Here is a 144,179-nt window from a genome sequence, read left to right as displayed (position 1 = left end):
AAAAATCAACTCTACAGCTCCCAAAGATCACTTGCATACAAACCTGTCACGGGAAAGAGAGAAGCAAAATAGCTATGGAGGCCAGAATTCAAAGATCCAGAAAAGAGGAGTCATATTAATTGTGCAACAAAAATGCAATTCAATAATAACAGTTGTTATGAAAATACAAAGAGAGAATCCTTATAAAAGGATACTCGAAACCCTAAAGGAGAAAACCCTAAACAATTATAAGATTCTTAAGTTTAGCTTAAGCATAAAGTATAATAGACTAATAATTAAATAAATAATTATTAGCTAATAAAAGATAACTCTAACACCCCCCTTAAGATGAACTTAAGGAGTAGCTAAAAACAACTAAGGACTAAAAAAACATGTAAAAAATGCTGGAAAACAACAATGGGTCCCGACAACTAGGCCCGATGAGGTACCCAAGTACAATAAAATATTTGTAAAGTGGAGAAAAAGGAGAAAACCATGTGGGAACAAAAATCCTCTCCAAGAAGAGATGAAAGCTCTAGTGAGGGACTAAGAAGCCTCCAAACAAGAGTGTTCCAGAAGATAGGAACAAAAAAAAAAGAATGAAGAACACCACTGAAGCATGAAGAAGCTGCAAACACTATCGAATAGTAACTACTGATCTGAAGAACCTCCATTGAAATAGAACATAACCAGGTAGAGAAGACTGTAATCTACATGAGTGCCCTCAAATGACACTACTTGAATCAGATGGCAAACAAAGGCAAACAACTGAACTCGAAGATACAGATGGTATAAAACACCAAAGCCTGAAGAGTTGATCAATCAAACCAAGGAAGCATTAGAACAATAGGACAAACCTCCCCATAATGCTAAAAAGGGAGAGGGACATGTACACTGAAAAGAACGGCCAACAAGAACTGCATGATGAAGAACCAAAAACATTGAAAGTGCAGAGAAAGTACATAGTGTCGTGGAAGGAACACTCACTTGACACACATCATGAGGCTAATGTCGTGGAAGGAGCACTCACATGACAAAGGTAGATGGAAAACAAAGGCAAACATCAACCCCCCATGGCACTTTATAAGTAGTGCATGTATAATAAGGCACAAGATGTGCAAGATCCCAAGTATACAATACATATGGGCACTTTATCTCAGTATGTTTGCATAAATAAAATGCTAGAATGATCAGAAGAGACTAAAGACTGGAAACAAAAAGAACAACCAAAGACGAGACATCCTACTCAAAGAAAGAGATCCCAGGACCTGAAACATCCAATATATTCACCAGAGTGCTGAAAAGCAAAAAAAAAGAATAAAATATACCTGGAGCAGAATCTAGAAATAAAACTCATATGACTGGAAAGTACATAAAACAAGATTTCCAATAATATAAAGTTTTCAAAAAATGGAGTTCGGATGCTCAAGTGATGTCTCCCAGAGTGCAAAAAAGGAACCTCTGGATTTGACAGCAAAAAAAATAAAATAAAAAGTTCAAACCTCCAAATCTAGATAGAGCTTGGAAAGAGCTTTCCGACGATATAAGGTTTTTGAAAAAGTGCCTCCGTATGACCAAGTTACGGCCAAAAGAAAAAAACCCCTTTTAGGGCATAAAGATGGTAAAAAAAAAATTAACGAAAATTTTCTGACACATTTGTAGGTACAGTGGTACGGATTTTTTGTGCCTCAAAAAATGTGCCAATAAAAAATCATGCCCCTGATGCCCCTGTCACCGAAAATAGGCAAATTATGTATCAAAATTCATGGAATCGGCCTTCTGAATCCAACCATTAGGTCCTTTTGACACCAAAATGTACCAAAAAATCAGCTACCCCCCAGAAATGGAAAAAAGCAACTACACAAACCCTTGAATACACATATCTAAAGAACAAGACCCAAAATCTCTCATGAAGAGAACAAGGGCATGCAGATCTGGAGCCCTGATACCATATTGGAGTTGAGGAAAAATCAACTCTATAGCTCCCAAAGATCACTCACATGCAAACCTGTCACAGAAAGAGAGAAGCAAAATAGCTATGGAGGCCAAAATTCAGAGATCCAGAAAAGAGGAGTCATATTGATTGTGCAACAAGAATGCAATTCAATAATTATAGTTGTTATGAAAATACAAAGAGAGAATCCTTATAAAAGGATACTTGAAACCCTAAAGGAGAAAACCCTAAAGAATTATAAGATTCCTAAGTTTAGCTTAAGCATAGAGTATAATAGACTAATAATTAAATAAATAATTATTAGCTAATAAAAGATAACTCTAACATTATGTATATTCATTTCTTGCATATTTACTTCCTAGTTAGTTTCATTTTGTTTCTGGTAGACTTCCTATTAGAATGTTCCTATAGCTACAGGACTGTAGCTCTATGACTGTTCTTGCAATTGAACAGAGCAACGTAGTTGTTCTTTCTATTTAGAAGGATTATTATTACAGAACTAGTTTCATTTGGAGTAGAATGTAGTCATTTACTGTTAGAGGTGTTTTCCTTACAATGTTTATTTCAGTACTTCAGTTGTTTAAAGCTAGCCTAGTATAACTTCTAAAAGTTCTTAGTGCACAACTAGTGTTGGCCCATTTCAAGTTATATGTCTCTAGGTTTGATATGATAAATGAGCTTTAGTGATGAAATATATGATGGCTACTTAGTAAAGATATCATAGTTGAGGTGTCATGCCCAGTTATCTATTCATTGCTTGAGTCCAACACTCACCCTCAGAAATACCCAGGATAAACAAAACAAAAATACCTGTCAAACATTTATAGGCCAAATATCCTTACATTGTTTCTTTAAGCCCACAAAAGAAGAGTTCCACGATGGAATGGTAGTAGACATAATTTTGCTCTGACACTCACAATCAATGCACAAAATTACTAAAATAACATATATATCAGCATTAATCACACTTTGTTCACCCTTTTTGGCTTTTGCCAATAGTCTAATATATGTAAACTACGATTCCATAGCATCCTTAAGTCCACAAAACAATTTGATATATTCATCTCTTTGCTTTTGTCGTAGTGACAACTGAGAATGGAGATCTTGAACCTTAGATCTCGTAGCACCATTAGCATCCTTGTAGATATTGAAACACTGAGCCAACTCAGTAACTTAAGACTCAATAGAGTCTATCTCATTTTTAAACTTCTTTGTAGCAACAAGCCACCTTAGACAATACCAATACAACCAAGTAGCATTATCCACCACCTTCCTAAAACTAATCAAATTAATCTTGAGATCATGATGTGCCCTTAGGCACTTCTCTGTCATCTTCTCTATCAAATTTGTTTTTGTACATGGTTCATTCAAATCACTGTCATCATTACCAATTATAGACATATGCTTAATTAACAATTCTATCGATACTTCTAGAAGAACATCAGCAACATTAGTAGGAATAAGATTGTTTCGGAGCAAGTATGTTACACATGCTTTTTCAATAGTGTCTTGATCATAAGTCGAACCAGTAAGATACAACTCACCAACACTTTTCAAACCATCCGGTTTCCCAAGCAACTCAAGCACTCTGTCGACATCAAAAGAACTTTCTTCTAAAGGAACAAGTGAGACAACCACCTTCTCTTTTGCTGCAACACTCTTCTACACATTGATCTTCTCTGGTTCTTCTTCATCACTTTTTACAATTACTGCTTCTGCACAATCCTTTCTTTCCAAACTCACATGTTTAGATTTTAGCACCTTAGATGTAGAGGAAGAAGCTTTTGCAAATGATTTCCTAGCTCTTTTGCCTTTTGGCACATTTTCAACTTTACTAGTTCTTTTTCCACCAGAGCTTCCCATGATCCCATCCTATGTTTTGAATCTTTCTTTGTTCAAATCTTTAGGCATTTTTAAAATTATCTCCACAATACTCATACACTCATCTTCCAACACCTCATAGGGAAGCTTAGTCGCTCATGAAGTCCTCGAAACAACAGATTCAATGAAATAATTATCCTTGTCAATTAAGAAAGTAATCTCATCCTTATACCATTTCACAACTTTCAGAGGAATCTGATTCTCAAAACCATCTCTTTCCAAATATCCATAGAGAACTTATGACAATCAACACCACTATCATTCAAACTTTCCAAATATTCCTTAATCTAAGCACCAGCAGTAGCACTCTTCTCCATACAACATTATTTATTCTCTCAAAGCATTAAGAAAATAGACTAATTAGAAAACTATAAGTGATCCATAGCGGAAGGGGTACATTTTATTCTTTGTCAACTTGAGGTTGCCCAACAACTACCGCCTCAACAATTCACACAAATCATAATCAACATTTTCCTTCACCATTTGATAAGCCACATATATTGTCATGGAAGAAGATCAATCTTCCTAATTTCTATAATACACCTTGTACGAAATTCTCAAAGTTGCATATCTAACTCCCAAATCAACAATGTTATCAATCTGAAAGGCACTCTTATCAGATAGAACACTAGCCAATATGTTGACTTCATCATTCTTTATTGACTTCAAAGCAAATACCATTCCAGTCGAACATAATCCAGTCACATCCCTTAGGGCTTCCTTGGAAATCAGGTATGGTTGACCCAACCATAGACAATCTTCATGAATTCTGCTCAACACAATCTTAATTATCTCTTCATCACCAAACATAGGGAAATTTCAACATGTATCCAAACCCTTGTGCCTTAGACTAGCATAATATGCTTTAAACCTTTGTGCACCATCAACTAGATGAACTCTTTTAAAATAATTGTGCTTGTTGTGATTATACTCTTCCGAATAAACATGAATGTAGCTAAAAACATCTTCTTTGTATATAACTTTGTTAGGATCAACAAAAAAAAGCACCAACAGGGTCACTCATTGTCAAAACAAATGGACGAATCTCAGAACTTGGTCTGGCCTCACTATGAATGTTGATAATCTTAGAATTTTCCATTTGAAAAATTACAAACAAAAAATACCTTTGATTGATCTCCTTCACTCCTCTTCGCACTCAACAACTCTCTGATCGCATTTGCACAAATGGATTTGAAAAAGCAATATAGGGTTTCCTCAAAAAGCTAATACAATGTATACCTGAAGTCACTGAAAAAGTTTCAGATCAACAAACTCACTTAAAGACCACCAGAAATGTCCTCCAAACCTCTGTCGTGTTGAGAACAACTCAACACCAAACTAAGAGGGGACATAAAAATCTACCGTTAAGCTCTCCCCCTCAAACACAACTATCTGAGTTAGTTATTGGAAGAAGGGTCGGCACCCACAAAAGATGTGGATCCATCCTAAATATTTTCTTTACCCATGTCATCTTCATCTTCTCCTTCTCTTCATTGATATCAATTTTCTTTTTAGGTTCATTAAGTTTCTCAATTTTGCTTCTACAATGTTTCGCAATGTGTCCCATTATGTTGTAGTTGTAGCATACCAGTTTTCTCCAAGGTTCATTGCCATTCATTCTACCATTTCCGAATCTCCAATTTTCTCTGCAATCAATAGCTTTGTGTCCATATGCCTTGCAAAAATAACAATATCCATTGAAAGATTGAACACCTCTGCTAAAACTTGAACTTTCATCTTTATTCCAATTCAACCTACTTTTGCAATCACTTGCTTTATGACCAAACTTGTTATAGTAATGACATTTCTCCTTAAAAGATTGATATTTTATATGATTTCTGCACTCACCAGCTCTATGTCGAAATCTATTGCATGAAAAACATTTACCATTAAAAGATGAACAACTAGAAGAAACAGGAGGAGGTCTCCAGACATTATTTAGATTTTTGAAGATTCGGTATGGAATGATATTCTTATGATCTTTATTAGAGTTCTTGAAGCCATCATTGATTTTGTCTTTACTTTTATCCATCTTTGAACATTCACCTTCTTCAAAGCTAAGTTTGCCTTTGTCTTTACTTTGTTTCTAAGAGTTAAAGCACAACATCTAACACTTCACTGCCACCTTTGAGTTTCAATCCATTATCACTATGTTCCCTTGCATTTTTCAATTCCTCCTTAAGTTTGGTTATTTCTTCTTCGAGCCTTGAACATTCTCTAGTCTTTTCATCAATCTTTGTTTCAAACTCATCAATGACCTTCCTTCCCTTATCAAGCAGGCTTCTTAGATAAGAAATCTTTTCAACTGCCTTCTTATGCTTTTCTCTACTATTATCCAAGTCTGCCAATGCAGATCTCAATTCACCTCCCATGTCAACAACACAATCAACATTATTCAAATCATTTTGATCAATATCATCCATATCATTCAATTCTTCAAACATAGTGTTCAAAATCTTAGATTACCTTAGTGGTTGTCTCTTCAGAAACCAATGCTCTGATACCAATTGTTGAACACTATTGGAAGCCAAGAGAGGGGGATGAATCAGCTTATACAAAAACTTGATCACATTAAGGTACTTGAATAATAGCATCCATCCAAACACTTATGTATGAAAGTAAACAATTGAACCATCAAAAGCATCCACACAAGAACAAGTTTTTTACATGGAAAACACAACCTAGGAAAAACCACGCTAAAAATCAAACTCACAATATATATTTATTGTTTACGATGATTGAGGCCATCAACCAAAGAGGTCATTGCTCCGAACTTGCACGACTGAAGATCACTTTTTCGGGGCAAGATACAAACAACTGTTCAAATACAATAGGAATAATATACTAAACTATATACAAAATAGCATATTTCAGAATGCAAATAACAGTTCACAGCATTGATACTCATTTGTTTGCTATGCAATACTTCTGAACCTCGAATTCACTTCAACTTCACATCATATTCGCACTGCACACTAACATCATTACACACACCTCATCCAAAACCTAAATGATTTGTCCCTAATATATATCAATTGGATCAACAATAATCTTTAGTAGGTCTGCCAAAAGAAAAGTGTAAAATGTTCATAATATCGACCCAAAATACATCATCTGGAAGGTAAAGAAAACATGTGAGGTTCACACCAAGTCGGCACACCTTCCAATCATCACCAAAAACCTTTACATGCAATCGCTCAAACCAAAACACATAACCCGACACAAACTGATTTGCTCAAACCCAAAAAATATTTTAATTTGGACTTAAAACAGAATAAGCAGTTCACCACAAAGGAAGCACAAGACCTTAATGTTGGTTGTAATTAGGGCCAGCGGATTCCTATTGCCTTAGGCAACATTGGAATCCGCCCCCTTCATATAGGGCTAGGCCCATCACCACACGGCACTAAGGTTTGCTCGCCACACACTCAGATAAACACGCCTCCTTGATAGGGCCGACCCCATCAAGGTAAATTAAAAGGAAAGCAATAAAATGGTTTAAAGTATAAAGGAGGCCGACATGATTAGGAAACTATATGTCACCTATAAATGCAACACTTTCCTCTCATTAGCATAATCAAGTTTTATGTTGACAAAGTAATTTTCGGTGAAGAGCGAAATTTATACTTATGCATTCAGCAAGATCAAAGTCTTCCATATAGTGGCAAGGAACTTCCATATAGTGGCAGCGAACTTCATAAGGGTTGCATTAGACTTCAACCAACAAACAGCGAACTTCACATGTTGTAGCAGACCCAAAATAGGAGGGTGCGAACTTGATCAAACAGCAGCAGACCTTACATTGAAGGAAGCGAACTCCCTTAGAGACAGCAGATCATCATCCAATATTGAAGACTCCATTAAAGGGTTGTAGTCAGATAAGGAGGACTGTAACCTAATTATTCCTCCCTCATGGTGGCTATAAATCCAGATAAGTGTGTAGTTTCCTGTTGAATTCTAAATCATAAATCAGATCTGAGGATCCTTTGGCTGGGTTTTTCCTCCTAGGAGGTTTTCCCAGGGTAACTGTGCATTGTCTTTAGCATTTCATTTCCTTTATTATGCTTAAAGTCTGAAAACAATAAATTAATTAATCTAAATCTAATTTTTTGGGTTTTATTCAATCTGAAAGTACTAAAAATAACATGGTATCAGAGCTAATTGGTTAGATTAATCTTCAGATTTAAAATTCAGTTCACCTTTATTTTCAGTTGGCTGTAGTTTTTGCAAATTAGGTCAATGGGGCTGAAAGTTGAAGATAGGCTTGATGGGAATCTAAATTTTGCTGCATGGAAAGTTCGAATCAAGTTGGCTCTCGAGGAAGAAGACGACCTCCAATTCATAGAAGAAAAAGAGCTAATTGTGCCCTCGGATGCTGCTGAGTTAAAACAATTCAAAAGGGATGCTGTCAAGGCCAGGAAGATCCTCATTGATTCAGTCAAAGATCACCTTGTCACCTCTATTGCCTCATTCACCACTGCAAGGGAAATGTTCAGCCATCTTCAAGGTACATATGAAGTTAACAATCTTAGTAAGGCAATTACGTTAAGACAACAACTACTTAATATCAAAATGGCTAAAGAAGATTCTGTTATTTCCTACTTCATGAGATTTATGAACTAAAGAATCAGCTAGGTTTAATTGGTCATAACATGGAAGACAAAGACCTTGTCATGATTGCCCTTAATGGCCTACCCTTCTCTTGGGAATCATTTATCCAAACCATAAGTGGCCGGTCTGAGCTACCTTCTCTTGATCGTCTTAAAAATGATTGCATCCAAGAAGAGTCTCGCCTCTTCACAAGAGGTCAATCCAAGAGCTCTCATGTAGATGAGCATCACATGCTTGTTGCCCAATGCAAGAAAAAGGGTAATTGGAAGAAACCTTATCCTAAAAGAAATAGGGAATCAAGACCTTTTAATTCCCAACACCCTTGGAAGAAACCAAGAGATACTTCGCGTGTGCGATGCTTTAGATGTGACAAATTCGGTCACTGTGTTAAGGAATGCCAGTTTAACCCTAACCAAAGTGAAGCTAACCTAAATGAAGTCTTAGAACACAATGATGACTTCCTATTCATATCTGCCCTATCTAGCAATATTCCCTCAGATAGCAATACATGGTTGATTGACAGTGGTGCCTCCAGACACATCATAGGTTACTGTGACCACCTTTCAGGTCTTGTAGAAAAGGATACCAGTCTTCACGTGGTAATTGGTGATGACGCTCGTTATTCGGTAAGAGGTTCTGGTTCTACTTTTCTAAATTTAGATTCTGGTATTTCATTACATCTCAGTGATATACTGTTTGTTCCTGGAATTAAAAGAAATTTAATTTCCATTTCTGCCCTAGAAGATAAAGGTTATCAAATTGCATTTTTTGAAGGAAAAGTTCTTGCTTGGTCTAAGAAAGCTAGTTTCAAATCTACTCATATAATTGGTCATAGATATGATAGTCTTTATAAGCTCTCTACTAACCCTATTCAAGCCCTCATTAATGAGGTCCCAGAATCCTGTGAGCTATGGCATAGAAGACTTGGGCATCTACATTACCAAGCTCTTCCATCACTTGAAAGGTTAGTCAAAGGTATGCCTAAACTCAGTCAAGTTCATGATAACATTTGTAAAGGTTGTGTTATTGGTAAGAATGTTAAAAGTCTATTTCATAAAAGCGAAAATAGAGCTAAAGACAAACTAGAACTTGTTCACTCTGATTTATGTGGTCCTATGTCTATGGCATCTCCTAGTGGATTTCTTTATTATGTAATCTTCATAGATGACTTCTCTAGGAAAACTTGGATCTACTTCTTGAAATCTAAAGAATCTGATGAAGTGTTAAGTAAATTTAAAGAATTTAAAGCATTATCTGAAAACTCCTCTGGTAAAATAATTAAATGTTTAAGATCTGACAATGGAGGTGAGTACACCTCAGGAAGCTTTCATGATTTTTGCGTTGAATCAGGAATTAAGAGGGAGTTTTGTGTTCCATACAATCCTCAACAAAATGGTGTCGCTGAAAGAAAGAATAGGACCATTGTGGAGGCTGCAAAGGCTATGATCCACGATCAAGACCCTCAGACTTTTCTATGGGCTGAGGCTTCTAGAACTGCAGTATATATACAAAATAGATGTCCTCATCATGCTCTAAAGAACATGACCCCGGAAGAAGCTTTCACGGGTTCCAAACCAGACATCAGTCATCTCAGAATCTTTGGAAGTCCCGTCTATGTTCATATACCTAAAGAAAAGCAATCAAAGTTGGAGCCCTCCGGAAAGAAAGGCATGCTTGTCGGATACAATGAATCCTCCAAGGCATTCAGGATTTACATCCCAGGTCAAAGGTACATTGAGGTAAGTAGGGATGTTACATTTGAAGAAGACATTGCTTTTAAGAAATCGAAAGGCTCTTGTGTTATTGATGAATCTAATGTTAATCAAAATACAAATGTTGATACTAACCCTGAGATTCAAAGGGAGAAAGTTGAACCTCCATCCCAAGAGGATCATGATGATCCCCCTGAGCCCATGAATCCCACTGACATTCCCAGTGACATTATCATCTCCAAAAAGAGGCCACTTTGGGTAAGAAACACCATTCAAGAAGCAGAAAGATTTGCTGCTCCAAGTGGCACCTTCCGTGAATCTAAGAGACCTCAAGTATTTTCCAACTATGTTTCCTTAATGTGTAATCTCATTGAAACTGAACCTTGCAATGTTGAAGAAGCCTTAAGTCATCATGCCTGGAAGCTTGCTATGGATGAAGAATATCAGTCAATCATCAAGAATGATGTATGGGACCTTGTGCCCCGACCCAAAGGTAAATCCGTTGTTTCCTCTAAATGGTTGTTTAAAATTAAACATAATGCTGATGGTAGTATTGAAAAATATAAAGCTAGATTTGTAGCACGTGGTTTTTCCCAAAAGGAAGGCATAGATTATGAAGAAACATTTGCCCCTATTGCTAGATATACCTCCATTAGAACGATCATTGCTATTGCTGCTGCTAAGGGTTGGAAACTACATCAGATGGATGCTAAGACTGCTTTTCTCAATGGTGTCATTGAGGATGAAGTCTATATTGAGCAACCTGAGGGATATGAGATCCAGGATAGATTAACTCACGTGTGCAGGTTAAAGAAAGCCCTTTATGGTCTTAAACAAGCCCCTCGTGCTTGGTATGAAAGAATTGATAAATATTTGAAGTCTAGGCTTTCGTAAAAATGATGCTGACCCTAACATTTATCTTAAAATTGCAAATGATGAAATGTTGATTTTAGTTCTTTATGTGGATGACTTATTTCTTACTGGTAAAAATGAACTTATTATTGGATGCAAGAAAGATCTAGCTTCTGAATTTGAAATGAAAGATTTAGGTCTAATGCATTATTTTCTAGGTTTAGAAGTATGGCAAAGATCTAACGAAATCTTTCTAAGTCAAGGAAAGTATACTATTGACATTCTGAAAAGATTTAGGATGATGCATTGTAAGCCAATGTCTACTCCTATGGAATCTAACTTAAAGAAGTTGAGTATTTCTGCAGCTAACTCTGATTTTGCAGATCCATCCGAGTACCGACAGTTGATTGGATCTCTGATGTATCTAGTCAATACTAGACCAGACATATGTTTTGCTGTGAATGCTCTCAGCCAGTTCATGAGCCTACCCAAGCATGTTCACCTGGTTGCTGCCAAGCATACCCTAAGATATTTGCGAGGCACTAATGGTTTTGGGCTGAAGTATCCACTTAACACTCCAATAACCTTGGAAGGTTATTCTGATGCAGACTGGGCTGGAAGCGTCAAAGACAAAAAAAGTACCTCTGGTATTTGCTTTAACTTGGGTTCTGTAGTGATCTCTTGGGCTTGCAGAAAACAATCTTTAGTGGCATTAAGCACTGCTGAAGCTGAGTATATTGTTGCAAGTGTAGCTTCCAGAGAAGCAGTATGGCTTCGTAAGCTTCTTGCTGGACTATTTGGTCAGCCATGGGATCCTACAGTCATTCACTGTGATAACCAGAGTTGTATTAAAATGTCTAACAATCCAGTGTTTCATGACAGGTCAAAACATGTGGAAACTCATTTTCATTATGTTCGGGACATGGTGCAAAGAGTTGCCATACAGCTGAAGTATGTCAGCACTGATGAGCAAGTTGTAGATATTCTTACCAAGCCTCTAGCAAAAGTGAAATTTGTATACTTCAGGGATAGACTTGGTATTGTGGAAAATGAATCTCCAATTGAGAGGGAGTCTCTAGTGCAGTGATACTTTGTATTGTATAAATCCACCCTCTACGGGCAATGTAAGGTGGTAATGTAAACTTCTCAAGGAGAAGCATAATTCTTAAACCATCCTCTGCGGGCAATGTAAGATGGTGTTGTAAATGTTAACCACCCTCCACGGGCAATGTAAGGTGGTATTGTAAACTTCTCAGGGAGAAGTGTGATTATTAACCATCCTCTGCGGGCAATGTAAGATGGTATTGTAAATGTTAACCACCCTCTGCGAGCAATGTAAGGTGGTATTGTAAACTTCTCAGGGAGAAGTATAAACTTTAACCATCCTCTGCAGGCAATGTAAGATGGTATTGAAATTATTAAACCATCCTCTGCGGGCAATGTAAGATGGTATTGTAACCTATGACCATCCTTTGCGGGTAATGTAAGATGGTAAGCAAAGGATCCTCTCCACCCTCTGTGAGCAATGCAAGGTGGATCCAGTCTATGCTTGTGTGCAAGCTGGAAGATTATGATTATGATTCTATTCCCTAATTAAGAGGGAGTGTTGGTTGTAATTAGGGCCAGCGGATTCCTATTGCCTTAGGCAACATTGGAATCCGCCCCTTTCATATAGGGCTAGGCCCGTCACCACACGGCACTAAGGTTTGCTCGCCACACAGTCAGATAAACACGCCTCCTTGATAGGGCCGACCCCATCAAGGTAAATTAAAAGGAAAGCAATAAAATGGTTTAAAGTATAAAGGAGGCCGACATGATTAGGAAACTATATGTCACCTATCAATGCAACACTTTCCTCTCATTAGCATAATCAAGTTTTATGTTGACAAAGTAATCTTCGGTGAAGAGCGAAATTTATACTTATGCATTCAGCAAGATCAAAGTCTTCCATATAGTGGCAACGAACTTCCATATAGTGGTAGCGAACTTCCATATAGTGGCAGCGAACTTCATAAGGGTTGCATTAGACTTCAACCAGCAAACAGCGAACCTCACATGTTGTAGCAGACCCAAAATAGGAGGGTGCGAACTTGATCAAACAACAGCAGACCTTACATTGAAGGCAGCGAACTCCCTTAGAGACAGCAGATCATCATCCAATATTGAAGACTCCATTAAAGGGTTGTAATCAAATAAGGAGGACTGTAACCTAATTATTCCTCCCTCATGGTGGCTGTAAATCTAGATAAGTGTGTAATTTCCTGTTGAATTCTAAATCATAAATCAAATCTGAGGATCCTTTGGCTGGGTTTTTCCTCCTAGGAGGTTTTCCCAGGGTAACTGTGCATTGTCTTTAGCATTTCATTTCCTTTATTATGCTTAAAGTCTGAAAACAATAAATTAATTAATCTAAATCTAATTTTCTGAGTTTTATTCAATCTGAAAGTACTAAAAATAACACTTAAGAATAGTAACAATTGATCTACAATAATATCAAGTCGAGGAAGGCAATGCATTCCTCCGCACGCTCCTGAAAACAACATCAAAATAACAATGTCGTTCACGAACAACTATCCAAATAGTTGGGAATCTGAGAACAAGCTACCATAACCATTTTTCAATAGACAACATAATCCTCTGAATCATATCCGGTACAAACTCATATTCTGGAACACAATACAATTCATCAAAGCAGCCAACAAAGATAACATCACTTCTGAACCAATAAAAAACATTGAACTTTCGGAAACACCTTATATCATCATCCAAAATCATTTAGATAGTACATCATTAATATGCAAACAACTATATAGCATAATATCAATTAAATAGGCATCCGAACCAACACCCAAATGCATCCAATCATTAGGAACACAAACCATACTAGACCATATACTTCCACCATACATTTCTTCCAACTCATAACACCAACACAACAATATATACATACTAACATCATAATATATATTCGGACCAACAACACCAACATTCAGACCACACAAGTTTGGCATCAATGACAACAAAGACACTCATATGTGTAACATACACTATTATCAACTATTTTATCTTTGTATTGCTTTTTTAAGTCCTTAATACAACTAGGATTTGAAAATTATTTTTCATTACCTTTATCTTTGGTTGACTATGGAGGTCAAAAGACCAAAACAGGGATAATATTTTTCCTATCTGCATGTGTGCAAGTGGGGGCATCTCTAATATTGAAAACAAACATTCTAGAGAGTTTTGGGTTGATTGTTGAAGGATGACATCACGACGCAAGGATGAATGTGCTGTGTGTTGTTGTCCTAGGCCGATAGTTCTAGTGTCTAATGCCAAGTTCCTCTCTATTTGTGTTTTCATTCCTAGTTTGAAATAGATTTTATTCACCACTATATTTTCTTTAGATCAATTTTATCTATTCTTTTGGTGAACTACTGATAGTTAGAAAAAAAAACTCTTGTTTTTAGTGTAACTTATTTATAATTCTCCTAATTGAAAATTTCTCTCTTATATGTAAACAGTCGTATAATCCATCTTATCTAGAGGTAATATAAGGATTTGTATATTATAGAAGTTATCTATAATTGCATAAAATTCCTTACATTACAATATATATGAATGTATATAATTTATTATAATTTCTTTTATACTCATTGCATATCTAAGTTCTCCATATTTATTACATCACTATGAGGTCTACTACATATAACATAATATTAAACCTTGGACTCCAATCAAGGATTTTCTGTTAACACCCAAATAACCATGCTAGATTGACACTAGCTCTTCATGGTGGCATTTGGACTCCAATCAAAGATTTTCTGTTAACACCCAAAGAACCATGCGAGATTGACACTAGCTCTTCATGGTGGCATTTTACCCCTAAGGGCTGTGAGGTGTGAAACCTATGAAAATGTGCGAGAATGAATTCCTTCGGGATTGCCTCCTAGATGAATGATTCAATGCATGTTCTTTACGAGGCCACATATATTAGAGCTGTGAAATGTGTCCACTATGAAAAATGTATGAATTGAAAGTCAATCTTTGATTTATGCAGTCAGGCCTTTTTTATGTTAAGCCATAGGAATTGGCTCCCATATTTAATCCATGTGTGACAAGGTCTGATCTCGATGTGATATTATACCTTTGTATTCAGATTTAGAGCATGCACAATCAAGCAAATAGAATAACCCTTGTCTACTTTCATTTCTCTACACAAAAGCAAACCCCTGAGTTGGGAAATTGGACCCAATCAGCTAGAGAGAAGTCCTTGATCAATATGGTGGCGAATTTTTCTTAGTTAAATTGTTCATTTGATTGTAAAGCTTCACTTTTCATTTCAAGTGCAATAATTGTGAATTTAGTGATCCTCCTATTAATTGCATTTATGGGATCAATGTTTGAGAAAACAGTGAATGAACTTTAAAAAATACAATCAAATTTGGTTCATCAGATCATTGTAGACTTTTCTGTGTTCTCCACAGAGTGCAACAAAAGTAAAAAGCTTTGGCGGGTTTGAAAATGGTCACACTAAACCAGTGTTTCCCAGGGATGCATCCGCAAAGGTTTTCTGCCGTTTCACAAAAGAGGGGCATTTCAATGACTGGGACAGAACATCCTCACCCATCCCCTTTTCTTCTGAAAATGTGGGGATGTCTCTTGGAAATGTCCCTAAAGCAAGACGCCAAGGCATCCCAGAGAGATCTTGGTGTCAACTGCAAATTACATTTTGATTTTTGACTTACATTTGCAGCTACAGATTTCTTTTTGAAAATGGATTTCAATTTTCAGCTACTATGATCATTGGTGCATCTTATAAAACTGTTGTTTTCTCTTGCTGTTCTGACGAGCGTGAAATGATAATATTGCTCAAAACCTGGTTAGGTCAGCCCAATCCAACCCCTAAAAAGCTAGGTCAGCCCTGATTATGGAAATTTTATTTTAATTTGAAAAAAAACACAGGGGTATAACAAACATTATCTTCCAAAAATATATTCTTCCATGCTGTTAAGAGAATCACATGCTTTACGCCCAACTGAACAATTTTATGGGGAAGCACGATACTCCTCCCAGTGTAATTTTTCACTGTTACAAGATAGGGAAGTTGACCCTCTATCTTAAATGAAATAATAAGAAACCCAAGGTGCACTCTCACAGATTCATCACCATCTCTTAATGGTGATTCCAATAACTACCTCTACCAGTAATTCACAGCATTCAACCAACTACAACAGCATTTCAAGGCCACAGTAAATCTGATTGTGCATGATTACACAGACCCAGACCAAGTAATGTAATCCCTAGCATCAGGATGAAGCACGATTAGAATCAGTAGTTAAAACATTTTAAGTAAATGATTCGACTATAACTGGAGTTGGCTAATTGACAAATTAAGAAAATGCAAGCCTGATCTTTCACAAGAATATATGAACCAAGACAGTTCATTAAATGTGAAAAGACTATAGATTGAATCAGGGGTCTATTAAAACATTTTAAGTAAATGATTCGACTATACTGGAGTTGGCTAATTGACAAATTAAGAAAATGCAAGCCTGATCTTTCACAAGAAAATATGAACCAAGACAGTTCATTAAATGTGAAAAGACTATAGATTGAATCAGGGGTCTACCCATATCCTTTCTACAAAGAAAGAACTAACTAAAGACCATTGTTTAATTTATATAACTTGTAACTGATTGTAATCGTTGATGAATTATTGTCTTGTGTTTTTTATTCTGTATCATATACACAAATTATTGGAAAATATTTGCCATCACCCAAAACCTGTCCCCACATCCCGCCATCCCAAAAACTCAGTGAAACACTGAACTAAACATAAAGGATGGAGGTAAAATGTGCTTAGAAAAGAAAAAAATAGAAATAGATGAATCTAGAAAAAGATTGAAATTTTGGAATTCACCAATGCTAATGCCTTTACTAGATATGTAATAGTCTATGCACGTGCACTGTAGTATTTGCATAATGCCTATCACTTTAAATTGTAGCTTCTATTATATCTGAACTTGATGTCTGTGGAATATGCAAGACTCCCCAAAAATAAACATTTCCAAATCTATTTGTTTTTCAAAAAATAAGTTAATATTAGTAACCTTGAAATTAACAAAAGTTCAACCTGAAATTTGTTTTCAAATTTTGTTTGCTAAGGTTATTTCAGATACATATTATGTAATTCAATCTGTAATATTAACAATTTCCATACCATATTTTATCAGATAGAGAAAGATAGGAATGGCATTTACAGATATATTTTAAAAACTAGTGTTCGCCATATTTTCCATATCGGCAAGAAAATGACTAGTTTGAGGGTTTTTTTACAACAGTAGAAGAATGTCTAGGCTACGATAATTTTTTTGTTATGAACATCTTCTTATTATTCTCACAAGCTAGAAGTCTATACTTTTGGAGATAAAGAAATAAAAAAAATTGGAGGACGGGTTCCTTCTATTGCAATTACTAGGGTTAAAAGTAAGGAATCACGAAACAATACTTTTCAGTACTCACTTGAGAGAAAATGTGTGCAAAGTGAGGGTACTGTTCCAAATATTTAAAAAGACAGACATGACACCATATATTATTGTATTAAATAGAAATAAACCAAAGATGAAAGTAATTTGAAAATCCTTATTAGGGTTTTTTTTGTACTAATTTTTTCATTGATACTGTGAACAGGATCTAGAAATGTTATGGCAAACCACTTTTCATAATGAAAGCAGATTGTCTGAGATTTGTGCCTTTATTGGACATATTCATGTATATTTGCATTAATGGTGACCAAAGTACCATTTAAGAGTTAAAAAATGGATCAACGCAGTTAGAACAATCTAGGTCAATGAGTTTGGTACCAAATTCAGAGAATAAAATCTAAACAGATATATAAGAATTGTGCCAAATAGTAAAGAGCGTATCATACCCTTGAATCTCTCTTAAACAATAGTCAAGGGTGTCTTGAACGAATTTCAAGAATTGCTTTGGGCCAATGCATCAAAATCCTGCTGCCTGTTAAATATTCTTTGCTAACAAGTTCCATTACAGGTTTTGAGAAGATAACCTAGGAAGCAAATCAAGGTAATGCCAATAGCATATTATAAAAACAAAAACCGAAGATTATAGAAGGCCAAAAAGCACAAAGCAGAGAGAACTAGTCCAAAAACCTTTTCAAGGCATGGTGCATTTTAAAAACCTATTAAAAGTGCACAAAGCGACAAGAAACTGAAGACAACAAACATCATATTTACTTGTAGTAAGAAAAATAATAATGTTGTGTAACTCATGAATCGATATGTAGGTTTGGTCACTACAGAAGATTGCCTTCTTAAACCATATATTCGGCTTTTCTGTACGATAATCTTTGGAAAGAAAGAGAATCCTTAGATCCTACAGAAATACCCAATATTGACCCTTAACAACCTACATATCACAAGGATTGCTTTCATTACATGCCTTCACGGGCTGGAAATAATTATACACAAGAAAATTATCTCATCAGTATTCTTAAAATGGCCATTCTTGCAATCATTACTGCAAAATATGGATTTACCTGAGTTTGTCCAGAAAGTCCTCCAAATCCTGGTGAGTAAAATGCTCTCTCCCACCCTCATCTTCCTTGCATCTTGCAGCAAAATAGAAAATTAACCAAAGTACTAGAAAGTATGTCTGCACTAGAGTTACTGTAAAAGATGAAAAGAACTGTCCACCAAGTTTCTTGAGCATCCAACCGAAGCTTCGTCCACAGAAAACAGCTTCAATAACTTTAATTATTGCAGCTTCAAATGCCATGTTCTTTACCAGATTCCAGCCTTTATTCAAAGCTTCACGACCAGAATACTCTCTTTCCATAATGGCTACCCAGCAGCCCACAATATAAGTACTGTAAATCAGCCAATCAAACAAATACCGAAAACTTGTAAAAGCCCCTATCCGTATAGACATACCCATGCCAGTAGCCAAATCATCCTTCCATGGAGCCAAGATAGAAAAAGGCATGACTGACAACCTATATACCAGTTTTTCAATCTGATTCTTCTCCAAGGCCTCTCCAAAGAAAATCTTAGCCATGAATTGGGTCTGAAGTTCTTGAAGAAACCCAATAAAAATTGCAAACCACATTAACTTCCAAATGCCAGACCTCAGGCTTGATCTGAGTGAATGCTTAATTGAGGCTTTCTTCCCGACATGAGTACTAGTGACAGTAAAGGCTACAACTCTGAGAGCAAATGCAACCTGAAAGGTAACAACTAAGAGAATAACAAATGAAACTAGCAGAATGATTGACAACACAAGAGCCAAAGTTTTTTCTGCTCCGGGCGGAATCGCTCCTTGATCAAATATGCCTGTAGAAGATGGGGTCCTAGCTTGCTGCTTCAACAGTTTCTTTGCAATATTTTTCTTGCTTTCATTCCCAAACCTATGAACTATTTTCAGCGACCCTACAAATGGAGATCCAATTATCTCATCACCATCTTCCAAAGCATTTCCATCTAAACCACGTGCACTATCTGATTGATTCTCCAATTTAGCGTTATTTTCATCTTGGGTAATTCCCGGTTTATCGGGACTTCTTTTGTGGGCAATCTCAGAATCAGTATCTATATGATTAAGGTTTTCATTGTGGGTAATACCTGATTCATCAAGATCTTTACTATCTTCTGATGGGTTTTCACTTTGAATGATCTTTCCAAAGGGGGCATACTCTGATTCGTTCGGGAGTTTGTCAATTGTTTCTGGTTCATTGGGTTTTACATAGGAATTTCCCTCTGATTCATTGGGTGTTTCATTTTGGACATTCTCTAATTCCTTGGATTGCATAATTTTTTCTCCTATACTGTCAACTACTTGATCTCCTCTCTCACTGAGTCCAATTTGCTCGCCCACGGCCTCTACTGATCCATCTTTTTCTCCTTGACTATATTCTTTCTGAGCCAATTCCGCAGCAGTCCCATTGGTTGTGGATGTTGGTGCAAAAATTGCAGATAGAAAACGACCCAACAAAGAATTTGCACCCCCCTGCTTTGCTTCATTAACCTCATCATCTGAGTGGATTGGAAAAAGGGATTTTAAATGGAAATCAAAGTCAACCGAAAGTCTGGTATCGTTAAAATTTAAAGAAAAACCAGACAGATCGGTTGCACGCTCAATAGCAGTTTCATATACAGAAGACAAAAGAGCTATGCTTAAGAAAACCCAAATACTTGCCTTGAATGACAACGCCGCTTGTTTGAACAACTGAGAGGTACTCTGCAGGTTCAACTCTGCTCTTGCCATTCTTTTTAACTCCTTAAATGGGTTTTCTAAGATTCCCCTGTGAAATTAAGTCAGAAATCCGTCTGCAAAGCATCGTTCAAACTACCCTCATCTGGACCAAAACCAGTAGACAGTCATCAAAACCCATGGGGTGGACATAACTTTCTTTTCGTTTTCTTTACCAGGAGTGATTATCTCGAAAATTTAGAGCCGACAGACGGTGTTTATTCGTTTTTAAGGCTCTCCCCTGTTCCTATCGAAAATAATCTTCTGATTTGTACAATAAAAACAAACAATTTAAGCAAGTCTACACCATACCATATTTGATTTGATTTATATTTTGACATATAAAGAAATTGCTCTTTCAACAATACCTAGTAATCTTTTCGCCCATTCTTTAATTTATAATTGTTGTGTCCCCATCTAGATTTCACAGTTACCCCTTTTTACACGGTCGTCTCATCTATTTCTTGTTGATTTGAATTGTAAATTGGTTTGTATAATTGTCTCTTCCGTTATTGTCGTGTGTTCTGGGATGTTTCGGGATATTAAAATGAAAAAATTGCCATGCCCATAAGTTAGTCAATTAGTCGGGGATGAATAAAATTGTGTTTTTTCGATCTTCTCGGTGTTTTCAGATGTTTCGAGATGTTTTGGGATTTTAAAATATGGAAATTTTGAATAACTTACAAGAAAAAATAATACACGAATAATAATTTAATTTGGGATAAAAAATTAATCTAAGATTTGATATCATTCACAATATTATTTTTGTTTTGTTATTCAGTATGTGAGCATGAACTTTAGGCTGAAACATTTTCAACAAAGAGCTAAGGATTGAAGGGTGTCCACTTTGCCAAAGTCACCTGAGACACAATCTCAACTGCATATCCTTTATTCAATACGTGAACATGAGCTTTGGGCTAAAACATTTTCAACTAAGAGCTAAAGATTGAGGGGTATGTTGGAATCATGGATCATTAAGGGGTGGGGGGGGTGAATCAATGATCTACCGGTAATCAAATTTTCTGACTTAGTCTCAAACCACCGAAAGCATATGCAAGAAAGCAAAATGCAGAAACACGAGACAATCAACCACAAAATCATAACACCAAATTTTTTTATGTGGAAACCCAAATGGGAAAAACCATGGTGGGATTTGAACCCACAATATTATTCCACTAGGGCTAGTAAAACAATATTACATAAAGGGAATGCACTTGCATTCAGGCATACTGCCTAGAGCTCACTGCTCAAGTACAAAGGGCTACAACCTGAAGGAAGGCTCACTGCCTTACAATTGATTACAAACTGGTTACAACAAGTAGTGAACTGGAAATAGCATCTGACTATGCCAAAAATCAGTTCCGGTTAAGTGCAAAATGATTCGCTGCAATTGATCTACTTATCTACTATGTTCAGCTCTACAACTGCTCACCGAATCAACCAACATAAAAATGTGCACATGAAACTATGCTCAATCGCTCCACGATAGTCTACCACATCACATCACACTCTTAATGTATCATCCAAATCGGTCTTATATATATTCGAATTAGCAAGATTAATCTTCCACAGGACGGCTTCCAAAAATTGCATAACACGCAACATGAAACGTGTAGTTGCAAGTCGGCTTTAATCTTTTCAAAAACTTTGTACCGGACCCAAAACACATTATCACATGCTTCCTATAGGTCTCACATAGCTCCCAAACACAATTCCAACCATCGGAATTAACTTAAATAATCCGGACACACACTACATCATCAAACACGAAGAATACTCTGCTTTGCTGCTCTACCAGATACTGGATCTTCAAATAAGTGACAGAATCAACACCGAATGGTAGATTTGCATGATAACAGGCTTCTGATACTTAACCAATCAACCCTGATCACAAAAAACAAAATCTGCTTCACCGGAAATGAAAAGTGCTCTCAAACATGTACATTAAGCTTCACCGGGCAAACTGGTCACAAAAGACATACTCCACTTTACCGGTTAACCAAAACTTCATACCGGATCAAATCAACAGGCTAAGTTCCCATCAATGAAAACTCTCAAGCATCTGCAACAATCAGAGACTATCAATCTTCACCGGAACATCACCGGAATAACAAATGCCAACAAGGTATCCATTTTGTCAAAGTCATATGAGGCGCAAACTCAACCTCATATCCCTTATAGTGTTGGATTCTCTCACTCAACAATACTTGATCTTTGGTGGGCTCATTTAGAACTGTAGTCACACAAATCTGTCCAATTTAATTAAATGAATATTTCGTATTTATTTGATTAAAAATCCACTAGTCACCAGTTAATTAAAAAAATATTTAATTAATTCATCTCCAAACATTCTTCTATTAATTAAATAAATTATTCAATTTATTTTAATTAATTCATTAAACCAAATACAAATCAATTAAATAAATAAAATCTATTTATTTAATTAAAATCTCCCTATTCCTCTTTTAAATAAATTAAATAAAACATTTATTTAAATCATTATCCCCACCCCACTTGCATTTTCCTACAAATGCAACTTGCACACATTTATTGAAATAAATGAATTTATTTTTAATAAAATCATATTTTCCCTCACCCACCAAATCCACTTGCAAAATCTAATCCCCTTCTAGATTCTTCTAACCCCTTCCTAATTAGCCTAATCCATCCCCTAATTATTGTCACATTCCTAAGCAAAATGGAGTCACTTCTCAAAGACTTAAAAAGTCTTTGAAAAGCATTTAATGCTTTGTGTGTTCAACAAATTAACCCCCAAAGTCTTCCAAGACCACTAATGGCTCTTACATGACCATTTATGGCTCTTACATAACCATTTATGGTTATTTCAAACTTGTCCCCCCAAACATTTATTGTTTTGACCATATTCATCCATTTCACATTTGCACAAGAGTTTATCCATTGGATAAAAGCTTTATTCTTTGAATTTGAATAAAGAGTTTATTCATTCAACTAACCTTGACTTTAACTCCCAAGGTCATATCAAGCATTTAATGCTTATTTCCTCTCCTCTCAACCTATCTCACATTGACACTTGTCATCCTGGGATTGGGTTGAAAGCCCTCACATGGATTTGAAATCATTCAATCCTGACTCTTGTTGAGATTACTCAATCTCAACCATCCATTGCTCCATTTTTCCTATAAATAGAGCCCATTTCTTCATAATCCAGATCCTGAAAACTTGTATGCATTTAAGCTATAGGCATTTTAAGAGAGCATTTTAGCATAATTAATTAATATCTTGTCATTTTTGGATAAAATCAATCATTTTAGCATCAATAGCATAGTATTAGCTTTTCATTTCACATTTGGAGCACAATACTATAATCTCAATCCTCCATAAGCATCCATAGTGCAAAAAGCTACTGAGAGCTACACTATTTTGGAACTTGAAGAGGAGAGGAACAAGGGAGAAGAAGCCAAGAGCATGTTAGGAGGCATTTGGAGATGCCTCATCATATTTACCTTCCTAGTTAGACGTTCTATCATGCTTTTGGCATCTCTTTTGATATGCTTGTGTAGGAAAGTATTTTGTTTATGATTTCTAACACTAACAACTTGGCTTTTCTTCTTGTTTGTGTTTTTGTTATCATTGACTAACCTTCCTTCTTTTTGCAGAGCATCAAGAACCATTCAACTTCGCCAACAAACAAAGGACTCATTGACGAGATAAAATTTTAGGATTGATTATACCATTGAAATTGTTGGGAATCAAGTGATATTTGTTTGTATAGAGTTGTTGTAACAAGAGTTTGTCTACTTATTTGATGGTGGTAATATATGGTAAAATTATAAATATTATGATACAACAAGCATAGTGATTCATCCTATAAAAATGATTCTATAAGTTTTATAGTACATCATACATTTTGTTTCGCATATGTTGGTCTTTGTGATGGCAACCACAAGACATTTGAAGAAGAACTCACAACTACATATGTAATTAATGTGTTAAGAGCATAAATAGTGATGTAGGAGCACATGTGGTAAAATCGGGGTTCATGCGACATAATTTAAGAGTAGTATAGTGTCCCGAAAGAGGGCATTAAGTATTGCAAGAATCTAAGAATATTGCTATGTTCATGTGAGTTATCACAAGTGAGAAACTAAGAGTGGAAGTTATTCTAGTGATATACATGTTTCTCGATAGTATTAAGATTGTAACTATTGATTCATGGTGTGTAATGATGATATAGTTTACTAGGTGGTCATCTATGTGGAGGCATCATATGGTGTATTATTAGTATGTTCACATCATGTAAAGTCATATAATAGTTGCATGACTTGGTATTTTGTTGGTTGGTTGGACAATTAGATGGTTGATAATCCTATGAATATGTCTATATATAACTCAAGGTTACTCAATTGCACAAGTTGAAAGGATATGTCTTGTTTGTATATTGTTGGTTTGTGAACATTAGAGTAGTTGTAGAAGAGTATGTTGTAGATTGAGACTATAAAAAAGATTCCAAAGGCCTTGTTGTATTGAATTATTTTTGGTTTTGAATAATAAAACTCAAGATATCTTTTGATGGTGGATTTTCTTTCAAAAGGGTTTCCATGTAAATTTTTATGTCATGCGTAAAACTTGTGGATGCATATTGTTGGAACTGTCAAAATTTGCATAAGATTTTGTCTGGTAGCTATTCATGTTCCCCCTTTTGATGGGATTAGGGTTATGAAATTTTTGTCTAAGTGTTAAAGTTCTTAGCCCTTAGTAGGTTCCCAATACCTTTTGTTATATTCGCTTAGTGACCGGTTGGACAAGTCATATGTGCCATTAGTTATAACTCGAGGCCCATTGTAACGTTAGTTGACTGTCCCCTTCACGTTAGGCTCAAGACCGTTTACCTATGTGAAATATTTTTACATGAGTCTAATGTCTAAAGTTACTTAAGTTTTCCTAAGTCCTAACATGTGACCCCCTTACCCTTCATTAAGTCACAACCATAGTGCACGTGTAAATTGGGATAACTTAAGTTACCTTGTGTCCCGCATCCCCATAAATGACAACTGGAAATTTTCTTAAGACCTGCTGACTTGCGGGGTGACTAAAGTAAGGAAGATGGAGTGCAAAGTAGTTACCTCGTGCTTCCACAAATGGAACTGAAAAATTTGTAGCATGGCATATGCGAACTTGGGGGGTGCTAAAAAGTTTAGGAGATAATGTGCAAAACACTCACCCTGCATCCCCACACATAGAACATGAAAGTTGCAATGACATCTGTGGAGATGTGGAGCAGTAAGAACAAAGGATATAGAGTGAAATAATGCTTACCCCACACCCCCACAGATGAAAACAAGAAAACGATGTGAGACTTGCAGAGATGCAGGGCATGCATAAAGTAAAAGCTAAGGACAATGTTTATACCTCGTTCCCCCTCGAGTAACATGAGTTGGCAAGGATTTCAACTATAGAGATGCAAGGTGACCATTAGGAAAGGAAAATAGGCCTGAGTTCACTAAGGTGGCGATGCCACATGGACATGGATTTAACAAGGTGGGCCAAGGTGCAACTGGCATGATGGATGTAGACTTTTTAACCAACCAAAGTCAAATTGGGTGTGACCAATACTAGTCGTTCATGATGCATGTATGGAAAAATCCATGGCTCATATTAAAAAAAGAGCACAACTACCAAATTTAAACCATTGGCATGGGTATCTTTAATATCAACGAGACTAGAGATGAATTGCAGTCTAGCTAAAATAAATTTGACGATTAAGGAGTTATTTTTCACTTTGCATCGAGAATTTTGAGGCAAACAAGAGCTTTGTGACAACATTGAGAATTCAAGGTGGCTGTGTTGCAAGGGTTTTTATCCGATGATCAAACACATAAGTTTTATTATCCTCCCCACATTGAAATTGTGGAAGTCTATTATTGCTTTTGTGCTTTGTACTCTGAATTTTTTATGATAATAAAATTATAGTAGAAACCTAGTCTATTGAAATTAATACAATGCCAAAAAAAGGAGAGTCATCCAGTAAGAAGGATAAGAAAACACCCGAGGTTATAGAAATTCCCTCAGAATATAGTGTAGGGCCTATTGTAGAACCAAACGTAGGACCAAGCGCAGTCCCAAGTGCTATCCAAGTTGATCCAAAACCTAAAAAACTTGGGGCACCTAGAAGAAGGAAGGACCCAGCCTCTAGCTCTCAAGAGCCAAAACCTAAAAAGCCTAGGGCTCCTCAGAAGAAAAAGGAAGTCACCCTTACACAAGAAACATAAGTCCCTGTAGAACAACAACCATCAATCGGTGCAGTAAGGGAAGATCCCACAACCACTACAAAGTATCCAGCAAAAGAGAAAGAAGATAAGAGGTCCTTCTGTTAGGATATCATGGAAGTTTTGCTTGAGTCAAGTGTTGATTGGAGGGAAAAGGACTGTTCACAGATAGGTGTGCACATTGTGGGAGTGCCCAAATCCCAGTCACAGGATGGGATCCTTTGACATATTTCTACAAAATGAGAACTAAACCTATCCCACTATCAAACTCTTGGTCTCTTGGTCTAGCCAAATTAATTATGCTTGATGTATTCATAGAGCCTGATTTGATAAGGTTTTTGGTTACAAACTATGATTACACAACCAAAACCATCAAAAAGCATGATGGTACAATTTTGGTGGACATTAACAAGATGGCAATTATGGATTGTTTTGTCTTATGCACACAAGCACTCATTGTGATAGACCTTGATAGATTTCAAGGTGATTATGAAAGGAGGAAGAGGACTCTTAGAGCAGATAAGGTGCCTTTGTTCAGGTTAAAGAGTTGAGATAATAGAAAGGTTCCTATATTTCATTATGAGAAAGAGCCCTTTTTGGTTGAAAATTTTGAAAATTATTTCATTAGAACATACTATGCTTTATGTCAATTTTGGGAAAGGATTCGGAGAAAACCATGCCAATAGGAACGATGATGATGGCAACAAGGATCTAGCATAAATGTGGATAGAGATTATGATTATGCCTTCCTACATTGAAGAGCAGGTCCACCGAGGCCTAATTAAAGTCAGGGAGGATGGTGTAGTGATTGTTTTTAAGTACTATGTCCTCCCATGCCATTTTATCTTGCACCAACATAAGTATGAATGGGATAGCAAAATGAGGTTGAGGTTTTTTGGTGATGATGGGAAAGCAGTACTCATGCAAAGATGGTGCTACTTGTGGGACAATCAGAGAAATAGTTGACTTCCTTACTTTTCATGAATGTTTCATTGTTAAGGTAACCACATGGTGTGGCTACGTCATGGACAAACTGCCTAAAAGGATAATGTAGCTACTCAAGCCAAAGGAAAAAAGAATAGATGAGGCTAGAGAATACAACCATGGTGATTGCTTTTTCTTCTCAGATTACACACTTATCAAGGTATATGGTTGCCCATAGGCACCTTCATCAATTACCTATTTTTGTGTCTCCTAGACAGACCTTTTTGTAATTCATCTGGCAGTTTATGTGGAGAGAGAAGGTGTACATCCACAAACAAAATAAAGGAACCTTCTTGCCATTGTGTGCAAAATATTATGAAATTTTGTTGTTAGTTTTGATACTCTTAAGTAGGTGCAAAGTTATATAGACAATAGGTATGCATTGAAACTTAAGAAGAGGAGAGATTATGACACTAGAGGCTTCATGACTTAGTTGAAAGATGAACATTTAGAAAGGGGAAAATAACTCCATCAATTTTTGCTATGTAGAGGACATAATAAGAAATTGTTATGATTCTAGAGAAGTGGTTCAAAGGAGGAAAAAGTGATCCATTTTGTTGAACATTGAAACATAAAGAAAGAAACGGGAGCCCAATTTTGTAGGCTACTATCTAGAAGAAAAGAATGAGGTTAGAATAATTGAGATCCTCCAAAAGTTTGAGAGTATTTAATAGGAAGTGTTGTCCAAAAGGGTAAAAGACCCATGGTAATAAAAGAAAAACCTATTGAAAAAGATCTATTAATTGAAGAAATAGTTAAAAATGAGTCACAAGAGGTAGCATAAGAATCCCCACATGTTCCCTTTCAAGAGGAAGCCATGTCAGAATGTGCCTCCAAGATTAGAAGAGCTCGTGGCCCAAAGAAGAGAGACCATGCTCCTAGATGAGCCCGCAACACATTCACTACCACAACAAGCACCTACCACACCCAACATATGAGGTCACAAACTAGGCTGGTGACATAGATTAGGCTACTCAAGCATTGAAAAGTTTAGCTGCAAGTGAAGAGGTAGATCAACCTTTAAAGTCTCCTCCTAGGAAATCTGCTTGAGATGAAGAGCCAAAAGATAGAGCAGAGGTGGAAGCCCCAATCCCTTTTGATCAAATTGATGATGAGTAGGTAGTGGTTGTAGCAAAGTTTTTGTTAGATGATGAATTCATTAAGACACTATAGTTCAAAGGGTTATGGTTAAGAATAAAGGGACAAGCTGCAGGTACGGGGCAGTTAGAGTTGATCACCCTTGACTAATTAAACCTTGACCATGTAACTCTCAAGCAAGCTAGACAAATGATCAAGGAAAGTGGCATGTTGATGGTTCCCTCTTGGAACCTTGAAGAGATATTTTTGTTGGATCAGATAAGGCAACAATAGAATCCACTATTTGTCATTGAATTTGACAATGAGAGGAGAGTTAGCGAGACAAGGTACCACCCAATCTTAAAGGCATTGTCTCAATGAGCCAAAACCCCCAAGACTCATAAGCCACAATTGCTCATTGGGGTAGAGGAAACCACTGGTGATGGTGGTATCATTAGGACATAGAAAGATACAATTGTCTTAGAAGCTGCCACAATTGCTATGCACTCAACAATGTTTGCAAGAGATACAACAGAGCATCAACAAAAAATGTTGGAAAGGTTGATTGTTGAAAGGGTAGACATGAATGCAACTTACAACAAGTTATTCCAAGAGAATGTGAAGCTGAAGAATACCTTGGGAGTTAAAGCTCCCCTCCCTTGGCCATAGGATACATTAATCCAAGACCAACCCTCTTCTTCAACTGAGGATGCTAATGCAGTATCATCACAAGAGGCTGAACAAATAAAAGAGTAGTTGAAAGTAGTTGAACAAGAATTGAAAAGAAAAGATGAATTGTTGACAAAGGCCAAAGCTACTACAAAGGATCTAGGGATTTAAAGGCAATGAAAGGAAAAAAAAATTGCATTTATTGAAGGCAAATTTAAATAAGTTGGATGAGGTTTACACTTCTTACTAGACCCTCTCACAAGCCCTACAACAATACAAGGGTTTTGTAGATTTTTTGAAACCATTGAGTGACACTTGGCAACTAAAGGATAACATTCTTAGGGATTTGAACATGGTCACAAGAAATATCCCAACAACTTCTACAATCATTAATGATACTGGGAAGATGTTCATTATATTGATCAAAGAGGTCCAATATTTAGAAAACAAGGAGCAGATGAACAAAGAGAAGATTGACTCGTTCCACATGCTCCAACATTGGACAATCCTAGAAATATTAAATGAGAATGGAGAAATCAAAATCTTGGAGGAATGGAAGAAGGATTTTGTTGAATTGACACAAGTAGTAATCAAAAAGATTCATGAGGGAGATCAACTACAAGTGTAAAAACATCATATTGTAATTGAAAAAATCATTGCTATAGATATTTTGTATGGGAATTCATAGCAGAGGCCAAGAACATAGTAGACAACAAATCCAGAGAGGCTCCAAATAGGGTGTAAGAGATCCAAGGTTCAAGTGGTCATCCAATTTCCAAATAGCACAATGGTACCAACAATACTACACCATTGAAGAATATTGAGAAGAAGAAGACCATGTAAGGAGGGACAGGCTATACTTCAAATACAGTTTAGCTATATACATAGGGACCTTGCCAGATCATGTGGATCACAAGTACCTCACATAGATTAAGAGCAAATGATTGTCTTTGGAATATGGATTTTTATGATCAAGCAGATTTCAGTGCCTTGGTCATTTCTCAAGGCTTAATGTTAGTTGTTGCATGTTTCCTTTATTTCAATTTATTCATTTTCCACTTCAACATTAGCCACATCATTAACAATAAAGTTTGTCTCCAACAAAGCATTCGATGGATACAACACATTCATCAATATATCATGCCAACAAGCCAATACAACAACAACTTTCAAGATGGTTATATATGCATTTCCCTCCTTAGTATTGCAAATAAGTTTTGTCATAAATGAAAATGTAAAGGTACCATGGAATATTCTTGTATAATCAACCCAAATTTTGACACATAAGAAAATGACCCAAAGCTTTATTTTGCTCCCCTGATTCTTATAAAAGGGAATTCAAGGTCATTTGCAAGGGGTTCTAAAATTCTGAAATTTTGTAATTAGGCAGGTAGAAGAGAGAGTCCAAGTTAGAGCAACGGAGTATGAATTACTAGCAAGAAGTGTGTATTTTCATGGAATGTATCAACTATTTTGCATTAATTAATGAAAAGTTGCTCCAAATTGTCCCCCATTTTGCGTTCTCTTAACATGTATGAATCGTTTCCATTAAGAATGGAATAATTTATCTCTTCAATTTCAGTTGTAGGTGTGAAATACGTTTGCAGGTCCTTTTCAAGGAAGAGATTAAATTTTGTGAGTGTGTTTCAACATATTTGGAGAGTGCGATATTGATTAGTAAGTAGAGTTTGGAGTGATTTACAGGATCACATTTATGTCAAGCATGAGTGTGTAAGGTCCAAGTAGTTGAGTTGTTAAATATCCATGAAATATTTGAAGTTGTTACAATTGTGACTCTATTACCCTAGATTGGGCACCGAGCTTTAGTAATTTAAGTGAATTTCAGATGCCATTTCAATGATGTTAAATCCAATAAAATCCATTTTTTGTATTTGTAGGAGGAGTAGAATTATAATTCTCTCAATTGTGCAAAATTGTGTTAAATAACCATGGATTTAGCCAAATCAAGGGTTAATACAAGCAGTCTAGTTAATTTTTATTAAGAGTCATTTGCATTTCTACAATATTTGCTACAATATGATTTACATCTTTAAATATTGCAAAGGGTCACCCCCATAGGTCCTATAGAGCCTAAAGAGAAGAAGATCTTTTAGCCTTTAGGTTGAAATCTCATTCATTAGCCACTGATCTAAAGATCTATTGATAGAATTACATTAATTCATAGGAATCTTCAAGCAATCAATTGGAAACACCAACACATACTATTCCATTTACTTTTGTTCATGCTTGTTAGATTTTGCAAGTGCAGTTGAGTATCATTTGATTACATAAAATTAAGTTCTCATCATCCCAATCTATCAGTCAACTATCATAGGGGATAAAAATCCCCAACATTTGGTATCAATGCGTAAGGTGGCTATTTGAGTGGTTACTACTTTCATTGAGTGCAAACCCAAGTATGTGCAGTGGTGAACTCTAACATTTATTGGTTTGTTGTATTTGACATAAAACTAGAAAAAAAGGAAGAATTTAAAAAATATAGCGGGGAAGCTAAACAACATTAAATTTATGGCTAGCACAATAAGATCTAAATTTAACAAATTCAATGGTCAAAATTTCGAACTATGAAAGTTGACAATGGAGGATCTTCTAGTGGAAAGAGACTAGTGGGTTGTGATATCTACCTTATCCAAACCCCTAGGTATGTCTAATGAGAACTTGGTAAAATCTAATAAAAAAAGATAGAAGTACATTCCAGTTGTGTTTATCAATTTTTGTGTTAATGAATGTGTCTGAGGAAAATACAATAATTTTAATGTGGAAGGTGATTGGTAGACAATATCATTCAAAGAGTCTAGTCAATAATCTTATTTTAAAAAAGAAATTGTATACTTTAAAAATGAAAAAATGAGACTCAATTACTGTTAATTTGAATAGCCTTAATTTTTAAGCCAACTTATGTCAATGGGAGTTAAAATAGATGATGAAGACAAATGCACCGTGTTACTTTGTTCCTTGAACCATATTTATAGGAAAAACTTATAATGTTTATATGTAGTTATGCTACATCAGACATATTAAAAAAAAATATTAAAATTTTTCTAAGTGAGGAGAACAAGAAAAGATCTATGGATGGTAATTCTTATGATGTCCTATTTGCTAAAGGAAAGTTTAAGGAGAAGAAAAATAAGAATAAGAGTGGAGATAAGAAGTCTTAGGGTAAGGACAAGTCTAAATCTCGTAGTAATTATAAAGTTATGGCAAGAAAGGTCACGTAAAGAAGAATTACATGTCCAGAAAGAAGGACAACTCTTCTAATTAGTTCTCTAATAATGATGAGTATAGTAGTGATGTATTTATTTCTACTAATGTCATTGGTTATAATTCCTAGTTGATTAGCTCCGGTACTTATTTTCATATGATACCTAGTAGTGATGTATTTATTTCTACTAGTGTCATTGGTTATAATTCCTAGTTGATTGTCTCAAGTACTTATTTTTATATGACACCTAGTACTGATGTATTTATTTCTACTTATGTCATTGGTTATAATTCGTAGTTGATTGGCTCGAGTACTTATTTTCATATGATACCTCATAAGGAGCGTTACTTAAATATACCAAAATTAATGAAGGGCAAGTATTCCTTCATGATAATAGCTCTTTGAAGATAATTGGTTGAAATTTTTTTTGGGTGCCTTACATGTATGATGCGTAAGGATACTCTTAGATGTACTGTGTATTCTAGGTTTGCCGAAAAAAACCTTTTGTATTTATATAAAATGGTTGACTAAAAAAAATATATCACATTTGATGGAGAAAATTATAGATTAGCTAGACATAATTTGGTACTCACAAAAGGTTTATGGAATGGTTCTTTATATAGGCTAGATGTGTCAACTTTATTTGTTGTGTTAATGTTGTACTACATCTAAACCAAGGTTATTGTGGTATCCAAGATTAGGTTGCTTGATTGAAAAGGGTTTGTTGTGGTATCCAAGATTAGGTCACTTGATTGAAAAGGGTTTGCAATCCTTAGCGAGCAAGGATGCAGCAATAGGTCTTGTTTATTTTTTATTGCTATTTAATTTGTGAGCATTATGTGCTTGAAAAATATAATAGAGCGCAACTCAATATTGGAAGAACTAGAGAAAAGGATATTTTGGAGGTGATACATAATGATGTGTTTGGTCCTATGGACATCACATCTATTGGTAAGTCTACATATTATTCATTTTTCATTTATAATTATTCTTGGTATTCTTGGGTGTAATTTATTAGAAGGAAGTCTAAGGTGTTTCTCAAGTTTCAATAGCTCAAATATTTTGTTAGAATCAAACTAGTAAGAAGACCAAGATGCCAAGGAAAACTAATGGTGGTGAATTTTACTCTAAAGAGTTTGATGTATTGTAAGCATGTTGGGATTGTAAAGAAAAGAACCACACAATATACATCATATTATAATTTAATGGATAAGAGGTTAAATAGAACCTCACTAGTTCAAGCCAAAAGTATGTTGAGTAGTGTGGATCTGGGATATGATTTATGGGTTGAAGTGATAAGCATTGCACACTACTTGAAGAACAATTCTCCTACTTCTACCTTGTAAAAAAAGATACCATATTGGATGTGGATTGGAAAAAATGTGTGATTACACCCTTGCAAGTTTAAAGCTATGAACCATTTGTTTAGATTCCTAAGGAGAGGCTATCCTAAAGTTGGATTTCAAGTCTAATGGGTTATTTTCATTAGTTATGGTAAAAATGTGAAAGGGTACAAACCTAGAAATTAAGAGCCATTAAAAGTTATCTACTCAAGAGATGTTACATTTAGGAAACTAAAAGACTTATTTGATAAAGAAAATTTAAATAATAATGATGGAGAGAAGGTGCATTTTGAAACAAAATTTGGAGCAATAAACTACATCTAAAACTAACCAGTGGACAAAATAGTTTGGGAGAAGAAGAGGCAAGCGCATATGATAATTGTTATGAGTGTAGAGTATATGAAATATTATATATAGCACATAAATAATTTCACACGGTATTACACCTAATTAGGTGTCATAGTTAGTGGGAGTTAGCTTGCCACCTCTTGCTAGTCTCAAGGAAGTTAACTCATCATTTGTAAGGACCCGTTAGTCCTAACCTTAATTAAACTATCACAATTAAATCCTAATTACATCTAACATACCTGCATTAAGATCACCAATTTGTATTATGAAGATTTAAACATAACATATCTATCACGTACATATGAAAGATAAAAATGAAGTAAAGATATGCATGTTCGAACATGAAATAACATGAGGAATGATAAGTATGTAAACCCATAATTAATGTGCTTATAATTAAGCTAACTAATAAAACTTAAGTTATTATCATCAACCATGCATTGATGGAAGATATCAAAACAAGGAAAAACACATAAGTAGTAAATCATGCACACACAAGGAAACCTGTTAGTAGGTTAGTGGGTTAGTGTTTTCTTACTTCTTGTTAGTTACATTTACAAGGAGACTTCCTATCACATTTATGATAGTAGACCTCATAGGTCATTTACATAGCTCACTTAGCCTATAATCATGAGACCTCATTGGTCTATTACAATGAAACAATAACACAATATACATTAGTCCATAGGACTTTACAATGACATAATATGGGTCTCTGTCTCTGGATGTAGCATCTCCATTGCCATCAGACTCTCCTCCATCTGCAACTGGAAGACAAACATATGACCCAAGTGTTTTATCTGCCCAACCAAATGAATCTTTCTCTTCCCGGTGCTCATGATAAGATCCCACCCCTCATGACAGAGTTTCCTAGCAAACCATAATCAACTGTCGGGAATGGAACCTATGCATGCATGTAGTATCTAACAACCAAACTATTGAACTTAGCTACATGTGTTATGACACAGAGAGAATTAATTAATTTATTGGCCAATTTAACTCTTTTGGGATAGGTGAGAAGAAAATCATCCCTGGTTTATCCCATAACAAGCACATCTTTCCTAAAATACATATATCATAGACAGTTAAATTACCCCTTTCGATTAGTTTACATTTATTATCTTAAGATATTGTTTCATGTTTAATTTTTCTCTCTTAACCATGGCCAATTAATGAATTTAAATTCCATTTAACTTCAAGATCTGCAATAAATAAATAAACACATCCTATGTATATATATTTATGTAACCGATTGAATGTATATATATATATATAGGAGCAATAACAAAATTAATGTAGAATTTGGTAAGTTGGTTGAATCAGTGATCGAATTAGTGGAGTCAAAAGCCAGATTCTGCAATTTTAAAGGGCAGTGATGGTCAATACTGAATTGTCATAAGGATTTCTGCTGGGCGATATGCTTTCGTTGAGTTGACTGACTTCAAATTGAAGTATAGGAAAACATTCTTAAAAAAAAAAACTTCAGCAAACAAAATAATCACATCGATGCTTAATGTGTGTGTATGTGTATGTGTATATCTATCACACACAAACACACACACAAGATTATGGGGTACGATTTCTAGGTACTTGCTGGTCAAACAATGCAATCAGAAACTATGCCCAATTTGTATATAGTGATCAGCCAAGGTAAAAACATGAAATGAAATAAAGGAAATCAGAGGTGATACTTAGCAACAACGTAGTGAGGAGACGAGAGAAGGCGTGGTCTTCTCTGCAGGCAAACCGACCTCCCTAGTCCTATGCAGGTCGATGAAGTTGCTGAGGTGGTAATGGAGGGAGGGAGGGGAGAGATCTCCTCACCCGACTCTGCCTCCTTGTCCTTTTTAGGTAGATCGACCTTCCCCAACCACTTATGCAGTCCAAAATCAAAATGCAGAGAGAGAGGACGGTGGGCGATTAATGGTTCCAGCCGATTCCCAATCGGCTTACCCAATCCCTGGTTCAGGCAGTTTGCTATGCCCACTTCATTCTTGCAGATCGATTAATATCGTTGAGAGCCCAAGTTGATTTTTCCCCCCCCAAAACTATTGCCTTCCCAAGTTCGATTTTCAGCTTGATTTAAACTCATTTTGGTTGAGAGTTCAATACAAAATGTATGGATCTAGATTGATAGAAAAAAGTGTGAATGGGGAGTTGAAGTGAGGAAAACTGAATTGGATTAGCCACTTATGAATGCAAATTAAGAGTTGGACTGGAGTTAGGGAGTTCATCTCTACATTCCAATTTTATCTGAAGTGTTAATTTAAATCATGATAAAAAATAATTTTAAATTTTCAAAAATCATAAATTTGGATTTAATTAATATTATAATTTATTTATTTATTTTTAATCTCTTTATTTATTTATAAACCTTTAAATTGGTTTTAATTTTTAAAACAATTTATTTAATTATTATTATTAATGTGTGTACACAGGGTTGCATTCTGTGAGTTGCTATCAATGAGCTAGGAGATCCCTCCTCGGTCATATGTCCACCTTCGACGGTCGACCCTGCATCCACTCAACGAAATTGTCAGATCATAATATAAAAATTCATTAACATCATCACATAATTAACATTATATTAAAAATGTCATCAATAACACCATAATTAGCATCACATTAAAATAATATCATCAAGCACAGTTATTAGCATCCTAATGTCAAATGTCATCAATAATTTTAGTGTCTAACTTAATAATTTAATCTAAAACTTATTAGCCTAAAACTAGTTCGTGACATCATTAGTCTTAGTTAGTGGGAGTCAACTACCTATTCTTCTCTACTATTTTGGGCAGTGATTTCTTTCTTCTCTCCTATTGTATACCTCATTTTATGGCTTAATATAACATTGATACATCCATTTTTGTGTGTACTCGTTTACTTTGCATCATGTGTTTTTCATCTCATAGCAAGGAGCATGTGTGTATGCTCAACTCATGTGACTTGAATCGGTACAAGAATTTGACACAAATGATCTTGGCATTCTCATATGATATTAGATCCAATGTAGTTTTGATTGTCTAGTTTGATATTATCTATTAAGCTTATTTAAAAAAAAATAGCAGGTGCATGTAATATTCGCTTTGTTGTATGTTCTTTGAAGCATTGTGAAAAGGAGTATTGGTGTAGAGGCTACACATATGATATGCATCTTTTTTCAGATATTATAGTCCATGTGCGATATGAGAGAAAGTGACTAGGATCTCCTTTTAGACATAGACTAAGCTCAATCTCCTCCGTGGAAGCTAGTGGCATGTCATGCGTGGAGCTCCCTTCACAATTGAAAGACCAACAATATGTGTAGGAAAGGTTGATATAGTCAATCAAAAGCTAGCATGAAGCTAATGAGGCCGATCTAACCCATCCAAGGGTGGTGTGAGGCTAATGTAATTAGCATATGTAAGTATCAAAGGCATAATGATAACTAGCAGGGGGACAATTGTGACCAAAAAAGGTGTAATTATAGAGTCATCATGATAGCTAAGAACCCATCGAAAATAACACATGCAAGACAATAATTATTAAAAAAAAGAACAACACTATGACATCAACATCTCCACTAAAATTACATCAACAAAAGGGGGAATCCATCAAAAAAGGTTAGTCCATAGTCATATGAGAGTGTTATGGTTTGGGAAAATTCGAGCAATAAACAATATTAAATATAAAGCAGAATTAAAGAGAAAAAAAAGAATTCACAACAACAAACAAATTTAACTTGGTTCACCCAATGCAGGCTACATCCATAAAGAAACAATTGTCCACTTTCTTTCTATTCTCTAGCAAAGAGCAAATTACAATCCGATGATGTTTTACATTCCACAACCACTTATTTATCAAGTCTTTTTGGCAGTTTACAATGGTCAATTTACATTACAAAATAATAGTTGATTCCTTTATTAAATAATAGGCAATTTTTACTTTGAAGGCGTTGTAGGGGTGTTTGCCCCAAACCTCTACCATGGGCTCTACCCCTAGGGTCCCACTGAGAGGATAGTTCCCTTGATCCTCATAAGAGGGGATCTATCCCCTGCATGCCCTTGTAAATGATTTTGGGGGAAAATGTGGCTGACAGAGTCACTTAAATTTAAGCTTGATGACACAGTCACCATTTTCCAACAATGTCCCACTTAAAGATTGATTGGGCTCCACACCAAATAATCTCCCACTTGGAGACTAATTAGGCTTCACACCAAACATCTTCTACTCGGAGATTGATTTTGTAGCAACACCACTACACTTATGCCTCCCACTAGATCGATGCATTTGCACTTGGCTTACTTTTCATTTCCATGATTATCATTTGTGAAGGCCGCCAATAACTGAGTAGGAAATTAGTTTGCTATGCCCTTAATCTTAGAGTATACATATGGTTATGAGTAGTCATCTTGCAACTACTTTAACTTCTAATAAAGTCATATTATCATTATTATATTTCTATTTAGTTATTTAAGTTAGCCTTTAGCCTATATAGCCATATTTAGGTCGGCCTTGGTGATATCCTAGACATAAGTATGGTATATAGGAGGTATGGGTTAGTTATTATCATCCTAATGAGTATTGAGTTGTTATTGAAGGGTATTGGAGGTACCCCCCTCAAAATGGATTATGAGGTTGCCCCCTCAAAGAGGCATATTATTATCAATTATTTTTAGAATATTTCCTATAATATTCTTCATGTGCAATTTATTCATAACAACTGGCATTAGAATATGATCTTGGCACCATGAAGGTACTTTATGAATATATCTATGGGATAACCAATATAATTCAAACCCTAAATAAATTAAGGTATTTAGAATGATAACTGAGTAATTTGAGATGGAAACATATTGAATTGACTAAGATGGAGTAGGGCTTACTTAAAAAATGACACAATGTGGACTTTGATCATTATGACATGAAAAAAAGAAACTAAAATTTAGAATTGGATAAATGATCAAAATCCTTATGACACATGAGACCTAAGAATTTAAGGGCTGGTGATAGGATCAAATTAACAAATTGGTCTTAATGAACCAATTTTCTCTTGACGAATAGAAATAAACCTTTGATACCTACATAAAATATTTGCCAAGACAAAATTAATTTGTGTAAGGAAATTTAATCATGCTAATAAACACAATTGAGACCTAATATAACATAGAGGAAGTGTGATAGAGTTTTTTGGTAGTAGTTAGACCCCTCATGATCTAATAGTGATTGAAACAAAGAAGTTATCGAGGTGTTAGATAAATATGTGGGAATAGTAGAATCTAATAATAGCTAAACCTACAATTATTAATGATTGATATACTTTAGATGTGTTGTTCTAATTGCTGATTACATGATCTCATATGATTCTGTAAGTAGAATAAACTAAATAATACTTTTAAATACATATAATCAAAATCATTTAATACATTAATTGAAGAAAGTGATCATATTTAAAAAATTAAAACTTACAAATTTTAAATTGAAATTAAAAAAAATAAAAAATTCATTCCAATAATATACCTAAATACATAAAATCAAAATCTTTTAATACATTAATTGACAAAAATGATCATATTTAAAAAAAAGTTAAACTCGCAAATTTTAAAGTGAAATCAAAAGAATAAAGGCAATTCATTCCAATAGAACTTAGCAAAGATGCAATCTATAACCCCAAATGGAAAGGACTCTTTGAAATTGGACGATAAATGTTTTTGAACTCGAGGACATAATAAAATGTTAAATTTTATTTATATAGTCGGCACCAAAAGAAACCAACTAGACGCGAAAACCATTTTCTTTTCCCTCTTTCCCTCGCCCTCTGGTAATAACAGCAGAAATTCACTCCATTCAAAAAAATCCCACTGGAGGAGAACCGTTTTTTTCCTTGTTAGATCGATCTCGCCTCATCGAAATTTTCCTTTCCTAGACGGTGAATGCGAATAACTGACCTTTGATTGCATCGTATTCTGAAATTTGAGTCTTTCTCATGATTAATTCAACACTGAGCTGAACAGTATGGGAATGACAAGGGGCTAGTTGGGAGCTCCCCTTTTTTTCTTTTTCAAATTCTGCTAAAGGCTAGTATGGCATAAGTGCTCTTCTTATGCTGGAGCAATGGATTTTCCTTTGACAATATATGATTGAAGGCAGATTATTACCCTTGTTTGGCTGCACGGTATGACTTATTAGCCAAGCTTAGTCGTATGTGAAGTTGGATGAATTGTTTATGTGTATGTACACTAAGGTCACAGTCTTCTTGTTCTCCATAAAGCACACTCAATTGATTGCATTATTCAAGTCTGAAATAAATGTGGTTTCCTTATCTATTAAACCCTACAGGTATCCCTGATCTGTACGAGTAAAAGAAGCATCTTATAATGGCAGACGATCCTCAAGTGACAGTAGATAAACTTCCTATAAAGCGATTGGAGGCAATAGAAGAAAATGGCAACGAACATTATCCACCGTGAGTATACAGCGCACTTTTTAACTTTTGTTCCATTTGGGGATATTTCTGTTAGTCCGAATGCTGTATTATTTTGATTATATGCTTACAGGAAGCCTATACCTTACAGTACAAGAAGGTTGTATGGGCGCAGTATTTACCTTTCAAGCATGCAAGTAATCCATGAGATTTGAATCTGAGCCCTCTCCGCTTAGCCGGGAAACATTATTGTGTCTAGCTGTTATATTGAGTGTCAAACCCAAGATATGCACATCTTGACCAAACTAAGCGAGTGGATTTAGCTTCAACCAGAAAGGAAATCGGACTAGGATTAACTATATAAACAATACAATTATTGCAAGGTTATATCGTCACTGAGAGCTGCTTCAGACTTTATGGGTTCGTCCTTTAGAAAGTTATATCTGTGTTCTTAGTTACTCACTCTTACACAGATGCACACCCATTTGCACACAGACACACTCATGGGGCCACTTTGTCTTTTTACTAGACCATATCATTTAGACCACGGTATTAGGTTTTAATAGCTGATTACATCTACTCGCCAAAGTCATGACAGAGCGCACCTGTATCTGGCCATGTTAATTGTGCACCCAAGTAGGCTCTACAAGCCATGGAAGGACGATAACTGTAGTTTGCCCCATGACATACATGCATGGGAACGATGCAACGTGCACCATTGGCAAGGGAAAATTTTCACATACGTCGTAGCCTGAAATTTTCTGGGCCGAGCTCTTCCTGTACCTTCTAATGAATTAGTGAACCACATGGAAGGCACTTAAAAGTAACTGTTATTATTCTTGCCGTGTTGTTTCTAATTAGAGATTTTAGATATAGCTACCTTTCTGTACCCACTTTTAACTTTTTATTTATTTATTTATTTTTTATGTTACAAAATTCTGATTATGTTTTATTGTTACTTTCTTTACAGTGAAATCAGTCAGGAAGAGAAGCCTCTTACATTACTTCGTCGCATGGATTTTGGCATGTCTATAGTCAAAGATTCAAAGAAGTCTAAGAGTTCTAATGAAAGTCAATCAGTCCCTACCTGGCAATGGCAAGGTCTGGTTGAGAATCTGCATGAGGCCCAACAAGAACTTTCAATTGTCCTTGACCTAATTAACCATGTAAGTTTTATGTGTTTTTGTCAGAATAGTCTGTTTTTTGTGCTTCTACTTTTTAAGCTTGTTCCAGAGCCTCTATCATGTAATTTGACATGGATTGCCAGCAAGAATTTTCTGACAGAATTTTAAACAAATGATTTGTATAATTTGTGTGCACCACATCGATTTCTAGCAATTTATTGCAAAGATGATTTGCACTTTAGTTTTAACAAGAGTTTAATTTGACACGTTGACAATTAACTAGTAGAATCACATGATTGGCAGAAAAAAAAACCATTTAAGCAAAGTTACACCAAAGAACACCAAGATATGGTGAGTGCATTTTAGGTTGACTAACCTCCTGAACAATTTATGGAGAAAAATAATATAATTGCAATGTGATGTATCGTTTAGGCAGGCAAAGCCTTTTTGTTTGTACTCTGAACAGAAGATGATCTAGGGAGAATCGAACCCTCTATGGTCTGCATCCCAATACAATTTAGCTAAAGGTGTATGACAAGATTGGAAGTTCAATGGGCCTCGGTTTGATTACTAAGCACTCTTTAAAACACAACTTGGAGGGCCCAAAGGATGATGGGATTTACTCACCAATCCTTCCTTTCAAGAAGGCATTTACTTGACATCCCCCTTAATACCATCTTTTTGTTGAAACCAAGGTAGGATTGAGAGGGGGGAGGGGGGAATCAGTCCAAAACACAAATTAAATGCAGCACATAAACAATTAAACTTCAACACACATCCAACACATGAACACCAAGATTTATACGTGGAAAATCCAAACAGGGAAAAACCATGGTGAGCACCCGCTCACAAGAATATATCCACTGTGAATAGAAATGATTACAAATGGGAGTTCACTGCTTCGGACTTGCACACCAAGGCTAACTACTTATGGGGCAAGATACAAAGAGGACTTGCAAAACTTGAAGCTAACTGCATTCAGGGCAAGATACAAAAAAATTATTTGAAAAGAAGGATCTTCTGATCATGAAGCTGTCCTTGAACTCTACATCAAGCGACCAACATCAACACACACACAACTCTGATCTCATCTTCCAACACTTTGTTTCAACTCTCTGTCATAGTCTTAACACAACTTGCATATCATTCAAACACAACTCTTTTTCTGCTCTTCACCAAACCTCCGATCTTCGCTATTCACCACATCTACTCTCATTTACATTCCATGCTCATGCTAACTCAATCATACTCATTCTTATATACAAGATAGATCATCAAAGCTTAAACCAAGTCAGCCTGAATCAAAATATACTTTCTGAATAAAAAACACACATGCTGATCCACTCCAAGAGAAAGAGAGGACCAAAACACATCTTCCAAAGATTAATTCACCAATCCGCAATCACCGGAACATAACTAACAACATATCCACACGTTACACAACCATATAAGCAAATATCGATCAAAACATACTCTCCAATGCAAACAACTCAAATCCGGATCTCCACACGCTACGGTGAGACCCATAACATATCAACCACGCTTCTACAAATCATATCTGGACCTAAGGATAGGTCAAACATAGAATCTTATAAGCAACAACAACCAATGCCACAACACCCAGAGAACACAAGGATGTTTGCGGACCACAAAACCATCATAAACATGATATTGACACTATATTCAATAAAGATAACAATAATACTCAACACCAACAGCAGATTTTGGACCCAAGCACTTCCGGAACAACCAACAAATCAATTTGCACCAATAACACAGCAAGATAAATCTACACCACAAACATTCCGGACCATTCCAGAACAATAAGTTTGACATCAATGACAACCACAACAACATATCAACACATACTACCAACACTTTTTCAAGTTCAATCAAACTTATGAACTTTGGAGACGTTTCTCCAAAATGTGCCTTTGTGAAGACGTTAGCTATCTTTTCACCAGTCTTACAATTCTGGATAACCAACATCCCCCCTTGAATCTATTGCTGAATACATCCTAATAAATCTCAATATGTTTAGTCCTGGTTTGTGCAACTATCTTGTGAGTGGTCTGAATAACTCCATCTTCATCAAGAAAATGTGTGGCCAGCTATCTCTGTGGAAGTCCAAGCTTATTCAACAACTTATGGACACGTGCTGCATGCTGCATTCTATGTGTAATGTTGTAATGCCCCCTAGTGGGACCCTCTTAGATTCTGATTCAATAATCTCTGCTGTGTATACTTCTTCCTTTCTTTTCCATTATCCCCATGCATACCACCAAGAACAAGGATGTTACTGCCTGTAACTTAATAACAGTTCTGATCTGATCTTATCGATGGTGCTGTCAATGGAGGCTTTTGATATTTTTCATTTATATCTCTCAATGTGAGGGAGAGGTTACACCTCTGATCTTATCGATGGTGCTGTCAGTCTAATCAAGTTGCAGAGTGTTGAAGAAGCTTATCAAGTTGCAGAGTGTTGAAGAAGCTTATCAATATGCCTTGAAGGCAGAGGAGAAGCTGAACAAAAGACATGAGCAGAAACAAAAAGGTAGAGGTGGAAGGTTTTCCGGAGGAAGATTTCAAGGAGGAAGGAGTTATTTCGGAGGAAGAGTAACCTGTGCAGATCAGAATAGAGACAAGGAAGCTAGTAGAGATGGTAGTTCATACTGGAAGGATGATAGAAATTTCTACCAGAGAAGAGAACTTGATGGATACCGGAATGAGGGTTATGGAAAAGAAGACAAAAGACAAGATAAAAGAGTGTTTAGAGGAACTTGCTTTAAGTGCGGAGGAGAAGGATATCGTGCTTTTGAATGTAGGAAGGCAGAGAGTAGTGAGAGAACAACATTGGTATAAATTATTATAATAAATTTTTATTTTTTATTTTTAAAAAATTGCTTGTAAATTATTATAATATTTATTATAAATAATAAATATTATAATAATTTTATAATTTACAAATTTCAAACAATAATCATAATATTAATAATTTAATATAGTTTTTGCCTCCTATCGATATCTTAAAGTTACTTTAATAATATATGATATCGATATCATAATTCTCCCAAAGTTAAAATGCATACGGCATAACTAAAGGCCAAAAAAACATTGAACAAAAAATTAAAAACAGCGTTGGGCATGCAACGCCAGGTAGGGAGGAGTTCATGGCAGTAGGGAGAAATTCACGCAAGCAGGCAAGGAGAAGGAGATGAATGATCATTGATTCAAATTTCAATGATATTACATAATTAGAATTAGAATCAGAATCAAGACTCAATGTTATTATGTTGCTATGATTAAATTTCAGATATATATATATATAGCTGTCCCTTGCCGTCCCCTGTTCCGGGGAAAAAAAAAAGTCCTGGAAACCCGTTTCCCCGTCCCCCCCATCCCCCAGTCTCGGAAACTCGGGGTAACATAGGAGAAGATAGCAAGTAATAAATACCAAACAGCATTCAGGCAAAAATGGAACAAGAACAGATCTAATACAAGTGAGTCAGATTCAGGCATACAGTGATTAAGCATTACATCAGTGATTTGGGCAAAAACTAGGGCATTTACAAAAGGGGACATTACAAATGGGTATTAGAGCATCGTTCTTGCCAGCCCGAGGGAACAAAAAAAGATATGCGTGCCAAAATTGGATGGATTTGATGTCTATGTAAATGGAAGTATAGGGATTTATTCACATGGTCTCATCGGTTTAAGTTGTCATTTATAGCAGCTCCATCTTTTTTGGAGTCGATTGCATTTCAACCCAAGATCACCTTACAATTTGGGGACATTAGGTTCACTTGTATCAAACAATGCATCAATCTTCTTATCCTTGACTAGTATCTTGATATGGAATAATTTAGTGAGTTGTGCTGCATACATGTACCCTTACACCATGGCAAAGACAATATCTAATTAATCTTATAACTGCAAACATGGTTACTCATATAACAAGATTTACTGGACAGTCATAAGGAATTCCAAAATAATCATGAGAATGTTGAAAGTGCTCTATAAAGCTAACAGTGGATGAGAAAGAAATTCAGAAACCTGCAAAAAACATTAGAGAGCATAGGGAGGAAGGCTTATAGAAGTGTATTACATACTAAAACAGTCATAAAGACCGACACTGTGATAGGTATATGAAAGCATTGCATGCAAGCACACAGGAAATACTGAGAGAGAGTTGAAACAAGGAAACATAAAGACATAAACACCAGATTTCTCGTGGAAAACCCTTTTAGGTAAAAAACCCACGACATCAAAAAGCTATTAACAAAAAAATGGGCACCAACTCAAAATACATAAGCGAGCACCAACTCACTGAGAGCACCAACTCTCTTTGAAGCACTGACTCCAAAGATGAAGCACCTACTCCACCAAAAATTGAGGCACCAACCCCAAAAAATTCTTCTTGACTGATTCAAATCTGAAAAACTCTCTGTTCCACAGCTTCAACAATTTAATCACAAGTCTGCCACTGATTTCTGGATTGATATTATCATAATTTGACCACTCTCAAAAACTGTTAAAATCAAACAATATGCACTTAAAATACTCACAACTAGACTTGGTATATTTTCAATATTTAACGGCACACTCTTATATCAACAACTTTTACTCTGTGAGCAATAAAGAAACTTAATCTCTGATTTTAAATGAACAGCATTCCGTCCTTTAACATGATACGTTCATGATCACATGCAGTCCAAAATCATATGCAGTCACCATTCACTGAAAAATAACAATAGTTGTATACACAAAAATCCTCCTTTTGAACTGTCTCTATCACAGCATACTCCTGTCACAGCATTTCTATTACTGCATACTCCTGTTTTTTCATCACTTACTGCAAAAAGTATGTCAGTCACTAGCTGATCAAATATTTGTATATTGCACAGCACACCAACCATATCTTTTCTCGAATATACTCAGACCTCTGATTTTTTTACTGAAGACATCACACAAAGCTTTCAATGCAGACATTAGTAACTTTTCAGTCACCACCTAAAGCTCGGAAACTTTAATAAAAGCTGCAATAAAAAAGTTCCTAGCCACCTTTACGTCTTAGCTAAATTATATGTTTACTTCCATCGAACCCTTCCTTTTTCTTTGTTTTTACCAACTGACATAAATCACAACTCTCTGTTCAATTCAACGCTACCTTACTTAGCAGCCATGACGCCCTTCATAAAAAGCCCAGGTCAGAGAAATGTTAACGCAGCACCAAAAATAGGAGGCGTTACAAAAGAATCTTAAACTGACAAATCGCAGGCACCTAGATCCATATCGTGTAATGTCCCCTACTAGGTTTAGGCCTGTTTAACCATAATTAATCTATTTCAATATATGACTTAAATTAAATTGATTAGGAGACAAATCTATCTTAACATGAATCAAATCTGTGACATTCCATAGTTCAATTAATTTATCAATTATTAATAAGTAGATTGTTCATCTACTATACTAGATAATTAAGTTTATTATCATCCATAGATCTTAATGCAAAGTTTAATCCTTTTTACTACTCCATTTTAAGGAAGCAGGAGATGACTATGTTGCCAAGCGCTTGGATAGCAAACTCAATAAGCTCCCTCAAAGTTTACAGATCCAAGCCCTTACCCTATCTTGGGACTATGCCCTCAAGGTTTACGGGATGCTGATCCCTATCCTATCTTGGGAATCATCCTATTGGTTGGATTTAGATTGCCCCTCTTGGAAACAACTCAACCCTATCTTCTTAATTACTGACAGTAGTTGCAAGAATGAAATTTTATTTACATATTCTTCTTATTGTCTATTACCTTAAGAGTTCTTCCTAATTTACAGCGAAATTATTTTTTTTTACTGATCAAGATATTATATATATATTTCAGATATTATTATTTCAGCCGAATATTCTCAAAATGAAACATTAATAATGTAACAATAATTGTCCAACATACAGTTGGCGGCAAGATGCAATTTGCTGACATTCCCTGACTCAGCCTTTTCTCCTTTTTATCTTTCCTTATCATTTGTTGCCATTTTTCGTAACTTCCTATTCCTCTCCACTTCACATATCATGGAGGCTATTTATTTACCTCGGTTGGTGGTGGAAAGCCACCCTTCAGTGGCAGCGACCCCTTTGAAAGGTCGCTGCCTTTCGTTTCTTCTTAATCGGAGGCTGTCATGCTCATAACAATCATTATGATTTGATAATAACACCATTAATAATTTATTCTTATTTAATTAATTAATATAAACTTATTAATTAAATAATTACTGTTAATAGTGTATTTATATTCTTGGACTTAATTTATTATTTTTATTTATTTCTGATTTCATTTGTAGATTAAGGAATATGATTACCATATATTAATCGATTCATTATTAAGTAGTGCATTCAAATCTTTAATTTGAATGAACAAATAACTCATAATTAAATAATTAATACATAAGCATATTCAGATACAGATTAATTCTATTTGACAATATGGGGATATCATAGTCCTCCCCACTCAAGATTGCTTGTCCTCAAGCAATTGACAATTTTCTCAAACTGAGTCATCCACCAATAAAATCACAAGTATACATATGGATATATGAAGACACGAAGCATACACGAGGTATGCACATGAATGCATGAAGACACGAAACATACATGAAGTATACACACAATACACTTAAGGGAGTGAGGCATGAAACCAGAATACATGTAATACAGATGAATGAAACATGAAGTATAAAAGTATGCAAGGCATGAAGCATCTATGTAGGGTACAAAGTAATGCACACAAGGCATGAAGCAATAGATACAGAGGTGCAAAAAGCATACATATAAAATACATATGGAGTAAATATGTGGAAAACACTTTATGCATGAATCCAATACATCAAGTATGAATCACATGCATGAATACATAAGACATGACACACGAATACACATAAGGTGTAAAGAACGAAGTATACAAATGGAAGCACATAAGGCAAGAAGCATTTACGTAAAACATGGAGTCTGCATGTAAGACACTAATACATGTAAGGCATTAAATGTACGCATGAACTATATACATGAATTTACCTAAGGCACTGTTGATGTGTATTTTGTACACTATCAAACACAGAATAAAATACCTAAAGGTACCTTATCCTCTCTTGAGTAAAGCCTCTGATTGCTGAAGATGTCGCGAAAAAGGATCAATCAGGATGACTCCAAGGTTCTTCGATGTAGGGTCTCTACGTGTGGATAAGCACCAATGGTCGTTGTGAATGCTATTTCATCAAGGGGCCTTACGTTTCCGAATTGTAGGAACAAAATTTCCTAAAACTAACAAGCTCTCAAAAAAAGATCAAAAGATAGGGTTTGCAAGAGATGAATTCTAATCTAATCCTACGAATGACTCAATGTAGGCTAGACTTGGTAAGATTCTACCAATTTCAGTATTGCCAAGGAATTACAACTCTACTGGAATTGATGCGATCTTCTAAGGTGATTAGTGATTTTTTCGAATCATCAAGAATTATAGACACTACCATAAAGGTACATATCAATAGTTCAATAATGATTGAAGGTTTAAGCAATCCAAATATCTCCAGTTGACCACACAAGGCGTCCTTACAATCAGTAAGAAGCTAGTGGTTTGGAACGTGAATCTCACCAAAGATCAAGCCCAACACTTAGTCCTTCAAACTTAAATGCTACTTCGACTGAGAATGATTCAAGAAAGTAAACAACCATGAAGATAGCCACAAGAATTGCAATAAAACACCATAACTTCAATATTTTATTGATCTCAAAGCCAAAATAGACAACAATTGCTTGAAATTCTTTCTTCAATGCTCAATCTTGCTACAAAATAACTTTCTTCTCTCTAATATCTAAAATCTGATTTCTAATCTCTTATCTAATATCTAATGACAAAATGAAAATGAGTGAGGGTATATATAGCATCCTCAATTACAATGAACGGCCCAGATCAAAAGAAGATCAACGACTGAGATTTTGACACCTAAACCCTAATTAGGGTGTTTATTACAAAAAGTTTTTTTTTTAGTTGAACAATATTAAATGCATAGCCAAATATTTAATTGGCACGAAAATCTAGGAAACATAGACCAATGATAATTAAGGTGCCACATCATCTACAACAACCTCTCTTCTAGAACCTTATTTCCTTTCCAATGCTCTTTCTTAGCATATGCAATGAATCTGGACACAATTCCTTCAATCTCAGCAATAGGAATCTCGGGAAGATTCCTCATTCGTTCCTCCAAGTGGATAACCTGATCAAAGGCCTTGAGAAGAGTCGCATCCCATCCATGTTCGAGTTCTTTGATCTTCTCAATCAGGAGCATAGTAGCGAACATTAGATCCCGTTGCTCATCCGTGATGACATTCTCATTTCTGCAAAAGATGACCTTGGCCCTTTCTAGGCTTTTGTAAATCATATCTTTATGCTCTGGAAGATGGAGAGCTTCACTTATAGCCTCCTTCGAAAGGTATGCCAAAGTGTTCCCTTCCTTGGACACGATCGATCTTGATTGTGGGTCATAATGGCGAGCACATTCGATCATCAGCTCATGGCACTGGATTGCTGGAGGGAAACCGGCCGCCTTGATGATGCCACTTTCAATTATTCTCTTTGCGACAGGTGATGGCTTGCCAATGTAAGGGACCTCCCGAAACTTCCTCACACTGAAGTTTCCTAAGTTGGTATCTCCAATGTTGCTCCACTTGGACACGATCTTGGTCTCCAATTCTTCATTCCTCTGATCTTCCTTCATGAGGGCTGGACAACTAGTGGATGCTCCTGCCTTTGGGGTCGCCATCTTGACACCTACACAACATTTCATGATGAGTAACATATTTCGCAACGTAGAAATATAGAAATAAAGGAAGATTTAAGATTTTAATTAGGAAACTTCATGATAAATCTTGAGTTATCATTTCCTAATTAACTACGCAATTTTCAAAAACTAAAGTTCAACATTCAAAATTTCCATAATGGTGTCAAGGTGATTTCGCCATACCTCCTTTTGAGAATTAACTCTAAGAAATGATGCAAAAATAGGAGGATTTTGGCTAGGCAAAATATAGATCGAAGTCCTCCTTTTAGCAAAATGTGCCTCCTTTAGTCTTCACAAGCATCAACTCCACCACCTTAAGCCTCCAACACTTAGGATAATTCGCTCCAACTAGACCAGCTTTCGCACCTTCTTCCTTGTTCTCCAAGTTCGCACTTGAAATAATGAATGAATGATGATTAAAATTGCTCAAAACACCCCTATTATATAGGGCGCTCACCACTTCATTTCCCTATAGGCCGACTTGATGAAAATAGGACAAAAAATAAATAAAATTAAAAAGAAGAGGCCGACTTAATAAAATAATAAAAATGATACCTCAAGCGCTCCCTTTTTTAATTTTAATTTCACAAAAATTAATTTTAAATGCCTTAATAATAAAAAATCGATTTTTTGAGGCTCAAAATTAATTTATTAAATGCTATGCGCCTTTATTAAATGCCAATTTAATTAATTCTTTTTTTTTTTACTTTCGAAGTTGATGATTTTGGCATTTCATGCGATTTGGAGGATGTCAACGTTGGGATATGGCAAAAATAAAGAATGCGAATAACTTCGCTCTGGTCCCTTGGGGAGGGACAGGAGCACTTTTTCATTTTTAGGCTAGGATTCTCAATTTTTTGAAGTCAAACCTTCGTTCATCATGTTTTAGAAGATCCTTCCCATCTCATACAACTTTGCCTTAGCATGATCTCGGAGGGAATTTGTTGTTTCATAAAAAGCACCCTGGTCCTTTAGTGAGGGACAGGAGCACTTTTGAGTCCATTGCATGAATTCTTGATCATATCAACTTCAAATTACCCTCCAGGCGTAGAATATCACATTTCACTCCATCTTGAGCCTTGGTAATAAAAATATCATTTCAAAATGCAAGGTAAATGGTCATATTTGGAAATTGCGCCTTGGTCCCTTGGTGAGGGACGGGAGCACTTTTGCCAATTGTCGTCAAAATTTGCAACTCTCGCATCTCAATTCCACTTCAAGGCATTTTAAACACTTTTTCAAACTTGCGCCTTGGCCTCAATTTGTCCAAAATTGGTGAGAAAGGCTAGATAACATGTTAAGCGCTCTGGTCCTTCAGTGAGGGACAGGAGCACTTTTTCAACTTCAAGCTTATCCGTCCTTTGCTAGCTTTCCAAATTATCTTCAATGGGCTAATCATGTCCTCTTCCATTCATTTCAATCACAAACTTGCCCTGGCCTTGCAAGAAATTTACACTTTTTTGGAAAATCGCTCTGGTCCCTTGGAGAGGGACGGGAGCACTTTTTGGAAAATCGCTTTGGTCCCTTGGAGAGGGACGGGAGCACTTTTTCATCTTGGCATACTTCTTTGTTCTTTAAACCTCTCAATTGCGTCTAAGACATCAAACATCATTCGTCCTTCCCATCCAAGTCAAGTTTTGCCATAAAATATCAAACAAAGAGGAGAAACTTGAAAAAGTGCCATGGTCCTTCAATGAGGGACCGGAGCACTTTTTGTCATTTGGGTTGATTTACTCCTTTGTAGACCACTTAAATTATATTCAATGGACAAAACATGCCTCCCTTGACCTCTTCAAATTGTAAAATTGTCTTGATCATGCAAAAATAGTGCAAATTTGGAATTCAAGCTCCGGTCCTTCAGTGAGGGACAGGAGCACTTTTTGCCTTCTAAGCCAAATTGTCTCACTTTTCACCTCGAAATTCCTTTGCTAGGGAAGATTTCATCTTACTTCATGCTATGAATAAAAGTTAATGTCCAAGAAAGGTCTAAAATTGTGCATATAAAGAAAATCGCTCTGGTCCTTCAGTGAGGGACAGGAGCACTTTTGACCTTCTAGGCAAAAACTTCATCATTTCTTTGTTTTTAATCAAGTCTGGATGTTCTATCATGTTCATTTTGCCGTCCACCATGCCTTTGATGTTTCAATTTGACCAAACAAGGTTAGGAATGACTCCAATAAGCTTTTTCGCCCTGGACCCTTGGTGAGGGATAGGAGCGCTTCGCCTTGGTCCCTTGGAGAGGGACAGGAGCACTTTTCGCTCTGGATCCTCAGTGAAGAACAAGAGCGCTTTTTGACTTTTTGAACTCTCTATCAGGATAATTTTTATGGAATATAACATTTAAGTATAAGAAAGAAGAAAGATTCTTATACTTTAAGTTATATTCCATATATACTTTCAGGATGTTTGAGAGTGGTTTCAGACCTCCAGGAGTTATATTGCAAAATCTAATTTTTGGAGGTTTTTCAGTTTCCAGACTTAGTCAAATTTCAGGATCAGGACATTCCAGACTTAGCCAAATTTCAGGATCAGGACTTCACTCAAGCCAGACTTGCTATCCATGTGATCCCCTTGGCGACACTCAAAATGCAAAGGCTAACTGACAAAACCCTAAAAAAACTAAAAACAAACCCTAAAAAGTAAAAAAAAGCAGGGGTCCCCATTTGCAATGGGGCGATGTGTGAAAATGTCACAACAGGCACGAAGCATACACATGAATACACGTAGTATAAAGTATACATACGAGGCATGAAGTAACACATATAAATACCATAAGACATGAAGTGTACACATAAGGCATGGGATAACGGACACATGTAAGGCAAGAAGCAAACCATGAGTATATGTAAGGCATTAAGCTAAGCACATAAGGCATGGAGCAGCTACGTAGAATGCATCATACATATAAATACACGAAAGGTATGAATCATGAAGTATATAGAGGAATACATGTAAGGCATGAATCATGCACATAAGTACACTTAAGACCAAGGCATACATGAGAAAAACACACATGTGGAAACACATTAGGCAGAAATCCAATATGTCAATTATGAAGCATGGATAAACAAATACATGTTAAGTATACACATGAATACGCATAAGGCATGAGTCATCCACATATCATACATGTAAACAATGAAGTAGTACATACACATAATGTACAAGCATATATGAGAAATGCACTTATGGAGTGGATATGCTGAAGACACATCAATCATGAGGCCTATATGATAATATACATAACACATGAAGTATACACATAAATTCACTTAATCTATGAAGCATATACGCGAATAAATGTATTGATAGATCTTCTTATTGACTAGAATGTATTCATTGTTTTAGCCTTACCTTGCAAGATGGCAGGATCAAGGCTTTGATACCATTTGTAATGTCCTCTACTAGGTTTAAACCTGTTTTAACTATAATTAATCTATTTCAATATACTTATGACTTAAACTAAATTGATTAGGAGACAGAAACTAAATTGATTAGGAGACAAATCTATCTTAACATGAATCAAACTGTGATATCCATAGTTATTAATTTATCAGTTATTAATAAGTAGATTTTTCATCTACCATACTAGATAATTAATTAAATCATCCATAATTCTTAGTGCAAAGTTCAATCCTTGTTACTACTCCAGTTTTAAGGAAGGAGGAGATGACTATGTTGCCAAGTGCTTAGATGCCAAACTCAATAGGCTCCCTCCAAGTTTACATATCCAAGCCCTTACCCTATCTTGGGGCTATGCCCTCAAGGTTTATGGGACGCTGATCCCTACCCTATCTTGGGAAATATCCTATTGGCTGGATTTAGACTGTTTCTCTTGGAAACAACTCAATCTCGTCTTCTTAATTACTGACAGTAGTAGCAAGAATGAAATTGTATTTACATATTCTTCTTATTGTCTATTACCTTAAGAGTTCTTCCTAATTTACAGTGAAATTATTTTTTTATATTGATCAAGACATTATATATATAAATATATATATATATTCTTTAAATTATATTTCAGATATTATAGTTTCAGCTGAATATTCTTAGAATGAAACATTAATAATGTAACAGTAATTGTCCAACATACAGTTGGCAGCAAGATGCAATTTGCTGACATTCCCTGACTCAGCCTTTTCTCCTTTTAATCTTTCCTTATCATTCGTTGCCTTTTTCCTAACTTCCTATTCCTCCCCACTTCACATATCATGGAGGCTATTTATTTACCTCCGTTGGTGGTGGAAAGCCACCCTTCAGTGGCAGTGACCCCTTTGAAAGGTCGCTGCCTTTCCTTTTTCCTTAATCGGGCGGCAGTCACACTCATAACACACATAATAATTTAATAATAATACCATTAATAATTGATAATAATTATTCTTATTTAATTAATTAATAAATATAAAATTATTAATTAAATAATTACTGTTGATAGTGTATCTATATTCGTGGGCTTAATTTATAATTTTATTAATTTTTGATTTCATTGGTATATTAAGGAATATGATTATCATATGATAATCAATTCATTATTAAGTAGTTCATTCAAATCTTTAATTTTAATGAGCAAATAACTCATAATTAAATAATTAATACATAAGCATATTCAGATACAGATTATTACTATTTGACAATATGGGGACATCACACATCGTTCCATATAAAAGTCTTTGCCTTCAAAACAGGGTACATCTATAACATAGAATAAGAAATATAATGAAGGAGGCGTTACATACTGACATAAGCCAGCTGTCTTCACAACAGAAACAATTGCTCAAAACAAAAGACTAATCAATAAGTTTGTTTAGAAAACAAACAAGATGCCAAGAATAGAAGTTTGACAATGTTCAGAAAGGTTGACAATAAATTAAATTTAGCTGCCGAAACTATCTCAAATCACTCAGCATTTATTTCATCAATCAGCCAAATCCATGGTATGAATGTATTCATGTCCACATTCTTGGAGTAATGGTGACATGGCATATAATCCAGTTGGCAGATGACATGGCATAGAAGGAGACAAGCAGGCAGCTTAAGTAGACACCCAACCAGCTCAAGTAGACAACTAGGTAGCTCAAGTAGATAGGCAAGTAGCTCAAGCAAGCAGGCAGGTAGCTCAAGCAAGTAGGCTGTTGATGTGTTTTTTAGGCACATGCAAACACATAATAAAATACCATGGTATCTTATCCTCTCTTGATCAAAGTCTCTCAAATGCTGAAGATTCGCTTAAGGATCACTTAAGATAACTCCAAGGTTCTTATCTGTTGGGTCACGATGTGTGGATAAGCTCAATGGTTTGATGTGATTATGCTGGAATCACAAGGGGACTTACGTTGAATATTTGAGTGCTTGAATTGTTGGAACTTAGATCTTAACTACATGCTTGGAGAATTAAAAAAAAGCAAAACACATGGGTTTAGGAAGACTAAGAATGTAGGAACAATGAACAATCTCCGATGAAACTTAACTAAGCTTTGCTTTGACATGCAAAGCAACAACTCCACAAAGCTTAGTGCTATCTTCTAAGGAAACTAGATGATTTTCAAATCATTATCAAGCATAGACACCATTAATTGAATGCCTATCAATGATTGAATAACAATTGAACTTAGGCTCATTCAAGTATTCCAGTTGATCACACAAGGCACATTTGCAATCAACAAATTGCTAGTGTTATGGATTAAGAGTTTCACCATGAATCATGCACAACGCTCTATCATTCAACTAATCAACATGAGAGCAAATAAATTGAGAAGTAGAGACCATGCAACTTGTTGAAATAACACATTAATTCACCATAGCTTCAATGAAATCATATGCTCTTTACAACAAGATTTTAGCAACAATCTTTGCTTTCTTCTAATCTAACTTCTATTCTAATTGCTAACTACTATTCACTATTAACCTCTATTGACTATTCCCTATTTCTAAACTATTTTCCCTTAACTATTAACCTTTACAAATGAGAAGCTTGAGCTTTGTATAGAGAACTCATTACAATTAAAGGGCTCAAGTCAATTTGAGATCGATGGCCGAGATTTTACAATGAAACCCTAATTAGGGTTTGTTACAACAAACTTTATTCTGGCCAATGAAATAACTGCAATGCTCGGACACATGTCATTTCTTGAGTGTTTGACCAATAGATAGTGGGGGTAGGTATATTGGAGTTTGTGCCCCCATGGATGAGCTTGGTTCATTGAATCGAGACATGTTGATGTGGAACCTTCTGATTGTTGGAATGATGACTAGGACGCTATCTCAACTTGCTCGTAGACTTGATTCATCATCATGAAGGAATGTTGAGCAATATCTCTTGATACTCAACGTTCAATTTGCTCAATGTGATGATGATGAAAATTATCATTATGATCTAACAAACTTTAATTTAACTCTTTTGAAACTATCTGTTTCTTTGATCATGTTTGATGTAGACTGTGTGATGACCTTGATTGATCTTCCTTTGTTCATGATACACTTGATGAATGGTGCACCTAGTGTACTATCTTTGATTCTTGGATTCCCGAAGGGAATTCAAGATTTGTAAAACATTCTTTCATCATGTAAGTTATCGCCTCCATGCTTCAGGACCTTGATTTCATGACTCAAGCTTGATCTTGACATTGTTTGCAGTTCGTATCTTGATCCTTTGTCACCTGCAAAACAAATAAGGATGGTATTAAACACATATGGATAGATTTCACAAACCTACAATTTGGTATATCCTCAAAACAATGATGAGATGGTGATTCTATCTTTCATTTCTATATCTGATTTTGAAGTGCTCCAAGGTCCGAGTCACATGTTTGGATATCTCATTCCACCTTTTGAGGTCTAACTTTATGCCTTTGATTTGATTCTACGTTTGTGAGGTCTAACGCAATGTATGGAAAATACACTTAGCTTTGTACTAGCCTTGGTGGGATTTCAGGGACTTTTGTCACTTTTGATATGATCGGTTTTCTAAGCCACCTTTGCACCTCATGGTGTGATTAGCCATTTTGTCTTCCTTTGCAAACCATAACCTGGATAGGTCAAATCATCTATCTTTGCAATTCGTCCACCTAGGTGGCTTTTAGGGACACCTTTGCAAATCATTACCTAGGCAGCATTTGGGATGACCATTGCAACTTTTGATGAAGGCGGCATTTTGAAGGAGCATTGCAAGTTTTCACCTTGGGTGGAATTTTGAATAACCTTTGCAAGATTTCTTCAAGGCGGATTTTTGGATGACCTTTGCAAATCAATCATACTTGGTGGATTTTTTGAGCACCTTTGCAACTTGGACCCTTGGCGGCATTTGAGTATACCTTTGCATCTCCTTCATCATGGTGGCTTTTTAGAGCACCTTTGCAACATAACCTCTTGGCGGAAATTTGAGGGACCTTTGCATCCTAGCATTGAGGCGGCATTCCAAGGGGGCTTTGCAACTTGTCACCTTAGGTGGCTTTTTGAAAGACCATTGCATCTCAGGGTTGAGGCGGCAATTTGGAAGAGCTTTACAACTTTTCCCCTTGGGCGGCTTTTGGCAACACCTTTGCAATATTCAATAGGTGGTGGCTTTTTTGATGACCTTTGCAATTTGACATCATGGTGGAAATTTGGAGGACCTTTGCAGTTCAATGACAGGCAGATTTTGGAGGTAGCTTTGCATCAGGCACCTTGGGCGGAATTTTAGGAGACCTTTGCAATTCAATGACTTAGGCGGATTTTGGAGGTAGCTTTGCATCATTTGATCAAATCGGCTTTTGAGAGCACATTTGCATGTCTTTTACTTAGTAGAATTTCATCACACCATTGCATCCTTTGACCTAGGCGGTATTCATTAGCATCTTTGCAACTTATGATCTTAGGCGGATTCATGAGAAACCATTACATCTTTAGCTCTTGGCAGCAATTTAGAGGACTTGTGCAAATCAATCTTTAAGTCGGCAATTTAGGACACCATTGCAATTTCATCATCAAGTCGGATTTCCTTGCTACCTTTGCAACTCTCACTCTCCAAGTCGGCTTTGAGGGATAGCTTTGCAAGTTTAAACTTGGGCGACTTTTTTGAGCACCTTTGCAACATTTGTTTGAGGCGATCATTTTGCGACCCCTTTGCAACTTGGACCCTTGGCGGCATTTCGAGACACCATTGCATCTTACTCCTTAGGCGGGAAGATCATTGCAAGTTAGCTTCAAGGCATATTTTCCAAGGACCTTTGCAGTTGAAGACCTTTGCATTGCAAAGCTTGGGTGGCCAAATTGACTTGCTTTGCAGTTTGAGACTTGATCGGCCAAATTAGATAGCTTTGCAATACAAATTTGAAATTGTTAAGCTAACATTTATCAATATTGATCTTTTAAGTAAACTCACGCCTTTGTCAAGTTTCACATTAAAATCCTAGTTCATGCCATCTCAAACCCCTAATGCCCTTTAACTTGCAAATTGACAACCTTCAGCAACATTAACCACCTTGACAAGGTTGACAACACAACCTCAATCTTGACTTGACTAGACATATTCACTCCTCATAGGCAAGGGCTAATAGTTACTAAACTTACCAAGCTAAGACGACCTAACTAAACACCTAAGCCTAAGCAAAAAGTGGGGGGTCCCCATTTGCAATGGGGCAATGTGTGAAAAAGTCACTATTAGGATAACCGGTGAACAACTGAGGGGGGTCGGTGAATCAGTTGTTAACAAATTATGTGAATTAAAGCACTTAGAACCTTATAAAGGTATAATTGATTAAGCATTAAAGCATAAATGAAAACCAGAGAATCAATACCATGCATCCATAACACAACACCATGGTTTGTACGTGGAAAACCACAGTGGGAAACCCTACCCATAGTCAGATAATACTTCTGCAGCAAGTATATGATTACAATAGGGGCCTGCACGTGCAGGAAGGCACACTACCTAGAGTGCATTGCTCATCACAATGGAGTCTCATTGACTGCAGAGATGTCAACCACCTCAAGATGTTTGGACTACAATCTAGAAAGAAGAACTGCTAGTGATAGCATCAAACATGCCATATTATAGTTCTGGTTAAGCTCAATACCAGAGGTCTAAAACCTCTTACATAAACCCAACTTGATCACCTATGATCGACCAAATCCTCTGCACAAATGATTATTACATTATTCGCTCCTTGCCATGATCTACAATGAGATCTTACATATATTTATACCAACCCGGGACTTAATCAATTAGGTCAGCCACACAAATGATAATACAATAGATCCATTACATAATCCTGAAATAAAATCATAACACATGTCGGCCTAAGGCCAAACAAACAACATCCAATCAATGAAACATCCCGGAAGTGCATCGGAGAATCCACCAACACGTTACATGCAAACCAGTCCATAACCTAGATAGCACCAGGCCTAAATTGGATCCACGCATGCCAAAACAATGACACCAATCAGTCGAGGCACGAACACAATCACCATCAGCATCCTGAATCCCCTCTAGAAGCTGCACCAACACCACTTATGCATTACATCAAAGATCTTCAATAAAGCTCTGTCGGTGAAACCCCTTACTGGATCAATAAAGCAAGCTTACTAGAACATAAGATAGTATCCAATCATCAAGTCAATACCAACTGACTGAAACATACTTTAGAAGCATATGAACCATCCATACAAACGTATTCCATCAACCAGATCATACCGGTGACAATCAACTGATTATCATCCAATCCAATCCACCTACCGGAAGCTGGTAAACAACCACAGCAAGTGTTGACATCAATGACAAAACATCAGTGCAACGCATAATCAATTCCATGATGTGGCCAACAATCCCCCCCTTTGGCATTGATGGCAACACTAGATGTGAAAAACATCCAAGTACCAAGAAAATGCCAAACAAGTCTCCCTCAAAGGAAGACCGCCAACAATCTCCCATGAAATGATATAGCAGTGAAGCTCGGAACCAAAACTGAATAAAAAAACCAAATACCACCAAACTCCCCCTAAGGAGTGCAATCAATAAATAGCAATGGCTTTTCACATATATTCCTCCCCCTTTGACAATAATGCCAAAGAATTAAACATAATAAATAACTCTAAAACTCAAGGCTGACTACTCCCCTTGAGTAGTAGCACTGATTCATCAATCCGGAGCAAAAGGTAGCTCTGATAATGCATATCGGACTGATGCACAATTGCATCAATTAAGTCTCTACCGAAGGGGTAGAAACCCCCAATCTATCTCTCAAATACTCAAATGATTCTCGGGACAAAGGTTTAGTGAAGATGTTTGCTATCTGCTCTTTAGTGTTCACATAAACCAATCTCACTTCTTTTGCTTCCACCTTTTCCTTCAAAAAGTTATACTTGATTGATATGTGCTTAGTCTTGGAGTGAAATACTAGATTCTTTGATATGTCAATAGCTTCAGAGTTATCACAATGGATAACTACCGGATCATTACAACTCACTTGTATATCCTTCAACATCTGCTTCATCCATAGAACTTGAGTACAATTGGTTGCGGCTGCAACATATTCGGCTTCAACATTAGATAAAGAAATGCATGACTTCTTCTTGCTGATCCATGAAACCAACTTCTTCCCAAGGAAGAATGCTCCACCGGATGTGCTCTTCCGGTCATCAACATCACTTGCCCAATTTGCATCTGTATATGCACATAAAGTAAAGTCATCATCTTTAGGGTACCATAAACCATATTCAGTTGTTCCTTGCAAATATCTTTATTGCACTTTCATGATTTTCTCTTGGATTACTTTGAAATCTTGATACAATACTGACTCCATTCATTATATCCGGTCTAGTCTGAGTTAAATATAGCAAACTACCAATCATGGATTTATATCTTGTAGAATTTACTGAAGGGGATACATCCTTAATTGACAATTTTTCACTTGTAACCATAGGAGTACTAACCGGTTTAGAATTTTCCATACCAAATTTCTTCAACAATTCCCTTAGATACTTAGTTTGACAGATAAAGATACCTTTGTTAGTTTGAGTAACCTGCAAACCTAGAAAAAATCTTATTTCTCCAGTCATAGACATTTCAAATTCACTTTGCATATTATCAGAAAATTCCATGCACACTTTTTCTTCACCTCCAAAAATGATATCATCAACAAATACTTCAATAATTAGAATGTCATCATTAGTGATCTTATAATATAGGTTACTATCAGCATTACCTTTTATAAAATCAAGCTTCAAAAGGTACTTATCCAACCTTGCATACCAAGCTCTAGGAGCCTGTTTTAGTCCATATAGGGTTTTGCTTAATTTGTCATTTGTCATCTGTCAGTAAAAATCCATCTGGTTGCTCAATAAAGACTTCCTCTTCAAGTTCTCGATTCAGAAATGCACACTTAACATCCATCTGATAGACCTTGTAGTTCTTATAGGCTGCATAAGCAAGAAATAGTCTAACTGCTTCAATTCTAGCTACTGGTGCAAAAGTTTCACCATAATCAATTCCTTCCTTCTGGGAATATCTTTTGCATACCAATCTAGCCTTGTTTCTTAAAACTTGTCCATCTTCATTCAGTTTGTTTCTAAAAACCCATTTAGTTCCAATAACATTCTTATTTTTGGGTCGGGGAACTAAAGTCCAAGTATTGTTCTTTTCTATCTGATTTAATTCATCTTCCATAGCTTTCATCCAACATTCATCTTTACAAGCTTCAACTACTAATGCTGGTTCAATTTGAGAAATGAAACATACCTCTTGATTTGCCAATCTTCTCCTTGTCTTAACTCCCATGTTTTTGTCTCCAATGATCTGATTTTCAGAATGATTTAGCCTTACATACCTTGGTGTTTTCTGATTTTCAGGTTCTCTGTGTTGCTCTTCAGTTACAGTTGAGTTTTTTGATGATGCCGGGGTAACTGGTTCAGTATTCTGTTCCGGTATAGGCACTGTCGGTTCAGTTATGATCATTTCCACTGTCGGTTCACTGTCATAAGATTTAGCTTGGTTTTTGTACTACTCATCCACTTTCACATTAGCACTCTCCACAATTCTCTGCAATCTTTTGTTATAACATCTATACGCTTTGCTTTTAGTTGAATAACCAAGAAATATTCCTTTATCACATCTAGTGTCAAACTTTCCAATGGAATCATCTCTTTTGATATAACACTTACTTCCAAAGATTCTGAAATATTTAAGAGTAGGAGAATGACCAAACCATAATTCATAAGGTGTCTTATCGGTATCTCCTTTGATATGAACTCTATTGAATGTATAAACTGTTGTACTTACTGCTTCTCTCCAGTAGATATGAGGCAAATTAGCTTCCATCGTCTGCTTCTAGCTGCATCCAAAATGGTTCTGTTCTTTCTTTCCACAATGCCATTCTGCTGAGGTGTCTGGGGTGTAGATAAGTGTCTCCTAATACCATTTTTCTTACAATAGCTGTTAAATTTACCGGATGTGAATTCACCACCTTGATCTGATCTCAGACACTTGATTTTCATTCCTGTCTCTGTCTCAACCATAGTTTTAAAGATCTTGAATTTCTCGAAGGCTTTAGATTTCTCCCTTAGAAAATCAATCCACATCATTCTAGAATAGTCATCAATGATTAACATGAAATATCTATCACCTTGAAAGCTTCTTGTATCAGCAGGACCACATAGGTCAGTATGAATCAAATCAAGAACATCATTAGATTTATTAGGTATGTTCTTAAAAGAAGTTATGATTTGCTTACCCATTTGACATTCTTTACATACCGGATTATGAGGCTTCACAATCCTAGGTAAATCTCTAACTGCCTTAGTTGAACTGATCTTTACAATGCAATCAAAATTTACATGACACAACCTCTTATGCCATAGCCAACTTTCATCAATATGTGCAATCAATCATGTTTTTTCACCGAAGTTCAAATGAAAGATGTTACCTTTTGTCTGTGTATCAATTGCAATCTTCAAACCTGATTTGCTAATGATTTTGCACTTTCCATCCTTGAATTGTAATTGAAATCCTCTGTCTACCAACTGTCCTACACTCAAAAGATTATGCTTCGGACCTTCAACATAATAGACATTATCAATGTTATGTTTACCATCCAATGAAATGGTTCCTCTTCCTTTGATCATGCATGCCTTGTTATTACCAAATCTGACTTGACCACCATCAAATTCTTGCGGGGTTAGAAACTTTCCTTTGTCACCTGTCATATGATGAGAACATCCACTGTCTATTACCCATTCATTTGTGTCTTCAACTTTTGCTGCAAGGGCCTTTTCCTCATTCTTGATAACTAGTTCCGGATCATCTTCTTTCATAGCATAAAATACCCAGTCTCAAGCCAGCAATCAGACTTTTAGTATTTAATTTCAGATTAACATTAAGTAAATGATAAGAAAGTAAACGAAAGAAAGAAAACAAGTGCACAAGAGACCAACTCAATTACCCTGGGAAAACCTCCAAGGAAGAAAAACCCAACACTAAAGACCCACAGGTCTGATTATGTATTCAATTCTGAATTGCAACAATACAATACTTAGCTCAAATCATGTGACTCAGATCTGGGATCTTCAAACTGCACACTTGAATGAATCAGATCTGCCCCTTTTAATACACCAGGTCTGCACTTCTATATTCACCAGGTCTGCTCTTTCATTACAATTGAATCTGCACTTTCAAGTTTGCTTCAGGTCTGCAAGTATGAGTCTCTTAGGTCTGCACTTTAATGCACCATCTAACCGTAGTAAGGAGCACCAAAATTCGCTATATCTTCGTTGGATAAATTCGCCAAGTTCATTGATTATTTTCGCACACCAAGAGGCAGGTGAATTTCGCTAAGAGCATGAATGAATGATGTCTTTAAACTTGCCAAATGGCCTTATTTATATGGTGCATATACCCTATTTAAATATATATTTTGGCGCCAATTTGATTTAGGTCTTTATGAGTGTGGCGTGTTCATTAAAGGGCTGGCCCTATTTAGGAACATGCTATCTTCTTTGGCGTGAAGGGTCCAGCTCTACATGTTACCCTTTGGCAAAAGGGCCCAACCCTTTAGGGATTTGGATGTTGCCTTAGGCAATCTGAATCCCCCTTTTTCTTAGCCTAGTTACAAACAACATTTGTCACCTGTCATATGATGAGAACATCCACTGTCTATTACCCATTCATTTGTGTCTTCAACTTTTGCTGCAAGGGCCTTTTCCTCATTCTTGATAACTGGTTCCGGATCATCTTCCTTCATAGCATAAAATACCTAGTCTTTTCCATTGCCGGATCCACTAGCTGAATCTCATGCTAGTTCTTCTTCTGAGTCATCAATAACTCCTTCCTCATCAGCATAGTAGCATGATTTGTTTTTGTATTTTCTATTCTTATGCTTGATCTGATATTTAGGGTTAGACTTAGAAGATCCTCTTGCTCTTTCTTCCAATTTTGAATTCCTTTCAAGACATCTAGATGCAAAATGACCTATCTTATTACATGTAAAACATTTGAAAGGAGTTTTTCCTTCATACTTACTTCCTGATGGACCTCTAGGTATCCTTCTAGCAAATAGAGCTTCAAGTTGCTCAAGCTCTTCATCTTCTTTCCTGATCTCTTCCAATTCCTTTGCATACAAAACTTTCCAATCTTGCTTGCCAATTGATGATGTAGATGCCTTAAATGTAGTATCAACCTTTGTAGCTTTAGGAGGACCAAATTCTTCAAGCTCAAAAGCAGATATCTTCCCAACAAGAATATCTCTATTGACAAAAGAATTAGGCATGGTTCTTAGCTCATTAATTGCAGTTACCTTCATCTTATATGCCGGTGGCAAAACCCTGAACACTTTTGAAACAATCTCTTCCTCGCCCAGAGATCCACCACAACATTGAATTCCCAATACAATTTCATTAACCCTTTCCATGAATGCAAAAATTCTTCCATCTTCTTCCATCTTCAAGCTTTCATATCTTACCTAGTAACATTCAAGTTTTGCAATTTTAATAGTAAGATCACCTTCATTCAGAGTCTCCAACTTGTCCCACATAGCTTTTGCCGATGATTTGTCTGATAGTCCCATGATTTGTTGATTTGATAAGGCACTTAAGAGGGCTTCTCTACCTCTGCAATCATTCTCAATGTTCTTATCCAAGTCTGCCGATGCAGGAAGGCCAGATGCCGGATTATGAGGAGTGTAACCATTTTGAGTTATTTCCCAAATTTCCTTTCCAATGCATCTTAGATGAGTCTCCATCTGAATCTTCCATACTCTATAATTTGTTCCATCAAGCCTAGGGCTGTCCTTCTGAAAAACATGAGTTGAACTATTAGTTGCCATAGGATCTTCCTCAAGCGGTTAAGCTTTTGCAAAAAGAGGACCAGGCTCTGATACCAATTGTTAGGATAACCGGTGAACAACTGAGAGGGGGGGGGGGTGAATCAGTTGTTAACAGATTATGTGAGTTAAAGCACTTAGAACCTTATACTGGTATAACTGATTAAGCATTAAAGCATAAATGAAAACCAAAGAATCAATACCATGCATCCATAACATATAACACCATGATTTGTACGTGGAAAACCTCAATGAGGAAAAACCACGGTGGGAAACCCTACCCACTATCAGATGATACTTTTGCAACAAGTATATGATTACAATAGGGGCTTGCACATGCAGGAAGGCACACTGCCTAGAGCGCACTGCTCATCACAATGGAGTCTCATTGACTACAGAGATGTCAACCACCTCAAGATGTTTGGACTACAATCCAGAAAGAAGAACTGCCGGTGATAGCATCAAACATGCCAGAGTACAGTTCTGGTTAACCTCAATACTAGAGGTCTAAAACCTCTTACATAAACCCAACTCGATCACCTATGATCGACCAAATCCTTTGCACAAATGATTATTATATTATTCGCTCCTTGCCATGATTTACAATGAGATCTTACATATATTTATACCAACCTGGGACCTAACCAATTAGGTCGGCCACACAAATGATAATAAAATAGATCCATTACATAATCCTGAAATAAAATCATAACACATGTCGGCCTAAGGCCAAACAAGCAACATCCAATCAATGAAACATCTCGGAAGCGAATCGGAGAATCCACCAACACGTTACATGCAAAGCAGTCCATAACCTAGATAGCACCAGACCTAAATTAGATCCACACACGCCAAAGCAATGACACCAATCAGTTGAGGCACAAACACAATCACCATCAGCATCCTGGATCCCTTCTAGAAGCTGCACCAACACCACTTATGTATGCATTACATCAAAGATCTTCAATAAAGCTCTGCCACTGAAACCCTTATTGGATCAATAAAGCAAGCTTACTAGAACATAAGATAGCATCTGATCATCAAGTCAATACCAACTGACTGAAACGTACTTCAGAAGCATATGAACCATGCATACAAACTTATTCCATCAACCAGATCATACCGGTGACAATCAACTGATTATCATCCAATCCAATCCACCTACCAGAAGCCGGTAAACAACCATAACAGCAAGTGTTGACATCAATGACAAAACATCAGTGCAACACATAATCAATTCCATCATATGGCCAATAGTCACATTTTAGGCAAGTAGCTCAACCAGGTAGGTGAGTAGCTCAAGCACCTCAAGTAGACAACTAGGCAGCTCAATCCAATTTTCTAATGCTTTGAGTAATCCTTTGACATCAATAACAAAATGTCCAACATTGCAAAGTCAAGTATATAACCAACATATGTCAAATGAACAAGAGGATAGTTGGATAGATATCCCTGCCATACTCATTTTGAAAGTCAAGCTCATTATTGTGTGTGATAGTAATGATAGGGAAAAGTAGCAGCCTGTATGAGTATGAAGACAGTCATGTTCTAATTAATGAAAAAGTCAAGGCCATATAATGCATGGAAGAGACAAATTGTTGTTGCATATGTATTTTCGGGGTATCAAGAATTCGAAGCAGGAATCTAAAATAATCACCTTAAATGGTGCCATGGTGGGTTTTTGTTGTTGTTACAGTTGTCATAATAAGGTTGTCGCAAGTTGTCATGACATTGCTTGAATTATATGGATCCTATTGCACACGTTCAAGTTACCGCTATAAGAAAAAGCTTACAAATCCAAGGTAAACAAATTCAAGTTCCAGATAATTGAATTACCAACAACTTGCATCAAGAGAGAGCAAGGATGTGTTAGCTACTTCTCAACTTATGAGCAGGAAGGTGGGGTTAGGCCCACTTTTTGGCTTTAAATGACTTATGAGCAGCAAGATAAGGTTAGGCCCACTTTCTGGCTGTAAATGGCTTATGGGCAGCAAGATGGGGTTAGGCCCACTTTCTGGTTGTAAATGGCTTATGGGCAGAAAGATGGGGTTAAGCCCACTTTCTGGCTCAAAATGGATTATGGGTAGAAAGATGGGGCCAGGCCCACTTTCTGGCTCAAATAAAAAGAAGGGATCTAAAAATACATGTATTTGTTTGTATACTCCGCGTCTGCATATATTCATGTGTATACTTTGTGTTTTTATGTGTATGCTCCATGTTTAGTTCATACCTAATGTGTTTACAATGATTACTGTAAACACGTTCCTATCATCAAGAGATTTTTATTTTTGGTTAATCTAAAGATATGAATTTATGTAGAAAAAAATATTGCATTCAAGGTCATAGATGTATGTCATGCATCAAATTCTCATCTTAATATAAACTTTGTTCACATAGTTGAGAATTATTGGGACACCCCACATAGGAGGAAAGATAAAAACATATCTTGGTTGATTTGCAAGATGAGTTAATATCAGAGTTGTGCAGCAGAAGCTAATAATATCCCATGAAGTATCTAAGGATGACAAATCTCCTAGGGTTAGTTTAGGAACCCTCACATTGGAAGGATTGAATAAAATTGACATTGCTTGAGGACACACAATTTTGGGAAGGGCGGACTGTCATGCCCCACCTGAGATTAGGGCTTTATACCACAGCCTTAAATAGTCACTTAACCCACGCTTTAGCAAATAGGGCCGATCTGAAGCAAGGAAAAAGGACAATAAAATAAAATAAAATTGCTAAGGAAATGAGCCGACATATTGGTGTTTAATTTAAATTAAATCTATTTTGCTTTAGAGCCGACTCCCTTTGAATGTGACAAAGGGCATGTATTTAAGAATGCAAGGTGGGATTACCTAAGGGCACAAAGGAAACAAATAATAGACAGCGATTATCAGAGCAGAGAACAGCAAGCAAAATCTATTATATGCACTATGCAGCAATCAGGGTATACATTAATTAATGTTGTTATTAAGCCCTGAAGTGATGCGATCACCTTAATGATTAGTTAGAGGCCAAGGGGCATGGAATCAAGGGACTCCACTTTTACCAAAGGATACCTGTGGGAAGGGACATGCCTTTCCATCCAATGAGAAGATATATATATATATAGGCTATCCACCTGCAGTTGGGAGGGGAATACGGATCAGAGAAGATAGCAAATAATAAATACCAAACAGGATTCAGGCGCAAATGGAACAAGAACAGATCTGATACAAGCGAGTCAGATTCAGGCATACAGCAATTAAGCATTACATCGGTTATTTTGGACAAAAAACTATAGCATTTACAAAAGGGGACATTACAGAACTCAACAGGTATATTCTTTTGGAATGAAAATCCTGTTGGCTGCAAATAGAAATATGCAATTACTTGAGAGGTCAATTAAGTGTTGACAAATGGTGGTAGATTGATAATAGAAGGCCCCAGGCTCCTCTCCAAATATTTGGGCACAAATCATTGCAAATTATGGTTGCATTTGTGGAAAAGGTACACACATAATTCCTGTCATATTCTGGAAGTATTGCTTTAAAGCATTTGAAAAATGGTAAGGAAATTATGGAATATTCCTATCTACTGTCTGCTTCAACATTGTCATGTTTGCATCCATTGTCTATATGTTGATTCTTCTTTTACTTTTCCTTTTGGGCCTTAACGTCATAAAATAAGGCATGGGCTCCTCATGTCTTTTGCTGTGATTAAAGCTCCATCTTTTCTACTATAATAGCTATTTGTCTTTTTATTGTATATACATTGTCTTCTTTCAAAATATACCCTTATGGAAAGAGTTGGATTTGTTGCAAAGGCAAATGGATAACTTTTGGAACCTTTTAAATAGATGACACCTTTAAATATGAGAATCATTTTTCTTTTGGGCAAGCACTAATTATGTTGGGCCTAAAATAGGTTTCTATAACACGATGATCCTCTAAATAAAAAAAATAGAAGTCTGTTTTAGATCCCAACACAGTTGAATAGTGTTGGTCCACACAGTGGTCCAGGGCTGTCAACAAACACTTTTTGTCAGAAGGGATGATACTTGGCGGTAAGCAGAAGCATGAAGATTATAATGCCATTAAATGGCAAGGGCGGGCTATTGGCAACAACAATTAGAAGATAGAAATACTGAGCAATACTATGCAATTTAATTCATGGACCACACAACACTCACAATATATACGGATGTAACAAAAAAATAGAGATCAGGGTTAGGGATTTTTAGCTTTAGTCAACTTGTCAGTGCATTAATCTAAACCTTGGCTCACACCACTTGGCGAGAGATGGTTGTAGAGGTGAGTTAAGATGGATAGAAGAAGACCTAAGTACATCATAGTTTGGGACTCTAAAGACTTGGTAAACATTGATGGCACGACTCTTATTCTTGAAATATTCAAGACCTTTATATTGACTTTTCCTCAATGTAAGCTGCCTCTATTTGTAAGACAAATGTATTTGCGTGAGTAGATCAAATGATATGTTTTCTTGTCATGGAGAAATGAAATAGGGGAAAACTATAGATATGGATTAGACCCCTTAAGTTGAATCTCAAACAATCATGCTGTAGGGCATTGTCATCTAGGCTGATAACGTTGACTACATATAGACCAAATGCAAAAGGAGCTTCAGAGGGAGAAGCAAACAACCAGAAGGATAGCTGATACACATCTTTCACCAAGTATCAAAAGCTGCCCACCTTAGTCCTGGCGTAAGTGTGCTGACCAAAGAAACGGGATCGGACTCGGCAAGGCTGACTCGGACTCGGGACTCGGTGTCAGACTTGGCTCCAGACTCGGTTGGATTCGGGAAAGTGAAAAACTCAAGAAATTTAGAGATTTTAAAAGATTTAAAACTTGTTTCAGACACCCTTTATTGAATACACCTTAAAGACACAAAAACATCATCAAACTCGGCTCATTTGATTACATACACAAGTATACATCAATCACATAAGCATAAATGCAAATTGTAGCTGAAGAAAATAACAAACATAGATATATAAATATTGTCAAATGTATACAATATTACAAAACTCATGGAATAAAAAATCCATGTCATCATATGATCACCATCAAATGTTTCATACAAATACCAAAGGTAAATAGTAAATACTAAATACAACTACAAGTGTACAAGCCTATGGCTCAGAGGGCCGTGCACCCTCTCGCCCTGGCCCCTGCGAAGGCGTTTAAAGTAGGTCCTGGATGATTCAGCAGCCATAGTCGCTCCCCGTGACACCATGCCATGCTCACCAACATCAGGAACAGTTGTGTCATGCTCACCAACATCAGGAACAGCTGTGTCACTCTGAGTCGTAGTATTTCCTGTCTCTGCTCGTGCTCTCTGCTTCTCCTCTGCCATGGCTACAGCCTCAGCCTCTATATCTACCTGGTCGATCCAATCAATGTCATCATCACTAAATACAACTGTAGGAGTCCTAGGAGTTGTCTGATTCTCATTGGCCCACTCTGCTTCAAGATCAACCTCATCTAGAATGATAGGAGAGATGTCAACTAATGCATTCTTTCTCATTCTCAGGCGAAGGTTGTAGTGAACAAAGACGAGATCATTCATCTTCTCCACAGATAATCTATTGCGCCTCTTGGAGTGTATGTGCTCAAACATACTCCAATTGTGCTCACAACCTGATGCGTTGCATGGTTGGCTCAAGATGCGAATGGCCAACTTTTGAATATTTGGTGTCTCTGGGTCAAAAAAGCTCCACCAATGATCTGAGTTTGAAATGAGAAAAATAAATAAAATCAGTCTCACTCATGAACTCATTTAACAAGTTACAATATGGTATTGAATAAAACTAAAATTAAGCCTTACAATTTATTTTTACCTGGCATCATAGTTGTCCCACCGTCTTTGGCGACAGGATGAGAGAAGGTCTCCCCTTGTGCACCTGAGAACAACTGTAGCTCTCGAAAATTGTCTATCTGAGAAGTACCAACAGGTCCCATCTTCTCCATGATTGTGTATAGCCCATTAAGGACCTCCACATCAGCCTTGAAAGAAGGGATAAAACTGAATGCTGGATTCAGCTAATAGGTTGCCGCATGGATGGGCCTATGAAGCTGATGATGCCATCTCCTATCAATGATCTCCCAAATGGGACCATACTCGCTCTCATCTCCTCCATAGACGAATCTGATGGCCTCCTTCGCCCTATCCATGCCCTCATATATATAGCCCATTGCGGGCTTATCTCCATCCGCAACTCGCAACAAAACCACCAAGGGCTTAACAAACTGCAAAATTGAAAATATTGTGTAATTTAGAAAAATGAGCAAATAAGAGAATACATATAATAAGTTATAAAACATGAAGTTAAATTGTAGAATTTATAAAAAAATTACCTTCACTATCTCATCACAAGGGACCCAAAAGCCTTGCTCATCAAAAATGCAGTCTGCCATATCTTTCCCTATAGGGGTGGTAGCATAGGATGAGGAAGACCACTCCTCACCAACAATCATACGTCTCAAGGCAGACTTAGACCTAAGCATGGACTGCAATGTGAGGAAGCTTGTGGCAAATCTTGTGATTTCTGGACGAGCTAACTCCTTCTGCTCTGTGTATTGTCTCATAAGAGCCAACACTCATGAATGATTATATACAAATTTGCAGACATTTCTTGCCCTTTCTACACATCTCTTGACCCATGGTATTTTTCCAATATCCTCCAACATGAGGTCAATGCAATGAGCAACACATGGAGTCCAAACTATAGATGGGTGCCTCTCCATCAATAGTCTACCTGCAGCAACATAATTTGTTGCATTGTAAATTGTAATTAATGGAGGTACAAACTACAAGATAGTAATTAATTTGCAAACAAAATTAGTTTGTAATCAAAAGTTTATCCGCAACAACATAATTTGCTGCATTGTCGGTCACCACCTGTACCATGTTCTCCTCACCCACATCTTCAATCACCTCCTCTATTTGCTCACATAGGTAGGTGGCATTCTTGCAATGGGCGGAGGCATCAATGGACTTGATGAAAACGGTGCCCCCTGAAATAAAAAAATAAAGCTAGGTCAATGATCATTCAATAAACCATTAAATAAAAAGTAAAAAATTAAAGACTATATGAAACTAAAATTAATCAATCACCTGTAGAAGAAACAAGAAAATTAAGGAGAGTTCTATTTCTCCTATCCGTCCAACCATCAGTCATGATGGTGCATCTAAATCCTTCTTCACATCATCCACCATTTGAGACAAAATGGGTCCCCTCAAATCACTCTCACTAGGGGCTTTGAACCCCGCCCCGCATATGGTAATGGCATCAACCATTTCTTGCCAATAAGGAGACCTATCGCAAAGAAACTCAATGAGATAAGTTAAGTATAAAAATTCAATGAGATAAGTTAAGTATAAAAATTAAAACAATCAAAGTTATCAAACATAAAAGTTAGTAAAACATTCACCTGGCTACAAAGAATGGAATACAGTTGTAGCTCCAAAACCTGCCAACTGCCATTTTAGCAGCATCATGGACCTCCTTGTTCCAACCCATGCCCTCAAGCGACGGTTGGGACCCAGGAGTAGTGCGAGGCACAAAGAAGGAATCCAACCTAGATTTACGAATCCTAGGCCCAATGCTAACACTCCCACTACAACTACTAGTGCTAGGAGCATGAGAAGTGGCGGTGGCACTGCCACTTATAGAAGCAGAAGCAGAAGCGGAAGCACCAGCAGTAGCAAACTGAGTGGGACGATATGGAGGTAAGGAAGAAGGGCCTCCAACACAACCTAATTGTGCCCCTCTTCCTAAAACTGTCTCTCTCCCAATGGCCGGTCGATCCTCCTTTTGTTTCTTTTTCCTTTCAATTTCCTCAACCATTACATAACATTCACGTACGGCCTCAAGGACTGCTTTTAGGCATGGTTCGGTATCATGTCCACGCACACCAACAATATGGTATTTCAGCCTATATATACCTCCATGGAATATTGTTTTGCAAAACATACATTTTGTTTGCCCCTTTCTTTGCCTTGGAAAATCCTCATGATATTTCCAAGCAGGGTCCTTTCTAATGGGGGGTCTAGAAGTTGAAGTAGACATTTTAGGATAGTTTTGTGAAACTTGAAGTTGAGGCAAATAATAAAGTGAAGTTTGCTGCAATAAAACATTACAAATACAAAATAAAATTAATACATATTACATACATTCAAAAAAACTAAAGTAGGGTTTGACAAAAAGAAGAAATTTACAAACACTACATAGTACAACACTACAACTACATACTACATGTTACATGCTACATACAAACATACAAAAGATTTTGAAAGAAAATGTAAAACTTTCTAAATAAATGAATAGAAAATGGAATTTTTGCATACAAGAAACAAACTAATCTTCAAAAAAACAATCTTACCTCTTACAACAAGCTTGAAATGAGCTGCAAAGTCTTCCTATCCAACTCTTGATGCACCAAATCCAAACACAATGCAGCTCCAATGTGACAAATTGAAGAAAACTTGAGCTTCCTCCTTGCTGGTTTTTCTTCTATGCACCCTTGTTTTTCTTCCCAACTCATTTTACTCCTTTTTTGCAAGTGAATGAAATGAAAGTCACTTTTAGGGATAGAAGATAATTAACAAAAAAAAAACGGAATTAAAAAAACATTGCAAATTAATTTTTTTTGTGTTTTACTTTTGGCTTGACGCCGGTCGAGTCTGGGGCTCAGGACTCGTCGAGTTTGGCGAGTTTGATCCAAACTCGCCAACTCGGCGAGTCTGGCAATTTTACTCGCTAGACTCGGACGAGTCCGAGTCTGAGTCCCTGGGACTCGCTGGGCATGACTCGTACTCAGACTCGCCGAGTCTAGGCGAGTCCCATTTCTATGGTGCTGACAAATCTTGGGTGATGAAAGTGTTAATAAAGCAAAAATTGGGTGTATACGCAGTGTGGTCCCTCACTTTATAAAACATCCATGTGTCACTTAGACATTAAAAGTGGAAAATTGAATGGGTAATATTTGCATATATACTTCAAACTGATTCGTTACATAAGATGTGATTAGGTAATAGAAGTTTTGAAGTGCATAGCTGAAAATGAACCACAAATGCCATTAGCTAAAGTTCATGCTTAAGAGTTTTGAGACAAATGAATGCCATGAAGGCGAATCTGTATTGCATGACATTGAAATGCTTGAATACAAGCATTTCTAGAAGAAAACTGTGTCAAATTTTTTATATTGATATAAAATTTTTGATAACTGTTCGTACAGAAATGCTCATAGTCACTGTAATGGACTGTGGGAAGTTTTGTATCGATACAAAAATTTTGGCACAGTTTTCTTCCAGAAACACTCATGTTCACTATAATGGACTGTGGGAATATTGTGTCTTTATTCTTTAATTAAAATGCTTGTTCTCTTGTTTACGGTTATTGCAAACTTGTAAGAAATTTCTTAGGCGAGAAAGCTGACTCACACGTATACATACACCCAACGTAAATTATTATTCGTGCAACCCAATCATCTGTTTTACTATTATCAACAATTGAGATTTCTAATCATAATTGTGTACAGTGGGTGGGGTATTATTGTTATGGTTCTTTCAGAAAATAGATTGTAGTTTATTCTATCTTTATGTGAGGTTTAAATTTTTAATTTATTAATCCATTCAGTTATTCTTCTTGTTCTAGGTTGAGGCAAATGATGCAGTGACTGTTGCGGGAATGACAAGGCCCAAGCAATTGCCAAGTGAAGTACTGTCAGACTTAGCTATTTCTGCATCTACCAAGTTGCAATCTTTTCGGGTACATCGTCTTTTATATGATGTTGCAAAAATTGTGTTAAACATCATCTTAAGTCTCCGTGCACATTATTAATTTGATGTATGAAATTGATGCAAATTTCAGAACAATCCAAAAGTTCCAAATTGCCTTGATACTGGAGCATGTGTGTCCAAAAGTGCTGTTCTCCATAGATAGGTCAATTTAGAGAATTGTGCAATCTCTAAACAACTTGATTCTGTTTTTTTGCAAACCTGTACTTTTAAATTGTGAATTTTTTAAATTTTAATTAAAAATATTACAAAATTCTATGTTTCTAACATAACCATGCAAGTTTGATCCACATAGACAGTATCATAAGTAACACATAATATTTTTACAATTAGACCACTATTGATCTATCCTTGTCAGCTCATCTCTATATTTGGGTGCTTGAATTTATCCCTAGGATAGATACTTTTGTACACTAAACTGGGCTTATGTCTGACAAATTCATGATTTAGAAGCTTTAAATTAAAATTAGAAGATAGATGGTTTTATAGCCGAAGAATGAAGAGAAATTGAATGTATATTTAGACCATCCCTAACTCCTTATTGAGACAGTTGCCTAAAGAAAATTCATGATTCCTCTTTCCTATATATTTACTTGATATCATAACACATTATTAGAACAAGGAATTCATTAACAGGATTATTGAGGAAGAGCTTAGATTATTGTTTTCTTTTTGAGACTTGGAAAAGCACCTGAATCTGATGGCTATCCTGCTTAATTATAACAAAATTCGTGGGACATTATCAGAAAGGGTGACCGTGAGATGTTTAAATGGTTGGTTGCACTCAGAATATTACTAAAGCTCAATTTTCTAGGCATCTTACTGATTCCTGAAAAGGAACATCCAGAAATCTTAGTGATTCAGATGCATTTATTTATGTAATTATTAATACCATATTCAAAATTTTATCCGCAAATAATCAAGAGGCTATTAACTTCTTCTATCTGACATTATAAACAAATATCAATTAGGATATTTTAAAGGTAGACAGACAATAAACAGTTTTTCTAGCTCAAGAAGCTCTCGATACCCTGGCTCAATTAAATAATTAGGAAAGTTCATAAAACCTCATATGATAAAGGTATTTGATGGTTGCAGGTCAAGTTTCATTTGAAAAATCCTAGTTTGGTTTTGTTTCTCTTTCAATTAGATCAAAATTTTGAGTCTATCATTAGTGAATTCTCAGTAGGCCCAAATTTGACTAGGACTTTGTGAATGTGCAAAACTTGGCAACTTAAAAAAATACTTAAATTCCTCTAAAAAATATAAATTTAATGCAAAACATTATTACAAGAAGAAGTACAATATCACATCATTCAAATATGATGCCTGATTGATAACTATGTATAATGAATATATTATGATTGTAATTGAAAATCATCATCATAAATTGCATATCCATGCAAGTTACAATAATTTACAATTTCTTCTTCCTCATTCTGGAGAAAAGTTTCTCGGGGTGGGGGATAATGCTTTCTCCTTGGGCTTGGTTGTGTCTCTACTCTTGTAAGAAAGGCACATGACAATGACTTCTCCTCTGCTTTCTGTTCAACATCATTTGCAATGATGTCGTCCAATTCAATGTCTCCAATTTCTATGTAGCTACACCTCCATAGCTTGCCTTTTGAAATTAGAACTCTTGTTATCTATAAACAAGTGGGCATCAACATCCTACATAGGCCAATCTTTGTATAGATCAATCTCATCCAACTTTATAAGCTCTTGAGCAACTATGTTCTCCACCTTTCTCGTGTGAAGATGAAGATTGTATTGTACAAAAATTAAGTAATTAATGCATTTTTGAGACAACTTATTACATTTCTTTTGTGAATGGAATCAAACAAACTTCAATCATGTTCACATCTAAAAGTGTTACAAGGTTGAGTCAAAAAACAAAGGTTTATACAGGGAATATGATCTGATAATATCATATTCACAATTTTAAAAAATGATAATGCTCAAGTCTCAAAATGTCATTACACAATGAAAATTCAAATTACAATCGATATTTTATATTCATATTCTTCTTCATCAGAAGCTTCAAGGTGAACATTTGAACCACAATCCATTGGATTGCCACTCTTACTAGCTGTGTCAAGTGCAGAAGCTGCCTCATCTATGGAGACCTAGGCAAGATATGCAACTATAGCATCTAAATAAGCACACTCAGGGGCTAGATCCCAATTCTTTGTCACACTCTCATTGTATTAGGGTTTCTTATGTGACAAGAGACGAAGGGTGGAGTGTATTTTTATTAAAGTAATTATTGTTATGTTTAATGGTCATATTGTAATATTAGAAACTTTATGTTTTTCAGTTTACATTTGTTTCTGTTTTATTAGAGACATTGTCTTGTAATTTGTTATTTATGGAGTCTTTCATCTCCATTGTAAATATCAATTTACAATTTCATGGTATCAGAGCTGGTAAATTTTTCTTAAATGAATTTTTTCTTATGAACAAAAAATTTTGATAATCCTGAAAATTGGTTTTCAGAAGTTTTTTTGATTTTTTTAGAAAATAAAATCGAGGGTCTATTTTTTTGAAAGTTTTTTTATGAGAAAGTTGTGGCTAGCAGATTTGTGGCGTTCCTTTCAAAATTATGCTAGGGTTTATGTTTTTTTTTTAAAACGAGTTCAGAGCAAACTCGTGTTCTTTTCGGTAGAGAATGGTTTGTTTCAGGCTCAAAGCTGCCTCTGGTCAATGTTTTTGCAGATGTGAAAGGTTTTTTGGCAGCTGTGACTTCATTTCTAGGCGTCTGCTAAGTATTTCAACCGTGTGCGTAGTATTTCAGCTGTGTTTTTTTGTTCTCAGAGTCTCACAGTGACTGGTTTTTTTGTTGTATCTGTTGCATCTTGGATGCGTTTTTTTTTCTGAGATTTGATGAAAATCATGACTTTCTAGTTTCTTTTTGCTCATGACTAATGGATTCCTTACTGCAAATTGCCATTTGGTTTACTGCACAAATTCTTCCAAAACTTTCTCTGATTTGCTGTGTACGCCTAGGGTTTTGACGTGTAAGATTTTAGACATTTTTATCTGCAGATTTTAAAAAAAAATCATGGGTCTCCTCTGCTGCACAAGACCTAGGGTTTTTGGCACAATTGGACATTTATTTTTGCAAGGGTTTTATTTTTTCTAAAGCTGATCATCTTGGGATCTGTGCCATGGTCTTTTTTGACTAGGAAAATTAGATCAGCTCCTTTGCTTTTTGATCTTTTTTTTCATGCATTGGAAAACGGGAGGGATGGCTTCATTGACCAACCTCATGTTTGAGGGTAGTCAATGCTTCAACGCCAAGAAATACAACACATGGTAACAACACATGCTCACCATTTTTGGATACCGATTCTAGGACTAAATTGTTCTGGGTAAAATTGCTCATCCCTCGACAATAAGAAAAGACCAGTTAAAGTTTGATGAGTGCAATAGGGAAGTGGTTATGCTCATTATGTTGTTAGTCATTGATGACATGCTTCCACAAGTGCTCTTTGGCAAGACAGTTGCGGAGATTTGGACACATATGAAGGATCTCCATGAAACGTTTGACAAGGGCAGAGCATTCTTTCTGAAGAATATGCTGTTTTCAATCATGATGGACAAAAAGATGGTCCCTGTAGGAGCACCTTACAAAGATCAAGGATATTCGCAATCAATTGAAGGCTATTGGTTGCAAGATGGAAGAAGAGGATATGATGGTTATCATGCTAAAAAGCTTACCACGATCCTACAAGCACTTCTGTTAAAGTTGAAACGCTCAACATTACGTCCACCAATGTTGACTTGAAGTTCGGTGAATTGTGCAACAAAAGGCAAAGGCGAGTCCTTTTAGCCAAAAGGACAATGCAAACCTGAGGATAGCTCCAAGAAGGTTATCACATGTCATTGTTGTGGTAAGCTTGGCCATTTGAAGAAACAATGTAGAAAACGATTGGCTGATGAGAAATCCAACTAGGGAGGGTCTCAGCAGAAGGCCCCTATTGCAGAGCATACTGAGCAGAAGGAGTCCGCCTTTTATGCATTTATGGCCAAAAGACTAGGAGACCATGTTAAATCATCTGCCTAGTATATTGATTCTGGAGCTTCTTGACATTTTACACACAAGAGAGATTGGTTCGCGGAGTACAAGGTTTCCTTCTATTTAGTGATCTTTGATAGAGGTGAAGAGTATACACTTGTCGACAAGGACAATGTTCAGATTACATTTGGTGGGAGAAATCTCATATTTCTCAATGTATACTTTGTTTTGGGCATGGTGCTCAATTTGCTTTCTGTTAGTTAGATGATGCAACACTATTTGAACTTGGATGTTCTCTTCAGCATACACAAGTGCCACATTGTTGATAAGGAGTCCAAGAAGACAATTGTAGTTGGCCTTGAAGATCATGGATTGTATAGGCTGGTTGATACTGGAGAGTCTCAGGAGATTGCAATGGTTGCGAAGAGTTCATTCATTAACACTCTTTGGAATTAGCGGTATGGGCATCTCGACCTATCATATCTCTCACAGTTGGCTTGGGAGAATTTGGTAGAAGGCTTACTTGAGATTCAACAACAGACACATGGTGTGTGCAGAGCTTGCCAAGTAGGGAAGCAACATTGAACTCCATTTTCCGATGGAAAAGCTTGGAGAGCATCCAAGGTCTTGCAGCTGGCTCATGTAGATGTTTGTGGTCCAAGAAATACAACATCGGTCACCCGGTACTAGGTATTTTCTTTTGTTTGTTGATTATTCTAGTAGAAAAATTTGGTTTTTTTTTCTCAAAGTAAAATTAGATGTGTTTAATGAATTTCAAAAGTTTAAAGCATTAGTTGAAAAAGAGTTAGGACATCACATCGTAACTCCTAGGTCAGATAATGGGGGTGACTTTTGTTCCAATGAACTCACCAACTTCTGTGCTAAACATGGAATCAAGTGTCAACTTACCACACTCTATACCCCTTAGCAGAATGGAATTGTTAAGAGAAGGAACCAAACCATAACAAAAGTGGCTCGGTGTATGCTACAACACAAGAATGTGCCTAAGAAGTTTTGGGCCGAGGTAGTGTATATTGCAGTATATCTTCTGAATTGGTCTCCCACATAGGCCATTAAGATGATGACTCCCGAGGAAGCTTGGTCTGGGAGGAAGCTTAAAATCAGCCACCTCAAGGTTTTTGGTTCAATAGCATATGTTTTGATTCCAGATGCAAAGATGACCAAATTAGATTTTAAAAGTCAATAGTTGGTGCTTACAGGCTACAATGACAATCATAAAGCCTATCGACTGATTGATGTTGACATTGATCGTCTCACATTCAGTAAAGATGTGGTTTTTTATGAAGAAGGTGGGCCCTTTCTTTTCTCTTCTCACATCTAGCATCCTGAAGATCAGCCTGTATAGACAAAAGATATAGGTGTTAGGCTTCCATTAGATCCACCTAAAGGGAGGGATTCTGATGATTTCGAATCTAAACTTGTGGAATCTCCTAGGCATGACCTCATACCACCAGATTTCCCTTAGGACAACCTGATCAACATCCAAATGATTTTATTCCAGGCAGCCCAAGTCATGATCCTCTTGACTTGGAAGTAGATGGTTCTTCTCTCTAGCTTAAGTGGTGGAAAAGTTTATTGGTGATGTTTAGGATGATGAGCTTGTTGAGGGTAGATCATCTAGAGGCAAGAGCATGAAGAAGAACACAATCAATTTTGTTCTTATCCAGACTTATTCAGAGGCAAAAGGTAAACCTGAATGGGAAAAGGCTATGGAAGTTGAACATCATAGTCTTTTGAAAAACAACACTTGGGTCCTGTTAGATCTTCCACCAAGAAAGAAACCCATTGGCTGCAAATGGGTCTATAAAGTGAAATATAAAGTTGATGGAACACTTGATAAATACAAAGCTCGATTGGTGGCTAAACTTCTCACAAAAAGAATGCATTGATTATGAGGAAACCTTTGCTCCTAAACCAAAGATGAGCACCATTCTACTAGTTCTAGACATTGCAACATAGTCTGGTAGGAAAGTCCATCAAATGGGCGTGAAGAGTGCCTTCTTCAATGCTGATTTGGCAGAAGAGGTCTACACAACACGACCTCAAGGTTTCGAGGTTGTAGGAAAAGAACACCAAGTAGCCAAATTGGTGAAGGCTCTTTATGGCCTAAAACAAGCCCCTAGGCATGGTACATCAAGATTGATCAATATTTGGTTTCATAGGGCTTCCAGAGAAGTCCTTCAGGTCGGAACTTGTATGTCAAGAGTGCTGGTAATGACTTCATTTTTCTTGTCATCTACATGGATGATATCATCATTACTGGTAGTGGAGCATAGTTGCTTGAGCAAATCAAATTGAATCCGTGTCAGACATTTGATATGACAGTTTTGGGACTTTTGCATTATTGTCTTAGTGTAGAGGTTTGTTAAACAGGTGGCAGCATTTTCATTTCTCAGTTGAAGTATGCTAGGAGTTTGTGGGATAAGTTTAGGATGACAGATTGCAAACCTTCATCTACACCTTTGGAGAAAGGGCTGAAACTATCAGTCAACTTAGATTCACCTGTGGTGAATGAGTCAACATTTAGGCAACTAGTTGGCAGTCTCATCTATCTTACAACCACTAGACTTGATCTTAGTTATATTGTGAGCTACATATCTCATTTCATGATAGCCCCTAAAGCAGAACATTGGGTTGCAACAAAGTGTGTATTGAGATATGTGAAAGGGACACTTGACTTTGACATTCTATACAACAGAAGCAAAGATCCTTGATTGGTTGGTTTTACAGACTTAGATTGGGTAGGTTTTGTTGATGACAAGAAGTCTACTTTTGGGTAAGTTTTCAGTCTTGGTATGGGTGTAGTCACATGGACCAGTAAGAATCAGCAGGTGGTAGCTTTTTCCTCGACCAAAGTAGAATATCAGAGAATTGTTAAAGCAACATGTGAGGTAGTATGGCTACAGAGGATGCTTTCTGACATGCAAACGTCTCAAGCATGGCCTTCACCCTTGTTTTGTGACAATCAAGGGGTGCTAAAACTTGCCAAGAATCCGGTCTTCCTTGGGCGAAGCAAACATGTAGAGCTTCATTGTCATTTCATCCAACAACTTGTTGAATATGGAACTGTGGTGCAGTATGTTCCAATTTTGGACTAGATTCTCTGAGCTTGAGCAAATTTGTAAAATTTAGGGGGCAACTTGGTGTAGTTAGTTGAATGACCATTAAGGGAGGGTATTAAAGTAATTATTGTTATATTTAATGGTCATGTTGTAATATTAGAAACTTTTTGTTTCTTAGTTTACAATTTTTTTTGTTTTAGAAACATTGTCTTGTAATTTGTTATTTATGGAGCCTTTTTTTTCCATCGTAGATATCAATTTACGATTTCAATTTTGACCAAATCCTCAGCTTTTTTTGCACCCAAATGATTGTGCTTGATTGAGTGGATGAAAGAGTATGTACTCCAATTTTGTTTAGTTGAAGAAACCTATTGAGTTTGCATACAACATTTAGTATTTAATTTTATAATTCATGAATCAAAACTTAAAAGTTAAAACAAAAAATTTAAAATAAAAATATTTTAATATAATATAGTGTGATAGCATTGAATGAAAAAGAAGAAAAATAAAAAATAAAAAGATACATACTTGGGAGAGAATTCTAATTGCAAGTGGCTGCAAGAAAATGGAGCTTTGACCATGTAGATACCACATCAACACTTGTCCTATATTTGTCATGCAGAGCGGAAACATCATGATTTTTTGAAGCTATGAATTGGCCAAAATCGCTCAAGACAATACTTTAGATTTCTTCATCTGTATACATCTTTCTATATGTAGCCTTATAGCCAAACAATTGCCCCATCTCTATATGGTGCCACGCTCGTCAGCAATGAAAGTACCTCTTTGCTATGATACTTTAGTGACAAAGCAAATGCTAAGAGATGTAAGGGGGTGATCATCTTGTTCCAATAGTTGACGATAATTTTTCACACAATTTTGAATAATGTTTTTGTTGGGTCATGTTCCTTGGCCTCAACATTTCTCTTATTTTCCCCACCATGGAATCCATGCCATCATAAATTTCACCTAAGCAAGGGTGATCAGTATCAACATAACTAATCATGCTCATGATGGGCTTGTGAATCTCAAAAAATATCCCACACAAGCCCACCACTCATCATCTAGGATCAATGCTTTTAATTTTTTGGGTTCTTTTTGTGCTTGATTGCCTCCATACATTCCATAAGATGTTGAGGACCATCGAACTCAAGGCGTCTCTCACCTTCACAAGCTGTCTTAAGACGATTGTGTGATCATCTTGTTCCAATAGTTGACGATAATTTTTCACACAATTTTGAATAATGTTTTTGTTGGGTCATGTTCCTTGGCCTCAACATTTCTCTTATTTTCCCCACCATGGAATCCATGCCATCATAAATTTCACCTAAGCAAGGGTGATCAGTATCAACATAACTAATCATGCTCATGATGGGCTTGTGAATCTCAAAAAATATCCCACACAAGCCCACCACTCATCATCTAGGATCAATGCTTTTAATTTTTTGGGTTCTTTTTGTGCTTGATTGCCTCCATACATTCCATAAGATGTTGAGGACCATCGAACTCAAGGCGTCTCTCACCTTCACAAGCTGTCTTAAGACGATTGTGTGAGATGCAAATCGTGTTTTGGCAACCTAACATGGTATGAAAAAATACATGTCACATTTTAACAATAAAAAAATAAAAATTAAAAAGAAAAAAAATATTAAAAAGTAAAATTTTAAATTAGTTTAACAACTCCAACGTGGAGGTGGTCTTGGATATGGCTTGTGACATATTATAATGTCACAAACATTTGAATATCCTTAGCCTCCATGTAGACTTGTTTGGCCCATTTAATTTGTGTGCCAATCTTTCACAATATTAAATTTAGTGGATTACTTATGGTGTCTGAAAAATGTGACTATATGTAGCCTCGACTATAGACCTAGCTGCCCTACAATTTTCAGCGTTGTCAGTTATGAGTTGGACAATATTTTTAGTCTCCACAATTTCAATGGATTCTATGAGGATATTGGCAATGAAACTTGCATCTTTTACTTGCTCTTCACAATCCACTTGCCTTCAAAAACATCTCCCCTTTAGTTGACATTGCTGGCTTGATGATGATGATTTTGTTGTAATAGGTTGAGTGATGACTTGAATTGTGTTGTCATTGATGGCAACTATATTCTGTTAGTCATCTAAGTCATTTAGTCCAACCGGTAAAGCCTAACCGGTAATGGAAGCAGTTAAACAGTCAACCGGTAAACAAGAACAATGCTATGATCAAGCGACCGATACGGAAGATTGGTGAAGGATTAAGTGTTGCGGTTTGGAATATATGTTCATGACATTGGCAGGAGTCTATGATTGGAACCACATCAACAGATTCGATGGAATGAGCGAGTTATGATGTACAGAGTCATCAGTCAGGAAGAACAGTTAACTTGTAGAGCAGAGTTACTTAGATCGGTAAACCGGTAGACGTAATATTATATTTTTGAGTTATGAATTATGTGGCCGACATGAGTAAAGCGTAACGTGCAAGATTGTCTAGGTTCAATGTACCTAGGAAATTGTTCCAAGGGTTTTAGCCGACTTAGCAGAGTTGCTTATAAATAGATGAATATTGTGTGATGATGTATCAGATGAAGGATCTAGAATGAGAATTTAATTGTGCGGTGGAAGGTGAAGCTCTGTATTGATGTTTAGTCGGTGTTAGAAGCAAAATTGAAGCAGATCTAATCAAGCACAAAGGTGCTAACAGCAAATCAGTCACTTGTTGTTCCCTAACAGTTGCAGCAAGATAAAATCCTCTCACAAGGTCACTCGTAACAGGGTGCGGTAGGATCCTCACAGGTCCGAAGGTTTAAATCCTCTAACCAGGTGACACATTAGTTTGTGTTTGAAATCCCATAACTGGGTAGCTCCTAACAAGCCTTATTGTAATTGCTCTTAATCGGGCTAAGACACTCTTAACTGGGTGTGCCCCTAACAGGGTAATGTATGACTTTAACCGGTCAGATCTCTATTTTGCAGATAGTTGATCTTGTGGGTACTAATTCCCACCGTGTTTTTTCCCATTTGGGTTTCCATGTGAAAAACATTGTGTTATGAGTTGCATGCTTTATTGGGTATTTGTTTATGTGGTTATATTTCTTGCATGCATATTGTTTTTCAAGTTGGTTAAAGTGGTGATCAGATTTATATTGTTTTTGCTTGCACTGATTCACCCCCCCACTCTCGATGCCTTATAAGTTTATCAGACATTGCTTTAACATTTATCAATGGTCTATTTATGCAATCTTTCCATCCTTAAAAAATGATGGACACACTTGTTTAACCCCATGCATCTTTGATTACTCTCAATGATGTCTCTCTAAAGATTTCTCCTTCGCCAATAAGGTGGTTCACACCTTTTCATACTTGGGGACTAACATAATTAGGTGTATTGCAAAGGGTATTTCACCATATCTCATCAATAAGGTAATCTTACAATGCTGAAAGGAAGCCCATTGGCATAAATGCAACTAGCAATGCTTTGATCCACAACTTGTTTGATTTCATTTTTGAAGGCCTTGTCCAATGGGCCTCTTTTCGTGAAATTGAAACATTCTCTTCTTCAAAAGATGGCAACATTGACATGAAAGGATGTGGACCAGCTGGTTGTGTGAAGCCACTAGGAGGTTTTTGTGAGCTTTTCTTGGCAAGAGGATGTACAAGACCCTTTGATCTATTACTTCTCATGGTGGCATCCTCTTGTTCTTTAATACAAGCCAATATTAGATCCTTTGGCAACCCTTTTTTATTTGGCCTCAGACAAGCTTTTATTCCTTGTGAAGGTATGGCACATAAGTGAGCTTTCATACACAAATATGTGCTCGTATATGTAATGTCCCCACTTTGAAATATAATTTAATAATAAATGATAATAATAAAATTAAAATATAAAATAATATAATTAAATATAATTAATTAAAAATTAATTAAGTTAATGAAAAGTCAAAAGTCATGAAAGGAAAAGTTGTTACTCCCTCAACAATGAGATATAAAAGGGAGAAGAGAATCTCATTTGAGAGGGGGGATAATTTGGAAATGAGAAGTGCAGATCTGATTTAAATAAGAAGTGCAGATCTGATTATGAAAGGTTGTGTCCCTTTCAAAGGGCAGAAATAATGAAGAGTTGCACTCTTTGAAAGGGTGCTAATGGTGAAAGGGTGTGTCTCTTGCCAAAGGGCATACATGATGAAGAGGTGTGACCTCTCCCTCACATTGAGAGATATAAAGGAAAGGAATCAAAATCATCTAGTGAGATCACCATGGATCAGATCAGATCAGAACTGTTATTAACTTACAGGCAGTAACATCCTTGTTCTTGTTGGTATGCATGGGGATGTGTTTAATAAGTATGCTTAATATATGAAGCCCAATAATGTTCTTATGCGGAATTAATAGTACTATTAATATGGACTACAATATGTATGACAGTCATACTTAATTTTATATATATATTCATAATACATAAGAAATATTTATACGTATAGTCTAAATCATGTTATTACTGTCCGTATTTAAGAAGATGGGAATGAGATGTTCCAAAGAGGAGCAGTCTAAACCCAAGCAATAGGTTAAGTCCCAAGATAGGGTGGGATCAGCAACCCATAAGCCTTGAGGGTATAGACCCAAGATAGGTAAGGGCTTGGATCTGTAAACTTTGATGGAACCTATTGTAGTTGGTCTCCAAGCGCTTTGGTAACATACGTAAACCGTTCTCCCTAAAACTGAAGTAGTAGTAGGGTCTGATATCTATATTAAGAACTATGAATAATGAAATTAATCATCTAATGAGGAAAATAGATAAGCACTTTTTAATAACTAATTGAAGAATATCAATCAATTTTAATATATTGAAATAGATCAGGTAGGGGACATTACAGTATACTCTCTTATATAATGGTTATATTGCCAAAGAAAACTTCCTCCACTAGGAATTTGTTGAATCATTGTTGGATGTCATCAAAGATGTGGCATTGCATCAAATTGAAAAGGACTCTCTTCATTTCGGGCAACCAAGGTAGAACTTCCAGCCATTTTGTATGAACCTAAAATGAAGAACATTACAAAAATTGGCATAATAATATAAAAAGCTAAAAAAGAATTCAGAACTTGGTAAAATTTGAAAAATCCTGAAAAATTTATTCAAAACTTAAAAAAAAAAGAAATTTTTGATGGCAAAATTTTCCTTGTCCAATGATTTTTAAGCTTTTTGTGTGTGTCTTATTCCTTTGTAGCCTTCACCTTTGGAAGAAAATAAAGCAACCTTTGAAACCCAACAATGGCAGCTTGGAGGCAAAAATGGTTTTCTTGATGCTGTGTTTGTGAAATGACTTCCAAACACCAAATAGAAGAGTTTTAGGGGGAATCACATCTTTAGGGTGTGTGTAGCAATTAAAAAATATTTTTTTGGTTTAAAAAACATACTTTAATGGTCTCTTGGGCCGTGGCTATACTTGGGTTCATCATGATACACCCCGGGTTCAACCAGGGTATTGCCGGGGTGCTTGGGCAGTACCTTTGAATTTGGGAAATCTGTGAAAAACATTTATTACAAACCAACTCATTACATAAGATGGGGTTAAGTAATATAAGTTCTAAAGTACATGTCTCATCACTCAATACTCTAATGTAAATTACATATTTAGTGTATTTATTATTTTGATCTTCATGATAAATGGTCATGATTCAACCCCTGAAATTTTTCACTCAATGACTGACATTTATTTAGGCACATCCACACAGTTCATGCCTTGATTAAAGTTGACTATATATGTCACTCACCTTCTTTCATTATTACCATTCAAGTGTTTGCTATGACAGTTTGTAACTCATGTTAATATATTCTTTTGTTCTTTTTCTTGTGGCTATTGATTTGGAGTTTGATTGTTGGAGGTGATTGCCTAATCCTATATGATAGCAGAGCAGATCTGAACCATCAATTACCATTCATCAGTTGTGAGGATTTGGCTTTTGAAATATCTTTCTATTAAAAAGATCCCGAAATTTAAATAATCACACATATCTCGCAAACCACTGCCAAATCTTCTGTGATTTTCAAGGAAGTTGGCTGATTAATTCTAGTATTAAATTTTTCCACAAAATTGCTCCCCTAGCCCCAATTTTCAGATTTTTTTTGAGTTTTTTACATTTTTAGAAAGTTTGTCAAAAGTCAAGCTAGGTTTCAATGACAACCTGATCATCAACCTTTGACATCAATGACAAAATATCCAACACCAACTAGCTTCTATAATTTCCTTTAGCTTCATATCTTCATGCTGCCCCTTTGCTTCTATATTTTCAATCCTCTTTTTCATGCTTATGAGCTCATTTATATAGGGCTTTGACGATAACAACAATTGAGTGGACATAGGGCTGTATGGGTATTTATTGTCTTGAGACCTTTCCTCTCTTTCCCCTTTGTTTGCTGTGAGAGTTTCAGTTTTTCTTTGCTTTGACTCAGAATCCTCTTGAAGTGAAAAATACCTCATTCTTTTTGCCTTTACCTGCACCTTTATCAGTTTAGTCAACCACTAAATGATGATTTTAACAGTGACAATTGCATTGTTTCTAGCTGTTTTCGGTAAAGTTATAGTGATTTTTTATTTTTATTTTCTGTGATTGGCTCATCTTTTGGATCTTCCTATGCCTTAGAATCCCCCTACATTGCTTTGCATTGACAAAGACCAACTTTTTGCTTGATGAAACCTTGGCAAAAAAGAAGTCCAAGGCCCAATTATACTCTATACATGAGTATTAGAGTATGAATTTTGTAGGCCCCCTTGTTATTTGGAGAGTGTGATTCCAAGAAATGTATAAACCCTCCTGGCATAACCTTCCTAACAAGGAACCAGATAGTTGCATTTGGGGATCATTTATTGTCTCAAAACCATTTGAAGCAAAATTCACTAGCCCTACGGTTTGTGGGTTTTTGTTTTCCAATGAAAATTGTGTTTCTTCTGTAGTAAACCCTCGGGTCTCCATGTTGAAGTTGCCTTGACAGATTTTGTGATGCTTAACAATGGTTTTCAAAGCACAATTTTTCTTAGCTACGGTTTACAAAGCCCTGGTTTGCTGATTTTGAAAAGGAGGCAAGAAAGCTAAAAAGATTGTGCTAGAAAATGATAAAAAGGGAGGAAAACTGGGACTAATCTATTTCCTGCAGAACCCTGAGCAGGGCCCATGTAACTGAAGATGCCCTCATCTCTGAACAACATGACCCTTGCTTGTCCCACTGCTCTGATTGTGACCCTCTGCAGGTACCCAGACAATTCTGGTGCACAAAAGGTAACCTGTGTGATTCCACAGAGTACCTTATTCTGATTCCTAAACTGAATATACTGAACTTGAATCATACAGTACCTGATTCCGATTCCAGACCTGAATCGTACAGTACCTGATTCCGAGCAGTTTCCAGGCTTACTCAATCACATTGTTCAAAATAATCTAAGCGGTTTACAAATGGCTGCAATTTCTATGTTTTCTTTAAGATACAAACCCTAAACACTGGAAATTCATTTTGTTTCAATTAACAGCTAGAAAACCTTTTTAGATGTTTCCAAGCCAGTTTTAGTAAGTTTTATTTCTTGAAATGTTTGTAGGTGCCAAAATGCAACCCCCTTCTTTTTCAGTAACAGAATGCAAGCATGTTGTTTAATGTGTTGTCTTTCTTTCCTCCATCATTTTGTTGACATCAGAATGTTTCTGAATTAGAATTTTGAAAATTTTGTGTCCATCTTCTTCTCTTGATGACGGGTTGTTTAGATGGATCAAAATGTCAATACTTTTTAATTTATATAAGAATAATCAACTTCAAATAAACACTGTTCAAGCTGGAGACAATCAGAATCAATGCCACATAGGAAGGAAATTAAAATGGCATGTCCCTTAACTTGGAGAGAGCAGGTGTCCTAAATATTGGTTTTTAAATGTTGATATGCTGAGTAGGTCATTTGCTAAAAGGTTTACTCTACTCAAAAACAATAACAGGGAATGAATAGAGAATATATGCCCTTACGTGGTGTATGACATATGGCTGCAACTTCTTGCTTGGTTGAAGAAAGAAAGAAAGAAATAAGTTATAGTAAACAGCAAGGGATCAATGGTACGAGTGTTTAAGAGACTTGTACAAATAGCCAAAAAGGGGGAACAAGAACCCTGAAGAACACACGTTGAAGAAGTCTGGATACCATCAAGTATCACTGTCTGTGCTTGAAATGTTGAGTCTTTGGTGCCATTATTGATTACTGTGAAGAGATTGATACAAGATCTGATATGTGCATAGGGGAGTGTTGAGGGCTGGGATGTGTCAGGCAAGGTACTATTGTAAAATTAAAAAAATGATTTTTCTAGTGTTTTCTTTTTGTTCTAGTGGCCATTTTGATTTGTTTATATTTCTTGGATTGTCTATTATCCCTGGCTAAGTTGGCCTACCGCCTACTTACCCTTTTTGAAGTTGCCTTTTTAATATTTTCTGAACCCTCCTTTTTTCAGGGTTTTAAGGTATATTTTGTAATTAGCATCACTTTATAACAGTTGATGAACATGAGCATGTCATATACTGCTGAAAATACTTAATATTTAGTTTTCCTTCAGATAAATTTTGTTTCCTTTTACTAATATGAATTTATCATTTCCCTAAATTCTGGAAAAGGCTCATAGTTTTACCATGGTGCATAGGATGACAGTTGACTTACAACTTTTCATTGTAAATTCTTCTTGTGAATGGGCTTGTGGAGTCTCACAAAAATTCTTCCGAATCCCTATATAACAGTGTGTGCTTTTTTTTATCTTGTCAAGGGTTGTGGTCTATAGTATGTTTCACTTAGGATGGATTTTAGGAATTGATTTTGTTTGGTAGTGGACTGAAGATCGAATTGTGAATCCATGTATACGCATGTGTATATATGAGGTGAATAAAGAGTATAAAATAGTTTGAGAAAGCATCTTTTTGTGTGAACGTACTATTTTCATAAGCAGTTGGTCATTTCAAATTATCTTCCCAGAAGTTTAAAAAATTATCCTTAGTGATAAACAACATTTCATGGGTATTGAATTGGTTGTTGCACAGTTATTTAGAAGTGTGTATGAACTGTCTTCTTGGTAAACAAAAGGCCTGAAAAAAGCTAGTTAATTATAGGTTGGTTCTGATATGTGGTCCTGTTGATGTGTCTTTTATACACGATCAAACACAGAATAAAATACCCAAAGGTACTGTTATCACAAAAGCTTGCACCCTTGTTGAGCTATCAACTCAACAACCTTGTGAAACATGGAAACAACCCCGAAGTGTGGGACCTTGCGCAAGGGGGTTGAATGTCCGGGAAAGGTCGGCTTCCCTCTCTATCTAGGTGCAGGTGTTGAACCAACTCAACACTTCAAAACTAACTCCTAAACCTATCCTAACAATCTGTAGAGGAAAAGGGAAGAGAGAAATTGCTTGAAACAAAGGGAGGTGATGCACCAAGAAGAGATTGTTCCTCTCCCTACCGAAATGACGCAAATAATGAACTAAAACACCCTGAAGATGCACAACTTCAATCGTATGAGTGACCCCAATGCATACATGAAGGTTGGGATTCACTAAATGCCAAGAGGGGAGAAGGATTCCCACAAGTCGTACTCAGAAAACTAGTTAACACAACGTATATGGAGAAGAAGCCACAAGACATACACTTATGATGGAGGTAAGAAAGCATACACAACATACATAAGTTGAAAGTAGGCAAGAATGGTGATTTCAATTGATCATAAGGCCAAAAGCCAATCTTACAGTTGCAGAAATGCAAAAAATAATTACAAGTCTTCAAGAGAAGAGAAAGAGGATAGGAAAGCTCAAGGCAGTAGGGAGAGAACCCTTTACAATGAGGCTTAAAAGCCATTATATAGAAAATGGTCACAAGGGTGATCATGACCCTTGCATGTCGGTCTGGAAGTGCAGGGAAGTGCATGCACTTGACTTGTACATGCAAGCAACCTAGCCATACCCACAAAGGGCAATCCTGAGAAGGCGGATTGAATAACCTTCCAAAGTCAAGCATGACATAAGTCACCAAGCATGGCCCCGTACCTCCCTTGATGGAAATCCTGCCAAAAACATTAAATGCATCCTTGTGGCTCCACAAAAAAAAGTGCATAAGTCACCAAAATTGTCGGAGCATTTAAAGCCTTGTGTGTCGATCACGCCATCCATAAGTGTTGCAAGCTAGAAGCAAGTTTGGAAGACTTCTGAGATCGGAGTCACCGTAGTTGGGGAACTTTGGAGACCAGAGTCACCATAGTTGGGGAACTTCAGGGACCGAAGTCATTGTAGTTGGGGAACTTCGGGGACCAGAGTCATGTAGTTGGAGAACTAGGAACTTGGGAACCTGGGGGTTCTGGGGTTCCGAGCTAGAAAGACAAGGAACTTGGGAACCTGGGGGTTCCGGAGTTCCGGGGTTGAGGAACTAGGAACTTGGGAACCCGGGGGTTGCGGGCTAGAAGGACAAGGAACTTGGGAACCTGGGGGTTTCGGAGTTTCGGGGTAGGTAGAAGGACAAGGAACTTGGGAATCTGGGGGTTCCGGAGTTCTGGGCTAGAAGGACAAGAAACTTGGGAATCGGGGGGTTTCGGAGTTCTGGGCTAGAAGGACAAGAAACTTGGGAACCTGGGGGTTCCGGAGTTCCAGGGTAGAAGGACAAGGAACTTGGGAACCTGGGGGTTTCGGAGTTTCGGGGTAGAAGGACAAGGAACTTGGGAACCTGGGGTTTTCGGAGTTTCGGGGTAGAAGGACAAGGAACTTGGGAACCTGGGGCTTCCGGAGCAAGAAAGAAAGAGGCTAAGGCTAAGAAACTCGGAACCTCGGGGTTCCGGAGTTCCGGAGAAGAGAAAGAGAGGGCCAAGGAACTTCCGACAAGGAAACACTTCAAACCATGATTTCATTGCTTTTCTCCTTGATCAACTGGGCAGCGTTGGTCCATGGAACATATCTCTGATCGGTTCTCACTGATGGACCAAGGGTGTCATAAAATGACAACCTTTTTGGCGATTTTTGTGGGATGCTTGCTTGCTAAGCATGAAGTCTAGAAGCCTTAAGCATCCATTGGGCAGTGAGTCATGGAAGACCCAAACATGTGTGTGCCATCACTTGGAGGAAAACTGAATGCTAGAGCATACACCCTCTTAAGGAGAATGCGGAATGTGCATAAGCACTTATGAAAGCAAATCAAGCTCTAGTCTAATATTTACATAATCATCAACACCCTCTTTAGAAGCAAGGCTTGAGATGAATCCCATTCACTAGGATTGGAAGAACTTCACCATCAAGCTTGGAGAGATGAATTGCATTGGCCTCCTTGCAACTAGTGATGACATATGAACCACTCCAGATAGCATCAAATTTGGAGTGTCGCCCAGCTTTGGCTCTGTCTGCATCCCACTTAAGAACTAGATCTCCCTCTTTGAAGACCCTATTAGTAGCCTTTTTGTCAAAAACCTTCTTAACTTGCTCTTGATGAGTCTTAAGTGTATGCATAGCTTGACTTCTAACCTCCTTTAGCTCCATTAGCTCAGCTAGTCTTACTGTCATGGCATCATTCTTTGTTAATTCCAGTTGATGTGCTAGTTCAAGAGAGGGTAACTCTAGGGAAGTTGGGAGTCTTGTTTCCTTCCCATATACTAGCATGAAAGGGGAGTTACCAATCGCCCTCTTGGGTGTGATCTTGTCTGCCCATAAGGCTGTCCTCAACTTAGTGTGCCATCCCCTCTGATTGTCTTCAATTGTCCTTTTAATTATCTTGATGAGGTTTTTGTTGGAAGATTCAGCTAAGCCGTTACCCTGAGGGTAATAGCTGGATGATGTCTTAAAGTATACACCATGCTTAACTGCCCAAGAACTGATTTGGGTTCCAACAAATGCCCTGGCATTGTCTGATATGATGGTGGAGGGGACACCGAATCTTGTCGCAATTCCCTCAAGGAATTCCAACACTAAGGCCTCAGTGGCATCCCTCAATGCGACTGCCTCCATCCACCTAGTGAATTAATCTGTTGCGGCCAAGATCCACTTATGGCCAGCACTAGAAGGTGGGTTTATCATGCCAATGAAGTCTAAACCCCATTGGGCGAACGATTGATCTGCTTGGATGGGATGAAGTGGTAGGGCAGCTAGTCTTTGCTTCCCAGAGAAGAGAGCACATTTCTTGCAATTCCTCACCCATCTATGTGAGTCACTGAATAAGGATGGCCAGTTATAACCAGCCCTCATTTTTTTGATAGCCGTAGTCTTTGCAGAGAAGTGGCATCCTGAAGAGCCATCATGAAATTCCTCTAACAATTTGCTGACTTGGTTTTGCTCGATACATCTTAGTAAGACTCCATTGGAGTCTTTTCGAAAAAGAGTGCCATTCACTAAGACATAGGGAATGGACTGCAACCTGAAATGCCTTCTTTTGGTCTTGTCCAAACCTTGGGGGTATCTACCTTCCATTAAGAAGGTGGTCATGTCACTTACCCAATTGAATTGAGTGTTGTTGTCAGTTGGTTGATCTTGTAACACAAGGGCGACCTCTAAAGTAGTCTTAGAAGATGAGACAAGTTGTTCACATAGGCCCCTGTCTCTTACAAGCTTGGTGATCTTGATGTTGATGTCATACTCCATGACCTTGGTTATCCACCCAACCCTCTTCTCACTGATGTCCTTGTTTAGAAGGAAATCTTTGACACTTGCATGTGGAACTAAGAGCTAGATCCTGCTGTTGGACAACATGTGTTTAAATTTTTTTTAATGCCCTTACAACAACAAGGACCTGCTTCTCTACATAGCTATATTTAAGCTCATAGTCCTTTAGTCCCTCACTAAAGAAAGCAATAGGTTGCTCCAAATTGTCATTGTTCAGCTGTGTTAGGACAGCTGAGATACTGGATTCTCCTCCGAAGGTATAGAGGATAAAATCCCTTTCATAATTAGGATTGACATGGGTAGGGGCTTGGGCAATTGCTTGTTTGATCTCTTTGAAGCCGACCCTTCCCTCCTTGGTCCAACTGAAAGCCAAGTTTTTCTTCAACATGGAAGTGAGGGGTTTTACCATGGTGGCAAGGTTGGGAATGAACCTCCTCACAAAGATGATCCTACCAAGGAAGCTTTGCAGTCCTTTCTTGTGATTGGGGAGTGGAAGAGAAAAAATAGCCTCCACTCGCTTTGGATCAATGGTCAAACCCTCCTTAGATACGATGTGTCCTAGCAATCTTCGTTGATCAGTAGAAAATACACACTTGCTAGGGTTCAAAGACGCACCATACTCCCTGCATTTCATGAACACCTGCTCAAGATGACCAAGATGGCCAGCTGCATGCTTCAAATAAACAGTTATGTCATCAAGGTATACAAGTGCAAACTTTGCTAATACACCCTTGAAAGCCATGTGCATCGCTCTTTGAAATGTGGTACCTGCCTTTGTTAGCCCAAAGGGCATTTTACAATAAGCATAGGTACCCCACTTAGTATTAAACGCAGTCTTGTATTGGTCTGATTCTTGGACCAAGATCTGATTGTAACCTGAATACCCATCCAAGAATGAAAATCATTCTGAGCCACCGACCTTTTGGAGAATGTGCTCCATAGGGGGAAGGGGATAGTGATCTTTAAGGGAGGCTCTATTGAGATCTCTAAAGTCTACACATAGTCTGATCTCTCCATTCTTCTTTCTTATAGGGACAAGGTTGGCCACCCAGGAGGAGTGCTTGATAGGGAAGATGGTATTGGCTTCTATGAGCTTGGTCAACTCCTTCCTCCTTAGTGGCTCAATTTTGGGATTTATTGGCCTTTGCTTTTGCCTAACTGGCTTTACATCCAGGTTTAGCTCTATGGTATGTTGGGCTAAGCTAGGGTCAAAACCCTTCAAATCTTCATAGGTCCAAGCAACTATGTCATCATACTCTTGGCAAAGCTCAACAAAGGCCTCTTGCTCAGTTGAGGAGCACACCTTGGGCAAGTTTAAGGACCTACCTTTGGCGACAACAACTGGCTTGTAATCACCCCTCTTTGCTTCCAAGTTCATTTTCTTCTTCAACTGATCATCCGAGTTGAAAATGCCTTCCAAGGTAACTAGACCTTTAAGCAACTTGTTGGAGTTGAACTGCATGATTTGATCTCCATACTGGTCTTGCAACCTAGACTGATTTTTAGCAAAAAATTCTACTTCATTTTGCAAGAAATTGACAATCTGTTGATCGCTTTCAAACACTTGCCAATTCACTTGATTGTCTGCGACAGCAGGTCTCACAACAAGCCTGATGTGTTGCTCCCTCTCACTTGCAACATGCGTTGGTATGTCGAATTGAGCACCAACCGCTGCAAGCCTATCAACATGTTTGTTCTGACCCCTAGGAATGCTCTGGATATTGAAGGCCTCAAATCCTTCAATCAAGTCCCAAACCCTGTGTTTGTATGACTTGAGTAGGTTGTTTTTTGCTACACTTTGGGCTCGGATGTGTTTAACAACCAACTCACTATCTCCAAATACTTGCAAAGATCTGATCTTCCTGCTTTGCGCAAGTTGGATACCTTGGATCAAGGCTTCATACTTAGCGACATTGTTGGTGCAATCAAATTGAAGCCTAAAAGAGAAGAAATATTTCTCCTGCTCAAGAGAAACAAGCATCACACCGACACCTACACCATTCTTGTTTCTTTAACCATCAAAAAACATGTTCCATAACCCCTCTGAGTCTCCTTGTGTCTTGATGAGGTTAGGGATAGGAGTATCCTCTTCATGGATACAATAGGTGCCAAGCCCAGTCTCTTTAGTCTCAGCTAATGGATCAAACTGAAAAGCATTGGCCCATTCGTCCAGCAAGCAATCAGGAACCTCTTGTAAGAGAGTAGCAGGTTCACGGACAACACACTCCTCCCCTTCATGCAAAGTGCAATTCATGTTTATAGGGCTAGGGGTGTAGGGCTCAATGTGGTTTTGGGCAATGGGTTCTGCCCTTATGGTGACCTTGGTACCATACCCTGTTCGAAATAGCATATGAGACCAGTCAGAAGACAGGTACCCACCTATCTTAGTTGTGAAATCTCTAGACAAGCAAATGGCAAAGAAGGTAGGAAGGTCTATGATTGATATGTCTTGCAAGACAGTGCAACCAGGGCATGCATGCAAGGTTAAATTCAAATTTTTTACCACCCCTACTGTCTTAATAGAAGTTCCATCTAACTGGACCATCCCTTTGGTCACAGGTTCGTATTCTATGCTAAGAAGATTAGCTACCTTCTTAGGCATAACTGAGCTACTAGCTCCCGAATCTATCATGCAGTTGTGAACCAAGTTGTCTCCTATGATTAAGGAGAGATAGAAAGGGGGAGGCTTGCTGATCTTGCTTGAATCTTCTTCCTCCTTGGGCTGCACCAAGCTGGTGGAGGCTGCCTTTTTGCTGACTGCTGCCTCACCACCTGACTGATTGACATCCTTTAATGCCTCTTTAAGCAAATCCCTTTGAGATGGGATTGAAAGGGCCTCCTACATAGTGACGTTGAGGTTGGCCTTCTTCATTTGATCAACTATGTTGAAAGGAACACCAATTGACTTTAGAGGCCCCTTTGAGGCTACAAGGTGTACTTTTGGTCTTTGGACGACTTGGGCCTCTTCCTTCTTCTTGCTCGCTTGCATGGTACTCTGGCTTGTAGCATGGGCGGCTACATTGGGTGTTGGAGCTTGGGCTGAAGTTGAAGGTGAGGCAGCCTCCATGGCTCTCTTCTTTGACCTTGCATACTGTAGCATAGAATCACCATTTGTTTCGTTCAAACTACAAAAGTCCGCCTCCTGCCAATTGACAAAGGTAGCATCCCCTTGTAAGTGAGCCTGAGTGCTAACACTAGGCTGGTTTGGGTCATATTGCTGGCTAGAAGTGGTTGGCTCATCCTGCACCACTAAGGTTTGGACAAACCCTCCATTTTGGCATGCACCTTGGTTGTGTGTCTGATTGCATGGTTGACACCAATCTTGCTCTTGGGCAAGGTTATTTTGCATTGGAACTATCGCCTTTGAGCTGCTTGCAGTTGTGAGGTTCACACTATTCAACGGCCTGACATTGCTCCATTGGTTTTGCCCTTGGAAGGCTGGCCTATTTTGCTGATAATTCTGACCTTGTGCTTGGTAAGGTCTGCTATACTGAGTTTGTTGCCTTTTTAGTGTTACCAACTCATTTCCAAAACTTTGTAATAGAGCCTTGACCTCATGGAGCTCATTAGAGGATGTCGATGGTGTGGATGGTTGACTTGCAGGTGCCATGGGAATAGGAGCCAAGGTTGGTTGTTGAGTAGGAGCTTCTGGGAAGAGAGGCATTGGAGGCCTTGGAGCTATCTTCCTAGCCTGAATCAAACAATTTTCTGCTCTCATAGCTATGTCGTACGCACCCGGTAGAGAGGCTCCACCCATTGATTGGATCATGACAGCTATATCGCTGTTGAGAGCTCTAAGATAATACAAGAAGGCATGATTTGGAGATGGCTTCACTAGAGCAGGAATTCTATTCCATGTCTTATGGAATCTGAAATTGAAATTTCCTATGGACTCGTGGGGTGCCCTCTTGATTGTAGTCAACTGCTCCACAAGTGATAGGTGATCACTTTTGTGTTCGAAATGATTGCACAATCTCTCCCTCAATTCATCCCAATTGTGGATGGAGCTAGATGACAACCCTCTATACCACTGCAAGGCTTTGCCTTTCAAAGATGTGGCCAAGAGTCTGACAGCAACATCATCCTGAGTAATGTTATGGACAGAGCAGATGTTTGCAATGTCTTGGATGTGCTCAATGGGTGTAGTAGCTATTTCACCAGTGAAGTATGGTATGCTCTTCAACGCAGCCACTGGTATGTCATTCCATTGAGTCAAAATAAGGGGACTCCCCCCATTGAAGGTAACAAAGACTTGATTTCTTGCCATGTGAAACAATGGTTTGTTGATATGGGTGATGGGAGCCCTTGACAACAATGGCCTTGCAAATGGAGGAGTAGAGTGAGACTTGGGAGATTGAGTGTTTACAACTTTGACACCCTTGACTGGTGACAATGAAGATCTACCTCTCCGCCTTCTAGGACCTGCAGATGGAAGCTCTACGAATTGGAACTTGCCTCTTGAAGACGCCCTTGTATGAATTCCGGGCATGAAATCCGCAATTGACCTTGGAAGTTCGGAGGTCCGGAGTTGCGGAGTATGGCCACTTCGGCACCTCGGGAGCTTGGAGGTCCGGAGTGAGGAAATTCGGGAGTTCGGAACTTGGGGGTTCTGGGTGTCCAGGTCTAAGCACTTTGGAACCTGGGGGGTTCCGAGTAAGATGGCTTCACTGACTTCGGAACTTGGGGGTTTCGGGAATCCGGAGTAAGCAGAGCTGTGAACCTTATGTGAACAAGAATTGGTCCTTGAACAGAGTTGCCAAGTGCTTGAAGATGCCTGCCTCTAAAGGTCTGAGATGCCAAGAACAACACTGAATCCTTAGCATGTGAATTGAATGAGGTCCTACTGGGTGTGCCAAAAACTGTTGTCACAAAAGCTTGCACCCTTGCTGAGCTATCAACTCAACAACTTTGTGAAACATGGAAAAGACCCTGAAGTGTGGGACCTTGCGCAAGGGGGTTGAATCTCCGGAGAAGGCCGACTTCCCTCTCTATCTAGGTGCAGGTGTTGAATCAACTCAACACTTCAAAACTAACTCCTAAACCTATCCTAACAATCTGCAGAGGAAAAGGGAAGAGAGAAATTGCTTGAAACAAAGGAAGGTGATGCACCAAGAAGAGATTGTTCCTCTCCCTACCAAAATGACACAAATAATTAACTAAAACACCCTGAAGATGCACAACTTCAGTCGTATGAGTGACCCCAATGCATACATGAAGGTTGGGATTCACTGAATACCAAGAGGGGAGAAGGATTCCCACAAGTCGCACTCAGAAAACCAGTTAACACAACGTATATGGAGAAGAAGCCACAAGACATACACTTATGATGGAGGTAAGAAAGCATACACAGCATACATAAGTTGAAAGTAGGCAAGAATGGTGATTTCAATTGATCATAAGGCCAAAAGCCAATCTTACAGTTGCAGAAATGCAAAAAATAATTACAAGTCTTCAAGAGAAGAGAAAGAGCATAGGAAAGCTCAAGGCAGCAGGGAGAGAACCCTTTACAATGAGGCTTAAAAGCCATTATATAGAAAATGGTCACAAGGGTGATCATGACCCTTGCATGTCAATTTGGAAGTGCAGGGAAGTGCATGCACTTGGCTTGTACATGCAAGCAACCTAGCCATACCCACAAAGGGCAATCCTGAGAAGGTGGATTGAATAACCTTCCAAAGTCAGGCATGACATAAGTCACCAAGCATGGCCCCGTACCTCCCTTGATGGAAATCCTGCCAAAAACATTAAATGCACCCTTGTGGCTCCACAAAAAAAAGTGCATAAGCCACCAAAACTGTCGGAGCATTTAAAGCCTTGAGTGTCAATCACGCCATCCGGAAGTGTTGCAAGCCAGAAGCAAGTTTGGAAGACTTCGAAGTCCGGAGTCACCGTAGTTGGGGAACTAGGAACTTGGGAACCTGGGGGTTTCGGAGTTTCGGGCTAGAAGGACAAGGAACTTGGGAACCTGGGGGTTCTGGAGTTCCAAGGTAGAAGGACAAGGAAGTTGGGAACCTGGGGGTTTCGGAGTTCCGGACTAGAAGGACAAGGAACTTGGGAACCTGGGGGTTCGGAGTTCCAGGGTAGAAGGACAAGGAACTTGGGAACCTGAGGGTTCCGGAGTTCCGGAGTTCTGGGGTAGAAGGACAAGGAACTTGGGAACCTGGGGGTTTCGGATTTTCGGGGTAGAAGGACAAGGAACTTGGGAACCTGGGGGTTCCGGAGTAGGAAAACAGAAGAAAAGGTAGGGGAAGGAAGGGAACTTCAGAAACCTGGAGTTTCGGAGCATGAAAGAAAGAGGCTAAGGCAAAGAAACTCCGAACCTCGGGGTTTCGGAGTTCCAGAGAAGAGAAAGAGAGGGCCAAGGAACTTCCGACAAGGCAGCACTTCAAACCATGATTTCACTGCTTTTCTCCGTGATCAATTGGGCAGCGCTGGTCCATGGAACATATCTTTGATCGGTTCTCACTGATGGACCAAGGGTGTCATAAAATGACAACAGGTACCTTATCTTCTCTTGAACAAAGTTTCCCCGAATGCTGAAGATTTCGCCTAAGGATCAATCGAGGCAACTCCAAGGTTCTGGTATGTAGGTTCTCTACGTGTGGATAAGCATCACTGTTCGTTGCGTTTGCTGTGTCATCAAGGGGCCTTACCTACTTTCTATGAAAGCTGGTTCTGCCAACTACTTAACCAATGAGGAACTGGATTTTTCTAATACTAACCAATATTTCAAAAAGAGGACAAAAGACAAGGGATTAGAGAGGGCTATGCTAAACTAACCCTATGAATGATTAAATGGAGAGCAATCTTAGTGAAACTCTATCAATCTCAGTATTGCCATAGAACAACAACTCTACTAGAATTGGTGCGATCTTCTAAGGGAATTCAAAGATTTTCAAATCATTCATGAACATAGATACTATCAATAGGATACATATCAATATTCAAGTAATGATTGAACCCTAAACAATTTCAATATCTCCAGTTGACCACACAGGGCACACTTACAATCAGTAAGAGGCTAGTGGTTTGGACTATGAGCTTCACTAAAAGATCAAGCACAACATTTATCACTCAATCTAACTCTAACATCTAAATACTATCTTCAATAAAAGTGATTCAAGAAGATAAACAACCATGTAAGAAGCCACAAAGATTGCAATAAAACATCATAACTACAATGTTTCATTAATCTCATAGCAAAATATAACAACAATTGCTCAACTTTCTCTCTTCACCAAATTTGTAATCTCTATGAATAACCACTACTTTTCTTCTGCTAATAATATTCTTCTTAACCTTACAAATGAAATGAGTGAGAGCTTATATAGCATTCTCAAATACAATGAATGGCCCAGATTTAAAGAAGATCAAGGGCTGAGATTTTGACACCTAAACCCTAATTAGGGTTTGTTACAAAAATAACCCTATTTAGATAAGCATTATCATAACATAGCCAATAGAAATTGGTAGGAATAGCGAGGAAGCATCCTCCAATAAGGATTGAATCGCCACATCATTTCATAACAACTTTTCATCTAGAATTTTGTTCCCTTTTCCTTGTTCCTTTCTGGCATATTCAATGAATTTGGATGTAATCCCTTCAATCTTTGCAATGGGAATCTCAGGTAGGTTCTTCATTCGTTCCTCCAAGTGAAGGACCTCATCAAAGGCTGCAAGAAGAGTCATCTCCCATCCGTGCTCCAGCTCTTTTGTTTTCTCAATCAGGAACATAGTAGTATACATCTGATCTCGCTGCCTGCAAGGGTGAGACTACTGGATCCTGTCGCCCTAATGGCTCATTAAGCTGGCTAAAATAATGCCTCCAAGCATTAATCTCCTTTTCCAACCTTTTATTCTTTTCTATCTCTTCTTTTAGCTTATCGTTGACTGCCCTCACTAAATCAGTCACATCTTCCATGGCTTGCTCGGAGTTAAGTGGACCAAGATCAAATGTCTCCAAATCATATTCTTCTGCCATTATCTCATCATCATACTTGTCCACCGCTGGTGTAGCTATCTATATCTTTCTAGAGCCTATATCATCTCTGATCACCTTAGATATCTTTGTAGCTTTCTTCTTTTCAATCCCCTCTTGAGACTTGCTTAGAAGACTTTCCAAATCGAATACTTGCTCCTCTTCTTCAACTACAACTTACCTTGTAAGCCTCTCTCTAAGCCAATCTGGAATGGAAGATTTCCTTCTTTTACTTGCATTTCCTCAGGCAATGGCCGCTTGCCTCTAAAAGGAGATGTCGCTTCATCATCATTTCTTTCTTCTTGCTGATCATTATCACAAACTTGGAGAGGAAGAGACTCACTTGATGATTGTCGAAGTGTCCTTCCTTTGTCTTGTTTATCATTTTGTATTGTGGACTCCATAGATTCATCTATCTCATATTCTTTCTCTCTTCGATCCTCATCTTGACCTATCTCCTTTTCATGTCTAGAAGAAGCGCTAGAGGGATGATCAATATTCACCTTTTGTGTTTTCTTGGATGATTCTTTCTTTTCAGGTCCCTCCTTTCTCTTCGACCCCTTAGAATGAGAAGTGTTTTCACTTGCACTCGCCTCTCCTTCTTCCATTCTTGTTTCCAAGCTGAATGTCATAGCTATGTTTTGTTCCTTCAACTTTTGATGCTGGACATCTACCCATCTGTGAGTACAACTCAAGACTAGATCCATCAATGCTCTCAAGTCCACGACCTCTTGTTCATCCCAATCGATCTTCACTTCTTTGTCTTCTTTCTCATAGGAAGATTGAAGATATCTGCCACTGTCCTGTGCCTGATCTGCTACTCTATAGATCTTACATTTCCTAATGAGATCGAGGGATAATCGAGAGTGCATCTTTCTTTTTACCTCTACATCATCCTAAACATTCATCCAAAAGTCTTCTACTTGAAATAGATGCTTGTACTTTTTCCGAGTAGTTTCTTCCACATGACCATGAGGATCAAAATTATCTCTCGAAGCAAAAGATGTGAATGAATAGAGAGATAGTTCCCTTTCTGCATCTTCAGCTGCTTGAAAGTTAGAACAAAGTTCAATTGAATTTCCAAGTGAAATAGGTATAGGGATACCATTCCCATGCTTATGTTTTGATGCCTTAGCACAAGCTGCCAATTGTCTAGTCACTTCAAGTAGTACTACTCTATCTGTAGGATACTTTGGCAACATATAAGGAGGTTAGGGACATCCATGAATTCTGATGTAGGTGATTTAGGAAATTGAATGAACTACGCACCATGTTTCTTCACAAGCTCTTGTGCTTCTAGAGACAGTCGTTGGTGAATTCCTCCTTGTAGTGTCTTGGTGATATGCATTGTGAAAGTATCGTTGACTAGCTTGTAGTAATTCTTAGGTGGATGATGCAATTGGGAATAAGAATCACATACTCTTATCTCTCTGGGCCCTCTCCCAGCAATGCCTCTGTGTGGTAGTCCTGCATACTCGTAACATCTGGCTAGAGAATATATAACATATGAGCTCATGTGGAATGACTTAGCAGGGACTAACCTCCTCAACTGCACATCTAGGTTGTTACTGATAATCCTGGCCCAATTGAACATCCCCTTCCCTTGAACGATCACTTGTATAAAGAAGAACATCCACTTGTTGAAAAAGAAGGCTTGAGAGGCACCTACAATTCGATTAAGCATGGTTATCAAGTCTCTGAATTTTTCTTGGAAATCAATTTTGTGAGTTGTATTGGGTATCTTATTTAGGCGAGGCCTACTCTTGAGCAACCAATTCTTATTGACGAAATTCAGACAAGTATCAGGATCATCTTCGTAGATAGACTTGGCTCCTTCTAGGCTCTTGTAGATCATATCCCTCTGCTCTGTAAGATGAAAAGCTTCACTTATAGCTCCCTCTGAGAGATAGGCGAGGATAATCCCATCCTTGGCCACAATTGTCCTTGAATGTGAATCATAGTGCCTGGCACATTCGATCATTAGCTCATGACATCTGACTGCAGGAGGGAAACCCGCCGCCTTGATTATTCCACTCTCAATTATCTTCTTGGCTATGATATGAGTGATGGCTTGCTGATGTAAGGTGCTTCTCGAAACTTCTTCACATTGAAGTTTCTTAAGTTTGTGTCTCCGACATTGCTCCACTTGGACGTGATCCTCGTCTCCAAGTCGTCACTCCTTTGATCTTCCTTAATGAGGGCTTGCCGAGTAGAGAATCCGCTTGCTTTGGGGTTTGCCATCTATCACCTATATAGATACCTTAAGTTAGGGTTTTAAAGGGATAGGTCACAAAGATGATTGATTCAAGGCTAAAAAATAAGCAGCTATGCCTATATTATGAACTTCAATTTGAAAATCAAAAGAATAAACTTTAAAGTTATAAATTTTCAAATTGATTTTACACATGAATCTATCTAAATCATGAAAACCTAACCTTACAAAAATGATTGACATTGAACTAAATCAGATCTTCATTAAAACTCCTTAAATAAATCAGATTGCACATACCTTAACCTTGATTTTAAAGATAGCAACCTGAAAAGATGGATAAATAGTGAGTGGCTGCTGAATTCACCTCCCTTCCCAGCGATGTTTTCACAAGATAGCTGTCTTAGACCTGCATCTTAAACATGTTAGAGCATTCTCTTAATTCACCCTCTTAAATCTGAATTTTATACCCATTGTTCCTTGAATTCGTACATTTGGAGAATTAGGTGTAGGTTTGAAGATTATTAAATTTGCCTTGACCTGCCCTATGAAGCTCTGAAATTCGCCTACAAATCAGCTGCTAAAATTCGGCTCATGAAGATTATAAGCTTCCTTCTTAGGGTCTGCAATGAAATCTGCTGATGAAGTTTCGCCTCTCAAGTCTGCTTTTTTAAATTCGCTCTAAGGAAGAATTCGCTTGAATGAATGATGAGTGATCAAGGATCAACTCTCCTTTATAGGTGTCTTCACCTCTCCCTTGAAAAGCCGACTTTGTTATACAAAGAGAAAAGTATTACACCTTCTCCAAGCTGGCCGACTTTGTTCTAAAATTTGAAAATTGTTTTGGCGCCAAAGGTGCATATTTGAAATTTTGAACCTAGCAAGTGTTTAATTTAGGTGAATTTGCTTCCTTAATTGCTCGAAATAAGGTTTGATTAGTGATTTGAGCGAGGAATGAAGTGCTTTGAAGAAATTTGCTCTTGTACCTTTGAAAGGGACAAGAGCGAACTAGGGGTATGAGGCTTGGACAAGCATTAAACACTTTAACATCACCTTCATCCACGTTGTTCTATCCTTGAGACTTGCTAGGAAGGCATCTTGGAGGTCTCCTTGCGCAAATTTTGGTGCTCAAAGGCAACTACAAGCAAACTCGTTTGTCTATCCTTGGAAAGTACATGCCTCCAATGCAATTCGCTCCTGTACCCTTGAGAGGTACATGAGCGAACTTTTCCTATGCTCAATTCATTTTCCATTTCCTTCATTTAGCCTTAGATTTGTCTTTAATTTTGTTCAAAATGATATTCTTTCAATGCTTTAGGCGAAGTATGAAGTCTTTCCAAGAAGTTCGCTTTGGTACCCTTGGAAGGACAGGACCTATTGAGAGAATTTCACTCTGGACCCTTTGAAAGGGTCAGGAGCGAAATAGTTATTTGCACTCAACCTCTCATCATTTCCTTCAACTTTGCTCCTAGGCTTGGCTTTTGGGTCCTCCCTCCATCTCAATCAAGCCCATCTGCCCTCAAAGTGATGTCCACTAAATGCTTTTGGTGAGAAATTAGGCCATTTTAAGGATTTCGATCTGGACCCTTTGGAAGGGTCAGGAGCAAAATAGCTATTTTAGACTCAAATCCTTCACTTTCTCACCCTTTTCTTTACTTCAATTGCTTCCAAGGCATGATAACGTCCTAGTTGAGGTTTCAAGGCATGAAATTAGTCCACTTTTGAAGCAAAAGGGAGGGTCTTAGGAAAATTCGCTCTAGACCCTTTGGAAGGGTCAAGAGCGATTTTTGTCTTTTAGTCTCAAATTCATCATTTCCTTTGCTTCAAATCACTTCTCAAGGCAAGTATACATCAATATTCTCTCAACCATGCCTTAGGAACCAAGATTTCGACCCCAAACAAGGAGCAAATAGAGGTTTAGGAAATTTCGCTCTGGACCCTTTGGAAGGGTCAGGAGTGAAATTCTTCCTTTGACACCATTCATCTTCCATTCACCATTATTTTGCCTTGAACTTAACTTATCAAACCTCCTCTTATCATGATCAAGTCAATTCACCATCGATTTAGCTTAAAACAAGGTCCTTTTAGTGCATTAGGTGAAATAGGGAGTCCTCCTAGGAATTTCGCTCCGAACCCTTTGGAAGGGTCAGGAGCGAAATTGCTATTTTGCTCAATTCTTCCTTCATAGAACTTTATTTCTCATCCTTACCTTATCAAGATCAAGTCATTTGCCTTCAAAATGCTTAGGAATGAATTAGTTCAAAAGTTTAAGCAAGGTACAAGGCTTTTTTGAATAAATTCGCTTTGGATCCTTTGGAAGGGTCAGGAGCGAATTTGCTCCCTTAGGCTCAAATTTCTCATTTTGGCCTCATTTTCAACCCTTTTCTCATCAAAACAAGTCTTTTAAATCTTTCTTTCACCTTAATCAAGTCAATTTGCTTCTATTATTGCTCAAAATGAGATTAGTTCAATGGCTTAGGTGAGGAATGAAGTCCTTTTAAGAATTTCGCTTTGGACCCTTTGAGAGGGTCAGGAGTGAAATTGCTCCTATAGCTCAATTCCTCATGTTTTGTCCTTCAAAGCTTGTTTTAATTCATTCACAATGCATGGATGGGTCATTCTTCCTTCAATTGGGGCCTGGAGGCAAGGGTTATAGTCCAAGTTAGGACCAAGAGAGGTTCTTAGGAGAATTCGCTCTGAACCCTTTGGAAGGGTCAGGAGTGAAATTTCTTCTCTAAGCTCAAATTTCAAACTTCTCCATGATCCAAGTGCATGCAATTTGCTTCCAAGGCACTTTTCAAGGCATCAATACATTAATACTCTTCCAATCGCTATGGGGTAAGGTTTATAGTCTAAACTTAGGGATAAAGGAGGATTTTTAAGGAATTCGCTCCTGTCCCTTTGGAAGGGTTAGGAGCGAATTTGGCTTTAGGGCTCAAATTCCTCTCATTTTCCTTGCTCTATCATGTTCTAATTTACTTCCAAGGCACACACAAATCAACTTCTCTTCCAATTACACCATAGGAACAAAGATCTCAGTCCAAGCTAGGAGCAAATAGGTGATTCCAAGGAATTCGCTCCTGTCCCTTTAAGTTTAGACTTAGCCACAGGTGCCTCCAAAAGATAAATAGCTCCATCCTTTGTTAGTTTGAAGCCAAGAACAAAGAACTTCATCAAACTAAGGGAAAAAGCTTTAACTCCCTTCACTCTCTCCTTCAGGATTGCACTTGATCTTTACTTCATCTTGTCAACTCAAACTTCACAGGAGACCCTTGACAAAACCCTAGCCTAGCAACTTCACAACTTGACAAATATCCTTGGCTCATCTGGACCTAAACTTTCAAGACTTCCTTTACAAAAAATATATTCTTCAACTTTCTAACGCAAGGTCCTGCTAAAATTCACATCAGGATTCTAGGCATAGAACAATGACTCCCCCATTCTTAGGCCAGACTTGGCCCTAAAAGGAACCCTAGGCAAGCTCTACGGAGGAAACCCTAACTTACCCAACCTAGGCCATCACTAACTCACTCAAAACACTAAACAAGCAGAGAAAAGCGAAGCAAAGAGAAAGCAAGACCCAAAAAAGAGAGGGGGTCCCCATTTTGATGGGGCGATGTGTGAGATGGTCACAACAGGTCCATAAACTCTAAGATTATTCTATATCCAATATTGCTGGAAACATTTTAGGATTAATTTATTTGGACCTGACAATTATAATGAGACATGCACAAATATCTGTTGAAGAAATTTAATAAATGATAATAGAATATTGTGCAATATAGTGTGCTCATGCAAGTGAAGTAAACTACACTTTTAGGAGTGACCACTGCTTGATGCATTATTGTTCACATCAAGTCACAAATGAATTTATTTTAGGGCTTGCATTAGACATGGGAATCCCATTTTTAATTTTCATTACTTAAGGACATAATAAATTATTGATCCAAAGCCTATACCATTAGAATGTCTTTTATAGAATTTCACACCTAAAATTGGTGAAATAAGATTTTAGGATTATCTAGACTCCAAAGATTTTAACATAATCAAATGAAAATTCAAGGCAAAAGCATCATATTGAAACAAGGTTGGAAATGCATCATGTTTTATATTTGTAATGCAAGTGATGTAAACTACAGTTCGTGGAGTGACCACTGCTTGACACAATATTGCTCACATCAAGTCATGAATGACTTTATTTTGGGGTTTGCATTGGAAATGAGGACCCCTTTTTTATTTTTACCCTATACCTTTAGAATGTCTTTTTAGAATTTCACACCTGAAATTACTGAAATAAGATTTTGGGATTTGTCTAGACTCCAGAGATTTTAAAATGATCAAATGAAAATTCTAGTCAAAAGTATCATATTGAAACAAGGTTGGAAGTGTATTATGTTTTATATTTTCCTAAAATTTGGGCTATCATTGTCTTCTGAACAAACTTCTAGTCTATCAATGCCCATTCACATTCTAGTCATTTTGATAGGTTGTGGAATTTTCAGAAAGTTGGTTAAAAAAATAATTTAGTAATTTTAGGTACTGAATTTGTTAGTGATTATTTACTTAAAAGGATTAGCTATATTCTTGATTTGTCTGTGCTTTGCAGCATATTGGCAAGTATTTGAAACAAACTGCCAAGGCTTTGGAAGAGCAAGTTGCCAGGGAGGCAAGATTTTATGGTGCATTAATGAGGTAGTTGATTACACTAAGGATTTTTCAAGAATGTGAAATATTCTATTGTTTATTTTTCTCATGTGAACTTATTATTTAAACTTTGAGATTATTGCTGATGAGTTGTTTACACCAAACTCTTCAATTTTCTGCAACTTTTAGATTGCAGCGTAATTGGAAAGTCAAACGACAACGGGTCATTTCTGCTGGGCCAGGTGGAAACGCAGGGTTCACCATTGACTTATCTGATAACAATTCAACAGATTTTATGCTAGGACTATCTACATCTTCACTAGCCACTGTACATATTGATCAAGACCAATCTGGCATGCTGGCTGTGCACCTCCCAGGGCGATCAAGTCATACACTTCATGTTGGATTTCCCAGTGGTCAATCAGGTCACAGATTATGGGAGCATACTAAAAAGAAAATCTCTTCTGATCCTTATAGTAAAGATTCACAACAGGAATCAGGAGCTGTAAGGCAGGAGTCTGAGAAAAGATCACCGAAGGGCATTAGTAAAAGTGTGGATGAAGGCGTTAAAGAGGCTCAGTCTGTCCTTAGAGAGATCCAGTGTGCAATATTTGATGAGCAGGTGATTAATACTTAAGTTTTGCACCTGCTACATTGTGTATGGATCTTGTGATAGTACATGGCTAACATTCAAATTTTGTTTAAATGGTGCTTGCATTTGGAATCTTAATTCACTAGATTGACTTAATGTTGCAGGTGTTTGATTTGGTAATTCAGGAGGCTTTGCACCCTTCACCTGGTGTGAAGGTAATTGGTATTCGTGAAAATTTTCTCCAGCTGAACTTGGGTCCAGAAGTGGCTCTAAACATTCATCTTTTACCTTCCTCTTCAAGCCAAGAGGTTCTACAGGATAACGAGCATTCTGAGGATGCAGATGTTGAGATGATAGATGGAGATTTGGAGTGGCATGTAGATGGTGCCACACATGAGGAAGAAAAGGGAATTGTGACAAAGGAGGATGCAGTAAATATTCCTGAGCTCCTTACTTCGGTCAGAAGACTTCCAAATCCACTCAGCTCTGAAGTGTTCTTGCAACAGATTTTTCATCAAAATGTTTTGGTAGGAACAAACAGTCAGAGTTCTAGTTCTGCTAGGCTTCGCTTTCCCCTTAAAAGTGAAGGAAGCATAAAAGGAAGAGAGACTGTGACAACACCTGGATTAGTTGGAGGTAGAGAGGTTGATACACCTGGGCTTCTGAGGCATTACTGTATGGCACTGAGCCACAGGATCTACTGTTACAAAGTTATATCTGAGCTGGAAAATCTGGTTTGTGAAATTAATTTTGGTCAATGGTTCAAGTAAATATATTATTCAGAATAGGGATTTAATAATTTGGTGGGTAGTAATAATTTGTTCCCCTAACATTCATGTGAAGCTGAATATTTTTTTGCTTATTATTTTATTTACTTTCTTGTGCAGGTTCAAGTTCCGTACCTGCATCTATTTACTCACCCTACTTGGCAGTCTCGAATATCTGCTTGGTTGCTTTACCTTGATATTCCTCAGATGGTCACACATGGAGGGCAAGCCAAGGTTTCAGATTGGAGTGTCACAAAACAAAAATTAAGAGCACAGTTCATTTGTAAGATAGTTGTGCATGATGAGTCCCTCACAATTGAAGGGGAAGGGACACCGAATGTTGGTTGTCTTTTTAAGGGCAGCCCTACTGGAATGTGTTCAATTAGTGAATATAACTGTGGATTGTCAGATCTCGCATCAGTTTTGTTGCAGCAGGTAATAATTTGATCTCTTGTGCATTTCTTATTTTTGAAGTTATGCAGATACTGTTGAGAACTAAATTTCATTTGTTTAACTTTGTATCATTTAAACTTAATTTTATGTGTATTTCCCACTATTAATCTTGCAACATTGATTTTGAATATGGCATGACATGTAGTAGTGCTCCTTTGTTTTATGAAGTCCAGTTCATGATGCTTCACATAATTATCCAATCGGCCCCTTTATGGGAAATCATTAGGCTATTTTTTGGTGGTTTTGTTGATGAGGGTAACAAATTGACTAGTACATCTAGTGCTGTTATGGTTCTGAATTTCATGTTTCATGTAATCAGAATCTTAGTCATGCTTGTTTTTCTTGTACACTTTATTATTCCTACCTTGTAAAAGCAAATATGATCATTTTGCATTGCAGTAAAGTAACATCTTTCAACAAATCTTTTCATCTTGAAGGAAGCACACATAATGCAAAATATGTTAAGTTATCAAATTTATTATTTATGATGATTGTTTAGTTCCTTTGAGGGTTACTGAGTTTATAGTGATTTCCATGATTCCAAATTCAAATTCAAAACTTGTAAGTTGCTTCATTTTAGGTTTGACCTTAATTGCTCTGTGATTTAACCAGTCACTATGACGTTGGATTGAGGGGTAGGGACACCATCCTTGTAGCTCTATCCACATTTCTGACAATTTTATTTAAATATGATATAGCTATATCATTATTTTGTATGCTCCCATAACCTATTTCAAAATGGTGTACTTGTCTCTGTTCCACTCTGCATATCCCATTATTCCTAGTGACCATGATAGGTGTTGGCAAATGTTTTCTTAAGTTGAATGCTTATAGACGTTGTTTGTGACTGATTTTATTATCAATTTCGCTTACTATCATAAGCAATTAAATGAGGCAGTCTGTGTGAGGTGCAACGATGTAACGACCACCCCTAATTTTTTTCTTTTGGGCTTTTTGACAATATAAATTTGGTAACATTGAACGCACCGCTGTCATAAAGTCTGATATAGAAATTCATGCATTCATTCTTCTGCTGTTACAAAATCCTGATGGATTATCATTGAAAAAGATGTCAATACATTAAATAGTCGCATATGAATCATCCATGTGAAAATGCCTCAAAAACTGGCAACATAGCTGATTGTTGTGGGTCTGAAATAGAATAAAGGAGCTATTACAGGTCTTTTGCTTACTATTTCTCAGGTCAAGGCTACCATTAAACATCAAAATTCCACCTCCATTTACACATAAGACACCTTTTGATAGAACTGATTAACACTGATAAAACGTGGCAACATCCAAAAACCCCAATCGCCAAGAAAAGGCATAAACATAGGTCTGTCCTCATTTTTCCTGTCAGACCTAGGACTGTACAACACAAGTTCGGGGCAATAAAACCTTCAAGAACAACTCCAAACTGCCATGAAATACCATCCAAGGTCAGTCCGCCCCCTAACAGCCCTGAAACAACCTCAAATGGTCAGTGCCTAGGCTGGAAAATCTTATGCCCGGCATGCAAAGAACCTGTGCAACCTGGTACAGTAGTACGACCTTGCACTTTGTGTACGCCTGCAATCAACTCAAAATTGCTTCAAATGAGGTTGGCCAGGGATGAGGAACAATCCAGATGCAGTCACTTTAAACTTTGAACCCATTTAACCTCTTCTATGAGCATATTTGCATTGTACGACCAGCCTGGGCATGTGCACAAACCTCCAAATGGTAAAGCCAGCAAAAAATAATACTGAGAATGCAACAAACTATTACCAAAATCTCTATTCTCCAATACCAACCCAAAAATCTGCAATTAAAAGACTTGGACAATCTTCATTTTTGAAATCCCAAATTATTGAACACTGAGAAAACAATGGTGATCCCTGTGTGGAATCAATCCAACCAGCTAGGATCGTCTTTCAGATCTGAAACCAACAACCAAGAGAGGGCTTTTATCATGGATCTTGGAAGAACTTGGAAGTTCAATCTGACATCCTGTTATGTGTACTCTTCTGCATAAAGGAAACGAGAGCTAGAGACTACCTTTTGTAGCTTTGGAAGGAAAATAATTTAATTTGAAATTTCAAGTAATACATATCCCATCCAAACACCTTTTCGACATATCAAAATGTTTCAACTGTGAAGTCTTATTTCCCGAGGCGTTTGCTTTGGGGGGACATAACATGACTTTATAAAATTATAACACTACAGTAAAATAATAAAACATTAACATTAGAACTTTAGTGTATAAATTAAATCACTGTTGAAGCATTGAAAATCAAAATCGAGCATCCCAAGCTGGAAATGAGGCAGTGGGATGAAGACTGGCACCAACTCAGAGTCTTCTAAAATAGGCGTGCTTTCCAAAAGTGTGGAGAACAACCCAAAAGGCCAAGCGCGCTTCAGAAAGCGTCACTACAATCCATGCCACCAACTGAGCTCAACACCACCAATGAGAGCCAGGAAAAATCGAAACCAAGCTCTCCAAGATCACTGGAGTCCCCTGACTACTATCAATTAGAATATAAAGTAAAATAATAAAACATTAACATTAGAACTTTAGTGTATAATTTAAATACTCCCATCCTAGCTGTGAAAAGCATTGTTGAAGCATTGAAAATCGAAACCGAGCATGCCAAGATGGAATTGAGGTAGCCGGATGAAGACTGACACCAACTTAGAGACTTCTAAAAACAGGTGTGCTGTCCAAGAAATGTGGAGAACAACCCAAAAGGCCAAGAGCACTTCAGAAAGTGTCATTTCAATGCACACCACCAATTAAGCTCAACACCACGAATGAAAGCCAAGAAAATCTAAACCAAGCTCTCCAAGATCATTGGAGTCCCCTAATCACTATCAATTAACCTATTGGAATTTTGGAATAGGCTAACGGTCGCACCTGTTGACTAGAACAGAAAAGGGGACATTAGAGTCCTCCCTTCCCAAAATTGTTTGTCTCCAAGCAATTGCAAATTTGGAAGCTATAAAATCTGCTCACTCTCCCAAGTATCATCCTCCATCGGTAAGTTCTTCCATTTCTCTAAATACTCCCTGATGGTCCTCTTTCTCAAAGTATGCTCCTTGTAATCAATGACTATCTCTAGAACCAAAACAAGTTTCCCTTCCTCATCTGAAGGGGGCAACTTAGAAGAGGGAACATTATGTCCAAGTGCATTCTTGAGGCAAGACACATGTAAGACATTGTTCACCTTGCTACTCTTAGGTAGCTCCAACACATAAGCCACTTCTCCAATCCTCTTGGAGATCTTGAATGGGCCATAGAAACGTGGGGTTAACTTCTTTGATCCACTATTCTTGAGAGTGGATTGCCAGTTTGGCTGCAATTTCAAATTAAACATGTCTCCCACCTTCAATGCATGTTCTATATGGTGCTGGTCTGTGTACAACTTCTACTGATTCTAAGCATGCTGGAGGTTGTCTTTCAAAGATTTCATTATGTCTTGACTCTGCTATGATATATCCTTGGCCCTAGGCACTCTACCATCACCAAACTATGCATCAGTGAAGCTAGGAGTTTCAATTCCATACAATGCTATAAAAGGAGACGTCTTGATAGACATGTGATTGGTAGAATTATAACAGTACTCACCCAAGTGCAACCATTTCACCCATTCCTTTTGCTGCCTTGAAACATAGTTCCAAAGGTATCCTTCTATCCACTTGTTGACTATTTCTATTGCCTATTAGTTTGTGGATGATAGCTAGTGCTAGGAGTGAGCTCAGTCCACTCAATTCAAATATTTCCTACCAAAACAAACTCAGGAACTTGCTATCCCTGTGACTTATAATGCTTATAGACATTCCGTGCAACCTGAACGCTTCTTTGGAAAACAAATCTGCCACATATATTGCTGTAAACACTATAGTAATACCAAAGAAGTGTGCAAATGTTGTCAATCTGTCAACAACAACATGGATGCAATCCTTGCACTTTGAGAAGCCCTATAATGAAATCCATATAGATACTTTTGCATTTTTGATTGGGATGGGTAGGGGCTGCAACGAACCAGCAGGATAGGTATGCTCATTTTCATTTTGTTGACATGTAGGACACTCTAACATACTTAAGGGCTTCATTTTTAAGCCCTTTCCAAGAAAGTCTTTTCCAGATCTTCTTGTAAGTCTTGTAGAAACTTGGGTGACCAGCCATAGTTGCATCATGAAATGTCCTCATAATTTTCATCGTAAGCCCCAAATCAGATATTAAAAAGATTCTCTCCTTGTAAACTATGAGTTCATCCACTACCTTGTACCTGTCATCTTGCAAAGTACCATCCAAAATACTATTGGCAAATGAGTTCTTAGCTTACTCTGCAAGGATTGCTCCTTCCAATCAGTTATAATTTCCATCAATGAATATAAACATGACCTTCTTGACAAAGCATCAGCCACTACATTCCTCGCCCCCTTGACATATACAATGTCAAAATGACAAGCTTGTGGAATACTTACCCACTTTTGCTGCCTGACATTAAGATCCTTTCGATCTAGGAAATTTTTGAGGCTATTGTGATCTGTTTTGACAATGAAATTACCTCCAAGAAGGTATTGCTTGAACTTGGCCAAGGCATGCTTTATTGCAAGCATCTCCTGTTGGCATTTTTGATGTTTATGTTGTGATTGTCATTGATGGACACGCACTTGTATTAAGATCCCCTTTATATGTATGAGCTAGAGCTCAACCGGTATTTGTTCCAACCGGTATGTTGTATTCTAGTCTTTAGACTAATGATTTTGTAGAATGTGTTTCCCGGTCTGAAGCGGCATAACGACCCCAAGCGGTTCGTAGATCTCAACTGGTACAAGGGAGCAAAGTGGCATAACACATTCTTACCGATCTTCATTTCTGCCAAACCGGCAATCGGTATTTTGTATGAACCGGTAATACTCTGTGATGAGTTACCAACCGACATTTTGTGATGAGTTACCAACCCACCGATTGATTGACGGTGCCGACACACTGACGGTGCTTTTTGTGTCGTGTTATTGAGTATGTCTAGATTCATTGAACCTAGGAAATTGTAATGTAATCCTATTGGACCAACATGAAATTAGATTCCTTTAAAAGGACATCATGTCTAGGGTTTTGAGTTGTTGTAACTGTTGCAAAAAGGGTTTATGTTGTGGCTAGGGTTTAAGGTGGTAGTTGAGTTGTTGTAAGAGCGATCTTATCTGAGAAGATCGAGTTGTAAACAAAAAGAGACAGAGAAGATTGAAGTAATGCTAGAATGCATTAGCAATGAGCTATACTGGATCTAACCAAGCAGTCTGTGCTATAAGATAGATCAAACACTTGTTGATTACTCACATCTTTGACAAGTCTGTAGCCCTCAACCGGGTAGGCCTCAAAAGCCTTTGTAAAATCCTCTAACAAGGTGGTTCACTTCTGTGAATCTAAAATCCTCTAACAAGGTAGTCTTTAATCGGACTTATCTCCTAACAGAGATTGAGATTCCTAACAGGATCTGTTCTGGTGAAGAACATTGTAAGACCTTAACCGGTCTGGTTTCTATTCTGCAGATAGTGACTTGTGAGTTCCATCTCACCGTGGTTTTTTCCAGTTGGATTTCCACGTCAAATATCTTGTGTTATGGTTGTATTGCTTTTGTGGGTGAATGCTTTATTCGCATTTTTGTTTGCATGTGTGATAACCAGTCTGTCTGTTAGACTGTTTTACCGGTTTATATTCAGGCTGTGTAAGTGTTTAAGTACAGAGATTTTTGGCATACTAATTCACCCCCCCCCTCTTAGTATTCATCAATTGGTATCAGAGCCTACCTTTCTATAAGTTTAACCACTTGGAAAGAGATATGGGGGAATACACTTTGAGGGAACTTACTCAACGGCTCACTAAGTCTGAGCAAGCCTATGATGATCTTATGGTCAAATACAAGACATCTCAAGCAAAAAGGAGAGAACATGCAGAAAAGCTGATGGAGCTATCTGAAAGTAGTTCTGAAGATGAAGCTAATATGGAAGCCATGATTGCAGAAGTGAATAAGCTGAATGATTCAAACTCCAATCTGAGAAAGGAGTTGGAAGGACTGACTATCCGGTTTAGTCAAGAGCTTGAAAACCGCAGGAAAGCTGAAGATCGGGTAAAGGACAGAGATCATGAGATCTCCAAGTTGAAACAAGAGATTAGTGCACTGACTGCTCGCCTTCATGAGAGCAGGATGGAAAAGGAAGACATGCAAGGTGAACTGAACATAGCCATCTCTGAAAATGCAAGTCTAATGGAGACAAATACTGCTATTTCCAAAGAACTCTCTGAGCCAAAGGAAATACTTGCTAAGTTTGGCAAAAGTACTGTCAAGCTGGAACTCTCTGAGTCAAAGGAAATACTTGCTAAGTTTGGCAAAAGTACTGTCAAGCTAGAGCAAAAGCTTGAGTCATCTAGACCGGTAAAGAATACCAATGGTCTTGGTTTCTCTGGACATGAGGAAGGAGAATCCTTAGGAACAAACGCTGAAGCATCAAAGAAGCAACCGACACTCAAAGGAAAAGGTAAGCAAAAATTCAAACCTGTTTGCTTTAACTGTCTTAAAGAAGGACACACTGCCAATGTATGTAGGAGCAAAGCCTACAATAATTTTCCATATTTTATCAACAATGTACCTAGATCCAATAAGTTCAATGGTCATTGTTATGCATGCAACAAGTTTGGGCATAGAGCATCTGAATGCAGGTTTGTTATGAATAATACCGGAAGATATCCTCAGAAGACCCAAGGAGCTGGTCCGGAATCTTTTGTAAACCGGAACCCTAACTGGTTCAATGCCTACAATTATCAGTCAAGCAACAATGGTTATCAACCGGAAACCGAATGGAGAGCAAATTGTTGGATTTGTCATGGACATGGACACACTGCGGCTACATGCAGAAGGAAGAATGGAAATATGAACAATGGACCTTGGAGAGCACCTGAATTGGTTTGCTATCACTGCAACAAACCGGGTCACATTGCAAGATTCTGCAAAAGCAGAAATAGTATATCTGATGATATGCCGGTCACTCAGAAAGGAGAAGTTGATGTTGAAAAAGTTCAAGCGGACATGAACAAAACCTGGAGGAAGAAACCAACAATGTTGGAAGAGGACCCGGTTTTTGCACCTAGTGTGGAAATATCGGAACCGGTAAACTAAGCTTCAAAGAGGCTTAGGGGGAGCTAATGGCGAAATGATTGTGAACCCCCGGTTACACCGGTAAAAGACCTTAACCGGTACGTGATACTTGTCGTTTGACAGAAGACCGGAAACGGTAAAGGAGGCGAATTAGGGTTTTCACCCTAATAGAGGAGCATTAATGGCGGTAGGTGAGAGACATGTATAAAAGCATATTTCAAATCATTTCTCACTATCTGTTTTCGAGCGAAGGAAAGTTTTTCAAGTGTAGAGCGAAGAAGAGGCGATTTGAGCGAAGATTTCAAGAAATTGATAAAACTTGAAGGAGATTCAAATCCAGTTTGCAAGCGGTCGTGAAGAACACAAAGCGGTGATTTGGCAATCGACGAAGAGTGGAGTGAAGCAGAATCAAGAAGCCCTAAATTCGCGTTGTAAAGGTATTTTTTGTGCTCTTGAAAATACTCAACAATGGCTTCCGCATCTCATACCAGTTCCAGTACATCCATTGAGTCGGAAAGTTTTATTCAGAGGAAGTCCAAATATAATGCCTTATCACAAGTTCCAGCCTGAGTCATAGTTGAAGAAGGAATCTCTGATTATATTGATTGCAAAATAAAAGACCTAGGATCTTTAGCTATTCACACCCAGTTAGGTTTATTTTGCGGCAAGGACAGAAAGATCAAACCAAAGTTTGGTATCTTAGAGAAGAAGAAACTCCATAATGCAGTATACTTTCTAGAAGATTTTACGGAGGATCACATCAGGATCATTTTGAGTAGAGTCCACGGAGACAAGATGTACCTGGAGAGAATGCATGATATCACGCCTCAGGCAATTCATGCAGTCACCGGTTTTTGCAACACAGGGGAAGTACCGGCCCTAAGAACGGTAAGCAAAACCGAAATGGCCAAGCTCACCGGTTCAACAAGTGACTCACGGGGTATGACAGTTAATCCTATCAAGGATGATCTGGTGAAATACGCCTGCATGGTGATAGGCTACAGAACGTTTTCAGCCAGCAAGATTAATTCTGTATCTGCTGCAGCGGTAAATGCCGCTTACCGGATGATTAAGGAGGATGTATCTTTTGACTTATGCACCGGTATGCAGAGGCAACTCCTGTTGAATCTAAAGGCGATCAAACAGGAATGCACTAAGGTTTAAGTTTGGACAACTATTGATAGGGTTGTTCTTCTATTTCCAAGGCTACTTTCCTGGAGTAGGAGATGTCCAGTGGTCTTCTGACCAACCGGTAACAAAGCAGATCAAGGAAAGTATACAAGCCATTGGAGCCGGTTACCCTGAAGTACTGAACAAATATTTTGATGAGTTCAGAAGAAAGATGAGTCAAAGGGTAAGGATATCAGGTGATATAGTTAAGAAATATGAAGATGACATCTGTTTCACCATTCAGGTGGACAAATGCTTAATGGAGGTTGTTGAGCTCAGAATGGAAGAAGTGGAGCCAATGGGCTATGAAGTTATGTATGATATGCCTCAACCCTTATTGCCTCGCCTCTTGATCCAAAGGCTAAAAGGACTGGAACCTACTTGGAGAGGATTGCACCGGCTGAAGAACCATCGGATAAGAAAGGAAAAGAACTGGCAGCAAAGAAAGCCAAAGTAGTGCCCGCAACATCGGCACCAGCTACCACTACAACTCCAAGAGTGACCAAGCGGTCACTGGCAAAGAAGAAACTGGAGGAGACACCGGCAAAAGTCTTTGAAAGAAAAAGGAAGACGAAGACAAATGAACTGGACTCTGAAGAGATCGAGTCTGATGAAAAGCCAAAGAAGGCCAGACAGACAAAGAAAATGAAGAAGAATGAACCGATAGCATCTGCACCGGTAAATATTGACATCTCCTCATACAAACCTTTGACACATTTTCAAAGGACAGTTAAGAATATTAGGAGAAAATTACTTCATGATTTAATAGATTATTATGATGATTTTAGTGATGAGGAAAAGGAAGAAGTATTACAGGAAATCATCATTTATCTGTGTAAAAATGACCGGTCGCCATCAGAGATTAAATGTCAGACACCGGATTCTTTATTTAAAGCATTAGATAATAAATGGCGCATTGCCATTGAAAAAGAACAGGAGATTAGGGAGAAAGTCTTTGCACAGTACTTTCCCGACCTCTCAAATTTAGAATTATTTGATGTCTTGGATCAAAATAAAGGTCTCGTCTTCACAAGGAGAAGAAGACTCTGGTTGTTGGAGGGGAGAATTGATGATGTTGAAAAAGATACTCATCAACATATGGATTATGCTATCAACTCTCACAAAGCAAAGATGGCCAACCTCCAAGCGGAAAAAGAACCGGCTGTATCCAAACCGGATGAAGTTTTTGATGAGGAAGGAAACCTGGTAGAAGAACCAATCGACACTATTGATGTCGATGCCCTGGATGTAGAAGATATCACTCAGGACATACCTTCTGAGGGAACAGAACAGGGGCAACAAGCCGAACAGGGTGGTGAGCAAGCTAAGGACACACAGGAAGCGGCTCGAGAATAGGAAGAGAAGAAGAAGAGGGATGAAGATGAGAAAAAGAGAAAAGAGGAAGAGAAGAGAAAAGAGGAAAAGGAGAAATGAAAAGATGAAGAGGAGAAGAAGCAAGAAGAGGAAAGGAAGAAGAAAGAAGAGGAAGAGAAGAGGAAGAAAGAAGAGGAAGAAGGAAGAGGAAGAAAAGAAGAAGAAGGAAGAGGAAGAGAACAAAAAGATGGAAGAGGAAGAAAAGAAGAAGAAGGAAGAAAAAGAGAAAGAAGAAGACAGGAAAAATAAAGAAGAGCAAGACAAGGAACAAAAGAAAGAAGCAGAGAAAAGGAAGAAGGCAGAAGTAGACAACGCAGCAAAAGCAATGGAGAGCACTCAGATGGAGACTCCAAAGGCAACCGGGAGTCCAGCCAAACCGGCTGATATCTCCAGTCCTATCGATCTCCAATCTGCAAGTGAGTCGGAGCTTATGCAAAGCATCAAGGTTGCTCAAGAGCGCTTTGAGATCATTCCCAGGAAAAAGGAACAGGACATAATTCAGGCGGCTGTAGACACCCTTACAGGTTTAATCCCCGGTACCAATCTTCTTGACACTGAATCATCACTAGCACAACTCAAACTACTATGTACTGTAGTGGATGATCAGGTGTAGAGCCTGGAAGAAGCAGCTGAGGCAAATGTCAAGAAAGAGCACCAAAAGGCTCTTAACATTGCTCTGGTGAAAAGAATGAATGAGCTTAGGATTGAACTGCTGAAAGACCAAAAGGACATAAGGAATGCCTTGGATGAGGGAAACTTGCTACTAAGCAAAATCTGTCAACCTCATCTGTTCTGTGATGATGTGCTAGCCAAGAAACAAAAGCTTCAAACGGACTTACAGTCCTACTTGGGCACATTTAAGACACCTTATGATTCCTTTGCAACATATGGGCAAACCGTTCACCGGTTCCAGATCCAGTCAGCCAAAATAGAGCAAGAGATCAGTACACGATCTAAAGATTTGCAGGAGCTACAACTGGTTTTACTTCCACGTCTGCAAATTCTTCAGAAGTGTTATCTGAACCTAGATCCCGTGATAGTCACGCAGGAGCTGAGCACAGTTGATGCCATGGAGGAACAGGTATACCAGATGCAAACAGAAAAAGAAGTGGCCACCTCCTTACTTGAGTCCTGGTCTCTATCCATGAAACAATTTTTGCAGGACTATAAATCGGTTTTTGACAAATATTATTCATTGTTGTCATAAACTTTTTTTCTATATAACAAATGGAAACAGGGTTGTTCAGCAGTACTTTGTCATTGTTGGCAAAGGGGGTGAAGTATCTGTTTTTGGTTTTAAAATTTTGATCTTCTGATACAGGGGGAGAAGTACTCCATTTATTTTGAAGACAAATAGGGAGATGTATCTGTTTTTGAAATTTTGATAAATGCTATATGCTCTGATGTCTCAATGATTATGCTCTGTATGCAAAATTGCTATACATTGTGTTGATTAAGGGATAGTGTATATGCTTAGGGGGAGCAATTTTGTTAATGGCAAGTTTTTGTTGTAAAGCACTTAGATGTCAAAATTTTATTTTCCTAAGTGTTGCCATCAATGCCAAAGGGGGAGATTGTTGGCATTTTTGATGTTTATGTTGTGATTGTCATTGATGGACATACACTTGTATTAAGATCCCCTTTATATGTATGAGCTAGAGCTCAACCGGTATTTGTTCCAACCGGTATGTTGTATTCGAGTCTTTAGACTAATGATTTTGCAGAATGTGTTTCCCGGTTTGAAGTGGCATAACGACCCCAAGTGGTTCGTAGATCTCAACCGGTACAAGGGAACAAAGCGGCATGACACATTCTTACCAGTCTTCATTTTTGCCAAACTGGCAATCGGTATTTTGTATGAACCGGTAATACTCTGTGATGAGTTACCAACCGGCATTTTGTGATGAGTTACCAACCCACCGATTGATTGACGGCGCTGACACATTGACGGTGCTTTTTGTGTCGTGTTACTGAGTATGTCTAGATTCATTGAACCTAGGAAATTGTAATGTAATCCTATTGGACTGACATGAAATCAGATTCCTTTAAAAGGACATCATGTCTAGGGTTTTGAGTTGTTGTAACTGTTGCAGAAAGGGTTTATGTTGTGGCTAGGGTTTAAGGTGGTAGTTGAGTTGTTGTAAGAGTGATCTTATCTGAGAAGATCGAGTTGTAAACAGAAAGAGACAGAGAAGACTGAAGTAATGCTAGAATGCATTAGCAGTGAGCTATACTGGATCTAACCAAGCAGTCTGTGCTATAAGATAGATCAAACACTTGTTGATTACTCACATCTTTGACAAGTCTGTAGCCCTTAATCGGGTATGCCTCAAAGCCTTTGTAAAATCCTCTAACAAGGTGGTTCACTTCTGTGAATCTAAAATCCTCTAACAAGGTAGTCTTTAATCGGACTTATCTCCTAACAGAGATTGAGATTCCTAATAGGATCTGTTCTGGTGAAGAACATTGTAAGACCTTAACCAGTCTGGTTTCTATTCTGCAGATAGTGACTTGTGAGTTCCATCTCACTGTGGTTTTTCCCAGTTGGGTTTCCACGTCAAATATCTTGTGTTATGGTTGTATTGCTTTTGTGGGTGAATGCTTTATTCGCATTTTTGTTTGCATGTGTGATAACCGGTCTGTCTGTTAGACTGTTTTACCGGTTTATATTCAGGCTGTGTAAGTGTTTAAGTACAAATATTTTTGGCATACTAATTCACCCCCCCCTCTTAGTTATTCATCATCTCCTTCATAGATTTAGTAGCTCTTCTCTCCACCTTTTAACTTCCTGCAGTCATAGGCAATTGGGTGCTTGTTTTGCATTAGCACAACACTTATACACCCAATGCATCACATTCAAGCTCAAATGGATTGGAGAAACCAGAAATAGCTAAAACACTGCATGTGCTCATGATGTGCTTGAAATGATCAAAATATTTTGACGCTGAATTAGACCATGCAAAGGTTCCCTTTTTAGTGATATATGTAAGTGGGGCAGCCAAATGTGAAAAACCTTTAACAAATCTCTTGTAGAAGCCACGAAGTCCAAAAAATCCCTTCAACTATGAGAGATTTGCAGGCAGAGGCCAATCTAAAATTGCTTTGATTTTCTTATAATCAACACTAATTTCCTTAGAACTAACCATGTGGTCAAGATGTAGAAGCTTTGTCAACCCTCACATTTTGACTCCTTTGCATATAAATATTTTTTGTCAAGAATGCCCAAAACCTCATCTAATTGCCTCATGTGCTCCTCCCATGTCCCTGTGTAAAACAAGATGCCATAAAAAAATATCAAAACAAACTTTTAAAGCTGCTCGTGAAACATCTGATTCATGCTAGACTGAAATGTGGTAGGGGCATTCGTCAACCCAGAAGGCATATCCGAAGTGACCAAAGTGACATTTGAAGGCTGTCTCCCTATGTCCTCTCAAACTCTCATCTGATGGTGCTTGGATCTCAAATATATCTTAGAAAAGTATACAACTCCATATAGCTCATCAATCTATGGAAGACTTACTTGTTTTTAATAGTCTCCTTGTTCAAAGCCCTGTAGTCAATGCACATGTGCATGGTTCCATCTTTTTTCTTAACCAACACAATTGAGGATGCAAATGGACTCTTACTAGGGCAGATATGTCCCATTTCTATGAGCTCCTTAATTGCCTTTTCAATCTCATCCTTGTGCCTCTTCGGATGCCTTAACCCATACTCTAGGGGCTCTATTAGTCCTTCACTAAAAAGAAATACAAGTCTCCTCTTTGTGATATTTGGGACCATAATTGAAAGCCTATGAAACTCTGAGATGTTAGTGTTAAGGGAACCGTATTGTTTTAGTTGGGCTAGCTCTCTGAAATGTAAGTCTGGGTCATTCTTATCAAATCTTTCAATGAGTTTGTTTGTGAACTCATCAGAGATTCAGAAGTAATGATCAAGTAATTGCCTAGTGTGACCAAATCATGATACCACCACTCATAGCTGCTCCATCTAAATGAAATGTGAGAAATTTGATTGCCTCATCCTTTGACATAGGTCTAAGAGATATATAATTGTCCAATTTCTATACCCAAGCTTAGACAATGCATTTGTCATTCCCATCAAAATGTGCTAGAATCACCTTACCCAAAACATGCTGGAAGTATTCATAAACTGTTGGTCCTCTATTCTCTACTCTACCACCCCTCTTCTTCCTTTGGTTCAAAAATTGATCAAAGGTCAAAAGATCCCGAATCTCAATTGGTAATGAAGCATACTCCATATAGGTTGCTCTCACTTCATTTGCTAAAGGAACCTGAACCTCGGGAACCACCTGTAACTCCTCTCTACACGTGAACGTGGGCTGAAGTGGCCTAGGAGTAGACCCTGATACTGCTGCAGCAGTACATCCATCAGTATTTGTGCTGATTGGTGGAACTTGTCTTACTATTATTATTTTGTAATCATTCTTTGGGCACCTATTAGTTTTCTTGTCTGAACTTAACTGACATAGGTTTGCAGGCTTATAAACTGTTTCAGCAGCCGATAGATTACCATACCACAATTGCAGCTGTACATGATATTATATATGCTGTATTAAGTTTATAATATTGTTTTTTATTTCAGGTAGCAAGCCAACTCATTTACTGGCTTCATGAGGAGGCTTTGGTGGTTGGCATGAAGGTTGAGAGGGATTACCTGAGTCTATCATTTCAGTTGGACAATAGTGACAGTCTTGCTTTAGTTGCCAGTATCGATCAAAGGGAGTATTGTGTTAACTGGTGGTTAATTTTAAATGATACTAGGCCAGATGATGGATTGGTGAAACATGATCTTGTAAGTATTGGAATGGAAAATAAAAAATTCTTGGGACCATTACCTTTGGAGGCACTCTATGGTGTTCTAATGGATCTTGTAACTTTATGTAGCAATGGTGGAGAATCTTGAGATATATATTTTGTAATGTTTAAAAGAATTAATGCCGAAGTTCTATTAGCATAGTGAGTGATTTGGAAAGTCATGGAACATTCTGTTATTCCAGGCAAGGTAAATCACATGCATTTGTTCGTGTTTTCCAACATCTTTTTGAGCCTAAGTTGGGCAGAAGCTGGTAAGTTTCATCACTTTGCATTGTCTTATTCTTTTTTTTGCTCAGTGTAACTCAATACATTTGACTTACATTATGTGGTAGGCTTTATGCTTTCATTGTATGTTTAATGCTTAATGAAGTTGGGCGGAGCATGAACAGTTGGATAGAAAGGCCATTCAGTATTCTAAGGAAGAGCAGTTTATGATCAATCTTCTGTTTTTTAATATATGAGAATCCTTAAGTATTGTATCGGTTGTTATTGGAGTGTTGGAAAACTTCATTGAGATGATAGGGTACTTCAAGTTCAAGTATCAATTCAGGTGATTTCATTTGAAAAAGCTTGACTAAACAGATGCATATCATTTGAACTTTCTTGGATATCCTTCTGGTCACTGCTTGTACATGCACCATTGCATATTTGCAAGTTCGCTAATGAAAATACCATTAAAATGTTTCCTATTAATTACTAATTATAACGGTATGCCATGGATAATAGTCTTACATTTCATACTCGTTAGTAGGAGTAGTGCATGCAATGGTGACAATAATGGATAATGGCACAGCGAAATAAGTGACTAAATGGGATGCATTAGGAATGTGGTGCCAAATTTGATGTCATTTGATAAGTTCAATGGCCAAACAAGCCATGCTACAATAAATTTTTTGACTCCTACATAGGAAAATGTTACTTGAACATTATGTTTTTGTCGACTACTTTATATTATAGTCAGTTCACAACATAAAATTCTGGTGATAAAAATGTTCAATGCAGAAGATTTCATAACTCAGAGAGCGAGAAAATAGTTCTTATGTTTCAGTCATCGATGAAAATATATCATATTCAAATATGTTGAATGCTACAACAAAGTAGGTTAGGTAGAATGAGATCACACCTCAAGGCCAAAGAGCTGGGCCAAACTTAGGAGACAAGACAAAGAAGAAGCCAATAATGTTACAACAAGAGCATATCATAAGTTAAAGAACAAAATCTTTTTTGAAGAATGAGTTGTTCATGCAAGGTTAAATACCTTAAGTCTCTTTGGGAAGCTGATTTTGATACAAGGAATCCTCAAGGCACCTACTTGTCTACGTAATGGGTCATCACTTCCTTGAATAATGTAAGAAGTTAAATAAATGATTGGATATAATAATCATTAGATGATTTATAAAAATTAAATTCAATATCAATAAAGTGAATAATCCATTTTACATCTTGGTATATACTCACATTTAAAAAAAAATCAAATCTTTGGGGTTGAGTTTAACATTCAAGTCAAAGGTTTATGATCTAACAAAATCTTAAGTATTTAGATATAATCAACATTAAAGGAAAGTAAGAGGGCTGTAATTTTGCTGTTGTTCTGCTGACAGTTGGTTTGCTATTGTTTCTTTGTTCCCTTGGGTCAGCGTCCTTGTTTTGGCTGCTTTTAATATAAAAAACATTAAAGTTTAGTATTGTTTTTAATGTGAACATCATTAAAAAAAAATTAAATTAAATTTATTTGTGTTTGGTATTAAATGTTTTAAGGTAACGGCTAATAATATTCTGAAGGTGAAAAGTGCATATTCTTTTATTATTCTCTATTTGTTATGGTCTCATTTATTTGTCTATTATACAATTACTAATGTTAACAATAAACTATAATTTTATTTAAAACTATGCACACATTTCTTGAGCTTGGACTCAACTTGTAAGCTATTTGTTAGTTGTCTTGAGCTTGGACTCAACTTGTAATCTATTTGTTAGTTGTCTTGATTCAAGGTTGTAGGCAAAAGTTTTCCCCTCTATTTTCTAAATTCATAATTAAATCCAAGGCCAAGTCAACATTTTGACTTGAGTGTGAAATGTGTAATTTGCATGCTACTAGGTTGTTCTATTAAAAGACAATCTCTAATTTGTATTTGAGGATCTAATCTTTTCAACTCTTATTTTGACTATAATGTTATCACGTGAGAGCATTGTTTGAGCATATTATATTGGGAGAAGGTGTTGGTCACCTTGCTTAGTGTTGTAATGTAAAAAATAGTATGGTTTTTGGTGCACTTGAGGGAGGGATACAAATTAGTATGGGTTTTGGTGCCTTTGACGGAGGGATACTTAAATTATATGGTTTAGATATTTTTAGGGTTGCTTTATGCATTGTAACTTTGGGATAAATATTTAATATAATTAAAATTTACTACCAAAGAGGAAATAAGAGAAATGGTTTTGTAAGTTCATGTTATTAATCACATGGTTTATGTAATACCACTTGGTTTTGTGAAAGTATATTTTTATAAAATAAAGGACATGGGTAGTTTTTGAGGTCGTGACTAGTTTGAACATTTCTTGTAGGTTGCATAAGACACATGATTCTCATTTTTTTTTTTTTACAGAGTGAATGTAGAGAGTTTGATATTTTAGAGATATTCATGGATATTTTGTAGATGCATTGTAATATTTGTTCATGAGATAATACATTGAGTGTGGAAGCTTTGGGAAGTTGAATTTTTTTACATGATTGTTTTGTCAAGTTGTATCTTGTGTAATTTTGATGATATGCCTTTTTACTCTCTTACATTATAGATTTTGAATACTTGCTTGCTTGATTTTATTTTATGAGGTTATGTGGCAATAGTTTTATATGGTAGGAAATTTCCTTTTATTTGATATTAGAGCTTAGTTGTTCGGTTGTTGGGGAGATATCTTTGGCAATACTGATTCTTGGAAGTATATTTTTGTGTATAGCTAAATCTATGGCTTTGCAACAAAAGAACGAAGGCATTTCAAGGTTATAAATGCATTTACCAACTTGAGTTATTGCGAATCTGGGTTTTATTTAGGGATTTTGTTTGGGCTCTTTTCGAGGGTTTTAGGGGTGAGATTTTTTTGGAGACCTCTTAGATGAAAAAAACCCTCACCATTGAGTACAAAAGGCTCAAAAATTTATATTTTCACATATGATGACATATTTTGTCAAAAAACTTTTTAAACCTTTTTATGAGCCTTATAGGAATCTATGCATGGAATATTTTGAATGGTTCATATAGTCATATGGTGATTTGGTTGAGTACATATGTTAGGTTTGACATAGGTATTGGTGTGTTCTTATTCCACCTGATACTTTGATCTTCTCTAAAGGTAAGCTATTATTATTATTATTAAGATGGTCAGGGGAGTGGCCAACAAACAAAGAGCTAATCCTAAGAATTAGACTTTCTACATTTTAGGCTCTACAAAACCAAGGTAGGTTTCTCTAATTCTGCATCACTTTGAGATACTTCAAGTAAAAATGACGTGGAAGCATATAATAATTTCACACTATAGGTTGAGGATTTTTAGATAATGCTTAATTTTTTTAACAATCTCATGGATATTTGAGATTAAGGTGTGAAATGAAATAACTAATCTAATAACAATAAAAGGGAAAATATGTTTTTGGTATTTTGTGGTTTTTTCTTGGGGTTGAACATAAACTTAGTTTGATTGGTGCCTTATCCATTCACAAAGTCATAGCCTAAGCACTAGTCCAATGGTTAATCAAATACTATTGCCTTACAAAGTAAAAGCTACTTATGGCCAACAATGCTATTCTTCTTACAAATCCTTGATGCATACACAATAACTCAATGTTCTACCAAAAGCGGTCACTCCATTTTATAAACAAAAGAAATCAACAAAACTTTAATTATAGCAAATATATAATGGAGATCTCAACAACCCTTGGTTATATATTAGGAAATATTGTAACGCCTGAGAGATGACATTTAATCATTGAGACATGCTATTCATATTAGCTTCAATTGGATAGTCTACTATTATAATAGAAGGAAATTAAAATAATTTGCTATTAACATGTAGGAACAAAAGACCTACTCTCTAGTCTATGCTAATTTCCTAGGGGTTATAAACCTTTACAATGAGATTGAAAAGCCTTTTATAACTAACTATTAGGCATTGGAGAAAGCTAAGACACGTCAGTTCAATTATGCACAAGAATTGAAGATTTTGAAATTTAGTTTAAGGCAAAGGAAGATTGCCCACAAATTCTATGATCCGAGATGAGAACAAGACAACAAAAGAATCCAGAAGCAATCAATAAATGAAACCTATAGCAAAATGGATCGTATTCTAACGACTAGATGAATATTAATAACAACTCTGCATTTTGAAACCCTAAACTATCTTTGCAAATGCCCCAACAACCCTGAGTTTTGTAGGATGAATTGTGTTTGAAGGATCAATCAAAATAGATTGACATTGGCCAAATTTGCCATTACCACTCATTCCCACAAATAAAGAGTGGATAGGTAGTCATTTCTACTTTTGAATGTGGATCGTTCATTTGAATTGCATAGGTGAGATTAGTAGTGATGGCATTATTTGACTAGAATTGAAAATATTTCCTTTGAGGGATGTGATGCATCGAGAGCTCTCGAACAATTAGAAGTTGCCAATGTTTACATGTAATTAGTCTGGGTCCACATAGTGAGCGAGTTCTCTTTTGAGATGGAAGGACATGTATGTCCTCGTGGAACTGACATGGACATACGTCGGTTTGTTTTCTTTGTCAGATCAATCTTGAGAATATTGGCGGGGCTTGGGAGACATCCAAATTTTGAACCAACACATTCGCCGTTGGGCGCATCCCTTCATAGCATGCGTTATGCCCAGAATGTGTAACACTTGAAAAATCGAGTACCCTTGTACCATTCTCAAGCAATAAACATCATTAAAACTATTTATCATCGCAATGATAAAGAAACTAATATTGTACCATTCTCAAGCAATAAACATCATTAAATCATTTATCATCATCACAGTGATAAAAAATTAATCATTGATTCGATTTCATATGGAATACCTGCCGTGCAGATTTGCAATAGTAATTAGTAATTGAATATGAGAATTCAATCTGTAAAAACTAGTACATACAAACGAAGTAAATAAATGAGAGGTTTAGTAAAGCTATTAATTTTATAAATTTATGTAAACAATAAATAGTATCAATAACAGTCATAATATATCACTAAATTTAGATGGAATTGTTGATTTTTGTTTTCATTGGCTACAATAAAAGTGCAATTCATACAAAATAAAACTATTTCAGTTCTAGATGAAATAAAATGATGTGCGCTATGCAAAATCTTAAGGCCAATAACAAACATAAGATCTTTATTGCTTTTAAAGTTAAAATTAGAGTTTTATGTCTAGTGGTGGAGAATTTGGCTTTAGTAAAGCTATTAATTTTATAAATTTATGTAAACAATAAATAGTATCAATAACAGTCTTAATATATCACTAAATTTAGATGGAATTGTTGATTTTTGTTTTCATTGGCTACAATAAAAGTGCAATTCATACAAAATAAAACTATTTCAGTTCTAGATGAAATAAAATGACGTGCGCTTGCAAAATCTTAAGGCCAATAGCAAACATAAGATCTTTATTGCTTTTAAAGTTAAAATTAGAGTTTTATGTCTAGTGGTGGAGAATTTGTGCTCTTGAAACAATGGTCACAAGTTCAACTCCTACAAGGGGGTAGGGTATGTACACCTTATCGACTTCGGCTTATTACCTATCAAAAAATTAGAGTTTTTTTTAATTAAAATCTGTTAAAATTATAATTTTAGTAGACAAATAAGATACACAAATATTTAATAAATTAAAGGTTATTTTATTTTACTTTTGAAAAATTATTACACTAATTAATATTTTTACTTTTAATTTTATCCTATCTTTCAAATAAATAATTTTGAAGGGATTAAATTTGGAAATTAGATCCTCTAAACAGTGCTATTTGTGATATCAATCATATTTTTTAACAGTTTACATCAATGCAGATATTGAAATCAAAAAGAGAAAAATATGTTTAATGTACCCAACTCCACAAACATAGTGATTAATATCTTACATTGTACAAACATTTTGTATTACTCATAGTTCTAAATAAATTTAAACTCAACCATATTTATAATTCAATTTTTTTTAGCATATATTACTATCTGCATAAATGTTAATATATTGGAATAGTTAAAAATTTGTATTCTTCAGATTCATATATACTACATTTAATAGATCTAGTGGTGTAAACTAACCCTAAACCTTAAACATAGTTACTAGTGTAAACTAACCTAAAATTATTAATCTACCTAGTGATTGATATCAATTGATATGAATTAATAGAGATCAATATATCTCTCTCTAGTTTTAATTATATCATAAAGTAAATTAAATAAACTATAAGTTAAAATCCCTAAACTTTAAATTTATAGTCTATAGATTATGATTCAATTGTCCTAGGGTTTAGAATAGGCCTTATGGTTTTTGTTTTTAATTAAGATTGTTTGATTTAGGGTTTTAAATTTCATAATTAAATTTGATTTTAAAATTTAAATTAAAAAATACAATTTAATTTTCATTATCTCATTGAGAGAATAATTATAAATTTGAGTGTAACATAATTTAAAATGCATCAAAATGTATCTATTCAATTTATAAACACATATAATTGTTATTGAGCTAAATGAATGAACAAATATGAATATTAGGTGAACGTATATTTTAAATTTATTAAATGTTTTAAAATTATAACCAAGATGAAAGGAGTGTTTATTAAATGTGGATAAAACATACTAAATATTATTTTAATTACCTAAAACTGTGCCGTAAAAAACTCATGTAGAAAGGGAAATCCGGTAATAAGATGCAAATTATTTGAGCTAATTAGATGATGAAAAATAATCTCTGTAATTTGAAAACTTAAAAATCACACATCTTAACTATTAAAAAATTAAAAAAAACCATTGAAAGAAAAAATTCATAGATATAATTGGTGGAAAAGCAATCTAACAATAACAAGTTAATGAAAATTTAGTCCAACCTATTGCAATAGTACTAGCCTAACGACAAGTACTAATAAAGAACAAATTCAGATTCTATTATGAAGCATAAAGTAATTCCAAGCAAGAAGAGGCCAACATAAGATAATACTATGGCAACCACTTGATCATGTATAACTTTGAGAGCATAACATAACATAATAATGACAAATGAACTGAAATAAGTCACTTCTTAATTCGTCAAATTTTCCAAATTAAATGTAACGAAAGCCAACCTCTTCCATCCTTTCTCCTAATTTGAGTAAGAGAGGGGGTAGAGAGAAAGTATCAACCAAACGATATCCACCCTACCACAAAGTCATATGCTTTCCTTGTGCTACCCCATGAACAGAGCCCAACCCATCATGAAGAGTCTAGCATTTTGTGGCCAACATGTGAAATCCGTGCAAAAGGAGTAACCAACACATACCACCTATTAATGCCTAGCATAATATCAATGCATATGCCCCCTTACCCACATGTAGTGACTCAATTTTAACTCACTAATCCATTCTAGTTATTTGAATTAATTGCTTTGGCAAAATCATTAATTTCATTTAATTGCTCCTTGGCACTGACTTGATAGCCACCTTGCACCTTTACACATTTTTTTTAAGTATATTCATTTATCTAGGGTTATCATTTAGCCAATGATTTATTAGGGATTTAACCCTATTCTGCATCATCTTACTTAGGTTTTTCCTCCATTAAGATTAGTAATCTCATTAGCTACTATTTTACTAGATATGAATGATATTCTCATGAAATTTGGAAGAAAGTTATGCTAAAGTGTTTCCTTTCCCTTGGTCATAATGCCAAAAATCAAAAGTAGCTATATGAACATGTCATATTTGAAATTTCACACAACAACTAAGCTACCAAACTTGCAAGGTTGGTGGTCATAATAGTTCTTAGTTTAAAGGCTATATGGATTGCATAGTTCAAGAGGGTGTTGAACACGAACTACACAACTACAACAATATAACTCAATGGTGAATGCCATGTCTTTGATGTAGAATTCTTTTCTTATCCAAATCAATGTACCGATATGTTTACACTCGTAATCTAGAGTTTTGAGTTAATAATGAACAACACTACACATCTTATCATTGATGTTGGGTTGAATATGATTGTAGAATATTGTACAACAGTCATGAAAAGCCTTCATGTTTGAGCTTTCCCATGGCTGTTAAAAGATATAAAACAATCACACTCAACCTTGAATATATATATATATATATATATATATATATATATATATATATATATAAAAGAAATGTGATTCCCAAAATTCTATAACTAAACATAGTTCATGTAATATATTATTTTTCTATATTAACCAACAAATTTACAACCCTTGCTTAGTTGATGTGTAGGGAAACTCATTGTTTTTTTTATTTTTAAATGATATTTCACATTTTTTCTTTTTTTTGCACTCTTTCTTGTGCATGTAGGGTATCTTCTGTGCAATTTATGAGAAAGATTTAATTCAATAATAAGTTTTGAAGATTGAAATAATAGTCATGAACTTGCCGATAGGTTTATACCAAGTTGTTAATAAGCTAATAGAATTATGGTATTATGTATATTGAGAACAGTAGTCTTGTAAGGTTGGAAGCAAGTAATCTAGTATCACTTTTATAACAAACTTATGTTCAACAACCATTTCTTGGCTTATTCACACATTGGTTAATTATCCAAACATCATCGATGATATTAAACAAAGTCTCATACATGAATATCATCAAACAAAGTCTCATACCTATGAATATCAAAATGATTTGCCCCCAATCTCTTGCAACTTTGTCTCCTTTCTTCTTTTTTCATACATAAAAAATAATCATCACTCTTCTTTTTATCACTAGACATGTCCTCTCCTAGGCTATGTGGGAAGAGGGATATTTTTCCAAATGAATAATTGTTTTCCCTCTCTTTTCTGTGTTTTACTTATTACCTTTCTTTTGGGAAAGTGGCCATTTCCTCCAAGGAAGCTTACTAATCTTTTTGTTTTTAAGAACATGGGTCTCATGTAGCCTTTATAGGTGCTGGTGATATATTTTAAAATTCCTTTTAGCTTTGGGCTCCACCAACATAAAATAATGTATTAAAATGGTTTAACCAACTTATTCCCTTGGCCCCACCGTATAGTTTTATTTCTTTAAAAAATTAAAAATAAATTTACAATCTTCCCTTTTTTTTGGATATTCTTTATGGAAATATAATTTGGCACCGTTACTTGAATTGATTAATCACTGTTAAATATAAATTATTTAATATTATGAATTTCATTCCATGTTTTAACAATTATTTTGATAATATGTATATACATGTAACTAGGAAATTAGGTATAAGCATCAAAGCAATAGATTAGCCAACCACGAAGACTAAAATGCAATTACAATATCTCCTAATACTATCAATGAAAGCATAGAAACAAATCATAAAAAGAAAATGCAAATCAAACAAATGACCCTTCCATGTTATTCCATTGTCCGCCTTTCTCCTTCAAATGGTTGTGGATCTCACCTACAAAATGCAAATGAGTAGCAAGCAAGATGATTGACAAGATGAAATTCGCAGCGTAAGGATACTAGAAGCGTAGTTGTTGAAATTATTGAAGAATGAGCTCAATTTATAGACAAATTGACGAGAAACTCAAATTAGCATGAAGAAATGAAAAGAAGCGATTTCATTCAAAATTGGTATGACTCGGGGGACATAACATGACAAATGCTATGTCCATTATTATGAGAAGTTTCTAGGCAATTTTTATGACATATTGCTATGCACAATTAATGACAAATTGAGAGAAATTTAAGCTTCCAAATTATGACAAATTGGCCTTAAAATTTTCTCATTGATTGATGACAAATTTGAGAGAAAATAGATTTCAAAATATGACAAAGTAGCCTAAAAAGAAGGAATCCAAATTGGTGGAGAAATTAGTGGAAAATATTAGGGGAGAAAAAGGTGTCATTAATTAATAAACTTCATTTATTAATTAACTTCATTTATTAATTAACTCAAAAAACGGACAATTAGATAATTAAATAATCAATTTAATTGTGACATAGGATAAATGAATAAATTCATTTAACCTAAGGGGAAGAGTTAATAGGATTAAATGATTAAATCATAAAACCCTAGGAGACTTAGGAAATGAATTAGGCCAAGATGTAATTAGTACAATAAATATACAATGTCGATCGTGATCAAAAGGATACATGAAAAAGACTTGAAATTGATATGACATTGATTGGCAAAGACCAATGATGAATTCGTCAAAGATGACAAAAGGATATCACTGATAAAATAATTGATAAATGATAAATGACTAATTGATCCAAAATTGACAAAGATCGATGATTGATTAAGATTGATAACAAATCGATCAAAAATTGACAAAAGGGCCAGTTTAATGAATATTGATTTAACAAAGAGATTGATGAAGACCGATGATAAATCAATTGCAAATTGATAAAAAGATTGCTAATTGAATGTTAAAAAATGATGTAAAATGATCCAAATTGATTGATAATTGATGATTGATATTGAAAATGACAAGATTAGGACAAAACCCTAATTGACATCGATTAGGGTTACAATGATGTCCAATTGATATGACAGGTTGATCACGATCAATGATTAAGATTCAAAATTGATATTGAAAAGACCTATTTCGAATGCGAGAAATTAGAATTGAGTAGGAAAGAAATGTAGAGGAATGACACAACGCTGACAAATGATAAAGATCAAATGCGAGACATAGAGTAAAATATTAGTAAGTGCGAAAACCCTAAAATAAGGTCACACAGACATGTTAGAGTATGACGCTGCAAGCGTTGACCATTTTTAGATGCCTCCCTTTTGCCCCTCTTTGAGACAATGCAATTGTGAGTGCTGTTTCAAAGAAAAATTGAAAGAAATATAGCCCCAGATAACGAGACAATATATGTATGCTCCCTTGAGGAATTGGTCAAAAAAATCTAGAGAAGAGTTAAGGATGGTAGGAAGCCACTGGTTTAAACAAATTGAAAATTGGAGGTGGGATGCAAAAGATACAAGCATTGCAAGGTGATAAAGACCACGACCAATACAACTTAAAGAGGATGCATGCCCATCTAGACACCTCAAAAGGCTACAAAAGGAGGTGAGATTTTTACTCTCTAATTTGGTGAATTTGGAGCTCTGGAGCAAAGGAGACTGTAGTAGGATAGTGAACATTCTAGTGGAGAATCACCTTGGGCAATATGTATGCACATTTAGACGACCAGAGGGCACAGGAGCACTGATAAGTACCTCAAAAACCCATGTTTCAATTTTGGTTGATTGCACGTTGTTCTAGGACATTGGGAAGGGTGTTTAGGGGAGGGGGAATAAGAATTGCACCCTTGTTAGCTACACAGGCACAATTGTGTAGGGTTAAGAGTTTGGGCTAGTGGAATGGGCTGAAGGCTTGCCAAAAAAGCTGGAAAGGGTTCTAAGGTATAGGGGACCTAAATGGGAGAGGGTATGAATAGAAATGTATTTAATTTGCACCCAAAATAATGAAATGCAAATATTAGGGTGAAACCCTTAAATTGACAAGTTGATGCCCTGATGTGGATGCAGGTTCACCACTATCTAGTGACGACTTGAGAGAGTAGGCTGGACTATCTGGAGCTATGATACTGACTGAGGATGATCGAGAGGGACACATTAAAAGCTCTGGGATTGCATTACATGACATACTTGCCCAAGATCAGGGCAAACACTAGACTGATCACTACACTAGAAGAGTGATGACATTTAGAGACCTCATCATTTCATCTCCTGACATGAGAGGTGACAGTGACACTAGAGGATGTATGACACATTCTCTGCATTCTGATACAGGGAGAGAGGGTGAGATATGATCCCTCACTAGGTAGAGATGCCTTGTGTAGACTATTCGAGTGTGATCAAGATGACATAGAGGTCGTAGAGTGTGAGATCCGATGGGATACTATGGTAGCAAAGCACAACAGATTTTATGTTGTTATTGCAGTAGTGGTAGTAGGACTAGTAGCACTAGACAGACGAGGACATGGGTTCCATATTGTATGGGGGAGAGATATTGATCACATGTGCAAAGAGAGAACAATATTTGCATGGGGACCATGCATGTTTGGGATGCTATGTTTTCAACTACACTAGATTGCGTATCAGGGTGCGTATGTTAGGATTCCCAAAGATACTGAGAGGGGGGGGGGTGAATCAGTATCTGACCGGTATAATAATTTTCTTAACTTATAACATGAAAAGCATATTAAAACTGTGTACCGGTAAACCATAAATAATGCAACAAATAAGAATAACAACCACAACATGAAAAGCACACCATAACACAATATTTTAATGAGGAAACTCGGTGTGGGAAAAACCTCGGTGGGATTTGTGACCCACAATATTCACTTACTGGCCAATAAGAGAATATTACTGCTTACAATAGGGGCCTGCACATGCAGAAAGGCCAAGTGCCTAGAGCTCACTGCTCAGTTACAAAGGAAGTCACATTGACTTAGAAAAATGGATTATTCAAATCCAATGTCTTGTACTGCTTCAGATTAGCATCTGCTATGCCAGATTTAGTACCCATTTAAGCTCTACTACATACATAAACCCTTAACCAATAATTCACATATTAGGTCTGCTACCTTCTATTCATATTTCACATCATATCATATCATATATCCTAAATGATCTACAATGATCTCATGCATATATGAGTCATATTACAATCCGCCATGTTGGCTTACAAAAGATTTTACAATTAATTACAAAATATGTTTATACAAAATTGTTGTCGGCCAAGGTGCCAGTATTCTTTCTGTTCAGTGCCAGTGTTCTGTATGCCCGTGTAGAATCTGCCTGTGCCAGTGCCTGCCGATATCACATGATTGTAAGGTTGCCATCAATGACAATACCTTCAATCACCTACAATTTCTCATTGGAGTGTGCATTTTCCAACAATCTCCCCCTTTGGCATTGATGGCAACACTCATGAGAAAAATCCAAAAAGAATGTGTCCAACAATGGTTTGCCAAAATTGTCTTACCAAAACTGTGTGCACAAAAATGTATGCTCCCCCTGAGCTGATGATGTCCTGTTCTGATCATTTTTCTCATCACTACTCCCCCTTTGACATCAATGACAAAGGTTGTCATTCGCTGTCAGTGGAGTCTTGCCTAGATTCTTGTAACCGATGGGTTACAATTTGAAAAATATCTATCAAAACCAAATTTAAACTGCCAGTGAATCTTTTGCTATCCTGTAATGCCTTGTGTTCTCTGAACTGTACCGATGAGTATGTGCATTTTCTCTTTCGGTGTCTTAAGTCCGGGAACTAGAGCCTCAGAAATTTCTTTTCTCAAAGAAATGAGATAATCTAGTTTAGGACCAAGTTGACATTTTAAGCTCTTTGCCTTATCCTTTATTCTCTCTTTGTCCTTCTCTAACTTCTTAATTTTCTCTTCTAGATCTGCAATTTTCTTTTCTATCTCGAAAAATGAATCTGATGTACCTATCAAATTGTCAGCAATATTGTTAATCTCATCTTGTGCTTTGCTTATTTCCTTGTCTAGATCGTCTGTTAGAATATTTGTTTTACAAGTGTCTCTATACAGTTTCTTGAAATAAAAAATTATCTCTTCAAGTTCCGGTAATAAGGTGTCCATTTTCTCCTTGTTCTTATTTACAATTTCCTCAAAGAATTTCTCTTTTTCCTTAATCATTCTCTCCTTAAATGTGTCCTCATTTATTTGATCAACAGTCAATATGTTGCCGATGATCAATTTAGACAATGTGTCTAGTTGACCTAAAGAATCTTTATTATCCACAATGCATTTAGGTGCTATCAATTTAAGAATAGGAATGGTGTCATCAATAGCCTTATAGGCTTGTGCATTGCACTCTGTGATCTTCTTTATTGAATCCATTAAGACATCTGTTATATTTGTAGGGCAGAATTCTGCTACAAAAGTACCAGATCTCTTTCCAACTGTTCTCACAATATCCATGCTACCGGTCGTAGTAATCACCTTGCTTGATATGACCTCTGGTAGGTCAGTCTGTGTTTGCATTTCTATAAGTAAAGGTTTGGGCTTTTCAGTTTTAGCTGGTGGCACTGTTTCTGTCTGAACTTGTGTCTCAACCTATTTCTGTTCCGGTTTCTCCATCCGTGTCTCAGAAGGTTTTTCTGAGCTCTCAACAGCCAGTTTCTCAGGTGTGGTCTCTGTATGCACTTCCGGTTTCTCTGTTTGTACCTCTGCACTATCCATTGCCAGTTCTCTTGACTATTTTCCAGTTTTATCTACTGGTTCCTCTAATGGTTTACCAGTGGTGTCCTCTGTCGGTTGCTCTGTCTAAGTAGGTTTTTTTGTGCTTATGTTTACAGTATCATTAACCTTAACCTCAACATCTGCAGCCAGTGACTCAGTAGTCACTTCTTCCTTCTTATCCTCAGTGGTTTCTCTGTCAACCACAACATTTACTTCCTATGTGTCTATATTTACAGTGTACAAAATTTTAGATTCAAGATTAGTATCCTCTAGTGGAGTCTCCATACTCTCAGTGGCCAGTTGAATGTTTGTAGTATGTGCCAATGGAGTATCCATAAGAGGTGGGAGCACATTATTAGTTATTTTAAGGCTTAGAGGTCCACCTACTTTACCTTTCCCCTTATCCCTGTCCTTTTGATATACTCTGATAGTCTTGGGTCTTAGTAATTTTTCCTGTTTCTCTTTTTCTACAAAGAATATATCCCATGCATCTACTGTTTCTTCAAAGACTTCATTCACTCTACCTGCCATCAGTGCTACATGTCAGTGAGCAGTTGAAAATACTGTCTGGTTAGCTTCACTGATTAGTTTGTCTATCTCATCAGGTGAGTTTACTGGATGCACTACAAGTAGTTTTTCAATTTTTATTTTCTTATCCAGTTCAACAATAGCTACCCTTCTAGCTTCTAGTCTTCTATACAGACCATTGGGTATTTCATCAACAATTTCCATCAAAAATTTCTTGTATATATCTAAGTGTAAAATTACACCATTCTCTATGCTTTCTTTGTCATCAACAGATAATGTGTTGTACAATTTGCTAATGTTTTTCAACTTTCCATCTTCAGTTATTTCACTTAAGAGTTTATCCAATGGAGCAATATCTTGTTTTACCTTCTTCTTCTTAGGAGTCATCTTTTTCGCTGGAGGCCTCACTGCCTGTTGCTTTTGCCTTGTTTTCTTGGGTGCAGGTGAGGGTTTTCTTTTCCTTTCAACCCTTTTGAATACCACCGGTATATCACTTTCAAAGAAGGTTCCAACCGGTGAAAGATGAGTTTTCGGTTGAAGTTCTTCTAACTCACTTTCCTTTATACCAGTTTGTTTCAAGACATCTTCCTTAATTGCTTTTGCCTGTCGGGTTCCTTTCCTTACTGTTTCTTCAACCTTCTTAACCCTTTTCCTAGACTGAATTCCACTCTCAATTGTTTCTGCATTTCCAAAGACTTTCTCAATGGGTTCCTTTGGTGCTTCAAGGAGGGCTTTTGCATAAGTTTCAATAATGTTATCATCTGTCTCATAGCCCATTTCAGTTACCTAGATAGTTCTAGGGACAACTTCCTCCATCCAGATTTCATCCTATTTAATTACAAAGCAAACTTTCCTTATGATATTTATCTACAATAGCTTGTGATAGTCTTATTCTAGTTTTCATTCGAGCCTTCAATGCTTAAAAATGTTCATTTAAGTTTTTCTCCCTGTTTTCTCCCATATTATTCAATAGATCTAATAGTTGCTTTCCTACTAGTATATAAAAGCCAAAATCTCTTCTACCAATACCAGGTACTTGTTTAGTAATATACAACATTAAACATACAAGTAAATTTCCAAATCTAAAGGTTCCTTTCTTATCTCCCTTAATCTTCTTTAGATTGTCTATCAATTCATCTTTGAGCCATTCACACACATCTATTCTAGCATTATCATTGACCATATCATATGCACTTTTGATACATAGGCTAGAAACCGAGTTCAACCTATTTGCATGTGTGGCTTTGTAACTAAGATCATATTGATAAATCTGACATGATTTCCTTTACATCATTTACCCTTAGAGATGTTTTGTCAAAAGTTGCACCGATTAGTTTCATCACTGTGTCATTTGAGACCTTCTTTGTTCTGTCAGGTCTGCTACTGGTGGAAGGTAACCCTGTTACTACTTTTACTGCTTCTTTTGTGATTTTATGAATCGAATCCAAGCAGAAGAATTCACCATGGACTCTACTTAGCACAATTCTTATAATATCCTCAGGAAAATCAGGAATGCTAAGAATATCCACAAAACCTAGGGTTTCTACTATCTTGTGTTCCGGCTTGATATTTCCAGATTTATCACAAATCACAGTCCTATACATGTTTTTGATCTCATCATCACCTAATTCCTCTATATGACAATGTATGTATATCCTAGGGTCTTCAACATATACTACTCCCTTAGGAATTTGAGAGAATGCACCTATGCTATCATCTTTCTTCGCAATTTCGGGAACCAGTTTGAATACAGGTCTAGGGCATTTAATAACCTCAATCACTGTAGGGTTTACAATAAATTCAGGAGTGGATGAAGTTGCCATAGTTATAAATACCTCAATCTGCCTTGGGGATGAGTGCTTCACTTCTTCGCTAAGGATGCCTTCGCTCGGGAATTTTTGCGCTCTCAAAAATTTGAATGCTTGGTGAATGAAAAAGGAGCCAAAACACTTTCTTTATAATGTTATTTTCTCCAACTACCATATTTAATGCTTGGCAGTTAAGTCACAACTTAACTCATCTGCCGGTATAGAAGTAATTTCAACTTCTCGCCATCAACCGAGGGAATAATAGTATGTTTTTCATTTTGTTGCTAAACCCCCAAGGATTTTCCTTCAGTTAGATGAAGAGTCTCCTGCCGGTGGAGGAGTATTTCCATCAACATTTTGATCTGACTTTCTGATCCATTTATTTGAGAATTCTTGCTTTACCTCTTCAACCTTTTCTTTACCTTTCAAGCTAGGACCCTTGTTATTTGCCGGTGGGGACTTGCTTCTACGAAATTTTGCAATATGTTCAATTTTGTTGCAAGCATAACAAGTCACATTGTTTTTCTGAATAGCTTTCCCATATCCTATGCTAGTATGTGTTCTGCATTGATTAGATAGATGTCCAAATCTTCCATAAACATAACATCTTACATTCATTCTGCAATTTTCTGAGTTATGACGAACTTTGTTGCATTTGTATTAGTGTTCTGATAATTTCTAGATCTACACTGATTTTCTCTATGACCATACTTGTTACAGTTAAAGAACTTCCCATTGAATTTGTAAGCATTAGGCTGTCTTACCGGTTTTCTATGATCATAATTGTTTGCAGTACCGAAGATTTCACCAACTTCAAAGCCAAGGCCATTTGTATCACCATTAGGTTTCCGATTCTTCAACATGTCAACAAGCTCTTCTGAACTTTTCTTGAATTTCTCTTTGAGTTGATTTGCAACAGTCAGTTCATTTTCCAAGATTCCTTTCTGT

The 144,179-nt window shown here is 37.0% G+C and overlaps 2 protein-coding genes across 2 annotated transcripts; one reads left to right on the top strand and one right to left on the bottom strand.

Moving 5' to 3' along the window:
- Positions 1-18,220: 18,220 nt before the first annotated feature.
- LOC131063962 (uncharacterized) lies at positions 18,221-20,699 on the bottom strand. The gene has a single exon (XM_057997967.2). It carries the CDS (start codon positions 20,269-20,271, stop codon positions 18,544-18,546), a length of 1,728 nt encoding a protein of 575 aa, XP_057853950.2. The 5' UTR covers positions 20,272-20,699; the 3' UTR covers positions 18,221-18,543.
- A 19,176-nt stretch (positions 20,700-39,875) lies between these two features.
- On the top strand, positions 39,876-126,888 carry LOC131063960 (mediator of RNA polymerase II transcription subunit 17). The gene is made up of 9 exons (XM_057997965.2): positions 39,876-40,305; positions 40,470-40,596; positions 41,525-41,720; positions 75,465-75,578; positions 110,139-110,224; positions 110,366-110,798; positions 110,933-111,502; positions 111,656-111,970; positions 126,274-126,888. Exons 2-9 carry the CDS (start codon positions 40,508-40,510, stop codon positions 126,592-126,594), a joined length of 2,124 nt encoding a protein of 707 aa, XP_057853948.2. The 5' UTR covers positions 39,876-40,305; positions 40,470-40,507; the 3' UTR covers positions 126,595-126,888.
- The last annotated feature ends 17,291 nt before the right edge of the window (positions 126,889-144,179 follow it).

This window comes from Cryptomeria japonica, chromosome 11 (assembly GCF_030272615.1).
Source record: "Cryptomeria japonica chromosome 11, Sugi_1.0, whole genome shotgun sequence".
Classification (NCBI taxonomy): Eukaryota; Viridiplantae; Streptophyta; class Pinopsida; order Cupressales; family Cupressaceae; genus Cryptomeria; species Cryptomeria japonica.
Note: the sequence above shows the minus strand (reverse complement) of the source record. Positions and strands in the feature narration are given on the sequence as shown.

What these genes read in the sequence shown, in the direction of transcription:
- LOC131063962 (XM_057997967.2), bottom strand. Translation starts at nt 20,271, where the DNA reads ATGGCAAGAGCAGAGTTGAACCTGCAGAGTACCTCTCAGTTGTTCAAA.
- LOC131063960 (XM_057997965.2), top strand. Translation starts at nt 40,508, where the DNA reads ATGGCAGACGATCCTCAAGTGACAGTAGATAAACTTCCTATAAAGCGA. An exon ending in TTTTATGGTGCATTAATGAG is followed by an intron (nt 110,225 to 110,365) that starts GTAGTTGATTAC and finishes TGCAACTTTTAG; the next exon opens with ATTGCAGCGTAATTGGAAAG. An exon ending in TATCTGAGCTGGAAAATCTG is followed by an intron (nt 111,503 to 111,655) that starts GTTTGTGAAATT and finishes TTTCTTGTGCAG; the next exon opens with GTTCAAGTTCCGTACCTGCA.